The sequence below is a fragment of the Haliotis cracherodii genome, unplaced genomic scaffold, assembly GCF_022045235.1.
Source record: "Haliotis cracherodii isolate W230 unplaced genomic scaffold, xgHalCrac1.p SCAF_8, whole genome shotgun sequence".
Lineage (NCBI taxonomy): Eukaryota > Metazoa > Mollusca > Gastropoda > Lepetellida > Haliotidae > Haliotis > Haliotis cracherodii.
Window position 1 is genome coordinate 11,618,324 of NW_027266341.1, and position 144,179 is coordinate 11,762,502.

Sequence of the window (144,179 nt, forward strand, 5' to 3'; positions counted from 1 at the left end):
CTTACGGCAAGCAAAGTCACCTTTAACGGCAAGCATCGGTTGCTGAAGATCTTTTCTACGCCGGAATCTTCACGGGTTTGTAAGATTATGTAAAGATAATATGTATAGTTATATATTATGCTGTAAATAATATAATAAAACAATTCTGTTTCAGTTTTGGTTTCTTGAATTTATATATCATGTTTCTATTTAGTTTTTAACGTTAGTATACTTTCCTAATGCTCCTTACGTATTACAGATAACCAAAGGTAAAGACTTAACTGGCAATCAATACAGTGAATGTATCATTTATTACATGCTGGAGCTGGGGAAACTGTGTTGTCGCAGGAAGCAATAGAATTGATTCTATGGACATTTTCCTCGCACAAGATACATTGCGGAAATGTTTTGTCGCTATATATTTACATGAACCTTTTCACTGTTGGTAACTTACGGGGATATTGAAGAGAAGCGTCAATAGTTTACAAAGTCCTGTACGTATAGTGACTGCATTAAACGATTTTTGAGCGAACGGAAAACTGACCACTTTGTTTTGTGTTTATTGTATGTTGTGGAATATGGAGAAGAATAACACTTGTAGCAGCAGTTTGCAGTCGAAGATGTGAATATACCAGTACAATGGTAACAGAAATGTGAATGAGTGAGAATGGTTTTACGCCGCGTTACGTATCATGGCGGGGAACCAGACTTGTATCCACGAGGGGAGTCAAGCCCAAGTCTTCGGCGTGACGAGCGAACACTTAAACCACTGGACTACACCACGGCCCCTATAAAAATGTGACGACAGTATCCATAGAAAATCTGCCCGTGACCGTACACAAAGGTTGTGCGTAATAAAGGCAGGGTATTACCGCAACCGTGACGGAAAACGGAAAAAGTTATAATGCAAGATCACGGGCAGTACAGAAAACAAATTATGGTAAATACACTCTTGAAAAAAAGAAACGCAGGGGTTGTATGTAGTTCAATGAACCTGACTACACAAAAATTCCGTGGTAAATAATGAGTTAAGCTTTATTTAGGTTTAACTCGGTAAGCACAACGCAGCCGATCCTCTGCTCAGGTCACGATCCGCACGTGCTTCTGCTACCGCAAGGACACCCATGCCTCACCCATGACACTCAGTCTTCTCCCTGCAGGCGAGAAAGTAAGACGCGAGCAATGGCTTGCAAAGAGAGTGTCGAATTCGAAACCTGGTTGGAAGAGCAAGGTTTCAGCGATAGCTCTATCTCGAAATTGCTGGCGGAAGAGTTCGTCGCGCCAAATCAACTTGCAGACTTAACTAAAGACGGTATTGCCGAGTTAGGTTTCAAGATGGCACAGCGAAAACGTCTTGAGAAAGTGGTTGAAGACATGAAATCCCCTTGTCATGGCCAGCAACAACAGCAGCAAGATAACCATGCTACCACTAAAGACCTAGCGGCAAATTCCGAACTAAACCAACTACTAGAATCTATCGGGTCGACGTCATTGAATGACATTTTACATACAGACGATAAAGCGAGCAATGGTGTTACCACCACAACTACGGTTAAATCAGATGAGAAACCATACTTTATACATGACTTTATTCCCCGGCCTAAATGTGTAGTCCAAGATAACGAAGAGACTTTTGGTTTATCAGATGGTAGTAGCCAACTTGTCATAAAGAGAGGAAATAGTAAACTAAAGCCAGAAGAAATTTCAGTGTCACAGTGGATCTCTGCGAACGCAAGAATATTATCTCGACTACTTGGAGAAGGGCGTTTAGACTCTCAGGGACTGTGTGAATACCTTGAGTACACAGCCTGTATCGGCGACTATTTACAGTCCCACACCGTATCATCTGTAACATTTGACCATATTCACAGGAAGACACAGGCAGAACAAGGAAAACATTGGTGTGATATAGATTTCCATAGAGTATTCTACTACTTGGAAAAGCGGGACATGGGACGGAAAAATATAAAATCAGGCAAACAGAGCTCACGGGGAAAGGATACAGTTTGTTTAAATTTCCAAAATCCAGGAGGGTGTAAATTTCAGAACTGCAAATATATGCACGTGTGTATTCAGTGCCACGGCTCTCACCCCCAGTTTCAGCATAACGATTCCCATCAGCGATCGGGAAACTATCAGAGCCATCTCCAGAACAGAGTCCCCTAGGTCTACAGCCCAACCCCCTTAGTGGGCGTATTAATGTGTGGGACAGGGAACTTCAGGGAGACTTCGATAGAAAACTCATTTTAGATGGGATTAAACATGGCTTTAGGGTTATAGATAGAAACGTTCAGCTTAAAGACGTGTATTGTAAAAATTCTAAAAAACTCATGAAACTCGCGATAAAGTTGAAAGTCGATTGAAGTGCGAAATCTCACAAGGAAACTATATCATTACTCATAAAAAGCCAACGATCGGTAAATTGTAATGAAACTGCGGTAAATTGTAATAACCACTGCGGTAAATTGTAATAAAAGATTATTGATTTGCAAATATACAAAGAAACTTGCATGAAGTATAAAATGTGCGACCAAACTGTTTGGAAATCACATTCCGGACTTTGAAACGACTGATTGATAAATACTAATGAACATTAAATTCTTGATATTTGTACTTACTCTGAACCAAATTCAAATTCCATTATCAATTCCAACCTCCAGCATGTTTAAGAAGGAAATTAAAAAAGCGATTTTGTTTCAATTTCTCTCATTCCCACTGAGACAGATGCAGCAAATTGTAATAACATCTTTTAAGCATTCCAATTTCAAACTGAATGCGAGTTCCAGTGTTTGTTGGACCTTAACAAGATCAATTCCAACCCCAAGCATGTTTAAGAAAATAAAAAAAAGCGATTTTGTTTCAATTTCTATCATTTCTATTGAAACACAGGTTCGGCAAATTGTAACAAACTGCGGCAAATTGTAATAACATCTCCTGATCCTTCCGAATTCAATCTGAATTCAAGTTCCAGTATTTGTTGGACCTTAACAAGATCAATTCCAACCTCCAGCATGTTTAAGAAAATTAAAAAAAGCGATTTTGTTTCAATTTCTATCATTTCTATTGAAACACAGGTGCGGCAAATTGTAACAAACTGCGGCAAAATTGTAATACCAAATGCGGTAAATTGTAATAACATCTCCTAATCCTTCCGATTTCAAACTGAATTCAAGTTCCAGTGTTTGTTGGACCTTAACATGATCAATTCCAACCTCCAGCATGTTTAAGAAAATTTAAAAAAGCGATTTTGTTTCAATTTCTATCATTTCTATTGAAACACAGGTGCGGCAAATTGCAACAAACTGCGGCAAATTGTAATACCAAGTGCGGTAAATTGTAATAACATCTCCTAATCCTTCCGATTTTCCATATTTTTAAAGCGTAGTCTGAAATGAAAGTCACCAGTTTGAACAAAACTCGAGTGAGAAATGGCGATTTCTTGTTAGTCGTTTCATTGGTCGGTCAAAGTTGGTGAAAGGTCCTTCTGACAACAACCGTAATGTGATGTCCTTAGATCTTTGATGAGCGTTACCGATAAATAAGATCTGATTTTAATGCGGTTAATAATAAACTGTTTTTAAAATGTTCGTTGCAATTGTCAAAGTAAAAAACCCTAATGAGATCCTAGTGATGTGATGTGTGACGGTGAGGGTTCGAGCGAGGGTTCGGATGTGATTGAAGTGATGTCAATGAGGGTTTGGGTGTGTCTGAATGTGCTGGTGTGTTTGCGTGGTTTGCGTAAGCTACTGTGAGTGAAGACCTGGATGTGGGAATGGATGTGGTTGTGTGTATATAGGATGTTTGTATGGGGGATAATATTATGAATGTTATTTTCATAACTGCTATTAAATGTGGTGTGTACATATATAAAATAGTGTTTTTATGAGTCTTTTAGTGTCTCGTAGGCCATTTTGGCCGGCCGCTGAATTTTTACATTCTTGCCTTGTCATTTTATATGTACAGCGGGTGACACTATAATAAAATATTCTTCTTCTTCTTCTTCTTCTTCCTATCTACATGGTCACACCCGGTCCGGTGATTGTTAAGAACACAAATCCTATTTACATTCAGACAACATGGCAGTCTACATTCATTTACAATACATTCTTATTATTAGCGGTAACATCCTCTCAATAATTCTTCCAAAACAGATTAAAGTCAGAGAAATGACACCTGGAATGAAATCAAACTTGGTTGTTTGCAACGTAATATTTGCGGGATCATTACGGTCGTTGTCATGTGATCGACGAAATAAGCCAAAGTGCCAAAAAAAAAAAAAACAGATCATGAAACACATATCGTCTGACGGTTGTCGTGTCGGATAATTATTTATCCTTTGATCGTAATTACAATCAAAGAATCCGTCGGGGTGCGATCGTGCGCTTGGGGTAAATTTGCGTCTCATTCCTTTACCTTTGCCCAGTCCACCTGCATAATTACATCACTAAATACACTTGGAAGGACAACCCTTAATAAACAATGATCAGTGACACTGATTAGTGACAATATCCCATAAATCTGTTGCTGATTGGATAGAGCAACACGTAAAACTCTTTGGGGCACCTTTCGCTACACCATTATTGTGTCAGCCGAAGATTTTCCCATAGCATACAACACAGCAACCAGTCAGCCGAAAATTTCATCTCCAGTGATATCATTCTTCATCGGATGTGAGAAATTTCAGTTAGAGATTACCCGTATGCAGAACAGTTCCTCATAAGGTGTGAACAACTTTCAGTAAATGATTACCAATTAGCAGAACAGTTCTTCATCGCACAACACCACGCAGTAAGTCGACCATCTTTCTGTATACGTAATGGAGTTTAAATATGAATTATATTGCTATGTAACGAACTTTGCTTTTCAGTGTACTTTAAAACAAATAATGCGGTATCTTGAGAAATATAGCTTTTTTAATGTTAATAGTATTAGAATGCTTTTCTAATATTAATGTGACTGCTAGTTTCTAATCTTTATAATATCTATTTGTGAGCCACATAAAAATCTGTTTCGGAAAATGGATGGAGATTGATCATGATCTGGCGTTTTGAATGTTGATGATACTGTTTCAAACCTTTAATAACAAAGTGGCCGATCTCCGCTCTTAATATAGTGCTTTTCTAATATCCGTGTTTAAGGATATTGATAGTTTCTAACCTTAAGCAAAGCGGCAGCCTTCCGTTATAGTGCTTTTCTTATTGATAGTTTCTAACCTTTAGCCAAGCGACAGCCTTTCGCTATAGAAATAGTGCTTTTTCTAATATCCGTGTTTAATGATATTGATAGTTTCTAACCCTTAGATCAGCGGCAGCCTTCCGCTATAGAAATAGTACTTTTCTAATATATATGTGTAATGATATTGATAGGTTCTTACCTTCAGCAAAGCTGCAGCCTTTCTCTATAGAAATAGTGCTTTTTCTATTATCTATGTTTAATTATATTTATAGTTTCTTACCTTTAGCAAAGCTGCAGCCTTTCGCCATAGAAATAGTGCTTTTCTCATATCAGTGATTAATGATATTGCTAATTTCTAATCTTTAGCAAAGCGGCAGCCTTCCGCTATAGATATAGTGCTTTTCTAATATCTATGTTTAATGTATTGCTAGTTTCCCACCTTTAGCAAAGCTGCAGCCTTTCGCTATAGAAATAGTGCTTTTCTAATATCAGTGATTAATGATATTGCTAGTTTCTAACCTTTATCAAAGCGGCAGTCTTTTGCTATATGAATGATGTGACGGTTTTTTTTCATATTGATGTTTTAATGAAACCGAACGTTGCAATCATTTCACATAACCATACATCATAACAATTGGTCTTCTGATATTATCTGAGGGAATAATATGTCACTGAAAACTAAAGTAGCTAGTACAACACATCCGCTAGTTTAGTATAGTTCAAAGCTCATTTTGCTTGAAACACAGGTTTGATTTATTTTATATCTTATTCTAATTACAATTAGCTTGATGTATTTGGTCAAGACATTAAATATTGATTTCTTATATTATTTGTTATTAATTAATATCGTGCAATTTTCGCGGATTGTATTTTCATGTCAACGTTCAATAACAAGGTTATAAAAACAATGAGATTATTTACTTAATTTGTGTCAATATTGCCACTTTTTAGAATCATCAAATCTTGTTCTGGATGTATGTTGATGTATGAGGTGATGTTGAAAGAGAACCTGTGCCTTCGTTCTCTGTGATAGAACAAAGTCAACTTTCCGCAAACATGCTGTGATTGAAAATGTTTAGTTATTAGAAAAAAATATACCAGAATATAACGTTATTGTGTCGGAGTAGAGAAGTTATTTTCATCAAAGGAACGTCTTTATTTGATATTAATTATACAGTCAGTCTATACAGACCCAACACCACTTTTAACAATATTTCAGTTATATCACGGCGTCAAAGTCTATTAAGTCTCCTAGAACTTGTCCATTACCGCAGCAAGTAAAAGTTTTGAAAGCAATTTCTACTCCACTGTTAATAACAACTGGGGTATCTGACGACAAATGGGGTTTGACCAATTGGAATATGCCAATGAACCGATGTATAACGAAGTATATACAGTACTCTGCATAGACGCCCGTCTGTATTTTGGAAAGTATATGCTTTTGTCTGACACTGAAAACACTCAGTAAATATTTAGAATAGAATCACATCAATGCTGACTGTCTTCGTGTTTGTAACTTACTGAACTGTACTCAATTGATAAATGTAAATTTCATTTATATCAATTTCTTTCCCATCCACTTTACTGATCGGAAAATATCTAGAATTGTCCTATCGCAATATTTCCACGCTTGTCAGGCTGACACTTTCTTGAAATACAATCAAAAGTATTCTGTGTATTATTTTCTATTGATCCCCTGTTTTATTAACTTATTCTTTAGTTTAGTTCTTCAGTCATTATATATTCACTATGATTAATTGCAATTTTCATTGTGTGAATATGTATACACTTGTTTTTCTTTCAACCTATCTACAGAAGGAAATCAATGTAATTATTAGATGAATGAAGTTGGTAGTATATTAATCCAGTAATTCAGTTGAAATATATCTGACCAGATTTTAGCCGTTAGGCTCCCAGCAGAGGGCAAGCCGTGAGGCACAAGTTGTTTATAGATATCCGATGGAGCAAATGTGTTAGCAAATAGATTGGTCACCAAACCTGCCTTACCAACCAATATAGAAAACAAGCATTTACTGCATTGTATTACAGAAGGTAAAGTTATTAACTTAGAAGTAGAAAAGGACAGCAAATATTGAATACAGGATGCAATGGTAGGCATTGACTGGATTGTCTGGGGTGAGCGAGTGTAGGCGAGACATCACAGCAGGCAGAGAACACATGATGGAATCTGTAAACGTCATTACGACAATATTGCCTACATCTCTTCTATCATAAGTATAGTAACTTCTTGTACATAGTTTCCATCTTTTTTTTATATAATTTTACAAAGTTCTGATCCGAATTACAGCGTCTTGTTTTACTCAATTTCTTATGTACTTAAACTTATATATCCGATTTTCTATCGAAATGCTTTTCAATAATTTAGAATCTGCAAACATCCCCCCCATCCATAAAACCTTAATATACTTAAAGTTGCTGAGGTTACACATGGATTTAAAGCAACGCATCTTACAATATAGAGATAGGTTCTGTCATTTCAGAGGCTACACATGCAGTTTCTTTTGCATTAATGTATCCACAAACACAGACCACGCCTTCTAGCGGGGAGCTTTAGACGCATGTGTTTTGTTTTAAACATATTTTATTGACATATATGGTCAACGGTATTGGGCAAAAGTTATCCAACTTAGATGGCCCTTTCCCTACTCTATATGTACAGACATTGATTATACATATATTTACACATATACGTACACACATACATATACATACGTATACAGAAATACATATATATACACATAGTCATATATACACACAATCATACATTCTCCTACACACACATGCTAGTACTCAAATACATATGCACATATTACATTTATGGTATCAAAGAGAAATATATTTACACAAGAACATAAACATAATGTTTGCAAGAATAACATAGACATGGATAAGAATTGCCTATAGACACAATTTACTTGTATATACACATCAATCCGAAATACATGCAAGACTACATATATAATTACACAATCATACATACACTTATGTACATGTACATATGTGCATACATACACACACTACATGTATATACATACACATATACCCCTGTATACGCATGCATACATATATATACATACACGTACACATATTTGCACACATACACCAGGATATATATACCCGTAAACATTATGTTTTCAGAAGGAGGTAGAGATACCCTTGTATTCATATACATGCATGCAGTTTATTCACTGTTGGCGTAATTAATAATAAATGGTCGCAGAGCGATATTCTGTATTAATGATAAAAGGTTACTCGAATCTATTAGTCGACAGTATATATTTTTGAACGCTATTGAAGATGAGGCTATTGTGACTTTCAGCTAGGGTGTCACATTGCCCTGAAACATTGATTTCGTATCTTTGTCTAAAGTGTTTTTGTGTTTACGATTAAATAAGCAGATTGTGAAGTTATTTTTGTTACTTTTTAAATCTGAATCGACGATGATTTTTACACCCTGTTTTTTCATGTTAATGCCCCCATAAATTAAATTGCCTACATAATATCTAAATGGCGCGCAGTCTTCTCCGTTGCAATAAATTGTTAAGTTGGTGTTTTTTTATGTAAAATTTAGACATTAAATTAAATATTCAACGTTTATTTCTAATTTAACATGACTTTACTTTTACATACATTTGCGTCCATTTGAATTCACAAGTAAGTTGCTACTTTCTTCCAGTGTTGCTAAAGTTGCTCATTGGTGCGCGAAGGATGTCCAACTGACCCCGGCTTTGTTCAAAGGACGTCCACGTACATTTTCATCCATGCATGCACTCGTTGTAGCAGTTCTGTGCTGTTTGACTTTGATTAACTGTAACGCGGCAGAAACGAAACGCAAATATACGCATAGCTTTGATGAAGAAACATATGATACTATTGTGTTACTTGTGCAAAGTAATTTTGAAACACCGGTCGCCGAAAGGACACGACTGCAGCGAAATGCCATTGTTAGATACTGGAGAAGAAAACACGACTTCTCTATAGGGCCCGAGCCAAGCAACATATTGTACTTTAGAGGAAAACCAGTCTTAAAACGAAAGGAAGTTGCAAAGCTTGTCGAAAATTGATTTCACAACCAGAATTCAACAGGCTACAGTAAGTTATGGCATTTGGCAGCTGATTCTTTGTCAGGGCTTACAGAAACCGCAGTACCAAACGAACTACGCACGAAAGAGAAATATTCCATTCACTCTGCCAAGTTTACAAATAAAGCTATCATCAGACCAGTGAGAGCAAAGTGTGTCCAATCACACCACCAAGTTGACCTCGTAGATTTTAGCAAAAGTACTGTTCGGTGGAAAGGGAAAACATAAATTCATCCTGTCTCTTGTAGATGTGTTCAGTAGATATATATGGCTTGTGGCATTGCAAACACAGAAAAGCAAAGGTGTAGCCAGTGCTCTGCGGGTGATCTACGAAGAACATGGACCACCTAACAAGTTACAAATGGACCAGGGTGTCGAAGTTAAAGGACATGTAAATGAACTTTGTAAAACCCATACGCAGTAGACCTTACCACCCTCAATCTTAAGGAAAGGTGGAGAGATCCCATAGACAATTGAAAAAGAAAATAATGTATGATTTTGTCACTATGGGCGCCAAGGGCGTCAACTGGGCATCACATTTGCGAAGATATGCCTCAATACTGAATAACGAAAAGAAAGAATGTTTAGGATGGCGGAGTTCCTTTGAAGTGTATTTCGGAAGAAAATCTAACACGGTTTTAGACGTTGATTCAGATGATTTCAATCCTGATATGTTGATTGAAAATATTCATGAGCCTAACGCAAAGGCCAGGCTGAAGCAGAGTAAGTACGTTACTCGGACTAGGCATCGGGCTGAAGTTGCTACAAAGAAAACCGACAGACTCAGTATACAAAGACAACTAAGACTGCATCCGCCCTTGGTGTACAATGTAGGCGATGATGTTTTATGCAAATATGGTTCCAAGAAGGGAAAACTCGCCCCTAAAAACAGTACGTTGTAAAAGGAAGGATTCTTGCACGCAGGTTGAAATCATCTATGTATAAGATTTCATTCACAAATCCTATTACAGGAAAAGAGGACACGCCTGAATGAATGTCAGTTGATAAGTTGTCAAATACCACAATTGATGAAGAGGTAAAACGAAAACAGAGGGCTTCCTCGAGATTACAGCGCAGACATCATCGAGCAAAGTATCAAATACCATTATTGGACACAGACAGGCCATTTGCATTACAAGGTGACATCGTGTATGACCCTCCGGGAAACGGTAACTGTCAGTTTGCAGCCTTGTGCCATCTTTTATCTAAAATTGGTATATTCAGATCGTCCAGGACACTTCGAGAACGGGTTGTCAGTTACCTCCTTGAACATCCCTACACTTCAGATGGATCCCCCTTGGAACTTTTCGCGGGCGAAGACTGGGATACATACATATCCGATAGGTTAGATGAAGGTACCTACGGAGATCACATAATATTGCAAGCAGTCTCAGATATGTTGATATTATCGTGCACTCATCGCTTGGCGGTGATGCAACTGTAAACATCGTTCCTGCATACAGTGTAGCAACCCAAACAATCAGCCTTGGCCATTTTGCTGAAGAAGAAGGGGACCACTTTGTTGCTCTACAACTACATGAAACCCAAAGTGAAGATCAGCCACGAGACGGGGAAGGAAACAGAAACTTGCCAAGACAGGTCTTTGACAGCGCAAATAGCGTCGACGAAGAACACAACTTATCTCGACAGCATCATTCGCAATGTGATGATGATGAGTTTTTAGACATGCAAGGGAACAGAAAGGAAGGCTTCAACAGAACCAACAGCATCGATGAAGAACAACGTCATTCTCCGACATGCATTTTTCATGCAAGGGAAGGCTTTTACAGTGCCAATAGCAGCGATGAAGAAGTATTCCTCTCATGTCGAAAAGACAACATGCCACAATATGATACACAGGTTGCATTCACTGATCTGCCAGACGAGGTGGTGCTTCTAATCATTAAGTATCTTTACAGCTAGCCCAGCAGTCGTCTGACAGATTATTGTGCATCTGTTACATCTTTCCTGCAAATGTCCCATCAGTTCCATCAACACACAAGATCATTTCTCCATCTGCGACCACGCATTTATTGACAACACATTACTAATTCGAGAACCGTTAGTGTGCGTAGAATCATAATGCACTATGGAAAAAGTAGCGGTGTTGCAATAGAACTCAAAAGAATAATTAGCCATAGAAAGTGGATCAACGCATGGCTACTTCTAGAAGAGAAGGCGTTCGAATGGTATGCAATAATAATAATATTTTGGAAAAAGTAGTTTTAAAAAGACATATTGCCATCATATATTGAGCGAGACTGACGATTTTGAAACATCAGGGTTCGTCGAATTGAAATCTCTGGCATCGTTGTTACATGGTTGGTTCATTTTCATTTTGTCCATCATTCCGTATCTCTCTCTTTTCTGTTATCGAATATTTGGATATCAACAATTTCATTGCCTCTTCTTCAACAGTTTATATGTGAGTTTAATGTCTGGACATTGGTCATTTTAGTTTTCAGGGAGGGCTGTTGGAAATTAAATTAAATGTGGACATTATAAATGTATTGGATATTTGAAGGATCGTGTTTCATGTCAAAACATGTAATCTTATATATTTTCGATGGTGGTACCAGTGTGAGGTATAGGAATGTCAGGGTTCGACTTCCATGTAGAATACTTGTACATATTCAACGCACATATATTCCTTCCGTTCAATTCGCTGCAGTTTATTGCAGTTTGTAAACTTTTGCCGCATCTGATTAGAATAATAGAAATTGAAGCAAAATCGCTTTGTTTTGTTTTCAAGTTAAGGTCCAACAAACACTGGAACTTGAATTCAGTTTGAAATCGGAAGGATTAGGAGATGTTATTACAATTTACCGCACTTGGTATTTCAATTTGCCGCAGTTTTGGTACAATTTGCCGCACCTGTGTTTCAATAGAAATGATAGAAATTGAAACAAAATAGCTTTCTTTATTTTCTTAAACATGCTTGGGGTTGGAATTGATCTTGTTAAGGTTCAACAAACACTGGAACTCGCATTCAGTTTGAAATTGTAATGCTTAAAAGATGTTATTACAATTTGCCGTATCTGTTTCAGTGGGAATGAGAGAAATTGAAACAAAATCGCTTTTTTTATATAAATTTCCTTCTTAAACATGCTGGAGGTTGGAATTGATAATGGAATTTGAATTTGGTTCAGAGTAAATACAAATATCAAGAATTTAATGTTCATTAGTATTTATCAATCAGTCGTTTCAAAGTCCGGAATGTGATTTCCAAACAGCTTGGTCGCACATTTTATACTTCATGCAAGTTTCTTTGTATATTTGCAAATCAATAATCTTTTATTACAATTTACCGCAGTGGTTATTACAATTTGCCACAGTTTTTATTACAATTTACCGCAGTTTAAGTTATTACAATTTGCCGCAGTTTGTTACAATTTGCCGCACCTGTGTTTCAATAGAAATGATAGAAGTTGAAACAAAATCGTTTTTTTAAAACATTTCTTAAACATGCTGGAGGTTGGAATTGATCTTGTGAAGGTCCAACAAACACTGGAACTTGAATTCAGTTTGAAATCGGAAGGATTAGGAGATGTTATTACAATTTACCGCACTTGGTATTACAATTTGCCGCAGTTTGTTACAATTTGCCGCACCTGTGTTTCAATAGAAATGATAGAAATTGAAAAAAGAGAGCTTTTTTTTATTTTCTTAAACATGCTGGAGGTTGGAATTGATCAAGTTAAGGTCCAACAAACACTGGAACTTGAATTCAGTTTGAAATCGGAAGGATTAGGAGATATTATTACAATTTACCGCACTTGGTATTACAATTTGCCGCAGTTTGTTACAATTTGCCACACCTGTGTTTCAATAGAAATGATAGAAATTGAAACAAAATCGCTTTTTTAAATTTTCTTAAACATGCTGGAGGTTGGAATTGATCTTGTTAAGGTCCAACAAATACTGGAACTTGAATTCAGTTTGAAATCGGAAGGATTAGGAGATATTATTACAATTTACCGCACTTGGTATTACAATTTGCCGCAGTTTGTTACAATTTGCCGCACCTGTGTTTCAATAGAAATGATAGAAATTGAAACAAAATCGCTTTTTTAAATTTTTTTAAACATGCTTGGGGTTGGAATTGATCTTTTTAAGGTCCAACAAACACTGGAACTCGCATTCAGTTTGAAATTGTAATGCTTAAAAGATGTTATTACAATTTGCCGTATCTGTTTCAGTGGGAATGAGAGAAATTGAAACAAAATCGCTTTTTTTTTATAAATTTCCTTCTTAAACATGCTGGAGGTTGGAATTGATAATGGAATTTGAATTTGGTTCAGAGTAAATACAAATATCAAGAATTTAATGTTCATTAATATTTATCATATCAGTTGTTTCAAAGTCCGGAATGTGATTTCCAAACAGACTGACTGACTGAGATTGGAGATTTAACGTGCGCTTTCCGACTTACAGCGTATTTCGCACACGGGCCTGGCCGGGCCATTTAGTGGAGTGAAAGGAGGAAAAAGGGGTGCAAACCAGGAGGGGGCTTTATTGGTTGCTTAAATAGTTTTTGGAAATTAGGAAATTTGGAATAAGATGCCTGGGGTTGTGGTGTAGAACTAAGGGAGTTTGTAGTTGTTATGGTGGGGTTGCTGTTAAGTGGTTTGTTGGATGTTTATTTTATGGTTAGATCCGATTTATTAGGTCTGTTTTAATTAGATAGACTCCTAGAGCTTTGAATTTTTCTGCGTTATTTTTTGGGTTAAGGATTGATTCTAGGGTGAGAGCTTGGTTTAGTTTTAGGTTTGCAAGTAGTGTTTCTCGGTGGGTTTGGTAGTGGGTGCAGTGTATGAGTGCGTGTTCTGGGGTTTCTAGGAGTTTGCAATGTGGGCACTTGCCATTAGCGTGTTTTTTAATTTTTAGGAGGTGGCTATTTAGTTTGGTGTGGCCTGTTTGGAGTTTGGTGATTATCCTATCAATTTGTTTGGACGGATGGAGGATTTTTGGTTTGGTTAGGGTTTTTTTGAGGATTTTAAGGATTTGGCTATTTGATTGTAGGTAGAGGTTGTGCCATTTTTTGGTAACTTTTCGTTTATTGATACTTTTGATCTCTGATTTTGACATGGGTAGTTTTAGGCTTATTTTGGGAAATTTGAGAGATTGTTTTGCGGCCTTGTCTGCGTTTTCATTGCCATGAATTCCTACGTGGGCCGGGATCCAGATAAAGACTATTTGTTTGCCTGACTCTGTTAGGTTGTTGGCGCTTTTTAGTATTTGATTTATGAGTTTAGGGCGGTTGTGGGTGTTTTTATTTTGGAGGGCTTGCAGGCCACTTAGTGAGTCCGTGAGTATTAGGATTTGGTTGTGTTTTTTAGCTTGCTGATTGTGGAGGGCTGTGGCCATGCACATTAATTCTGCTGTAAAGATTGATTGGATTTCCAAACAGCTTGGTCGCACATTTTATACTTCATGCAAGTTTCTTTGTATATTTGCAAATCGATAATCTTTTATTACAATTTACCGCAGTGGTTATTACAATTTGCCGCAGTTTTTATCACAATTTACCGCAGTGAAGTTATTACAATTTGCCGCAGTATTACATTTTACCGCAGTGTTATTACATTTTACCGCAGTTTATTACAATTTACCGCGTTATTACAATTTACGTCGTAACAACGTGTCAGAACACGCCGCAGACAATCCCACAACTGTTACAAGCAGAATAGAGCAGAATTCCGCAGGACAGAATTCGTACGCTTATCCAGTCAGTGCCGAGGAGAACCAGGGCCGTGACTCCTGCCCGGGTTTCAGCGCAACCTTGTGTCCTTATGTGACTCAGTTCAGCGCAACCTTGTGTCCTTATGTGACTCAGTTCAGCGCAACCTTGTGGCCTTATGTGACATGACAATGAACAGTTTCCAATGCTTTTGCTCAGCGACAACATGTGACTATGGAGCTCCAAAATTTAAAATCTGTATCAATGATATTAAATTAAATACATCGACTTTATTAGGTGCAATACATTTACTAAAAATCTGCCTGTGCGTTTCGTTTTTGAAGAGTGTACATAATAATTTATTCTTTGATTCCAACACTCCAGGCAGCGGAAATGTAAATGTTAGCGAGTCAGGGATTTTGATCATGTATCATATCCTAAATGAATTTTCTTCAACAACGGTGGCATCAAGATAAAATAATCTGTGCCGTGGAGAAAATTTTTGAATTTCCCTTTCAATTTGCCAAAACATATTTAATCTGACTGAAAAGGCAGTGACTAAACATTGCTTTAAGCTACATGAGCAGTATTGCAAGAGTCGTCATTTACGGCAAGCTGGGGTTGCTGAGTATTCTATCCCGGATCTTCACTGGTCGAAAGGATCGTGTTCAGTTTTGATGTCATTAAATTAATACATGTACTTCCCATTAAACTTCTTGTGCGGAAATAAGGGCCTGGAAATGATACTTGTTCTTAGCACATATTTCATCATTCAACAGATATAAAACACGTCAACGCAAGAGAATAACCAGTCTTGAGTGTTCGCCGAAACGAATTCCATTTGGCATATAGGGCTAAATAGCTGTGAAAACTATATGGATAGACCACTGAAAATCAGTCATGACACCAGCTGTTCGTTAAAAAGGTAAGCATCTCCTGCCCAACCGGTAGCAACCGCCATTCACACAATTTGCAGAAAAAGTATTTATTGCCTGACTCCGCACAGCAGTGCCTTGCGACGGTGGCCTGTAAACAAATCAGACAATAACGTGATCGATGGACCAGAATATTCAGTGACACGACAGTGTATTTCCTGATTTTCTTGAAGCCAATAAAAACGATATTTTGAGTTTACGTCTGATGTGTGCAGACATGTGTGCAGAGATTCTGCTGAAAAGAAAAACGTTCAGCAAATACCAATACAGCCTGGTCCATTTTCCATGTTTCGGCCAAAACATGTCCATTGTAGTTGACTAAGCACAGATAATGCTACTAATCTTATGATAAAAAGTCGGGGACTTGAGTCCACTAGCAGAAACAAATACCCAATAATTAAATAACATACGTTAACCGAACCCTCAAGACAAAATGAAGTAGCCGTTGCATCAGTTCAGCATCGTAGCATCCTACCATCAAGAACTGTGTATAATGAAACTCCCAACAATTTGAGCTTCGTCGAACGTACTGAAATTTCTTGTTGTCCTTGATTGTTTGGTTTGTTGGTGTAAAATGTCAAGACCCACTTTCCTTAAATAAACGATTAGCCACAAAGCAGCTTTGGCAAACATTCACTCTCCTCCAGGTTTGAAAATTGATTTCTTGTTTGTTATGATTCGATCATCTACTAACACCTTGTTAAGTGTCAACACTGCTGATAAACGTTATTAAAGACAACATGTTAAACTGACATGGCCGAGCTGCCTGTACATAAATTTCAAAGAGCCGATGAAACATTTTGCAAAGACTGGCTCAGTCTCTCAGGAATCATTGACATGAATGAGGTTTAATTCAGTGTACACGCCAGCCATTCAGTACATCGCTTGGCTAGTATTGATTGGTGTAGCAATGTTCTACAATTTTTAATTCAAAATAGTGGATTGAAATTTAGGTACTTGTATATTATGTTACTACGGAAACATTGACACCTCTATACATGTATGTATATTGCAAACTCGAATCAAAAATCGGATTTTATTAAAAAAATATTTCGAAGAATTACGTCATGTTAACAAGAACAGTAGCTGAATTATATACACGTGTGGTAGAGTCAGAATCAATAGTGTATACTGATGCGAAATATACTGCTTATAATCATCTCCTTGTCGATCAATAATCTGAAGCACCTTGCTGAGGGTCCCCTCCGCGAAAGTGTATGAAGTGTTGCAATATTTTTAGTATGTGACATGAAATCGCTTGAAGTATGATACTGTTCTGCTTTCTAGTTGTTTTGTTTCACTTAAGGAAAATAACAGCTGCAGTTGATGAAAATGACTTTTCTTAAATGGAATCCCAGAGGAACAAAGGTTATTTTTTAGTAGCTTCTGTTTATTGATGCAAGAGTATTTGTGAAGATTCTTCACTATTGTCTCATAAAAAGTTGTAGTTTCGCTTGTTGTGACAATTGCAGATAAAATTTTCAACACAGAGGTCACCCGCTGGTTTTATGGATAAGATCAATGCAGATGTTGATGTTGGAAATAGCGCACGTTTTAACTTTTATAGTACATGACGCACATTTTAACTCATATAGTACATGACGCACGTTTTATATCTGTTGAATGATGAAAAATGTGCAAAGAACAAGTATCAATTCCAGGCCCTTATTCCCACACAAGAAGTTTAATGGGAAGTACATGTATTTATTTAATGACATCAAAACTGACCACGATCATTTCGACCAGTGAAGATCCGGGACAGAATAGGTTTTCAGCAACCCCTGCTTGCCGTAAATGGCGACTACGCTTGTCGTAAGAGTCGACTAACGGGATCTGGTGGTCAGGCTTGCTGACTTGGTTGATGCATGTCATCGTATCCCAATTGTGTGCATCGATGCGCATGACATCAATCATTTGATTGACTGGTCCAGATTCGATTATTTACAGACCGCCGTCATTTAGCTGGAGTACGGCTTTAAGCAAAAAAAGCCAAAAAACCCAAAAACCCATTCAGTACATGAACTTTCTGATATGAAACCTAAATGGATCTCTGCATATTATTACGGACTTACATGGTCAAGCTAATTCATATGTTCACATGTTAACGTTGATTACAATAGTGAGTTGGAATTGCGTATATGTATTAGACGATCGAAATGATTTCGTTGATGGAACAGATCGGATCCTGAAAATTACAGAGGTACCACCCTGACGTCCGTGGTGGGAAAACTGTTTTAGAGAATTGAGAAGTGTTTCAAATACATGAAGGCCTGTTTCACTCATGGGTTACAATGTTGCTTTAGGCGGGACAATAGTGCAAACATAGCGATATATATATATATGAAGTCATATAGTTCTCAACGGAAATAAGTATAATGTATACACTGTGTATCTTGATAATGAGAAAGCGTTTGATCACATCTGGCACCACTCCTGAAACTATTCATCCTCGGTGTGCAAGGAAAAGCATGGCATGGCTTACATCAGTCACCCCCAAGAAACTGTTGCAAGTGTCAGATATGCTGGCGATACAAGTCGAACGTTCCCAATGAGACTAGGTGTAGGACAAGGACGCGTCATATCCCTGTGGTTGTTCCTTGTATAAGCCGCCTTAAAACCGGAAATTATGCTTGGACGTGATCATTTTCCAGTACTTACTTGCGGAAACGGAATCAGGTCTGTAAGTAATCGAGTCTGGACCAGACCATCCAGTGATTAATATCATGAGCATCGATCCACGCAATTGGGAACGATGACATGCATCAACCAAGTCATCGAGCCTGACGTGTTCAATGGGTGACATGTTTCGAGATCTGGAACTGAGTCTGCCAGGACGTGCATTGACATCCCGGAAATCAATGTTCTGACGTACGCACTGGGCAAATGGGATGACCAATGAACGTGCACGACCATCACATCCAACCTGTTGTATGACATAGTGATGCCAGCCCAGACCATGATGCTGCCACCAACGCACCTATCGTGCTCATGGGCTGCTGTCGGATAGTACGTCTCACCACGCAGCATCGAAACACGCTGTCTACTACCTGTGAAGCGTAAACAGAACACATAATGTATCCCCCATGCCACTGACTCGTAAAGAGGGCATCAGAGGCATTTTCCTATGTTATACCCGATCATTGAACCATGTGGTTGTGACGTTTATTGTCACATTCATACAACCAGGATATGTCTAAATAGACGGTGTCATCGTAATACAAATTGTGTGGTTCAATGCTCATGATGTCAATCACTGGATTTTCTTGTCCAGACTCGATTATTTACAGACCGCCGTCATATAGCTGAAATATTGCTGATAGCGGCGTTAAACAACAAACAAACAAACAAACTAAACAGACGGCATATGATTCACGCGTGCAATATGCAAAGTGTGAGCGAGTTTGTGTCTCGTGCAACCAAGCTGGTCATTTCATTATTATAGCTGAAATGACAGTGGCTCCCTCACATATTGTTCCTCTTATACGTGCTCGACAAAATATGTATAACTTGGGACGATTTCGAGGTTCGAGTATCTTTTCCAAACTTTTTACTTTGCTACCAATTCGGAAAATTCTTTCTTTACTTTTTCAATATTAATTGTTAATTTATTACAAACACACCAAGGCAATGTTGTAACGCAACAATACTTACAATGAAAATAAAATGAAGATTTCGCCAAATCCTAGAGACATTATTTACAAAAATGTAAAAGAAAAGAAGATGATAACTGGCAATCCCTGATCGACATTAAAGAAATTAAGAATATGCATCTGGTTCGGTGGTACAAGATAGACCACATTCGTAACAATTTCTGATCACTAAATGTTCTGCCTACGCCTGTTAACACCCCCTATCCAAATTTTGAAATTACCCATTTGAATAAACTGAATTGAATGAAGCTTTCAAATAAATGCAACAAACATACTCTTCTGGGACAATAGAATTCATAAATTCAATTGCTAAATCGATTTCATGTAAAGAAATGTCTATATGTTAATATTGTTCTTGTTTTCCAAATCACTTTAAATATTAATAACACGTCCCATTTTAATTCTGGAAACCCAAAAGTCCAGAAACTCTACGCTCTTTGCCCAGTCTCGGTTAAAGGTATTTACAAAATTAAACGTGCCGTTTTCATGGGAACATACCAAGGAAGAAAAAATGAAAAAAAAATTGTTTAAAAACTCAATATTTAGAAGTCTGGCCCATGGGCGAGAATATGTTCCTTTACTTAAAACTCATGATTTTGTTTCGCAAATACATTAAATGTATTTATTGAAGTATCATGACACAAAATTTAACTCATTTTAACTTAATTCAACGATTTTATAGCGATATTGAAATATTTCGCCCATGGGCGAGAAAAAGGTTTGGCCCATGGGCGAGTATATGTTCCTTTACTTAAAACTCATGATTTTGTTTCGCAAATACATTAAATGTATTCATTCAAGTATCATGACACAAAATTTAACTCATTTTAACTTAATTCAACGATTTTATAGCGATATTGAAATATTTCGCCCATGGGCGAGAAAAAGGTTTGGCCCATGGGCGAGAATATGTTCCTGTACTTAAAACTCATGATTTTGTTTCGCAAATACATCAAATGTATTTATTGAAGTATCATGACACAAAATTTTAACTCATTTTAACTTAATTCAACTATTTTATAGCGATATTGAAATATTTTGCCCATGGGCGAGAAAAAGGTTTGGCCCATGGGCGAGAATATGTTCCTTTACTTAAAACTCATGATTTTGTTTCGCAAATACATTAAATGTATTCATTCAAGTATCATGACACAAAATTTAACTCATTTTAACTTAATTCAACGATTTTATAGCGATATTGAAATATTTCGCCCATGTTTTCGTCAGTCCCTTTCAAGCATCAACTAACTGTTTGCAAAGTATATTGTATCATGTGAAATATACTTTATATTATATCATTACATTACTATTTAAAAAGGGCATTTGGTTGGATGTTTCCTTTAGTTCTACAAATTTCACTTGTTTTACATATTGTAGCGATCTTTAATGAACCCGGCCTTACCTCTCAAAACGTTTTGACAGTTTATCATACGAATTCATGTGCGTGTACTCCAATTCATTGGAGTTATTTTCCACAACATTAAATTTTAGTTAGTTTCTATTTCATTTCCCATTTTATGTCCTGTTGATACAACACACTGGGCAATTACGTGACACTAGGTATGCAATATACAGGTACGCGTGCGCGTATTTTAATGAAAAAAACTATTCGTCTTTTATTGCATAACGTTTGGCTGAATATCTTACATTCTAACGAAATCTCGAAATAATTATTTAATTACATGCGGTTTCGAACTGACCAGTGGGAATTATGTTTCAATGCGATTGAGGAAACCGTGAGTGAATATTGTGACACTAAAGCAACTTTTAACTGCATTGTCACTTTTGGTATGAAAATGGTAACAGTTCAGAAAAAACAACAGCCTTCTTATGATAATTCCCATTAGTACGTTGTATCTAATTACAGTGTCGGCCTTATTTACAGGTGATTCTACAATACCTGCTCTCGGTCAATTACGATCTACCACACCACGCGTGAATAAACAGTTATGCAGGTGTTGCTGTGGGCAAATACCTAGCCTGAAAATGTTTATTTTTTTTAGGATACATGTTTTACAAATGTTCGTTGATATGTGGATATATTAAGCACAAAGACAAAAAAAATGTTTATGAAAGATGAATTAGTGCCTTGATATATTCACCGAGATGTGTATCATCGTTTAATGGGGTCATTCAATAAACGTATGTTTGGAGGAGATATCAAAGGAGCCGCTCAATATACACAGTGTCGTCCGGTGAACTACCACCCCACCCTCTCCATTAGAGTTATGTAATCGGTACACAAATATATTTGATGCGGTGTCAGTGCGGAAGGAGTTTGAATTACGTCCGCCACTTGCCACAGAAATCCTCAAAGTATAGAAACAATAAACAAGGTCAATCCGTACTAATTACCTAGTGACGCACGTAACAACGACTGTCAATAGGGAAAATGGTGAAAACAAATTGAAATAGATTTTAATAAAAACATTATTGTACTAAATAACTCGCAAAAGCGGTGCCTAAAATTGTTTGACCGTGTTATGTGTGTTGTAAACTGACGAATAGCAAGTAATTGTCATGCTGTACGCATGGTTCCATATACAAATTCAGTTATACAACCGGTATGAAACTGAGAACTGAGATACCAAGTACAACCTGCATTCACACACGGAAGCAATATACTTGTGTGTATGCCCTCTCCTCTAAAAAATGTATCACTAAAGTATTTGCATTGTAATAAATATAGTAATGATTTTCAGTTTTTTACACCTTTGATTGATACGGATTACGTACCTGTAGTCTAGTCACTGTCTCTAATGTATCTGCTTGTTAGAAATTTCAAATGTCTTGTTATAGCACTGTTCCTAAAATACGGCAGTTTCTTTTATCGGGTATAAATAGTTGATTCGTCTTGTCACGCAGTCATTTTTACTTGATCGAATGATTTCCACAAAAAATCACGGCAGAGAGTTTTGTATTTTATCATATTTTTAGAAGATTTTAGAAGATGCTTACAAGAAGAAATGTTTATTTAAGTGTCACATATTGTACATAAAACACATTTTAAACAAAAGCAAGTTGCCATTAAAAGTACAATATCCAGCCTCTAGGGCTTATGAGACACTCTAAAAGCATTTAAAACATATAACATTATTAAATATAAAACACAAAATAAAAATATTATATACAATGTTAAGACTAGAAGAGATGCACTCTCCTTCTATACATGCTGTATAATGTGATTGCTAAAAGCGGCTGTAAAATCACTTCTTGCATCAAATAAGATAATTGCTGAATGCTATTAAAATAATAAAAGTCCTGGTTTAATTCAGCTGCCTTGTGTAGTAGTTGATATCTCAGGTCACTGTATACAAAACAATCTATTAAAAAGTGTGATTCATCCTCAATAACATAATTATTTTTTTCTGCACAAAATTTACATATTCTATCATTTAAAGGAATAGGTGGCTTGGAATAGCGGCCTGTTTCGACTAATAGAGGGAGGTTACCACACATAAACTTAGATAAAAAACACTGCGATAATCCCTTCGCTTCACACATTTCACATAGTGGCTCACATTCACATCAAATTTGAAAAGTCTGAAAGTCCTTAGCTTGTTACCATTTGGTTTGTTCTCATCATCCCACACTTGTTTACACCATGTTTCACTATCTTTCTCTTTCAAGATATCCTTCAGTAAGTTCACTTTTTTCTTGTTATTGTCACTGTCACTGATAATCCCATCCACATTTAAGTCTCGTATCAGCATTTCAGTTCTTTTATCAAGAGATTTACTTTGATACATTGCCCACTTATGAATAATATTTGGAATTCTGCTATCTGGCATTGATTCACATCTGAAGAATTGTCTAAATAATTCTATCTTTTGATCCACATCACTTGATGACCATCCCATATCGCTGCGAATCGCCAAGTTAGAAGCATTTTGACCGGTTCCTAGAAAAAATCTACAAGCTTTGTTTTGGATGACTTGCACCTCCCTGTATTTGTTAATCCCCCATATACCAGCTCCATAGAACAAAACAGGCTTGATAAGGGTATTGTACAACTTGGAATACACTTCATAGGACATCCCACCACAACTTCTAAATTTAGTGTACAATGCAGATAGTGCTCTACTGGCAGATTTACAAAGTTCTTTTACAGTCTTATGCATGTCCATATGTTGATTCAACCAGATGCCCAGGTATCTATAGCTCTCTGTATATGGTACAACATTTAAGCCACATTTAAACTGGTAATCTGAAATGATTGTAGACTTGGGTCTGAAATGCACAACTTGTGTTTTCTCACAGTTTATTTCTAACCTCCACTTTCTGCACCATTCACTGAGTATACATAGCATTTTCTGTAGAGATTCTTCATCCGGGGCGATTAATGCTAGGTCATCCGCATATAGGAGAACAGATAACATATAGTTCTCTATTTCAATTCCACATTGTAAACCTTTCAATTCCTCAGCTAGATCATTGATGTAAATAGAAAATAAAGTTGGGGATAATTTACAGCCTTGTTTAACACCATAATTTACATCAAATGGATCTGTATACAAGTCATTTAATTTAACTGTGCATTGCACATTGTTGTAGAGTGACTGTATGCATTGAAGAATTTTTCCTTTTATACCACATTTCATAAGCTTGAACCATAAGCATTGCCTGTCAACAGAGTCAAATGCCTTCTTTATGTCAACAAAACACACAAATGTTGACTTTTTAGTGGACTTTCTCACATTGATGATGTTGTAAAGTGCATAAACATGATCTATGCAACTGCGATTCTGTCTGAATCCATTCTGCTCTTCTACTAATGTATTATTATCTTCTAACCAGGATTGAATCCTCCTATTTAAGATGTCTGTGTATACCTTACATGGAATAGATAACAGAGTTATTCCTCTATAGCTAAGTGGGTCAAGTGGATCACTATTTGACTTTGGAATAGGATTTATGATTCCTTTATTCCATTCATGAGGTGCAACTGAATTCTCAAAACAAAAGTGTATTAATTTGTGGAGTAGCTTAATACAGTGATTATTTTGTAGGACTTCAGCAGGAATATTATCCAAACCAACAGCTTTACCTTTCTTGAGATGATTAACAGCTATTTCAACCTCACTGAATGAAATAGGTTTATTTAAACTTGAGATATCTCTGTCTTCTTCTATTCTTTTCAATTTAGCTAATTCTTCTATTATATTTTGATAAAATTCACCATCAAACAGTTTACTGCTCTTTTCTTCATTAGCAGAAAACAATGAATGATATGAGTCTCTCCAGTGTTGTGATACAGTGTCTGCATCAGATGTGATTTCTTCATTGTCTAACTTCATCTTCATGGGAATTTGTTTCTTCCTATCATTTGATAACCCCAGTTTACCAATTTCTCTCCAGAACTCATTACTTTTGTTTTCTTCACACATAGATAACAGTTCATCTCTTTGTTGATTTTGATACAGTCTCTTTGTTTTCCTTAGAAACTTGTCAAATAGTTTTCTTTTATCAACATAATCTCTTCTTAAAGCTCTTTTATTGTGTTGTGAACCTGAACAAGATAACCACAGTCTTTCTTTTTCACACATACAGTCCCATTTTCCCTGAAGATCTTCATTCCAATATGGTTTGAACCTTGATTTAAATCTTCTTTTGATATTATTTCTTCTACTACCCATTTTCTTTAATTTTTCATCCATTTCCTCATATATTAGGTCTGTAAAAGATTGGTAGGCTTCAGATACACTTCTTTCTTCACTTAGTTGCTTCTCAATTTTAGAAATTGTTTCATTCACTTTCTTGGTAATGTTTTCATCATTAAAAAAGTTACTTGGGAGATTGTTTGTATTAAACTTGTCACATTTACTAGTCTTTGTCTCTTCTGTTCTATGGATGATATCATTATCACTTGCAGCAAACAGATCCAATGATATTTCTATGTAAGAATGATCCGGTGTTTTGTTGTTATCCTGTTGATCAATTGTCGATGCGATGTCAGTCATAAGATGCACTTTGAAGTCCTTCACAATATTTAACTGTTCATGTGGCAGCACAATGTAATCAACTACAGCTTTTCCTTTTGTTGACACTGATGTGAAGTTATTTTCTCCTATCCTTCCATTTACCATACACAGGTTGCAATCAACTAAGAAATCTATAAACAATTGCCCTGCAGAATTTATACAATGATCAATTGCTTCACGTTGAACAACATCATCTACACCTTCAATGAAATCAGAATAGTCACCACATCTTGCATTGATGTCCCCTGTTAATACACAAGTTCCTATATTTTGATATGTATAAAACTGTTCTAAAAGTTTTGTGAAAAACACTTCTATATCATGAGACCTTGTTGATCCAGATGGAGGAAGGTATGCAACGCACAGGCACATTACATCCTCGGTATGTTTACTTGAAATTTTGACCCACAATATATCTTCAATTTCCTTGTCAAGAATTTCAACATGGTTATTCACTAGAAAACTATTTTTCACCAGCACTCCTACGCCTCCTGAGCCTCGTTTAGCTCTTGCGTGTAAACTTGACCTGTTATGACCAATCCATGAAAAACCGTCTACGGTTATGGCACCACTTTTCTTAAGAAATGTTTCACACACACATATGATATCATCATTAAAATAATCAACAACATTATATCTAAAAGTGTTGTTATCTCCATTTACTGTGGACCACCCTCCTACATTCCATAAACCAAGCCTTAAGCCCTAATACCTTACATTAGCCCTAACTTTTCTTTTGGAGATAAAACCAGACTTAGAGACAGAATATTTATCATCAACACCCATCTCTTTTAGTATTGTTCTCATGTTTGTGTTCTGTTTCCTTGTCTCTAAAGGAATGTGATGTTCAATGTACACATGTTCATATTGTTTCACACTTTTTAACAGTTTCTTTGTTTTCATCACTTTTTCTTGCTCTTCAACTGTTCCCACACTTGCCACGACCACACCCGGAGCTTTACCCCGAGCAGTTTTTCTCTCTGCTGTACACAGTTCAACATCGGTTAGTTTTAACCCATCCCGCAACAACTTCAAAACTTGATTTTTCGTCACTGTAGGATTTTCCTTCTCTCCTGCCTGCTCTGCTAGATTCTTAATGATAATAGTTCTAGCATGTTCTTCATCCATTTTCCCATCTGAACCCTTTTTCACTGCTTCTGAGTAGAGCTTATGTGTACTGTTTATCTTTTCTTCAAAAGCCTCAAGTCTTTGGTTAATGTCTGCTTTTACACTGACAAGTTCTGATTTAACTTTTTCTTCTATTATTGAGGCTAGTCGCTCAGCTAGATTTTGTTCAAATTTAGATTCTAATTTGTCTATTCTTTCAGAGAGATTTTCCTTCACACCCTTGAATTCAGTCAATGGATGAGCAAACATTTCCTGAACGCCTGGTAAATCAGATTGATTATGGCCCGTACAGTTCACCTTACCACTGTTTGACCCGCTGCGAACCATCTCCTTTACACAAGTCTGATTAGTGTCATTTTTCACTTTCTTGCTGAAATTACTTTCAATGTCACTTGCATCGTCACTTATGGAACGCTTCCTATTAGTGTTACCATGTATTTCAGCCCAAACTGTCACAGGGGTGACGGGCGTACCCGTTGCCATGACACTATCAACAAATTCACGATCGGGTGAGCTTGAATCGGCATTTGTTGCCATAATGCGATATGATCGATCGTGATTGCTCAAGTTTATGATTGTTTGTGTCACATAAATGGTATTGTATGTCTATTTACCAGCGATCGTCACTTTGCACTTCAAGGATGGCGAAAAAAAAATTCAAATTTTTCACGGACACTTTGTCAAGCATGTCTACTGCCAAGGGCGGGTAACTCTCATATTTTCATCACTCTATCTCAGAACGTAAAACTGATAACATTCAAACATGTAATTAGTACACAGTTAATTGTTACATATAATTTCCTGCATATTCCTTTTTGAACAAAAAGCCTACATGTATACTGATATCGGTGTCCACTGTTAAAAGGGTATTTGTGCAGTCAGCCATGGTAAATGGAGAGACAATAATAAGGTGATTAATTATAGTCTGTTGCAGAATATGCGGTATAAGTGTAGTCATTGATACATATACACATTACACATATACAGATGAAATACACGATATGATGCAGTGCAAGAACAAATTAAGATACGGTTTCTATTAAAAAATAATTATACGATTTTGGATTTAATTAGCATGTTTAAATTTTCAGGCCAACACGGCTGAGATACAGCATCGGCATATTCAACTGGAGTTGTTTTCTGCCGGTCGTAAGTTCATTGTTTGACTGAGCACACTCGTGTCGGGGTTGCGATATTTTCTTCTCTTTGTTGGCAGCCTGCCACCGGTCTGAATTTTGAGAAAGGTCTCAGCATGGGACTGTTAATTACTTCTTAATGATGTCTACAAGCTTACAAACTTGTAGATGTTGGGTGCGGTTAGGATCAAACTTTTTCAGCTCAGAGTGTTAGTGGTCCTGGAACCCATAGCGTCAAACAGGTTCTGCACAAAACGTCCATCAGATTCTACTGTTCAGCAACATTGTCACTGAATTTCAGAACTCTGGCATGATATAATAATCAAGGATTTCGAAGGTGAACGAGGGGAAAGGCAGACGCACGTGGATTTACCCTCAGGTTATTATTGTCTGGAGTTCACATTTTGGGGCATTTCATATACTAATTGAACAGAGTTCACCTGCACATGTCCACTTTAGTGATACAGACTGTAACCAAAAATGCAATGAGCCGGAGCTCTTAATCCCTTATAACAACGGTAACAACAACCAGGGTGAGGACACAGTAAGGTTAAACCGTGTCCAACAGACAATCTGAGGTGGCTATCTCCCATCAAGTCAGCTCTGTTTTTAAGCGCATAGTTATGTTTTTACATATTGAAATAAAAGGAATTTAAAAAAATTATATTTAACAAACCTACACATTACCAAATACACAACTTTATAACCCTTTCTAGACTTCGTTCCAATTAACCTGGATCATTCAACTCGCTCGCGAAGGTCGTATGCGACTTTAAAGTGAATACGTCTACAGTGTACAAGTAACTTTTAACTGTATCATATATACTCATGATAAGCAATTATTTTCGTTCCTAATTCGAATGAGCACATTCTGAGGCTAAATCTGCAAAAGGACAGATAAAATATTTCTTTGTACAATGCAAACGATACAAACGTAGCGGCTGATAATAGAGACAATGATTTAATAATCTGCAATATATCAAGTGTTCTCGTTCAATCTATTGTACATATTGAAGTGATTGTAAAGTTTCAAGGAGTACTAAAATGTTGTGGTATTATGAATGTATTTAGAATATGAATAGCGAAAAACAGTCACCATATCGGATGTACATGTATAACTTGTCTTCCAACACCACGCTTGTGCCGAGGCCCATGGTCATAAAACTAATCGGTCCCATAAAAGGAGCAAATACTGTGGGCAGAGTAAGCAGCCTCGTTGAGTGATACAGACTAACCAGATTATGATTGTGTTTGTAAGTTGCGTTTAATCTGTGTCGGGTTGCAGTTGTTTTATTAGTCAAGACTAGGGGTAGTTTTTTCAATGAAACCTTTTAGCCGTTGAGTTTGTTTTGCATTCATTTCATTAAAGGGGCACTGATCTAACGCCATTCCCCGGACTGGTTGTTGCCTTTGTTATTGTTTTTTCCCCCGTGAGTACCCGGATGATACGCAACGCAACTGAGCGTGACCAGAGACTGGGCTACCGTCTGCAAGGACAGCTAAATAAACTTGGAGGCTGGAGGTAATATTTGTTTTACGCATTTTTGAATAAACACTGATTGGTTAAATGTGATCTATAAAGATTCGACAAAGGGCGCATGTTAATTAATTTCTTCAGCCTAAACAAACAGACAAAAAGAACGGCGGAGCTCATCGGAAGTCGTCATTTGGAAATACCCCAGATGGTTATAGTTTAATACTAAAAAAAAGTATCCATGCAGTGAAAGCATTTTCGGATTTCGGATTGCGTCGATAATACGATTACTACTCCCTTGTTGTCATCCACGTTTTCTCGTATAACCCTACACTTGTGTATTTGTCGTCATTCACTTGATGCTCAGTTAATGAATTTATTACAGGTACAATTAGTGGTAGCACCACTTAGATTACCTGACAAAGGTTCTCATTTGGCATTTATTGTGTCTGGGGTAATTATTCAATCTAAATCCAGGTTTGAAGTGAGGTGAAATGTGCGTTATGTAATATGCACGTGGCAGCCCAGCAAGAGATGAATGATCAGTTGATTTACTTTTTTTAGGTAAATCAACGGATCGTTCCTAGTCATCAAAGGATTAACAGAAAATACGTTGATTGATTAATCACTGTTATCTTGCACAGTGGATATGTCAAAAGTGAGTGTTTACATGTCTAGGTTTACTAAAACAAAGGGAATACACTCATATCATGGCGTGAAGTGCCGATGTAAAAACAACATACTTTGTTCAAAGGGTTAACTGATAATACGTTGATTGGTTGCTCATTGTTATCAAACTCAGTGGATTTTTTAGGAACCGTGGACGTTATGAAAATAGTTGTCACGTGGCCTTTCTCAGCCAACCCTTGAGACTTGACACCTATGTGAAACACCTGAAACAATCCAAGTGATCAGTTGAGAAACGAACACAGGTTATAATATCCCGAAACGATATATATCTTTTAGAATATTTGATAGTTACAGAGACACGTGACATCGAATAAGTTATTTTGTATAGCTGCAGATGAGTGGGACATTATTCCTTTGTGTGGATATTCACGGATACATTCCTCGAACAAGGAAGCTGCCTATTTATACACATAAATTTGGTAAGTTGTAATTATGGTATTTGCATTTTGTTTTCCTTCATTTGAACCGATTCGTTCTTGTTTCTCTACGTCTTGGTTGGGAAATTCTTCAATGCGCGATAGACGTTGTTTTCACAGGTCATTTCCTTTGTAAGCGTGTATAGATTACCGTCAATTTGTAAAATGTGATTCTCTCAGGCAATTTATAAAATGTGTAAATATTTCAGTAATTTTGACTAAAAAATCTGTCCAGATTGATTAAGACGATCAAAAGGGCCTACAAACATCACAACAGATTATTATGTAGGATTAGAAGCCAAACAACATAGAAATGTACTTTTCAACGTAACATTTTCAGTCTCTTGGTGATGACATTAAACATCAAAATGTTTGGAATTCGTTATCATAATAATACAGATGGAAATGTTTTTCAGTCACTTTGTAAAATAACTGAATATTTATACGTTTAATAAATATGTTACACATTTTGACAGTAAAAAAATATACACACTATAAAAAAAAGCAATGCTGAGATGAAATATTTACTTTGTGTTGCAAGTCAAAATAGTGTAAACGAAAATCGCAAAATTACCAAGCAAGTGACTTATCAAAACTTCGTCACCATTACCGATGCTACCCACAAAAATACCTACATTTCCTTATTATCTCGAAAACTGTATTTCATTTTGTTGATCAATGTGACCATACGCTCTTATTACTACCGGTATCCATAAAAGTGACTAATGCGCTTACGAATGGCGCAACAGAGGTCGCGAGCTAGTCTAGATTTCTGCTCTACATCCGGGTACTCACTGGGAAAAAACAATAACAAAGGCAACAACCAGTCCCGGGGAATTGCGTTAGATCAGTGCCCCTTTAAATACATTGTTAGGTAGAATGATAACACGTTATATGGATTAAACATCTCCCTAATCTGAGTATAAACTCACATGTACTCTAAGTACCGTACTATATTACTTTGCGGAGACACTGAGTATAATTTTTTAGTTGGCATTGTATGCTGTCTGATGACTTTACACAAATCCCTGCATTCAATAGACCCGTGAAGATCTTCAACAAACCATTCTTGGCGTAAAAGGGCGACAGCGCTTGTCGTAAGAAGCGACTACCGGGATCGGGTGGTCAGGCTCGCTGACTTGGTTGATGCATGTCATCGTATCCCAATTGCGTGGATCGATGCACATGATGTCAATCACTGGATTGTCTGGTCCAGACTCGATTATTTACAGACCGCCGTCATACAGCTGAAATATTGCTAAGTGTGGCGTTATACAACTAACAAACAAACAAAACACAAAAAGAGAAAGTGTATGAGTACTAAAACTTGCAATAGATATGCGTACCCTACGTACACACATGAGTCCGATTCGACAGTCTACAACACACGAATAACTGTCAAACAAGTTTGGGTACCCCTTCTGTTCAGGCAAGTTATTTAGTTCGATAATTTTGTATTAAAATCCCTTCAATTTGTTTTCATCCTTTTTCCCTATTCCATGCATGTTTATGTTGCTACATCTTATTGCTCATGTTTCAAAGTATTGTAAAACACTTTAATGTTTCTCCTTCTTAATCTAACGTTATAACATTTCCGGTCATTGCCATCATCTAAAGGACAAGAGATGATACCAAGACATATTTTATTCGGTTTTATGGTCTATGCGGTCTTACAATTGATTTTATTAGTCTTTAAATCTTATGTCTTATACATATTTTCACAAACAGGGCTGTTAACTGATATAAGGAATGTGACATCCAGTTGAGGACTGAATACGACGTACGTTAGTCTGGTAACGACATTTCTACAATAATTTTTTGAATAAACCGTTAATACGCCATTTGTGACAGGGATGATGGTATGGTAGATGTAGCAGACATATTGACAGCCGTTGTTACGCGAGTCACTAGGTTATTAGTACGGCATTGGCCTTGTTGATTGGTACTATACTTTCTGTGGCCACTGGCGGACGTAATTCAAACTCCTTCCACACTGACATCGCACCAAATATATTTGTGTACCGATTACATAACTCTTACTGACAGGGTAGGGTGGTAGTTCACGCGAAACGGACGACACTGTGTATATTGAGCGGCTCCTTTGATATCGCCTCACAACATACTTTTAATAAATGACCAATTAAACGATGATACACATCAGGATCGCGGAGAAAATACAAGCTTCGTTCGCGTTGAATATATATATCAAGGCACAAATTCATTTTTCATAAACTTTTTGTGTCTTGGTGCTTAATATATCCACATATCAACGAAAATATGTAATACATGTATCCACAGAAATATACATGTACAGGCTAGGTATTTGCCCACAGCAACACCTGCATAACTGTTTATTCACGCGTGGTGTGGCAGATTGTAATTGACCGACAACAAGTATTGTAGAATCACCTGTAAATAAGGCCGACACTGTAATTAGACACAACGTACTAATGGGAATATGAGAATTATCGTAAGAAGGCTGTTACGTTTTTCTTAACTATTACCCTTTTCATACCAAAAGTGACAATGCAGTTAAAAGTTGCTTTAGTGTCACAATATTCACTCACGGTTTCCTCAATCGCATTGAAACATAATACCTACTGGTCAGTTCGACACTGCTTGTAATTAAATAATTATTTCGAGATTTCGTTAGAATGTAAGATATTCAGCCGAAAGTTATGCAATAAAAGACGAATAGTTTCTTTCCATTAAAATACGCGCACGCGTACCTGTCACGTAATTGCACAGTGGGATGTATCAACGGGTCATAAAATGGGAAATGAAATAGAAACTAACTAAAATTTAATGTTGTACACGGACATGAATTCGTATGATAAACTGCCAAAACGTTTTGAGAGATAAGGCCGGGTTCATTAAAGATGTTGGGTGCGGTTAGGATCAAACTTTTTCAGCTCAGAGTGTTAGTGGTCCTGGAACCCATAGTGTCAAACAGGTTCTGCACAAAACGTCCATCAGATTCTACTGTTCAGCAACATTGTCACTGAATTTCAGAACTCTGGCATGATATAATAATCAAGGATTTCGAAGGCAAAACCTTTTCTCGCCCATGGGCGAAATATTTCAATAAATCTGTAAAATAGCTGAATTGAGTAAAATTGAGTTACATCATGTGCCATGAAAATAGTAAGAACACCTGCATGTATTTGCGAAACAAAAACATAAGTTTTAAGTCAAGGAAAATATTCTCGCCCATGGGCCAAACCTTTTTCTCGCCAAAGGGCGAAATATTTCAATATCGCTATAAAATCGTTGAATTAAGTTAAAATGAGTTAAATTTTGTGTCATGATACTTAAATAAATACATTTAATGTATTTGCGAAACAAAAACATGAGTTTGGAGTAAAGGAACATATTCTCGCCCATGGGCCTACCCATGGGCCTACCCATGGGCCAGACTTCGCCCATGGGCCACATTTCGCCATAGGGCGACATAGTCTAAATATTGAGTTTTTGAACATTTTTTTTTCATTTTTTCATTAAATTTTGTGTCATGATACTTCAGTGAATACATTTAATGTATTTGCGAAACAAAATCATGAGTTTTAAGTAAAGGAACATATTCTCGCCCATGGGCCTGCCCATGGACCAAACCTTTTTCTCGCCCATGGGCGAAATATTTCAATATCGCTATAAAATCGTTGAATTAAGTTAAAATGAGTTAAATTTTGTGTCATGATACTTCTTTCAATACATTTAATGCATTTGCGAAACAAAATCATGAGTTTTAGGTACAGGAACATATTCTCGCCCATGGGCCAAACCTTTTTCTCGCCCATGGGCGAAATATTTCAATATCGCTATAAAATCGTTGAATTAAGTTAAAATGAGTTAAATTTTGTGTCATGATACTTCTTTCAATACATTTAATGCATTTGCGAAACAAAATCATGAGTTTTAAGTAAAGGAACATATTCTCGCCCATGGGCCAAACCTTTTTCTCGCCCATGGGCGAAATATTTCAATATCGCTATAAAATCGTTGAATTAAGTTAAAATGAGTTAAATTTTGTGTCATGATACTTGAATGAATACATTAAATGTATTTGCGAAACAAAAACATGAGTTTTAAGTAAAGGAACATATTCTCGCCCATGGGCCTGCCCATGGGCCTACCCATGGGCCAGACTTCACCCATGGGCAGGCCCATAGTCTAAATATTGAGTTTTTAAACAATTTTTTTTTCATTTTTTCTTCCTTGGTATGTTCCCATGAAAACGGCATGTTTAATTTTGTAAATACCTTTAACCGAGACTGGGCAAAGAGCTTAGAGTTTCTGGACTTTTGGGTTTCCAGAATTAAAATGGGACGTGTTTAATATTATTTGTTACTAACCGTTCAATGAGAGAGTCAACAAAATCTTCAACGCATTCGGCAAATGCAATACATTCCCCACTTCCTGAAATAGGTTTCTGAAATGATCTTCCAATCTTGAAGCTTTATATTTTGTGATAGTTTGAATGCGGGACCGTTTTCTTGTCACAATGAGCCCAAATGTTTTCCCCTAACATTCCACCTTAGGGTCGTTGTTAGTTTCGTTGTAAATAAACTAGTGTAATGGACGCATGTGTATATATTTTTCTAATGCAGTTGTAAATAGCAGTCAGTCATCTTTACCGTTAGAGTTGTGAAACAATTGCAGCCGGCGGCGTGCATTTATTCATGGCTTTTCCTTGGTGCATTCAGTATCAAAACAGTGACGGACGTGTTGATGCTTCGTTGTGACAGCCAATGGCACAGGTCTTCATAATGGTTTAAATTTGTTTGTTCGTTGTTTACTATTCAGCATTATTCCAGCTATATGATGGCGGTCTGTAAATAATCGAGTCTGAACCAGATAATCAAGGGATTGACATCCTGACATCGATCTACGGAATTGGAATACGATGATATGCACTAACCAAATCAGCGACCCTGATCACTCGATCCCCGTTAGTCGCCTCTTACGACAAGCACAGTCGCCTCTTATGACAATGATGGGTAGCTGAAAAACAATCCTAATCCTGTTCTTCAAACAGAGATACACGAGATACAGCTATCGTAAAGACTATTCACAAAGACTGAACTCCCACGGTCTCATGATAGAGACGGGTAGATGAGCACGACCTAAATTAGATCCCGTAGATAGGCTTTGTCCTTCAAGTGCCACAGATATTCAGGATGAATGTGGGGGGTGGGAGATCATGTAATGTTTTGCTCATCAATGTTACATCATTATTTATGTACTAGTATTAATTTGGTCGTTGACCCAACAAAGGCTCATGACTGTCTGTCTGAAAAGCCTGGCGTAAAATCTGTTCAAGCATTTAGGTCTCCAATAAGGGAGTGAGGAGAGTCAGTATTCTGATTTCATGCTCAAACCTTCATTCTCTGGTATGTTAATAATTGGTTCTTCTGAGTGCACGCCTGAATGTGGTGAAGTTTAGTACCCACTTTCCAGAATGAAAACTACACCTTTAGTGTCGAAACAACACTTCCACTTTGCACTAAATTATATCTTCCAACTCCGACTCGAGTAAAAACAAATTTATCTTTTTCGAATTTCCGATTGCGTTGTCTGGATGACGTCTGACCGTATGGAAGGAAAACACAGATCATCCTTGTCACTTATTGTCATATATCATGTTGTGCAATAAAAGAGTTGAAAGCAGGTATTTTGAATTTTATTTTATGTCCTTCAATATTCCAGCATGAATAATTTAGATGAATATGACGACATGTTGGGCCTTGGAGACATGTTGACGGGAATCTGCCCAAACCATGCATCAGTACAATTATCTTGTTATCTGACTCTCAAACATCCATTCATCCTTTGCATTAAATTCCAAAGTTCTATAAAACCCCGTACGATTTAGATAAACACAAGCAATCCTTAAAATTAATCATGATCAAAGAATGATATCCTTTATGTCAATAGAAAGTAATTGAGACAAGTGTAAATACAATTTTGTGGATTCTTAGAAGCTCAAATGATTAATTTATTTTTTTCAATCTCACAAACGAGCGAGATTAATTTCTGTAAAAAGATTTGATATTTTCGACTTTGTACATCGCTATCCTACAAGACACCTATGGGCATGTGTCTACCAATTATAAATGACGTTAACCTGAACATTTCCTGAACCTGTCGCTTGTTGTATAATATATTTCAATCAATAACCTCTGGATTAGAATCGGTCCCAAGCAACCTACACTGGTCGTAAGAGGTGGCCATATGCTTGGTAAACTTGCGTTGATTATGTTTCATCGTAGCTTGACGGCATGGATCCTTGCTCACAATATCAATCACTAGCGTGTCTGGTCCAGAATCCATTATTTACATGTAGCTGGAATATTGCTGAATGTGGCGTAAAACAACAAACACACTTGAAGACTATCGCACATTTATATTGTAATAAATAAATAAATGAATAATGATATAGGGGCTCAGTTTTATCTCATCGATCATATCTTAATACATATTGCTACAATTAAGACAGAAGAGAGTAGTGTCGCAAACTTCAGGACATTGTCATAAGTATCTTCCCGAGGGCAAAGAGGTTGGTTAACTGACCATAAAAGTCCAGTTTCCACCCTTGCCGAACTAGGCTGGAATTATGGGGTTATATTTTGGCTTGAATAACGAGTCTGTGCATAGTCAAGCTCGCGTAACGAAATCAACATGCGGTTCGTAAACTGCCGTGCAGATTGCAGGATTTGCAAAGCATGAGTATCGTCAACAGATATTTTACAAAATATTTCATGTATTTAATCAAAAGTGATTTGCTTCACTTCGCGAAGTAACTTCGATCATGATTTGAGGCCCGAAACTCTTTTTTAGAAATGCACTCTTCGTCGGTCCAAATACATGTAGCTATGTAAATTTATCATTGTTTCTGTACAAAAGATGTCTGCTGGTGTAATCACATGTCTAAATGTTCTGTATGTCAGTCGCTAAGTCTCCGGTGTGATTATCACAGATTGCACAAATATTCATCCAATCGTCAAACATGCGATGTTACATATCAGTTACAGTCGTAAAGAGTTCCCCATAACGTTCTGGATCTTACTTCACTGAACCTCATTACGTGACACCATGGCAATTTGAAACGCCAATCGTTGAATCCTGTTATTATATGTAAACTAGTGTCCAAAAGAAACGATACCACCTGTTTGCAACGACATAAAAGAAAAACTAAACAATGCAGAAATTTAGGATTGGTGTTATGCTTTTGAGAAATCCTTTCACAACATCTGTACAAAAATTTCATTTCAATAAAATCTGTACAACCAATATGACAAGCCTTTAAAGATGGGTGGGGTCGAAAAATGAACATTTCGTTAGAGCACTGATCACAGAAACAACGGGAAATGTCACACCACACGTCTCAAAGTCAAGTCAGTAGCGGGTATGTCCACCGTGAGCATCAATACATGCCAGAACACGCCTACGGACTGATGACGTCAAACGTCTGATGACGTTGGGAGTGATGCGTTGCCATTCCTCGAGGAGACATCGTTCCAAGTCCTGGACGTTGACTGGAGGCACACGGCGACGTCGGATTTGCCGATCGAGGTGGTCCCATAAGTGCTCGATGGGATTCATGTCCGGTGAACATGCGGGCCATGACAAAACCTGTACGTTGGCGTTGGCAAGGAAGTTCTGTGTCAATCTTGCTGTGTGTGGCCTTGCATTGTCATGTTGGAAAAGGAGTCCACGAGACTGTTGCTGAATAAAGGGCACCACAACAGGCCGTAGGATGTCATCAAGATAACGTTGTGCATTCAGGTTTCCACGTATTACGACAAGCATCGTTTTGACGTCACCACATATGCCACCCCAAACCATTAACCCTCCACCTCCAAACGCCCGGACCTGTTGGATACAGTTAGGCGCCAAATGTTCACCAAATCGTCGGTATACAAGCTGCCGTCCATCGTTTCTGAAGATGAGGAATCTGCTCTCATCAGAGAACATCGAACGTCGAACTCGCCTGGCCCAGATCAGTCTGTTGTTCCGGTGTCGAGGCGTCAGGAGCGGTCCGCGGTAGGGATGACGTGGCCGGATACCATACTGCCGTAGTCTCCTGTAGACGGTCTGTCGACTGATCCTGTGTCCCAGTGCTGTAGCCGCCGTGGACGTCGCTGTTACGGTGCGGTTCCTCAGGTGTAATACCCGGATGTAACGATCTTCACGGGGCGTGGTTACTCGTGGTCTTCCACTCCTGGGCCTGTCTGACGTCTGGCCTGTCTGACGTAACCGCTGCATCAACCTGGTGATAGTGATGCGTGCGCAGCCCAACCTTCTGGCGACGTCGACGTGTGACGCTCCTTGTTGGACCTCTCTCTCGATGGCTGTCAAACGTGGCATATCTTGTTTTCTTTTTGTTGCTGTGATATCAACGTGTCTGATCAGCCGTTTTATACAGTTTTTATGCACGTGCAGAACATGCTAGAGAGGGAAATGTCACTTGATCACGTGTTCCCGGTATTTTTTATCGACTATGCTGTGTTTGGGATGTGCAATACGAATTGGCATGTTTTCATATTAGACAATTCACTTAGTAAAAAACAATTTTGAAAATAATTTGGTATCGTTTCTTTTGGACACTAGTTTAGTATCTTAATACACAAAACCGTTAAGTTTTTTCAGGTGACGTCAAGGTGGAATAGTGCAGAACCTCTGGCCTTGACCTGAAACATCTTCCCGAGGCGAGAGAGAGTTAAATGACTTTTAAAGTCCAGTTTCCACTTTTACAGTCAGTTAACTCACTTGCCTCGGGTAGATGGACCTGAAGTTACATGTTGTAAGATTGTAATGTAAATGAAGCGCCATGAAAATATACATTTATCATTAATTCCATGATCATTTGCAATCTTCCGTTTCCACCCCTGGGAATGTTTCTGTGTAGAAATGCACGTTTTCGCTGAGGTTCGTATTAAAGCAGACTAACTACGGTTTCACTGTTATGTGTGTAGAAATGAAGTATGAACAATGCATGTACTGATATTTTCTTGTTAGATATAAATTGTCACTGCAAGAGAATGACAAGTCTAGATTACTCTGTAAAACAGATTCCACCTGGCGTAAAGGCCACAATAGCTGTGGAAATTGATTGAATGGACAACTGCAAATCAGTGATGACACCTGGTTTTCGTGGGAAGGGTTAGAACTCAACAGTAGATCTATGCAGCTGCAGGATGGCCTCTAGCTGAAGAATGGCATACATTCATTAACGTCCAAATGACAAAGCTGCGAACAATTCTTTATTGTGTTAATGAAAGTATATCTTTGCTCGAAACATAGTCATAGACATGAGAACAAAGGCAAGAAAGATGCAGACGGACAAATTGTGGTGTACATTTTATGATACATGCAACTGGTATGATATTCTCAAATTACAGATATTTCAATGGCGGACATGTATATCATATAATCCACTGATCTTGTTCAGAATCCATTTTCTGAACTTATTGTGACAGTAGCCAACAACAGAACGATGTTCAGAACACATCTGTGTGTACTGGTAATATGTGGTGAGGTTAAATGGGTTTTAACGTCGCGTCCAAGATTATATAAGACTCATATAACGACTTGCATGCGCGTGCGTGTGTGCGTAAGTGTTTGTCTGCTTGTACTAGTCCGGACTATTGCCGAATTTATAGTGCTAGCCCCCACTAAGATACCATGCCGCAGTTTAACGTGAATACCCCACACGGACACAGTATAACGACTCCGAGCCGACCAGTCCTTGTTTCAGGACTTAATACCGAGCGCCAGACGGGGTACCAGCAAGTACCTTTTAACGTCTTTTGGTATGACGCGGCCGGGGATCGAACCCACGATGTTCCGCTCTCCGGGCGGACGCTCTACCTCTAGACCATGGAGATGGTCACAGGGGTAATAAAGTTTAACATTCTTGTGTGCATATTGCGGAAATAACGTTGGACACGAAATGCAATCTGCAAACATTACAACAGCATAATGCAATATACGTACAGGTGCGAGTGATTGGTATGGTACAGGAGGAGCTGTATATAAGAGGTAATGGGTCACAATCTAATTTGCGCAAAACAGGTTGTGAGTAGTATGAGTGACCTGTATGCATTTTGTTGTTTGACGTGAATGGATATCCATGAGGACCATCCATAGCAATCACACACACACGCACGCACGCACGCACGCACGCGCGCACGCGCGCTCCTTTCCTTTCGGCCCTCCATTCCGCTTGTCACAAACCCTCGATGTGTTAATGATGTATGCATTGTTGTTTATTGTAACGTCAACGCCGGAGAAAAAAACAGTCTCGATTATCCGATGAAACAGAGGCCTTAAAGGCAATCTAGCGGTAACAATGAATGGATTCCTGAAAATCATTGATGACACCAGGTGCATGTCCTGTCCTACCGGACCCGTGACGTTCCGGGGTAGAATAGGTCTTCAGCAACCCATACTTGCCGTAAAAGGCGACTATGCTTGTCGTAAGATCGGGTGGTCAGGCTCGCTGACTTTGTTGATGCATGTCATCGATCCCAATTGCGTGGATCGATGCTTATGATATTAATCACTGGATTGTCTGGTCCAGACTCGATTATTTACAGACCGCCGTCATATAGCTGGAATATTGCTGAGTGCGGCGTTAAACAACGAAACAACCAACCAACCAACCTGTCCTACCGGTAGCACTCGACACCCTAGATCGGAGAAATTAATTGGCCTCCGTCACTGTGACCGCCTCCGTGGTATAGTTGGCACAGTGTCTACTCGGAGAGCGGGAGGTCGGTGGTTCGATCCCCGGCCGCGTCATACCAAAAGACGTTTAAAGACGGTGTTTCCCTGCCTGGCGCATTAAAGTATGAAACAAGGACTGGTCGGTGTGTTGGGCATCCAGATTACATTGCTATATGAGTGCAATAGCCTTGAATGCGACGTTAATGCCTGTTTCACAAAAGGCGCCGCAATTCGCTGTGCAGAGTTGCGTCCCGTGGGCACGTCAGGAACCTATGATTGATGGTTCGAATCCCGGTTCTAGGTTTGCCAGCACCATACCCATGCTCTTGGGTTTCAAAAAAGTGGAAAACGTCCTGCATCGGTTCGGGCTTTCCTCCCACAGTAAGCAGACACACCGTGATATAACTGTTAAAACCGGCGTTAAATCCATCTCACTCACTCAGCACTCACCTGTCACTGAGAATTCAAAACCAGAATGAACACTGAGCATTTCGTGACCTGATAGAAAAATACACATGCCGTTAGAAACTTCCAAGACAGAAATGAAAAACTTCGTTTTTGCATGTTAAATAAGTTAAGTTACTGTAAACGTTTTCATTGGAAACAAATTATAAACAAGATACCATCAAAACACCTGTCTTAGTACAAGTGTGTATAAGTCTAAAAACCTGGGCATAGTTCTAACATGACTCCAGACATTACATTGAAACGTCATGAATCGCCCCCTGCTGAATATTTAAATATGATACGTCAACGCAAGAAAGTGCTTATTCACTGAAACAGATTCCATTGGACGAAAAAAGCAAAATCAGTGATGTCACCGGGTGTTCGCGAAAGGTGTCCTGCCCATGGCGAGACTGATGAAAATGCCAAATATATATGGTGGCCGAGAGGGGACATCGCTTTCTCGCTCTCTCGCTCTATCGCTTTATCGCTTTATCGCTTTATCGCTCTATTGCTTTCTCGCGGTATAGCAATATTTCCTCTTGTGGGTTTTAATCATAAAAGAGAGCTGAGATTTTTCCAGTCGCATTTCAAATTATACATATGGACGGAATGCTGAAATTTTCTCACTATCTACTGAAATATAAGTTAACAGTAAAGACATATGTGCTTTTATAACAATCCACGTATTTCTGCGTAAAAAAGAATTTGATTGATTTATGGCCCTATTTAGCTATTTGATCCCCCGCCCCCAGGCCAAGTTATCAAAACAAATAGCAAATAACACCGCTCAATAGCGCTGAGTAGTACGTACTTCCTAAAAAGCAATAGTGTTTTCCTAAAAAACACGCTTATATCAACGTTTATTCTGTTTGCGGAGTAGATGTCATCAAAGTGGAAGTCCTCACCCAAGCAATGGTAATACTACCGGATGTCCTTTATGTAATTTCTAGTTTTTGGATGACATATTGTTCTCAGTAACCGTAATGTGGAAATAGATAGTTGATTGGTTTTATATTCAAGTTGGTATTTCCGCTATTCAAAGTGTTCAGTGAGGTCGTCTTATCAACAGTCATTTCTGTGACATAAATGCAAAGTATAATTACCTTATTCGACGTAATAAGCGCCCCGCTCTAATCAACGTCCACGGCGATATTTGCTAAAATATTGGCTAGTGAACAATCCCAATTAGCACCCCTTGCGATTGATTAATGTACACAAGACTTATTCATTCGCGTATAATACGTATTCGTGCGTTATATGCACACTTAATTATGGGCAATTAAATTCGGGAAAAATATATCTGTCGTACATAAACATTTCAGGCTGTCAGCATAAACCACGAAATTTATCTTTCAACTCAACTCTTTTTTTCCGCCAAAATAATATTCTAATTTTTGAGAGCGTCCTGGGCGCTTATTACGTCGAATACGGTAATTATTTCTACGCTAATCTTTTTGCATTTATAATTAACTCTAACGTTAAAATTAAGATTTACAGCACATACTATTCAAAAGAAGTTAAAGAACACCTGATTCCTTCATATGACTATGGTTAGTCATTAGAAGAAGCGATAGGGCGAGAAAGCGATAGAGCGAGAAAGCGATAAAGCGAGAAAGCGAGAAAGCGATAGAGCAAGAAAGCGAGAAAGCGAGAAAGCGAGAAAGCGAGAAAGCGATACAGCGAGAAAGCGATAAAGCGAGAAAGCGATAGCGCGAGAAAGCGATAGAGCGATATTTCCCATAATGCCGTACATTAATACGGTTTTTGCTGATATCTAGTGATCCATTCCTGTAATTCTCACCGCTATTTTGCCTCTTATGATTAGATTTTTTAAACATCTTGTAGTAGATAAATATGTTACAAAATACACACGTAATTTTTTCCCGTTTAGCTTGTATATTTTCTTGTAGTGTAATAAATAAGCAAGATTCACAGAATACAGACGGTCACTGTTCATATTTTCAATTTGGTTTATAGTACACACCCACCCCACCCCATCCCATCCATCAATCGTAAAACTGATAAAAAGGAGATAATATATTGACAAATAATTGTCAGTTTTATTTGCCAGTTTGTATTGTTTGCAACGTCCAAAGAATTATTTTTCTCGGTCATTAGATTTGGAATTTGAGCCGAATGTGTGCTCGTCCGATTTCGGGATCACAATTATGTTAATTAAGTTGCATGTACATTATGCAATTAAAAGTTGTACATGTACACAGTTACGTTACCCTTACAAAACACAGATGAATTAGATATATGTCTCTGCCTTAAGTCACATATACGACTTTCGAGAGCGTCATCAACCCGTAACCCCATTCCTTGGACAATAGAAATGAAATGCGTTGTAAATAAACAACTCGATTCTTATAATGACTTTCGATCAAACTGTCTTCGGGAATTAAATTTAATGCTAAAGTGCTTGTAAAATAAAGTTTAACTTTCTCGCCAGGAGAGACTAGATATCCAATTATAGTATAGGCTCAGGCAGGAATCTACATATTTATGTAGCAATTCTCTATCCATTTAAACTGTATGGTTAACAATTGTGCGTTCTGATGATGTGAGTTATGTAGTTATCTACTACCTTTTTACACAGACAATAAGTCGGACACACACACACACACACACACACACACACACACACACACACACACACACACACACACACACACACACACACACACACACACACACACACACACACACACAAACACACACAATTCTGACAAAACTATACTTAAGATATACATAACATATAACAATGATAGCTGATTTAATATATGTTATAGATAATCATAGTAATGCATTTTATATTGTTATCAACCTTAACTATGTGGCCACACTAATTATTATGTCTCTCCATATGTATAGTTTACACAAGTAAACATATCAACTGTGGTAACGTCACATTATTATTGTTAAAAGCGACGTGAAACCATTCTCACTCACTCACTCACAGCGGTGTTTATCAAATTACTATATGCAAGTACAAATATTTGTAGATTTGCACAAGACAAGAAACACAATTCAAGATAAACATACATCAAATGTCAAAAAGAACATTTACGGAAAACCTTATGACACACTGTAACATCATATACTACCGAAAACAAGTAAAAGAACACCAACAATTACAAGATTGTATTTTTGCAAAACAATCAGCCATGACTAATTAACCATAGTCTTCTTAACTTCTTTTGAAAAGTATATATTTAGATTTTAACCTGATTTATTTAGAGCGTATTGCCATGATCTGTCACGCGCTTTCGGCGTGATGGTCATATACAACTGAATAGGGCCATGAATAAATCAATTACATTTTACGCAAAAATCTGTGGATTGTTTTAAAATCACCTCATCTCTACAGTTAAATTATGTTTTAAGTAAATAGTGAGAAAAGTTCAACATTACCCCCCAAATGCAGCAGATATCACATGCGGCCCCTATAGTGGTCAAGAGGGGATACTGCTTAACCGCGAGAAAGCGAGAAAGCGATAAAGCGATAAAGCGATAGAGCGAGAAGCGATAGAGCGATAAAGCGAGAAAGCAGATATAGCGAGAAAGCGATAGAGCGAGAAAGCGATGTCCCTTCTCGGCCACCATAAATATATTATGAGGTGCATATGCACAAAAGTTTCAATATTATGATGTATTTCTGCTAAACTATTTCTGCATCGATAATGAAATAAGCCAAGAAATATAACTGCAGATTATTTAATATGCCTGGTCGGAAGGCGGGGAGATAATGTGATCAGTTTAATTTTGAAGAACCGGTAGTCTTATTTTGGATGCTTATAAACCAAAACTAAAAACGAAACAAGCGATTTAGTCACGTCGCTTTCTCCAAATGTCAATCCTGAAATGTTAATCTTGCTTCAGAAATATAGTCAATATGGTAAACATTGACGCTAGGTTATTACATTGGGTGGATCCTTGCTAACACAGACAGGACGCAACATCACTTGCTTCACTTACTTGTTACCAGGACAGGGAACCAATCTACCCCTATGCCACTGTTATATGTCTTTTGTAAATATTTTACGTGTTTTTTAAGAACCCTTTCACATGACAGTATAAACAACACTGGAACAGAAATCAGAATAAAACGAGAAGATAAAGTTAAATATGTAGTTGTTGAATACTATGAAGTCCTACAACAGTATGTCTCATCATCGCTTAAATTCATTGTGCAGGACAAAGAACGCACTATAAGATATTGAACGGGGAGAAAACGTGAACATTATTCAAGGGTATGTATTGATTACATTGTGTTGTGCCGATACACGAAGTGCAAACGGGCCTGGTTTATTGCAATAATAGACACATTTTACATTAAAAACATTGACGACGGCACCTTGGTGATGCCTGAATTTATATATACAAACATTTGTTGAGTCATGCAACGAACAAACACAATTCTGTGAGGGGCGGGCGCAACCGGTACCGAGGGACTTGCTTACCCTTAAGAACACCTGGTCCCATCACTTATTTTCAGTGATCCATCCACACCATTTGTACCGCTATTGGGCCTTTTATCTGGCGCTGACGTTACATTTTGCCTAGCTGAGGTGCATACAGTGCCATTGATTCAAATGTATGTGCGCCATGAAATAAGTATGCTAGAGCAGGAGCGTCAGCTGTACGATGAAATCCTAAATCGAAATGGTAATTTGAAATACGATCAGGTGAGCGTATACCTATTGGAAAATCAAACTTAATCAATATTTGCGATTATCCTGAAATTTATCGGGCGTAACAACGTCTAAGTTAAATTATCGACTTGCACCTGTTAATTCGATTGCTACCCGACCATTATATTGACGTGCATGCAATCTATATGTAATCGTTTTCCACTCAGTTTTAGTGGTATTTCCCACGAGAAGTCCTGAACCTTTGCAAGTGAGGCGAGGTGTTGCGTTTCAATTTATTGCACTTGCCACTTTCATGCATGTTTGTATTACCGGTTTTATTATCAGCCATTGGTTTATCCCCTTGATGCCGGCCTTGAGGCACACAGTAACCCATATTTTAACTTCTTTGGGTTGAACGCGGCCTGAGTGAGTGAGTGAGCAGAATTCCAGCACTATAACGGCAGGGGAACCAGAAATGGGCTTCAACATTGTACCCATGAGAGGAGTCGAACCCGGGTCTTCGGCGTGACGAGCGAACGCTTTCACCACCAGGCTACCCCACCGCCCGGTGCTGACAGAAGACAACCATCGACTTTTGTCTGCTCTAACAGGAGACGCTCTATCCACTGTACAACGATGGTGCTCTTATTGCACCATTCATATCAAACAAATAGCTTTCTATAATCTACCACTGACTAAGTGATAAATCCTAGAATTGATTTAAAATGTTACTTATATCAACAGTTCCTTTTGCAATTAATCTGATTTGTATAATTTTGCTAACAAAACCAGATTGTCAATATGGATAACAGTCAATAAAGTTTGAAACAAAAGCTCCGTCCATATTTTACTCCATATAAATGCCTTTGCATCTGTTTGCCTCAGGCGGGATACGCTCACCTTCTCTGGTATTTGATATTGATTCATACACACCTGCTGGTCAAAAGAAACTTTACCACTTTAAAATTGAATTTGGATAAAAAATTAAAAAAACACAAGTTTAAGCTAAAACAATGCGAAACACATCGTCCACACATAAGAATGCTCTATGCAGATTGTAATTGTGGTTCCTTTTTTGGTAAGGAATGCGAAAAAGTGAAAAAGATGTGCCACTCGGGTAGCCGAAACTACATGTGCAATACGGACGTCATGTCAGACACCCACACTGGTGAAAAAACCATCACAGAAATACCACAGGCCTTACAGAGGACAGTTATTGAAAGCCCAGAGAGAAAGAAATGGGCCCGGTCCGGACGTCGTTGGACGTGACTGGAACAGGGTCTTCTTCACTAATGAAAGCCGGTTCTTTCTGTGAGATGATGGAAGACAGCGTGTTTACCACCGAATTCGAAGGTGAAAACGAACAGCGTCATGTTGCGTTCAGGAGTAGGTGTCGTATGGTGGAAGGGATGTTATGGTGTGGGGAGGAATTTGTGAGCAGGATAGAACACCACTGGTCATCGTTAACGGAAATAAACCATTGTTCTACCTTTTCTACAACTTACACCTGTCTCGCGGTGTCATTAATCATCAGGACGACGCCAGACCCCATACAGCCTGAATCGTACACAACGTCAACGTGATGCCGTGATTTCCCAGACATGCCATTAAATTACATCAATCATCATATCCTAAATCATCAGACATGATTTTTGTATTTGTTGTAAAGTTTTACTAAGGACTTGAATATTCTAACCCTGATAATTAACTTTTCAGCAAGATTACTTTCGCGCTCGATGAAATCTGCACAGACAGAACATGCACGAGTGTACCTCAAAAGTTGTGAAATACCAATGGATAACAAAGGAACGAGCTGCTGAAACATATTAGTCAACATGAAGGGAAAGGTGGCTACTCGAAACTTGAAGTCATCGCGACCTAGATATGAAACAGATGAGGCGGTTAAACTGGTCTTCTTTATTTCTAGCTCAGACAGGTAAATCAGTGGAGTGAGTGAGTGAGGTTTCACGCCGCTTTTAGCAATATTCCAGCAATATTACGGCGGTAAATCAGTGGAAGGGAATTAGCTATTTGACCATCATTGAACGATATCGGATCAACCCTATACCCAAAGCTTAAGTTAAAAACCTGTCCCAATCCCCTTTTTTCGATTTTGCCAATAAGAGCAGATATTATGAGTCGTATGCATAAGAATCAGATAAGCAGGCAGTGTTTGTTATCAAATATATTTGTATCATAACATGAACCCCCAAAGAGTGTCGATGTCGATGTCTGAAAGCCAAAATTATATACATCATGCATCGGATCTCGGTGCCTGATTGGCCAAATGCCGCTTTGTAAAAATCAATACAGGTCAGCTGCTTGTCACGACAGAAAAGGCCTGCACGGCACTGCACTGTGTAACCTCATTGTGTGGTGCGTAGCACTTTATAAAGTCAATTATGGTACGCCGTTGCAGGTACGAAATCACAGGAGATTTCTAAAGCAGTTATCCATTTGCACTTACAACCATCAAAACCGAGCGTTTTGTAAGCGGACGCAACTTGGAAAAGTGCCAATCCTGGCCTGAAGGTAACTTGAGGTGTTGTCACGTGCAATCGATTTATAATGTGAATGAAGCGTCCGGCAAATCCAATAAAATGTATCTGCGGGTGATGTCAGCATATCATTATGACCTTTTTTATGAATCTCTTCCTCTCTTGGGAGTACATATCACAAAACCAATGAGTTCACAGTTCGTGTTTCTGTGCAGATGCAGGTGGACGCTTAGAGTCTTATTTAGAAAGTCTAAATACCGTTTCACAGTTGTGTGTATAGGAATGAAGCAATAACAACACGTGTAATAGTATTTTCTGTAACGATCTCATGTCCAAAGAGCAGACATTCCCATTTTGTTTGCTTCCACAGAATGGCATGCAGCTGGAGAATGTCGTTCATACCTTATCCAGTGGAAAAAATACCATCGTAGAATGTAGCTGCCAAATATATATATTGCTTTAATGAAAATATAATTGTGTTCTACTTTCGAACGGAAAATAGAAAATGTACATGAAGATAGAGGCAAAAAGGATACCGATAATAATAAATAACAACCATATAATTATCAACTCCCTGGGGAGTATACCACCCAAATTGCCTGAGAGGCGCTGAGGGTTAACAGTCACATTATTATCTCATCATACTGGTTGCCCATTTACTTCTGAGTGAACAGGGGCACATTTCGAACAAAGTCACCTGCAACATGTGCTACATGTGCTTCAGGGTTGGGCAGGACCGAAGCCCTAGAACTCCCAGGTGAGGTACACAGGACCACGTGCCACCACAGATATGCATATGGTAATTTTAAATGAAAAGATACATGTAACTGATATGGTACTCTCAAATTACATTCATGTCATGTCGTGCACAGATCTTATTCAGAATCGATTTCTCCAAATTTCTAAACATGCTTTCCATCAGGATTTGCCAACTATGGCTACTACTTCGGATGTGATCGGCATATTTATTATCAGCAAGAAATATTTTTATGAATCACTGATTTTTTTTTTAACAATTGAGGAGGAAATGGATAATGAAGGGTTCTATTCATTAGTGCTTTTGTAGAAGCGTATTCTCAAAAAGAATAACCTCTGTGGCAACATATAGCAATGCAGAGTATATAAACATATAACAGTGAGGTAATGAGTGATAGCCTCTTTTAGGCAAGGCCTCTTCAATTAAGTGATACAAGGTACTGTCATGGCATTATTAAAACAAAGCTCTCTGCTATGGGGTAAATGTGTATCTAACTACACAACAAAACACATCGACAGGTAACATACTGGCAGATGAAAAAAAAAATTCTGAAAACTTGTTCTGTGTACAATTCCCCTGAGACAATGAGGATCTATTGAAAAGGAGTTGTTGATGACAATGTTGATAGTAAATGCCTGCAAAACATATACGTCTTGTTTCGAAAGATAATTAAAGTACATCAGTACAATAATAATATAATAGCAGTACAATAACTTAGAATCAGCGCACACTTACAAGTGGTGTTTTGGTTTATAAAGTTTATTACTGGTTGATTCAGTGTGACAAGTATTGCTGAAAGATAGCGTGCAATTATTGCTTCTGACAAGATTCTGATATTCAAGCAAATGCTCAATGAATTGTGTATGTATATATAATTGCATATAATACTTACAATATTTGATATGGCAAGTTTCAGTCACTTTTGTCTTTAGTGAAGTCTATATACAAACAAGTACGGCAAAAAAATAACAAATATGCATGATCACCTTTTACAAAATATGAAGAATCTTTTGAGTAGAATGCATTGTATGTATTTCTTTCATCAGATACTATAAGAACGTACGGATTTGGTATTTTGCAATTAAAATTGACGCTGGTTGCCCCCATTGGTACACATATTTCGGGAAATCATAGCATATAAAATTAGTATATAAAGTGTAGTACTAGATTAAACTACCATTGTTAATTGTGGGGATACATGTATATGTAAATTACTATTTACAAAAGTTGGTGATGTACAGTGCGTGAGCATAGTTTTACGCCGCTTTCAGCAAAATTCCAGCAATATCGCGGCGGGGGACACCAGAAGTGGGCTTCACACATTGTACCCATGTCGGGAATCAAACCCGGGTCTTCGACGTGACGAGCGAACGCTTTAACCACTAGGCTACCCGACCGCCCCTGGTGATGTACAGAAATTAGTACAAGACAAATGCCGTGGCAACATAATCTATGGAGGAAAAGAAAGCATACACTTGAAATTTGGATTCGACCAAAAACGTCCTCGCGTATCAAAACGTTACAAGGATGAAAACAGTCACCGAAACACTGCACTCCAAAACAGAACTATGATTCCCCCACCAAATACATTATCATTGAATAACCATCTCTTGTTTGTTTCATTGTAGTCAAACATGGGTGTATACTTTCTTTTGCCCGGCAGTGTATCAATGCCCCATCATCAGAAGTCTTTTCACAGATATGTGTATGTCTGAACAACTAAAACAAACGTAAACAAGGTCGACAAAGAGTCACATATGCATAGGTTGCCAAAACAATTAATGTTTGAATTTTATCGGCTTTGCTTCACAGTTTACAACCAATCTAACGAGAGCGACTAGTCTTGTGATATGTAACTTGAGGAGCAGGTGGAAAAAATTCACTGGACGGGAATTGTCTATTTGATGGTTATTGAACCATATGATTTTGTTTGTTTGTTTTTTTAACGCCGCACTCAGCAATATTCCAGCTCTGTGACGGCGGTCTGTAAATAATCGAGTCTGATTGATCATGAGCATCGACCCACGCAATGTGGATACGATGACATGCCTCAAACAAGTCAGCGAGCCTGACCAATTATTGAAGAGTGGATATAAATCAGAGGCAAATAGGACATAACAACAATATAATCATTAACTCGTTGGGGAGTATACAACGCAAATTGCCCGTGAGGCGCTAAGGGTTGACAGTCATATTGTCATCTTATCCTATAGAGTACCCATTAACTTCTAGGTGAACAGAGGCATATTTCGAACAAAGTCACAGGACCGAAGCCCTGGAACTCCCAGGAGTTAACTTCACCTGATTTGTGACCTGAGAGGTACACGGGACCACGTGCCACCACAGATATGCATATTGTAATTTTAAATGAAAAGACACATGTCATTGATATGGTACTCTCAAATTACATTCGTGGCATGTCAATGATTGAAGAATGGATACAACAAAAATCAAATGTAACCGTTTTTTCTTCGTAATCCATATCAACAAAGCCCAATGGAATTGATTCCTTCAAAGTAAGGCATATTACTTGATATATGTCGGTTTATCTGTCAACCTACGGCATAATAACATATCATTTTATCTTTTATCCTTGTTCCAGGGTCCACTGGTGGCTTTGTCGTCTGAGGCTCCGCAATTCTCTTTGCAGGGTTGCGTTCTTTGGATACGCCAGTAACCTATGATCGTGGATCCAAATCCCGATTTTCCCGATAATGTTTCTAGGTCATCACACATACCCGTGCTCGTGTGTTCCACCAAAGTGGTAATGATAAAGGTCTGGGACCTGCGTCACTTCTGGATTTCCTCTCACATTTTGCAGACACGTCGTGATATAACTGTAATACTGTTCAAAACGGCGTCACTCACTATTTGTTCCTTTCTTATTCTGATTTTGTATTTTTCTTGCTTTCAAGATCTTTTGCCGCAACCTTTTTCGCAGTAAGAAATTGAACGATTCTGAGACCATCCATAAAAAGGAAAAATCCAAACGCTGCAATGAGACACGTTATTCCACTGAAGCCGATCCCAGTTGAAGAGGGCCTTTCATCCGGTACGCTTATCTTTTTCCGTATTGTGCTGGACAGTTTGGACTTGTCCAGGAGTAGCCATGACTTTAGCCATGCAATTTTCACGGCTAAATCCTGGTCTGTCAAGTTACTATTGAGATAGCAAGGACATCCGCATTCAAGTATCAACTCGCAGAGCAAGCCTCCGAAGTTGGAAGGACAGAGGCATTCAAATGCGTTGATCTGATCACTGCACGTGCCGTCATTTGTGCATGGACTTGAGGCACATTCATCGATGTCTAAAATGAAGCAGAGGACATATTGTAGTTATGTTGAACTGATTTGTTTGTTTGTTTGTTGTTTAACGCCGCACTCACCAATATTCTAGCTATATGACGGCGGTCTGTAAATAATCGAGTCTGTGCCAGACAATCCAGTAATTATTATCATGAGTATCGATCCACGCAATTGGGATCGATGACATGCATCAACCAAGTCAGCGAGCGTGACCACCCGATCCCGTTAGTCGCCTCTTACGACAAGCATAGTCGCCTTTTACGGCAAGCATAGGTTGCTGATCTTGTTGAACTGAATACAAACACGGTACGTTAATGCAATATACCGAGCCGTAAATGACACGATGTTGGTGAAAACATTATTCAATAAAGTGATAATCAAATATAATTTAAAAAATACATTATGTTTCCCAAACCCTTTTTCTCCTTAAGTTGCATGACCTGAAAAACATATATATCAGCGCTTTCTTTTAAATATGGTCAGCCTTTAAATTGTCATTTTTTGAACTTTCTAGATGGATATTACTATTGTTTAGACAATGAATCAATGAAATGAATGATAGTACCTGTCTCACAGTTGACCCCCGTAATACCAGCCTGGCAGGAGCAGTTGTAACCAGCAGCTGTCTGAGTGCAGGTCCCGTTGTACTGACAGGGATTCGATGCACAGGGGTCCCCTCCTAGGAAGCAAACGGAGGTACATGTGAGAATATGTCAATTACAAATGTAATATCCAGCTCTGAAAACACACACACACACACACACACACACACACACACACACACGAACACACACGCGCACACCAATGATATTACCAATATGTATGTGTTTGCACGTCGCTATGTAAGTGCAATAATCTTGAACGCGACGTTAAACCCCATTTACCCCACCTCCTCATAATATGTTCACATACAAGTACACATACAATCAACGCATGTCTTAACTTACATTGTAGATACTGAGAGAAGATACGAATAAAAATCTAGTTGCAGTGTACGTAAACTGAACATAGAAGGACTTATACCTATTTCACAGTTCGTTCCGTTGATGCCATCAGGACAAGTACATGTGTACCCATTTACTGCGTCTGTGCAATTCCCGTCGTTGAGGCATGGGCTGGTTGCACAGTCATCAATGTCTGGAATGTATACAATGCAGTGTTGAAAACGCTTGAAAATTGGAGTTGACCAAACAAATACAAACGTTATCAAAAGTTTGAAAACGAAAATTTAAGTTCCAAAACACAGCAATGATAGCCACACCAAACACATCACCATCGAATAGCCATTTCTTGTTTGTTTAATTTTTATCTAACATTTAACATGCTTACTTTCTTTTACCCGTCAGTTTATGTGTATTTACAGTGACGATATGCCCTACTATATAAGATAATGGTAAGTGCTCTAAAGCGATTAACTATTTAAGGTGCAATGATCCATTGCTCGAAACCCAATTATAACCTTTGATCTCTATTACCTTTTCTGAGTGCGAAGTGTTTAAACCACAGTGTTAAACGTATAAGATGTGCGTCATTTTGAACTTTCTTCCCACAACTGAAATTCTGTCCACAGAGTGGTGTTAACCCTCGTTTATTTCTTGAAACTATCCTCGCTACAAAATGATTTAACGTTGGTCTATATTTGTGTATGTACATCATGATTAACTCTCACCTGTACTGCAGTTGCTTCCCTCATATCCAGCATTACACTGGCATGTGAACATGTTTATACCATCAACACACACGCCATGGTTACACGATGTGCCAGCACATTCATCTATATCTGCAATTAAACAAATGCGTCGTCATTCATGATTGTCATACTGACCCATCAATCATTAAAGAAGATTTATTGGACATTGCGTTACTTGAATCAATACACTTAAGAGTTGGTAGAATTAGTTCTTTTTTATTGTTTGTTGTATAACGCTGCATTCAGCAATATTCCAACTATATGACGGCGACCTGTAAATAATAGAGTCAGGAACAGACAATCCAGTGACTGACGTCATGAGCATTGATCAATGCAACTGGGATACGATGACATGCAGCATCAACCAAGTCAGCGAAGCCCCCCGATCCCATTATTTGTCTCCTACGACAAGCACAGGAAAAATTCTAACCGGGATCTTAACGTAGGGAGACTTGCATGGGTTGCTGAAGACCAGTTATAACTCGGAACTTCAAGGGGGAGACAAGCATGGTTGCTGAAGACTTATTCTAACCCGGATCTTCACGTGGGGAGACTTGCATGGGTTGCTGAAGACCAATTCTAACCCGGATCTTCGCGTGGGGAGACAAGCATGAGTTGCTGAAGACAAGTTATAACTCGGATCTTCACGTGGGGAGACTAGCTTGGGTTGCTAAAGACCAATTCTAACCCAGATCTTGAAAGGTAGGTAGAATTGCACAACTACAAGGCTGTCATATACAGTTCAGAGAGGCCAAGGTACTATCTAACATATTGTGTTAACTAAACGTGTAACAGTTAAAACCTACCGGTGAGGCAATCAGTCCCAGCGTATCCATCTATACACGTGCAGGTGTAGGAGTTAACAGCGTCAAAACACGTGCCATTATTCTGACATGGGCTCCCACTGCAGTCGTCGATGTCTATAATATGCAATGATATATACAGTGTAGCTTCACAATCATTTCCTTTCGCAGGTTACAAAATGAGGAATGCCATTCACATGGACATGTGCCAGATCGCGTAAATTCAAACTTTCAACAATGTATTCAACAGACAACATCAGAGTAGATAAATTTTGTGTGTCTTTTACAAAAGAAAAGAATAATTAAAATGTTGTTTCAAACTATATCATTTGTATAGGTCTGTTGCGTGTGACAAGAACTGACTTTTCATTACGTTTCTTGTCAACACAGGATGCACACGCCAGTGTTCTTTCAGTAACCTTTGGAGACTGACATACTTCTGAACCGGAGAACCTACTATCCTTAACTACGATTAATGCCAGATTATAGAGGTTCTATTAAGTATATAACCAACTGTACGACAGTTAATAAATGAGCATCCATGTTCTATTAATTGGAAAACTAATTTTTCGAGAAAGGTTATTTGCAGAGATCCCGATTTTCAAACGTCAAAGATAGCCTCGACGTTTTTATCAAGAGTTTTTGCATTATATCATTTTTAGATGACTTTACTTTTAATATTGTTCTATGTGGAAATATTTGGGCATTTTGGTTTCTCACCCACGGCACAAAAGGATCCAGTGAAGCCAGCATCACAGTTACAGCTGAAGGCGTTGTATTGGTTCACACAAATGCCGTTCATACAGGGGTTACTGCTGCATTCGTCGATATCTGGGGATAAATAATAAACATTTCCTCAAAACTGGTTATGGAAATAGAATGTATATTATTTGTTACTAAATGTAACCTTCTCAAACCATTGTATAACCCTTAGACGCAGGCGTCTTGTGTATGTTGAGGGTTCCGGAAAAGAAGTCTCAAGATGAAACAAATCAAATTAGACCAAATTAAAATCTTCCCTTCAACGCAACGCTGAATACTTGATTTGATTGGTCAATCACAATTAAAACGCTCTGATTGAAACAGCCGATTTGACGGACGCAACACCGCGGAAGCTAATATTTCTAAAATAGTACTTCTTTCACAATCATTGTCGGTAGGCATTTGTATTTTAATTATATGTACAAATATAGCCTACAACCTGCCAGTGTGCGGTAACTACAAAATTCAAAGGATGTGTGCAATACATTTCGTACAGAAAACACGATAGAAATCTACAAAGAGAATGCATTTCAAGTTTTGAGGACAACAACGAGTTTGCTATTTGGCGACTGTGTACGACTGTGACGTCATATCTTTTGCCTCACAATGAGCGTTATAACGTCATAATAGTGACGTGCCGTGTAGAACGTGTTTTCTTTAGGGGTGTCCCAAACTCACCAATGTCACAATTCTGCCCCTCATAGCCCGGTATACAGGTACAGTTGTAGGCGTTGAAGAAGTCGTTGCAGCTGCCGTTCACACATGGATTGCTCAAACATTCGTCAATTTCTGTAAATAGTTGTACAAAATATTTATATGTTATAATTCATCAACCCGTGCAATATAAAGCACATATACTTACTTTTAAAGTGTCCAGAAACAGCTTAGAAAACACTTGGACACGAATACTACCTTTCATCTTCAAAAGTAAAATATTGGATTATCAGGTACAGAGTGGGGGATTTGTGGAAGGGTGGGGGGAGATGTGAGGGACTTTATGCGTGTCAGTTCAATTTGGAATGGTGCTATATGTGACACTGTTCATGGTAGTTTACCATTTTGGCAGTACCTATCGGCACCACTGTCCATACATCAGGGTGAATCTACGAGAAAACTACGACAAGGCGACCCATGAAGTACGCAAGAATACCGTCAAACAATATGCCATCCACTTTTTTTTAGATGTTTTAGATCGAAATTTCTCGGTATTTAAATTACAAAGTTTATCAAAAAATCGAAATAATCGAAATTACAAAAATATAATCGAAATAACAAGAAGAAAATCGAAATTTCGATGTTTGGAAATTAACTTAATTAACCTAAAATAACGAAAAAATAATCGAAATTACAAAAATATAATCCAAGTAACGAGAAAAAACTCGAAATTTCGATTAAAATATATTCAATGATGCTACCAAAGTACCATGGTTAGGCTTTCTAGCATCCGTATCCAGGAACATATAGAAATTGTTACCACGAGCTGTGACAGAAGAAAACACCTGTTTCTGACATGTATACCGTTTGTAGGGTTAGTGAGGTTATTACATTTCTTATCTCAGGATAATAACAGTGGAATCCCACCTGTTTCACAATGAGAACCACCATACCCAGGTGTACATGAACAGTTGTAGGAGTTTATTGAATCGTTGCATGTGCCGCCATTGACACAGGGGTTTGACAGACATTCGTCTATATCTGAAATATAAACATAGTTGAATGACAAAAAGGATGAATATGTTCCATATATATTTGTGAATAGAGAAGACAGTGCAATGTATTATTTGGTCACTTGTATAACTAGATTACTTACTACAAAGCTATACTAACCGTGTTCACACAGTGTCCCATTGAATCCATTACTGCATGTACATTCAAAGGCATCCAGTAAGTCAACACACCCAGCTCCGTTCTGGCAAGGCATACTATTACATTCGTTGATTTCTGTAACATATGAAGCAAGATGTAATAAAGCGAAAGTGCATAAATTGACTTTCGTTTTTGTTTGTTTTTACGTTGTATGTACTGAAACATTGCATTTGTCAATGCATAATACTTAACTCACATACATGCCAGACTTGTATGTATTCAGTTTGGTAGGTTGTTTTTTAACGCCGTACTTAGAAATTATGCCATCTATATGACGGCGGTCTCTGACTTTGGTATACGAAGAACGCACATGAAAAAAACATGACGAATTAATTGTTAATTTAAAAATAAATTGGATTATTTGTGCATTTAGTCGGGACAAGACAATCCAGTGATTGACATCATGAGCATCAGTCTACACAACTGGAATACGATGACATGCATCAACCGAGTCAGCCAGCCTGACCACCCGATCCCGTTTGTCGCCTCCTACGCCAAGCATGGGTTGATGAAGCCCATTTCTAAACAGGATCTTCCGGGTGTTTAAAGAAAATGAAACATCCCTCGTACATTAAATTCTAAACAGAGGGGCAGTCGGGTAGCCTAGTGGTTAAAGCGTTCGCTCGTCAGGCCGAAGACCCAGGTTCGATTCCCGACATGGGTACAACGTGTGAAGCCCATTTCTGGTGTCCCCCGCCGCGATATTGCTGGAACATTGCTAAAGCGGCGTAAAACCATACTCACTCACTCACTCTAAACAGAACATCACTATGTGAAGATAGAATGATGTTTGCTGACAAGAACTTTGAAAGTTTTGTTTAGTAGCTCAGATTTCTTACAATAATAAGGAAAATTCAAAGTCGAATATTACAGGTATATATTTCGTTACACGATCAAAGCAATACGTCCCTTTGCGTACCGTAAGTGTAGATTGTGACGCGCTGTATGTGTCGTTGAATGATTTAAACGACTGGAATCTTACCAATACTGCAGTTCTGCCCTTCGTAGCCGGGATCACAGGTGCAGTTGTAGGCATTCAGTAAGTCTGCACAGCTGCCGTTCACACATGGATTGCTCAAGCATTCATTAATATCTGAAACAGTGACAGCAAAGGTTCGTAATTTAAAACCGTAAACGTTTGAAACAATTAATAGACATACCTCTTTATGTAATCACAAGACATTGTGTTTTTACGTCAGTTTATAAGTGTGAAACAGTTGGAATGGAAATGAGTACAGATAACATGAAGTTTATCATCTCAATACATCGATGAGTATATTTTTCCAAAAGAAATGTTTTGAAATGTTGGCCTAATAACAATACCCGCTTGTCCCAAATGACTAAAATACAACTAAGATTATCGTTCTTGCATATCGACGCGATGAACAAATTTAACGAATCGTTCTGTCGTTTAGTTAAGTGTATCGAACAATAACTAAACATTAGAAAAATCATCATCAATAAAAAAGCCCTTTTGAAATAAGGTAAGCATCCTACCTGATTCACAGTGAGTACCTTCGTACCCAGGGACACAGGAACAGTTGTAGGAGTTGGCTAAGTCATTGCATGTACCGCCACTGCTACATGGATTTGACACACACTCGTCGATGTCTGCAACAGTCATTATTAAACGGAAACTTCGAGACCAATAAATCATTCCGTATCTGCCTCCCTCGAAGCTATCCACAGTGCTTTACAATGTGTCCATGCAAGTGCATTAATTTCATATCACTTGAATAAAAAACCTATAACTACACCAAGTGCGTTAAATCTGTCTTCCGCTCTATCTCCGGAAACAAAACAAAATCCCTTATTGTATATATTTCTGGTAATAAAATCGTTCCTGTGCATGTTTTACCTGAGCATATTCACTTCAAATCCCAACATTCATAACATCACTGTTCTACTACTTTTGGAAACTGATTGGGATTGTTGCAGTTGGTAAGTAAATAAGAAAACATGCAACTTTATTGATAACAACTTCTGGTTTATTGCATATAGCTACGTTTTGAGTTTTGATGTAGATTCTTACAACGTTATCAAGCTGGTACGTAAGTAACTCAATAAGTATATAAGTAATGAGAGGTGTATATACATTATAAGTTGTAGCAGAATCACTCAGGGTACATGGGGTTTTTATGCGTTCCGCGTTAGGTTTTAAACCACTTAATGGATTGTTGGCTCATTTAAGTGACAAGGTTTCTCTTACGTCCGTTTCTTAGAAAGTTGATTTTGTCTCCCAAAATGTGACAGTAGCTGCAAAGTAAAATACCTACCAATTTCACACATTGTTCCATTGAATCCACCCGCACATGTACATTCAAAGGCATTGAGAAGATCAGCGCATGTGCCTCCGTTCATACAAGGTGTACTGTCACATTCGTTGATTTCTGAATGCACACAAATGAATGACGTCAGCTTATCAAGTCCACATTATTATTTTTCTGATTCTCCTTATTATTTAATAATAACAGTTCGATTGAGTGCATTAATGTTTATTCTGGTAATAATTTACATTAATAATATCTATAAGCAAAACATGAGAACGTGTTCTTTAATAAGGAGGGGAGTAATGTAGTAGGGAGGTAACTTGTGTTACCATACGTGTACGGTCAGTGTAAAGGGGAATAACGCTGAAAAGATGTTGAACGTGAGTGACCGAGTTAAAATCTAACATCGCATGGGCATTATTTCAGCCATATAGCGACGAGACCAAGTTTAATGTGTTCACAATTGATTCATTTAAGCAAAGTAATATTTAAAATCAATTCATGTATACCATATCTAAAACAATTTATGAAACATATTTGAGCATAACAATATAATACAGTTTTAAAACACGGGCTATAGGCCACCAGTAACCAAAGCTAGGCCACCTCGCTGGGGATCATGGGGACTTACAGTACCTCTGCTTCCTGTATGATACCCCAGCAGGATTTACGTCATCTCTTTAGCCACTGGTGGTTGTGAAAAATACTAGCCAATATTAAAAATTGTCAGCAATGAGTTGGCTTAAAAACACTGGTTGATGATAGTAACATCGATTATGATAGGATTACGTGTCACACAGGGGTACAATATTTTTACGCTACGTTAACCTCCTGGACAGAGCCTCCAATAATGTCAGTTGATAATAGCATCACACCTAATTTAAGAACAAGCTTTTACTTATTCACATACATTTTGAAAACTTATTATACTGACCGATTTCTTTCAAATAGCTAATAATGAGATGCCCGCTGACACGGGAAAAGAGATCTTTCAGATGAACGAATATGGAGGACGAAGAGGATGCGTTGCAAGGTAAGCGTGTGCATTGTGAGAATAGATTAAAAGGGAGGCCGTTATTTTCCCTCTTGTCATATACAGATAAATGTTGTCTTAATGTGAGAGTAATCTCCATTTCTTTTAATATTTCCATGTATTACAAATCAGTCGAAATATTGTTAAATGCTAAGCTTTGATAATCTATGATCATTCGACAAATTTATATAGACTCTCAAATTGAGTCATTCTCTGTTGTTTTTTCCAAAAGAGAACACACGAAACAAAATGATATGACAAAAATATTCCATAATTGTCTCTACAGACTGGCCTTGAATTTAAAAGTTAAACCATACAGAACTTTACATTACATCATGCATGTTCTCTTCATAAAGCATCATTTGATGCATGAATAACGCAAAATAAAATAATCAAAATGATGTTTTGACACAATGCCAGATAACTAACATCAGTCTCAGCAGTACACAATCAGGAATACAACTTGAACGTGCCTCGTGCATGCGTACACACAGAACAATCGTTCGTATGGGCATACACACTGAATCACACATTAAGTATTAGTAGGTGTAGTACTGTTTTAATTACAACGATTTATTCCTATTACAGTGTGAGTGTCAATTTACAACCCATTTATTCAAGCATGTCGATATTATGATGGAAATGATACATGTTTGATTTCTGTATGCAAAATCCTGAAACAAAACATCAAATGCGTTAGCCTTACCAACGAGATATTTATTATTTATGTTTCATCACAGGGATTTCAATAACAGTTCGTGCTCATGGCAACGCAATTTGAGAAAAGAGCCCCATATTTTTTTCCAACACTAGGTTTAAAGTTAGGTTCTATATTTCATATGTACACTCGTGGGACAAAAGAAACTATACCAAACTTAAATATTAATGTGTCGTATATAAAGTCAAAATATGGATTTATTGTTACAGATTCTGAAAGCCACAATTTTGGTAACGTGATCTCGTGCAAAATGACATTAACCGTGACATAACACCTCCTACTCCCTCCCTAATTTATAATATTTTTATATGGTAGGTTCAACATTTCACATTGATTCTATTTGATCTCAATGCGAGTTTCAACTTATATGACTTAATAAAAATTTATAAGACGTTATCTGATAATCGTTGTACTCTTGAAACATGAAACTGTCGTTCCCGCCTAAAACGGAAATACCTACTATCTACGATAGATTTCAAACAGTGTGTACTTAAGGGAGATACTCTCAGTCTGCGAGGACAACCTTCTCACCTGTGCTGCAGTTCTTGTCTGTATACCCAGGTTCACAGTTACAGGTGTAGTTGTTGACGTGGTCGACACATGTACCGTTCACACATGGGTTTGTGGCACACTCGTTGATCTCTACAATGAGACACTTTGTGTATTGATCATCAGAACTTATTGGTGTATTATGTATCTTTAACATAAGTCCGTCAGTGTATACAATAGGACGTGTAAGATGTATTCCAACATTGCTCTTGAAGGTCTCTGAAGTGAGTGAGTGAGTTAATATCTAACGTCACATCGACACTATTTCAGCCATATCGTGACGTTGGTTGGTTGGTTTGTTGTTTAACGCCGCACTCAGCAATATTCTAGCTAAATGACGGCGGTCTGTAAAAAATCGAGTCTGTGCCAGACAATCCAGTGATTAATATCATGAGTATCGATCCACGCAATTGGGATCGATGACATGCATCAACCAAGTCAGCGAGCCTGACCACCCGATCCCGTTAGTCGCCTTTACGACAAGCATAGCCACCTTTTACGGCAAAATGGGTTGCTGAAGACCTATTCTACCCCGGATTCTATATCGGGACGAGAAGTTATAAATTAATAATACATATATTTATATTAAATAAAAACTTGTCAACGATGGACAGTACAATAACAGGAATATCACAGATTCGATTTAAAACTTGTTGAGAATACTAAAGAGCAGTAAGTATCAGTGAAAGTCTCTGAAGACTTGAGCAGTGCATGTATGAATGTATAGAACATGTATGAAGCGGCCGGTGCATTGCTTAACACATGTTCAGTTTGTATTTTACTATGGGCATGCTGACAAAATTAATCTTGGTCACTTGGTCCATTGCTGTCAGCAGCTTGTGAAGTTATGTCGTTCAATAGTTGAACTACTGAACCTTTGTATTGTGAATTATGATAGGCAACAGTCGTGTTTGTAAGGGGATAACTGAAACTTAATACCATGAGAATGACAAAGTGTTATGCTTTGGCCAATATTAATATGTTGACAGTCCTATCTTTCTCGAATTATTGAAATACTTCCAATATATTCCTCAATGATTTACAACAAATTACCGGCTCGAATCCAGGTTCACCCCGATTATGTTTCTAGGTTTGCCAGCACCATACCCGTGCTTGTGGGTTTACGAAGTGGTAAAAGTCTGAGACGTACATCACTTGGGCCACAAGGAGCTGCCACGCCGTGATATAAGTGGAATACTGTTAAGAGCGGCGTTAAAAGCAACTCACTACTACACATTACCATACACTTTGAGCATTGATCGAAACGCATGAATTTATTTCCTTTAACAAACCATTTATTATTTTATTAGTACTATATCATTATGACATGGCATTGAACAATGCTAGCTCTTTTTCTGGTATCAAACTTTCACAACTGACCTGGATGGGTTAACGTTATCCTCAAAAACGCCATTATATATTGTCATCATAAATGGCAACTTTCATCCCGCATACTACTGTCACTACTGTTTAAGCAGGTCAGTTCAATGTGACTAGGGACACAGGTGGCCAATTCATCAAGGTGCCACTAATCACTATTCATTGTTGCGACTCTTCGGGTGCCGGACACCTATGATCGTAGGTTTGAATCCAGGTGTGATGTACACTAATTGGGCAAAATGTATCATATAGGAAATATATACATACTTTTTTTTATCGCTGTGGTCAAATTAATCATTTACCATGATGCAATGTTTCTCAACACTGAGAACAACACTAGCTCATTTCTAGCTACAAGCGGCGTAAAATAAAATGCTTTCGAATTATATGACGCTGAACTAAGTAACCGAAAGACTCACTTAACATTTGCATTTTTGTGACAGTCTTTTCTAATTGCCAGATTAATTTTCCCTTGACTGATCAAATGCTCGCTATGGTACCCAACCTCATTTATACGTACAAATTGGCCCAGATGGCAGAAGCACTTACCTGTCTCACATAGTGTTCCGGAGTATCCAGTATCAGTACAGTTACATGTATGCGAGTCCAGCTCATCGGTACAGATGCCATTCACACAGGTGTTGTTGACACAATTATCAACGATATCTGTAAATACACATAGCAAATGGACCCGATGAAAAAATTAATGATAGATTCCTGATATATGAGTATCTATATCGCGTTTTTGAAGAAGCTTTACACCAGCAAGAGGTCATATTGACATTAGAATGTTTGAAAATTAGCTTTAGATTACAGTTCAGATCGAATATATCACAGCGGACTCACATGACCTAATGGTTGATATGACATTCACTCAGCGTACACAGTGTGACCTTCCGATTCTCCTTTAAATTCGTTAATACGGCAAACATGGCATACATTTGACCTTTTCTATCCCGTAATGTTCATTGAGAACTTGAAACAAAAAACAGAAATGAACTCATTTACAGCAAAGACAAAATATATCGTAAACTTTTTTCTAGCAGCTTTCTCTTTCTCAAGCAGTCCAGCAGTCGTGGTTGTTGGTTGACAGAATCGATGGTCCGATGCATGTCTATGGTGTGGTTAAAGTTATTTGGTGATGTGTTTGACATTGCTGCCTTCATGTCTGCTTTGGTAATCGAAGTTGTGTGTCCTTTTAGGTTTGGCAGTCCGGGAATATTAGTGTTGGTAGATGTCCCCGAAATTTAAAGTTAGTTGGTAAACATACACAGTTGAACATAAAGTCATTTGTATGTTGTACCATGTACCATGCAATGCTAACGCGGGGAAACGCGGGGAAACGTTAATACTGGAAGCGTTACTTGTATGTAACACACTCAACAAGAACAACCTCAATTTATTACCCTGTTAGGGTCTTAACACCACAATATATAATTAAAGCGACCAAAACATTCCCATTATGTTAAGAAATATATGCTGAAAGCAGAGTTTATTGTACGATTTCGACTACACTGTAAGTATGTGTTTAAGAATCACTAAATAGTGATGATACCAGGTAAGTCTATCCTGCCCCACCGTTTGCGAAAACATGAAACCTGCACAGTTAAGTCACGGAAACATGATAATCAATCAATTTAATTCATTCCACTTGTCTAAAATACTTTGTGTGCTCCTTCCGTGATTAGCAAATTGGAACCATCAGTTGCACGTTTAATCATATTGTGTTACGTTAAACGCTTTTGTTGTGTGATGCTTATCTCTGTGATTAAAGCCACCTTCGCTTCTGATACATTACATACACGTCAATGTAAACATTTTGACATACGCTATAGACATAATATTATGATATTAGCCATTGATTCCAGTTACCGAGCATAAAAAATACACGTTTAAATATGGGTCACATTTGAAAAAACCCAATTCATTGCCTGAAACATGCAGGAATGAAACAGACGACACGATGATATTCGTTTTGTCATGCTATTCAATCTGAACGCGGTACCCAAGACGTTACGTTTACGGCAAGGAATCAGTTCCAGAGATCAAAGGATCAAACAGCGCAGCCACGAGGCAGACAAATAAAAAACATCACCTTCTTAAGTTAATAAAACGTCTTATAACAGTTGATCCGGGGTATAATAGGTCTTCAGCAACCCATGCTTGCCATTAAAGGCGACTATGCTTGTCGTAAGAGGCGACTAACGGGATCGGGTGGTCAGACTCGCTGACTTGGTTGTTGCATGTCATCGTATGGCAATTACGTGGATCGATGTACATTATATCACTGGCTCGTCTGGTCCAGACTAGATAATTTACAGACCGCCGTCTTATCGCTGGAATATTGCTGAGTGCGGCGTTAAACAACAAACAAACAAACATGGAATGAATGCTTCTCTTGTTATACCCACAATTGAGCACAATTCCAACTTTACCACTGCTATCCAGTGTGGGCTCGGCAAACTAGTGGATCAATGACTTAAGGACACAAGTAAGGATTATGCATGTGATGCAGTTATAATATAGTCAAAGCATCTTAAAGAGGGAGATGAGGTATCAAGCCCTGCAATGTCTTTGTCTTTACAGTTGACGCGTTTATTCGCTTTACGTAGGGGTGTTTTTCAATATATTCAGAAACTGTGTCTTTAAATGATGTATTTTTTTCAAAACTAAATTTGCTAACAATGTGAAAACCTCGATGTTAAAGGAATGAATTTTACTACTACTCCCACTACTACTTCTACTACTACTTCTACTACAACTACTATAGGTTTTGCTGATGTTAACGAAATGATGGACAACATCGACCATTGAACTTTTTTGGAAACGATTTCATGTTGTAATTTCTTTCCTTTTTTACGAAAAATAAAAGTGTCCATTGAATCATTTCAGTTTAGTTCTCCTGACTAAATAAGCGGAGATCGGTTTGAATATTTTCTTTTTTCTATCCATAACGAAGAATAGTTCATGTGCTTATCAAACCAAGTATATATTATCATTGTTTGCAGAAAAGAGCCGATTGTGATCCTTTGTGGATCCATTCCTAAGCTCTAGGTTCATAAAGTTTTGATCTGTGTATGTTTCGTTTCCTCCAAACGACAGGCTGTACAACTTTCTTTTTGACAGTCGTATCTAGCTCTGGACAGTCCCACGTGGTATTTCAATTCACATTGAACTAATGTGCGTCATAACATTAATGGAAGTTTCCATGCTCCAAAGCGTAGTGAAGATGTGACACATCACAACAATGCCGTATAATGTTTTTTAACAGTCCGGTTGAAATTGATATTTCAAATGCAACTCTGCCACCATACCCAGGTTGCGCTCCACCGGTACCATGTACTCTTAATTCAAGTAATGTATTTTGCTGAGTAACACACACACGCGCGCTCGCGCACGCACGCACGCACGCACGCACGCACGCATGCACGCACGCACGCACGCATGCACGCACACAATACTTTTTTTGTTAGGTTGTGCTTACCATACTCGCAATGCGCTCCTCCCGATCCAGTGACGCAGTCACATTGGTAGAGGTTTGTCAGGTTAGTACAGGCACTGGAGTACTGGCACGGGTCCACGGCGCAGCCGCCTGAAGCTTGAAACAAAAACAGCAACCATCCCATACAATAGATCAACAGCGATTTTTACCAATACAAATCCCACTCATCTATGGAATGCTTCTATATTGTCAATGCATACTGCAGCTGTACCGTTTTGGGCATATATGAGAATGAGGTAGTTAAGAAAAAAATATACTTAATTTCACAAATTTGTATTTCAAGAAACAAAAATAGTTACAAAGCAAAGCTTTACAAACATGTTACCAAGAATGTGCTGTATATAGATGTACAGTGAATTTGGTAACATAACGCTGTTTTACGCTGCAGTCAGCAATATTCCAGCATAATGTAGCCTGTATTTAAACAATCGAGGTTCACGGCAGGAGATCTACTACATCAAACCCAATATGCATAAAATGAATTTACTTTTCAATAATTCACGATTAGGAACATTGAGAAAAATTCTGTAAAATCATCATGTCATTGTTTAAACCAATCAAGTAATTATAACTCTCCCTCTTTTTGGATTGCACATACATTGCTACCCTAGCGAATCTGTACACATTGCATGCATGCACGGCAGAGAAGTTTAAAAAAAATAAATTCTATATTTATATGCATATGTATTATGTTGTTGAAATACTTTTGTACATCTGATGCTGCTGATAGCGGCCTGGGTGTAAAAAAAGTTCAGTTCAGTTCAGTTCAGTTCAGTTCAGTTCAGTTCATTTCAGTACCCATACGCTCTTAATGCAAGTACAGAGATTATGAACGTATTCTCCCTCGGATTCCGCACAAAGAATACTTAAGGACATGACGCGAAGGACTTACTGTCATTACACTGGTATTCAAAGTATCCTGATGAACACGAACATGGATACGGAGTCCCGTCTGAACACACTGTTGATGCAGGACATGCTGTTTTATCTGAAAAACAACGAAACCATGGAATGCAACATTATTTCTCCCAATACTTGTATGTATTGTCCTCATGATTCAATGTATCCGGTTAGAATAGGTCTTCAGCAACGCATGCTTGCCGTAAACGGCGACTGTCCTTGTAAGATGCGACTAACGGTATCGGGTGGTCATGTTCGCTGACTTGGTTGATGCGCGTCATCGTATGTCAATTGCAAGTGTGTGGATCGATGGATGCTTAAGATGTCAATTACTGGATTGTTTGTTCCAGACTCGATTTTTTACAGACCGCCGTCATATAGCTGGAATATTGCTGAGTGCGGCGTTAAACAACAAACAAACAATGTAATACATGTAAACGATTTCACGTGATTAAACAGCATCAAAAACACTTTCCATAATCATAGGGAATAGTTGCTAAAAGTCCATTGAACGATTCTGATTATATCATCAACATTTGCATCAAATAGCGGTGGTACTTGGTGAACGACAAAAGGTGAGGTTATCCTGTCCCATCGGTGGCACCAGTCACAGGTATAAAGGCATGTCAAGTGCTCACCTGGAAAAATACCGGGAACATATGGAACAAGTCATAGTTGGGAATTTCTTCCATAAATCTTCTTGAAAGCTTTACGAAGCCAGTGAATGCTGTGTTACAAACCTTAATGTAAAAATTACTCTTAAAGTAAATACATTTACATAAAGATTAACAACCCGCAGCCCTTAATTTAAAATTTATTATTTTTACATTAAGGGTTAACATCCTACATATCGCCCCTGAATGTAAAATATTCTTATAAACAAAGTTTGATTGGAAATATAGGACACTTTTTCCTATTTTCAAGTTTTTTTTATTGTTTTTGCTCGGTTTCTTGCAATTATTCGTAATAAGCGACAGCGTGAGAAACTGACTTTGCTCAGATCTGAGAACAAGAGGGGCTATTATAAGAATGACAGGCTCCAGTCGCAGATCGCGACGCAAGTGGAACATCGTCAACTGTGGATCAGGAGCGGATGCTGCCGTCAAGGTCGAAGGTTATGCAAAAACATATCTTACATTGCAAAGAATATAGAAGATTTAACGAACAAACTGTCCGACATTGGCTTTGTTTCTTTTGTATCTGAACATGACATTGTTGCTTTATATGAAACATAGTCAATAGAACATTATTTTAGTGACATTTATATAGAATATAAACTTTTTTGTTTACCAGTCACAAAAAGGTCCGAGTTCGGGCGGTATTCGGGAGGAATACTTTTGATACAATATTCACTGGTAAGATATGTTATTGATGTTCGATACAGAGAACATGCTATTACTATTCTGTTGGATTAAAGTATGTTTGGTTTCAGTTGGGCTACATTATGTGTGTTTACATATATCCACCCGGAGAGATCGGCCTGGTATGATAACAAAGATAGACATAGAGATTTTGCTGTATTTTTATTGAGTACACCGGATGCATTTTTTATTGACTACACTGGAAGAGTACCCAGCTGTTTCTATCATTGCACTTGGATTTGTTTGTTTATTTGTTGTTTAACACCACACTCTGCAATAGTCCAGATAAATAACGGCGGTCTGTAAATAATTGAGTCTGGACCAGACAATCCAGTGGTCGGCATCATGAGCATCGATTCACGCATTTGGGATATGATGACATGCATCAACCAAGTCAGCGAGTCTGACCACCCGATCCCGTTAGTTACCTCTTACGACAAGCATAGTCGCCTTTTACGGCAAGAATGGGTTGCTGAAGACCTATTCTATCCCGGATCTTCACGGGTCCATTGTACATGAACAGTAGAACCAGTGTGACGCGAGACTATGTGGAGAATGATGTTATTCACCACGTTGAACGTAATAATTACTTTAAAGATTGTTTTACACAATTTGAGATGGAAAGATATTCATGTTTTAAATTAAAGTACTTAACTTTGGAAAAACTCTATTCGAAATATGTTCAGAAGAAACTAAATATAACTCATACCTTATTAAGTATAACAAAGTTTGCAATTAATACAGATAACTGTGTTTAATCAAGAAGGACCAATTTGAACAATGTACAAGGAGTGACCTAGAAAATGCAGCAGCGGTAGACACTAAACTTTTCTGGGACATTATAAAGCGTGTGTCTGGACGACCGCAACGACCCATCTCATTGATATACAAGACTGGGGGGACTATTTCTCGTCGCTGAATTCTGAACCAATAGGTACTCAGGATAATCTTGGTGAGGTGGAGGACATAGTGACATGTGAAGGTTATGTGCAAGAAATGACAATTGACATATTAGAATCCCCAATCACCAGATCTGAACTTTTTGAAAGCATCAGTGCCTAAAACCATAGCTGACCTTGTCGACATCTATGGAAGCCATTGTACACACATGGTTTGAGTGCTAAAATGGGTAACATATTACAATCCATGTACAGTTATGTAAAGGCCTTGTGTTCGTTCAAACAACAGAGTATCTGGTATATTTGTTGCTTCATGGGTGTGAGGCAAGGGTGTATGCTTTGTCCCTTTTTGTTTAAGTTTGTTTTTATAAACGAATTGGTTAGTGTAATGGAACAAAAATGTCTGGAATCCGGAATTTATTTATATTGTTCTACTTCTATTTGCGGACGACCTTATTGTTTTTGGCAATACTGTCAACAATGAAGTTGAATATCTTGCCTGATGACAGTTGTAGATTGGAAATGCCAGTCAATCTATCAAAAATAAAAATAGTTCTTTCCAAAAATAGGGGAGGTTTATCACGTTATGAAAAAAATGGTATTATGATGGAAATGCGTATGAAGTAGTTACTGTATACAGTTATCTTGGCTTATAATTTAGCAATATGTTTCTGAGGTCGAATGCTGAAATAATATTCCAATTCAGACAAGAAGGGTGTTCATGGTCCTGTTAATTAGTATGCATTCCTTGAAACCATACTCGCCTCACTTTTACTTCAAATGTTTTGATACAAAGATATCACCAATATTTGTATACGGGGCTGCAATTTGGGGGTTCAGTGACAAAGAACCGAGTCTGGCAGATGTTCTATTCAGTCGCTCGCTGTTCTGAAATGTGTCGAATATTGGCTGTCTCTATATAATATGCAGGAATCTCGTTTAACCCCAAAATTGTTACATTATGTTGCGGTTGTACGATGAACAAGACCACGTAAATTGGGTAACGAAACTTAAATATGTTACTTTCAGATTAGTATTTGGTGATGTCTGGTACTTTCAAACATGTGGTAATAAAACCGCATGTTTGATGTTACGTCAGCGGTTAAAACTTTTTTTCAGGTTTTCAATGAGAAAGCCCCAAAATGGCTTATATTTCATGTGAGAACTATTTGAGTCGTATAACTGTAAATAACTTCAGGACTCATTTTCGGCTCACAATTTAGAAATTGAACGTGAAGGACATTTCAATATTTCTCGTGAATTTAGAAAATGTAAAGTTTGTAACCTAAACCATATCGAAAATGAACATCACTTTTTTGTTAATTCTTCTGTGTTATAGCCATCTAAGGCAAAGTTTTTACATCTTTCCAAATATTCTGAAGTTTAATACACTACTGTCATCGCATGACACTATTATCAATATGAATATAGAAAAGTACTTGTTTTACGCCAGTGCTGTAAGAACACAAATACTCCAACATAATATGCAATTATGTTAAAACTGTTTTTTTTAAAAATGCAAAGGGATGTGTTGTATTTTATACTGTTTGCACCTACATCGTTTGTACAAAAAGGCCCGTGGCCTACAAGTACTGAATAAAGTGAAGACTAATTATTCGTAATAGAATATATTCTTCCTTCCTTCAACTTTGCGCGTTATCTCGTTCAAATTTGGTATTTAGGTACAATGTATTTCAGGACTCAACCGAAAAGGTTGTCTTTCCATCATTGCAATATAACCGAGGCATCTGATTGATCGAAATGTAGTGGTTCGATTTCGGGAACCATTTAGATATACTTTTGCACACAAAGCAGATTTTATCATAATACCAACAGAATGGAGTCCTCTGATTGGTCGAAATTTAGATAGTTAACCATATTTAAGACTATTTTACCATACTAATAAGTGCTCTTTATGAAACTAGGTGTGGATGATCAGCACAACAAACAATACAGTAATATAACCTCCTTCAGAAATCACACACGCCATTTTGTAATTTTACAGGTCTAAATGAGTAAATATCTATTCATGAATTCCTTTTGAAAACCCTCGTGAATATCATTTCATTAGATTATTAGTTCATTGTACCCCCGCAACAAAGTTAGGGGGTATCATGGCACCAGCGCGTTTTTTTCATTTGGGAGGAGTTATTGCCTTTTATTACTTCGTCATTTCAATTTGTCTGGACAACTTCAACACTACAACATCGATTCTTTCAGATATGTACGTAGGTGTAACTACGGACACTGTACAACATGCCTTCATTCATTCCCCATGGGACAGTTATAGTTAGCTTAATTTTTATCCATACATGCAAGATGTCCGAAAGGCTTAAGAGTAATAAGAGTAATCTTTACATTAAGGATTGTAACAAGAGTTAACCCGCAACCCTTTAAGTAATAAGTTTTACATAAAGAGGAATTGTTACATTAAGGGTTGTAACAATACTGTCACCATAATCAAACAATGCAAAACCAGTGTTGGTGCAATGCCACATGTTGAAGATCCGGGGTAAAATAGGTCTTTAGACACCCATGCTTGCCGTAAATGGCGACTATACTTGTCGTAAGAGGCGACTAACGGGATCGGGTGGTCAGGCTCGCTGACTTGGTTTATGCATGTCATCGTATCCCAACTGCCATATGTATGTCAAATTTCAAATAGTTAAAACAGATATTTGTTTTCTATACAATAATCCTAGGGGCCTATTTCCTTTGGGAAGATTTATCGGGGGAGTTGGTGATCTAGACTTGTTTATTTGGTATGTGAGTTACAAGATGCAAATCAATATTAACCTTCCTGACACATGTATTGTATGTCAACAAGTTGTCCTCTTCTAGAAATTAAATACATTTCACATTATTGGTACAGCATAATTAATTATTGCTAATGTATTATGTTATTTGATATTGGTTTAAGTGATAGCAAATTCTTTTAGTTCTGTTGGTTTATTTGTTATGTAATCATCTGTATCAATGTCACAATGGTTCGATAAGTTTTATGACTGAGACTTACCGACATCATTTGTCAGATTCAGTCCGGCCGGATGCGTAAACACACACTGATTGTCTACAAACGGAAAGACGTACATCATAGCGCCAAATGGAACATCATCTTCGTGGGTCAGGCGGTAAAATCCAGGTGATATCAACTCCACTGATGCCTCTGAGAAACAGCTGCCTTTAATTACTTTGAATTGGGGAAATATTTGTGGTCGTATTCCGAGAACCTTGTCAGTGGGAACAATGACTGTTATATACACCTTCTTCAGGTCAACTGTCGCATGAAGAACAGGCTTTCCAATGTCATAAGAGCTGGAGTATAAACTAGTCGGTGGAACGATTGCCAGTGAAGGTGTGCCTAAAGTCATCTGCACAACGAGGACAGGTTTATCGGCCTCAAGGTACACTGGGCCTGTGGTAGAGTCAACAGTTATGTCATGAGACTCCCGCGCACCAAGGGAGAAAGATATACCACTGACGTACGGGGAGCGTACCGAGGTCGACGCTGTTGATCCAACAACTCTGTATATTGCCCCACCAGTAATAGATGGCGGTTCTGGCAAGTAAAAACTTCTTCCAAATGATTTCACGGGCAGTAACATTTCTTGCATGCCATCTTTAACGACAGAAGTATACTTCATGTTATGCCCACTAATCACAGCCACGGGTTTGTCACTGGTAATCAGTGTTCCAGTAATATCTTCGGCACAGTAGGCGCCAACTGTCTGATACTTGTTGATTGTAAATGTTCTGCTCTCCCCATTGAAGAATGTCCCATTGCCACATCCCCCTGCCATGAGGGTTCCTTGTATCTTAAGACTGATGACCACCTGGGTATTGTCCTCCGTAGCGATGATGACGAAAGCAGTCTGTGTGTCCTTTGTGTAGGGAAGCGAAGTCTCAGGAGTTGTAACTGAGTGATTATCAATGTGTGTCACTACAATGTATTCCGTGGATAAAGTCTCAATCGGCAAGGCAAGGTATCCTTCTCCTTTATTAGCAAGTACATGGTAACAGAACAAGGTTATTTCCTCAGTGGATGTAAAGTAGAATGACATGTCAGTCACATGTAGGTTGGCTTGGTAATAAAAACTTTCATCAACTTTGTACTTGTAGTCCACCATGCCTTGGATGTGTAAATCTTCCGAAATACCGAATCCACTCTCAACGTGAACAGTGGTATTCACCTCAGATAGAATCACAAAGAACATGTTTGGATGGCTTCCAGAATTGTATGGTTGTTCAAAGTACGCTGCAACGAATCGTCGTCCCTTAGGCATGGCTGAAGCATCTGAAGACAAAAGAGTAAAACGGGTTTAAAATCTCTACAGAAGTGAGTCATCGATTGGTGTGATTGTTCAAAAAACGCGACAACGAATCGGCGTCCTTTAGGTATTGTCGAGTTTCCTGTCAAAATACATTATTTAAAACTGAAAAATAATTACCCCACGGTGTTGAACTATGAACATACGTTTTTACTCATAACTCAAATGAGTGAGTGAGTGTGAATGATTTTACACCACTTTTAGCAGTATTCCTGCAATATCACGGGGCTGGGTAGGGGAGACTCCAGCTTCACACAAAAGATGGTACTTTTTGTCACCCTGGCATTTGGCATTACATGAACAAAACAAGCACTGAGTAAGTATACTGTGTTTTAGTTGGATATCCTTGGTATCTCAGTGGGCTAGCAAATACTGGCAAACTCCCACAGAATGAAAAGTCAAGTTTACGTTTTCCGGAACCCTTTTCTCAAACATTGTCAAATATTTGGTAGTGCCTCTCCTTCATTTAAGTGTGAAACAAACACATCTTTTTAAAATTCCTTATTATCCTCAGAAATGTCAGTGATTGAAACAGTTTAATCTAATATCGCTCACATTGTATCTATTTGGCGTCTTCTGGTATATGAGAAAACTATTCTGGAGGACTTGATTCACTGTACGTGGAGAGTTATAAGATAAAACACGAACAGAAATTATCATTGATTATTTTGGATTGGTACCAGTATTTGTGTGTGTGTGTGTGTGTGTGTGTGTGTGTGTGTGTGTGTGTGTGTGTGTGTGTGTGTGTGTGTGTTGGAACGACGTTTGGTATGACGCGGCAGGGAATCAAACTCCCGACCTTCCGCTTTCTGGGCAAACGCTCTTTCAACAAGGCCACGGAGGCGGTCGACATATATGATACATGTTCAGCACCGATATTATGGCTGCTGAGGAATCAAAATCACAACATTGTCAGAAAAAGATCGACAAGAAATAGATATAACATTTTATTTGTATATAACACAGATAATTTGTGTATGTCATATATATCAGAAGTGGCACCAACACAGAGTAATTAACCCGTGAAGATCTTCAGCAACCCATGCTTGCCGTAAACGTCGACTATGCTTGTCGTAAGAGGCGACTAATGGGATCGGATGGTCAGACTCGCTGACTTGGTTGATGCATGTCATCGTATCCCAATTGCGTTGATCGATGCTCATGATGTCAACCACTGGATTGTCTGTTCAAGACGCATTCACGTCGCTAAATAGGTGGAACGATCTCAGACATACCTTGTTAATGCAGGGCTTTCAATAAATTTTGACTTAAACCGAAAGTACTGTCCCATGGCTGTGACACTTCTGACAGATTAGTTAATTCAATAAGAGGAAAATAATTTGTTGTGGACATTAAATGATGTCAGAGAGGTATACTAAAATCCCGAAAAGCTTGAGTCGCTTGCGCAAATAGTTTTGTTGCTACAAGTCAGTAAGAGAAGCAGGGGCCTATGACCTTTGGAAAGAGGGCAAACCTGAGGAGTGTGCAGTATTTAAGTACTAGCAGATTGTTGTGGTTATAATTCGTTGCAAGAACCTTCCTGGTTTAACTTCAAACAGAGCTAGATTGTCACGAGACAAGATAATCAATGGTTTTGATAATATGTCAGAATCCCTAGAATCCTGATAGTTTCTTTATCGCCAAAGTTACTGCTGAAACTGAAACCTAGGAATACGATCCTCAATCATTTGCCGGTCGGTCATCACCATATCGTGGATTCTCTGGATCGTTCCTAGATCTGGTGTTGCTGACGTGACAGGCCTTCCAGAAAGGGAGTCGTCTTCATGTCTCTCTAAGTAATGCTAAGCTCTTGTGTCCACCTCTTTATCGTGGCATATGAAGGGGCCACCTTCCCTGGTGTTGTACCCATGTGTTCATGGATGCCTTTGGTGTAAAGCCCTTGTTCTGCAACTACTTGATCACAACTTGTTCACAACAAAAGACACAATTCCGCCTATGTCAGGATCAGAACTTATCATTCAACCGTTGTATATGTCAACCTTTTTGTGCGTCAAACATTTTTTCAATGTCGTATTCTTATCAGAAAGCATACATTTAACAAACTTGTTTCAATATACTTACCTTTCACAAACCCCAACACTAACAGACAACAGAGTATTGTCTGAAAGTAGAAATAAAGACATGTAGGTCACTCGTCATATACAGCAGTTGTACAATATATATGTCAGTGATTAGAACTTATCACATACAGATGCTCTGTAAGATTCCAACCTATAGCGAAATTCGCCCGTACTCATGTATGTGTGTGTGTGTGTGTGTGTGTGTGTGTGTGTGTGTGTGTGTGTGTGTGTGTGTGTGTGTAAGAGTTCTTTTGAAGAAATCTTTAATAATATTGCAGTTTACTTCATCCCCTTCTCAAAAGAAAATATTTCATTATAATAGAAAAAAAATCTAAAGGTAGGTTCACGATTTAATTTTGTGTTTTCATTGAAACAGCGATGGGTAAAATGAATCCGAAGTTTGCTACCAACCCTTCACGTTAAAAAAAGCGTATCATTGTAGATCCGTGTTCTTTTATTGATAACAGATTTGACTAGACCGCAACACTTACTATCATTTTCACTTTGATGGACAAACTTTTCAGAGCCTTGTTACAAATATACATCTACACACCGGCAGCATCTGTCTGGCATCTGGGATAGAATGAAGTGTGCATCTCCTGTGATGAAAAAATTGTATAAATAAAAACCTGCGAAACTCTTTCCATTTTCGTAAGAAATCTCTGAAATAAACAGAGTCGATTTATGAAAATATGTGCTTCTGTGTACAGATCAATGCAACATTATGTCTCATAATACATCACCACGGGGAATCAGCGATTGCATTCTATCAATTCATAGCTGAAATATACTGAACAACAAACTTTCCTGTGACATTGAATAAGATTTAATGTAAAGTTATGTTTTTTACTAAATCTAAAACAATTTCGGTTTGCAACAGACAAAAGATTCCTGTAAGTGTTCAAATGGTTTAATTTGCCATACTGACTTCAGAAAATGCATGATTTCATAAAAAAAACATGAACATGCCAACATGTCAATTTACAAATCAATAGCGTGTGTGTCCACCTCTAGTTGCGATGCAAGCAACACATCTTCGTCTCATGGAATGGACCAGGTGTCGCACAAAGTCCTGAGGGATATCTGTCCATATCTGCTGGAACATGTTCGAAGTTCCTGGGGTGTCTGTGGAACACGTGGTTGACGTAGAAGGCGCCGATCCATCTCATCCCACATGTGCTCGATTGGTGAGAGATCATGGGAGCGAGCCGGTCAGGGGATGACATTCCCGTTGTTTTGTTGAAGGGTCTCCTGAACAAGTCGAGCAATATGAGGACGGGCGTTGTCATGTTGAAAGGTAATGCCTGGGCCATGACGACGCAAAAACGGTGGAACAACAGGGCCGGTGATCTCGTCGCCTCAGCGCTGTCCATTGAGATTTCAATCTACCACTATCAAACGGGTCCTCTGTCTTGCTGTAGTCCCACCCCATACCAGAACGCTGCCGCCCCAGAACCGATCTTCTTCCATGACACAATGATTGACGTAACGTTCACCTCGACGTCGGTCCACTGGAATCCGTCCATCGCTGTGGCTGAGGTGAAAACGAGACTCGTCAGTGCATAGAACCTGTCCCCACTGCATGGCCGTCCAGCGTAGACGCTGTCTGCACCACTGTAGACGTGCTTGACGGTGGTTTCCTGTCAAAATGGGACGTCTGGCGGGTCTTCTGGCGACAATCCCTGCACATCTGAGGCGACGACGTTCGGTTTGTGAAGATATTCGTCGAAGGCCAGGGATGCTTCTTGCAGTTACTGTTGCTGGCTGGAATCGATTTCGTAGGTGTTGTTCGAATCCAGTTGTCTTGTCGATTATTGGTTACGCGTGGCCTGTCACTCCGAGGATGGTCTTTGACTGTATTCGTCTGTTGCCAACGTTGCCATTAACACCAAAAGTATTTTTCTATGGACGTTAAATTGTCTTGCAACAACACGTTGACTCGATCCTGCTTCAAGCATAACAATGGCTCGCAGACGCTCATTTCGTAATGTTGAATAATTGCGTAATTTGGTTGTTTTTATGAGTGTTTTTTGTCAGCACGATGCTAAACAATGCATATGGAATCCCGTAAAAGAACATATTTTTATACCCATTTTTGGGTAGTGAAATGCATGGGGCTTGCATAAAAGTCAACTTTTGTATAGAATGCATGCTTTTCTGCAGCAGTTGCGTTTTTTGTGACTTGATTCCATACATGTACTACAATATTTAAATCCAAACTTTACTTTTTTGAAAAATGCTGGTGTCACAGGAACTTTTGTTGTTGAGTATACATTGGTGATTTTGTCGTTTGCGTAATCCGGTTCTTAAGACATTCTACGTATGTTTTTTTATGTTAAGATACCTTTTGCAAATATACCTTAATCATGATGATCTATTTGCCATGTGTACATTTAGGGATAGTTTGCCTACAACTACTTGCATTAACACAATATAGTAAAACCCATCCCACCAACATATTTAGGAACACCTGTGAGGAAAGGCCCGTGGACTACATGTAGCCCCACCCGTATCGGGTAAAAGTAGAAGTCGGGTCAGACCTATTTCTGCTGAGATGTCCGAGCACAGGAAACGACCAGGCCACCGGGGCTACCGTGTTTCCTCTAAAACACGGACATGTACCTCACTACTATCTTTCAATTAAAATCAAATAATTTCTAATTCCCATCAGCACACTTCCGTTCTTAGTGATTTGTCCTACAGTAAATTAAGGTCATATCTGAATTTATATTGTTACTTGTCCTTCGTCCCAATCCCTGTACACCCTACACTGATCGTAAAAGAATCTCTTTTGAGAAACAAGCAAACAAATAAAGGTAGATGAAATGTTGCATTGATCATGATGATCCAGCGAATGTCCCCCCTCAAACATGTCCTTTTTTTAAAATGCGTTTAATATATCGTTTCACAAACGTATAAAAAAAAATCAAAACGTCAACGCCAGAGAATAATCAGTCTCGATTATCTGCCGAAACAGACTGCATTGGGCCTAAAAGGCAAATAGGGCGAATTCTTAGGACAATTATATGAATTGATCAATGAAAATGGGTGATGACACCATTTGTCCGCGAAAAGGGTAAGCATGCCCTGCTCTATCGGCAGTATGCTACGGAAAGCTATGGTATGGTAGATAGGCTACTAGCAAGGAATGGTAGATAGGCTACGGCACCATGGTATGGTAGATAGGATATGTTAGCATTGTATGGTAAATATGAAATGGAAATTTGATGAATATCTATTTCCAAAGGTGGGCATGGGCTCCACCTTTCGAGGCGCGAGTCCTGGCCATGGTCTCGTTATCATTCAGCCTTACAAAAGAGGGTGCAGTTGTTGTAAGCGCCAAATAATCCCGTGAAACTTGTAGTAATTAGTATTCTACATCTCTGGGATAATCAAAACCAAAGCGTTCAAATCTTACGACAACGTGTATTTGTGACTTTTAAAGCTTGGAAATTACAAGTTTGAATCATGTTTTGAGAGCAAGATCAATATGCCTGTTGTTAGTGCACACGTGTATTCGTCATAATCGTTTCAAGGTGATGAGCTAAATGTCGGTTGGTGCACACTACTCCACTTGTTCTGATTGCTCGTCAAGTGTTTTTTCTTAAAACATGGGTGTCCTTAAAAGCATGTATGTATGTCTCTCTCAGCAAAACACATTCTGTTTATGTATCAGTGGATAATGTGTTGTGCCATACATGTATTTCTGAGTGGCATTACTTATATATAACCTAATGTGGATGGTCTATCTATATCCTCTACTTTGGGTGACCGTATTCGACGTAATAAGCGCCAAGCTCTAATAAGCGCCCACGGCGATAGTTGTTAAGATATTGGCAATCCCAATTAGCACCCCTTCCAATTGAACAATGTACACAAGACTTATTTATTCGTGTATAATACGCACTCGTGTGTAATATGCACCCTTAATCATGTGCAATTAAATTCTGGGAAAATATATCTGTCGTGTATAATACGCACAGACTTTTCTTTTGTATCATTTCATAATAAGAGGCCCCTTTTTCTAATTTTGAGAGTGCCCTCTGCGCTTATTACGTCGAATACGGTATTTATAGATTAACGGTAGAAGGTCCATGAGTATGTAATGAAAAGGATATAACTTCAATATTCTGCTCCTGGATAATGTGGTCCGGAGGCTGTTGTAAGGAACGTATGGGGTGTTGATGGTATTAGACACAGTGAACTCTCTTTGAACTTTTCAAAATATTTTCACTATCGATGTGTTGGAATGAATCTATGATTTATTCCCTGTCATTGTGTGGTCTATGTTTTCTAGACCCCAGATGATGCTTGCATGTTGCCAATGTGTAATAGTTCTAACATCTATATTTAACTATTATTGTCATCTCGGTTGATAAAGCCTAGTGTATAAGTCTATGCCATAGGCAGCAAAAGACAATCAATATAATTGGACCTTTGTGAGTCGTCGTGCAGAACCAAGTCGCCCCATGTTACACGTCCTGTTATGAGTGTGTATGCGATGGTTAACGCCGTTCAACAGTTGCGTCACGGCGTGTCAGTTGAGTACGGTATGAAAGCCCGGAACAGATGCAGGTCTAATATAAGACGTTTGCCACTTTGGCACAGATATGGTGCTGGCAAGCCTAGAAACAAAATCAATGAAGAAAGCAAGGATTATTGGTTTTTGGCACACCGACGCGACTCAACTCTGATGTTATGCGGAGCAAATTGCGTTCTTTAGACGACTGGACCAGCGTGCCCCCGTACCGGTTTAACTAACTAGGACTGCAACATTTATTAATATTCTAAACTTTATAAAAGGATGTTCTCCGACCAGCATTGTCTTTCCATAATTATTCATATGGGATCAAGTCAAAGGGTTTTACACGACGCAGGTATGTGCTCCCAATACACACAATTGCGCAGAAAGGACACCTACAGAGGAACGCACATAATATAGTCACTGACCCAAATTTTGAAAAAGGTTCTGTAATAAAAGTAATTATCAAATCTTACACTACATTATTTCATTACTTTACGAGACCCTCCTATTTCCTGAATGTGAAATGGGGTTTAACGTCGCGTCCAAGATTATTGCACTTACACAGCGAAGTGCGTGCGTGCGTGCGTGCGTGCGTGCGTGCGTGCGTGCGTGCGTCCATTTGTCCGGCCTTATGCCAATGTTTTAGCGCTAGCCCACTGAGATACCATGCCGCAGTTAAACATGAATACCCCACTTATCAGACCAGTCCTTGTTTTGTTTTAAGCCCCCTTAATGCCCAGCGTCAGGCAGGATAACAACAAGTTCCATCTTTACGACTTTTGGTATGAAGCGGCAGGGGATATTTCCTGTAAGGATCCTTGAACTTAAATATTGGGCGTCCTCTGTACCCCTAGATTTGTAGGTTAAGGTAAAACACTGCAAACTACCGAAAAAGGGAGTGGTGTGACTTAAATGGGGGAAAACATATTTCGATATATTCAGACAGACTTTAAATGAAAAAGTCACTGGGTCAGTGTGATATTTTAGGAAAATGAGTAAGAGACTTACTACAGATTTAGTGGAGGTTTTATCTTGGATCAGCGCTCTATAGCGCATGTTATCAGTGTTACAGTGAGTGAGTGAGTGAGTGAGTTGGGTTTAACGCCGCTTTTAACAATATTCCAGTTATATGACGGCGTGTCAGCCTAATATGGAAGGAAAGCCCGAAGTGATGCAGGTCTAAGACGTTAACCACTTCTGTGAAACCCACGAGCACGGGTAGGTGCTGACAAACCTAGAAACATAATTTGGGCGAACCGGGATTCGAACCCACAATCATAGGTTTCTGGCGTGCCCAAGGGACGCAACTCTGCACAGCAAATCGCGGCGCCTTGGACGACTGGGCCACCCGTGCCCCCTATCAGTGTTACACGAGTGTAACTCTGAACTCCAATGTGCTGTCATTCAAAATGCACAAGATGAAAAAACCCAATGAGTCCAAAGTTTGGTTATTAGCGTCGTTGTAAATATTATATTATCAACATCATTTCAGCTGTATGTTACAAAGTTCTGTTTGATGTCTACTCATATGGGATAACACATGCGATTCAAAACATCGGATATCAAGGGATGTACTCAAATAATAAAAAAAATATGACCGTAACTTCTATGTTTCATCACATAGATGATTAACATGTTCCTTAACAACCCTGAAACTGCCCGTTCAAGAAATTCGTCGTATTTCAAACGCATTCCGAACAGTGTAATATAGATCCTCACAACTAACTACTGAAACACCTCGGGGCATACACCTTTCTCGTCCGTTTGGAACCTCCCCGAACTCCAATGGAACAGGAGTGTATTGTAAACTAACAGCGTTTTTTTGCCGGCACCAGTTACTGGGGGCCCTATTGAAGAGTCGATGTCTGCCCACGCCCAACTTCGATCCTTGAATAATTGCGCTGTGACATTTATGTGTGTACATACTATGTATAACTGGACCAAAATAGTGCTCCTGTCAGCTGTTTTGTAAAGGTTAGCCATGGATTGTGCCTCGTGATACAAATGCATACGAATATAGTAACGCAGTGATACTCATACCAAACAACTAATATAGATGTAAAGGCTAACTGGCTGAAATTGTAAACATGAGGAAAAGGGGAAGCCCTCAGGGCATCTTCATCAATCCCTCGTTAATTCAATACTGAACCACCGTCTCTGAATAATGTAGTGGTGATCAAGATCTACAACGTATTGTCCCTGGATATGAAAGGATGAGCTTGCACCTGCAGGGTTGTCAGCACCATACACGCGATGGTGAGTTTCGCCAAAGTGGTAGACGTCTGATACATTGTACCTGCACCGCCGTGCACTCAATCAAAATCAAAATTAGTGAAGACCATCGGATAAAAAGTCAATTGAGTCACTGTTGTTCGCCTCAGGCAGCAACATTAATTTACAGCTATATTCGGATAGGATGGGGTAGTTGGGTTTCATGCGAAATAAGTTTTTTTCGGACAAGAATTGTGCATTATCTCATCAACTGGGATACGATCATATGCATCAACCAAGTCAGCAAGCCTGACCACCCGATCCCGTTAGTCGCCTCTCATGACAAGTATAGACGCCTTTTACGGCAAATATTGGTTGCTGAAGATCTATTCTAACCCGAATCACGGTAAAGTTGACAAGTAACGATATATGATCGTAATGCTCTTTGCTTTAGGTTGTACTGGTCGTTTTGAAAATGATACCTTTCTCGTATACAGACAACTGGAAAGCTTCATTAATATCGCATAGATTTGACAAGGTGATTGGAACTGGTCATTTTGTTAATTCGTAATCGTGATCCTTAATTTTGCAATAAGTCAATGAAATTTTAAATAAGAAAACGTGACGAATAATTAACATTGATATTTTACCAAACAAGGTTGAATTTCTCAAGATACATCAGTTTGGAAAATCAGCACTTCAATACATTTCAAAACCCAACATTAACGGTAAACAGTAGTCCCGTTAAAGTGTACACTGTCTCTATGTGGTACTGGTATCAAAGGAATGTGGATACATTGTAGGTGTCGTCGTCACTGGCATTGAAAATGGACAATGACGCTATTGCTATTGTGTCACTGGATTGTTTGGTTCGTCACTTCATTGTCTGGTTTCTTTACAGGCCGCGGTCGCTTGACGTTGTATATTTACTTGAACTGCGTGGACGTTTCGGCTGTTGAAACTGAATTCCCGGGGTTCATAACCTCAGAAGCATTTATGTAAATGTGGTGGCACGTGATCCTGTTCAAGGCGCACCTGTCACAAATCAGAGGTTCAAGGGCCAAGGTCCTACCCCTTGTGAAGCACATGCAGCACATGTGGTGCCTCATCAGGCAAGTGACTTTGTTCGAAATGTGCCTCTGTTCACCCTGCAGTGAATGGGTACCCGGTGGGATTAGATGGTAATGTGATTGTTAACCTTCTTGCGCCTCACAAGCAGCGTGGGTTGAATAAATTCCCAGGAGCTGAGAATGATAATGGAGTGCACACTGATCCATTGATCGGGGTAATACTGTAGAGCTTTAAGCACGCCTGAGAGCATCGATTTGGCGCATTATAAATATGCAATTATAAAATTATTAGCGCTGTGTGCAACTACCTAGTGGATGGATTAGAGCATGACAAGTGGATTGTTATTATTATGTACAGATTAAAATTTAAAATGCAGCAAAGAGGGTTTGGGTAATCCTGGAACAGTAATTATCACCCGACGGCTCTTTTATATAATTACTGTTATTTAACATTATACTTAACTGTACGTCGATGGTATATGTTACTCTAGACAGGCAATAACATCATATATACCTTTGCCTTTTTCCAAATTATAGACTTAAAAAATGTCATCGATAATCATTTTCATTACCAGTACTGTTTATATTCTATCAAAAGAATGTCCGTCCTATTCTTCTTTGCTTTGTTTGTTGTTTAACGCCACACTCAGCAATATTTCAGCTATATGACGGCGGTCTGTAAATGATCGAGTCAGACCAGACAATCCATTGATTGACATCATGCGCACCGATCTACGCCATTAGGATACGATGACATACATCAGCCAAGCCAGCGAGCCTGACAAGCCGATCCCTTTAGTCGCTTTTTACAGCAAGCATGGGTTGCCTATTCTAACCCGGATCTTCACGGGTTCTTAGCAATAAAGCGGAAAATAAATGTAGTACTTAGGACTGCGCCATTGGCGTATTGTGTCACATAAGCCTTCCCGTTGCCGTCGCCATCGCTTGCTATGCGGCAACTGTTTTCTTGTTTACAGTAACAACACGGAGAGAGCGCACCCACAGGGTGATAATCATTTATGTAAAGCTACATGTACGCCCAACGACTTTTAATGGCTTGAATGCAATCATATCTGTCGTATTTCCTATTCAAATAAAATGGAAAGTTCATATTTCCATGTTTTAAATAATCAAACGAGCCACCTTATCTATGTGATTTGTAAAAATATTCCAGCAATATCACGACGGAGTCACTTCACTCATTGTTTCCATGTGGGGAATCAAAATCGGGCCTTCAAGCGTGACGAGAGAACGCTTGTCACTGGGATAACAATTTAGACACAGCTCCAAGCCCCGCTGTTTCATATACGATGTTGTATATTTATGTTGCATTTTACTGATGTTTGTATTGACTTTTCTTCACGTGAAGTTGTTTCAGACCATGAGTCCATTGCCCAGTTATGGTTTATTCCTCTTATTCAGATAGACAGACACTTGGTTATTTTTACCACCTCCACCTCCCCCTCCCCCTCCCCCCCTCCCCCAAGTACATACGAAGATGTACAGAGCAGCTCACGTACACGTAGAGTTAGGAGGGACAACACCCCCAACCTCACCACCAACCTCCTCATAGGAAATATGTTTCCTACTAGTATTAACAAGCAGGTTTTGGTTGTGAAACATACATTTCCTTGTATTAAAAGACACTGTTTATCACCCGTCTTTCACATTATTTGGTTTATTTGTTGTAACAAACAAACAAACAAACCTAATACCGTAACGACGTAAAGGAGGACTCAGCCCAAGCAGATCAGACCAAGTTGTAGAATGATGGTGGGTTGTTAGAATGGTCCATTAACAGAGTTTTAGGCATAAAATAATTGACATTTTGTTGCAGTATTACGGATATGACATTTAAGCATACACCAGGATCATATGCTATTACAAACGACAGGAATTCCAAAGCAATAATGTTTGGTTAAAAACCCCCGTAGATTTCCTAAGTACCGTGCGGAGTCAAATATAGCCACTCAAAGTTGATATATTTCGGATATGAAATCTATACCTTTTCTGTAGCAGTTTAGCATGTCCCGAAGTAAGACCATTGTTGATTGAAAATAGCGAAAAAGAACATTAGGCATACGGCCTGTAGAGTACTAGTATTTCATGTCAGTTAGGAACCGACCATTCGGTCTTCTGGGGAGCTGACAGGTGAGCTGTAAATGCTATCTTTCCACATATTTAATGAATAAATCGTATTGGATTGTCATTGAGGAATTGTTCGGAAAGTTATTTTATGCTGACAGACCGACAGACGGGCTGACACGCTGATTCCATTATACCCCCATTACTTCGTTGCGGGGCTACAATGAACTAATAATCTAATGAAATAATATTCACGAGGGTTTTCAAAAGGAATTCATGAATAGATATTTACTCAGACCTGTAAATTACAAAATGGCGACTGTGAGATCTTGGATTTCTGAATGAGGTTATATCACTGTATGTTGTGCTAATCATCCACACCTAGTTTCATGAAGAGTACTTATTAGTATGGTAAAATAGTCTTAAATAGGGCTACCTATCCAAATACGACCAATCAGAGGACTCCATTCCGTTGGTATTGTAATAAAATGTGCTTTGTGTGTCAAAGTATATCTAGATATCCCTTTTAACAAAATCGAACAACTAAATTTCGACCAATCAGATGCCTCGGTTATATTGCCATGATGGTAAAAAACCTATTCGGTTGAGTCCTAAAATACGTTCCATCTAAATACTAAATTTGAACGAAATCTCTGAACATCGATTAACAAGCTCTGCAGATGCCCTTTCCGTTTCCACGGAAGCAAGATAGTAACGTAAATACAGTCATATTGTATAGTGTCCCTAGATACACCTTTGTACCAAGATTTAACAAAATCGTCAGTTATGACCCATAAAGAACACCTGTAAATAACGACCAGGTTGTCGTTGTTGAGCGGTTGTTGGAATATGTAAGATGTAGTGCACTTACACAAGTTCAATTGAACACAGTGCATAATAAGCCATTTTGTTTTTTTCGCATAGATTACTCTGCCAAACCTGAAAAATGATTTTTGACGTAACATATTTAAAAACGCGGTTTTATTACCACATGTTTACAAGTACCAGACATCACCACATCCTAATCTGAAAGTAACAGATTTAAGTTTCGCTACCCAATTTACCTTGCCTTGTTCACCGTACAACCGCAACATATTGTAACATTTTTTGGGGTAAACGAGATGCCTGCATATTATAAAGAGACAGCCAATATTTGAAACATTTCACAACAGAGAGCGACTGAATAAAACATCTGCAAGACTCGGTTCTATGTCACTGAATCACCAAATTTCAGCCCCGTATAATAGTATTGGTGTTATCTTTGTCTCAAAACCTTTGAAGAAAAAGTGAGGCGTGTATGGTTTCAAGGAACGTATTTAAATAACAGGACCATGAACACCTTTCTTGCCTCAATTGGAATATTATTTATACATCAAGCTTGTTAGACTCATCATCAGCTCAGGGCCCTTGCCCCTTCTACACGCAGCCCAGAGAGCGAATGTGACTTCTCCCAGGAAGCGCTGCCTAGTCCATCTCACCTAGAACGTTTCGGAGAATGTGAAGGCTCCCCAACACTGCAGCCTTCTCCATTACCCAGATTGTCAGAAGGGCTGTATTCCTGGTAGCAAACCCGAGCAGTCTCCCAATGTCAGTCAACAGATTGGGAGGTACCAAACCTAAGGCACCGAGAACAACTTGGTACTCTCGAAGGCGAGGTCTGCATTTTTGCCATGTTTTTCCTGACTCTTGTCAATCACATTAGTGTCAAAAGGGACAGAAAATTCAATAATAAAAATGATTTCATTTGATTTATCAAAAAGGTCAAGATCAGGTTTGTTGGTCCGGATACGTCTGAGGCTCTCAATGGGCCTATTCCAAAGAATTTTGCATTTATCAGTTTCCATGACGCCCCCTGTGTCAAAACTGCAAGCATGGCGATGAGGGTAATAAAATGATTGAGCTACACCATCATGTCGCTTAAGACACTATGTTTGTGCCAAAGCTTGGCATCAACTGACAATGTGTTGGACAGTCTCATTAAATTCATTGCATAATCTACATTTCATATTTACATTTTTGATGCAAAATCACACATTGACGGTTTCGAGTGGGAAGTGACTGGTCCTGAGCAGTTTCAGGCCAGGCGACTTCATCCAAGCGAAGGACTCTGCAGGGTTGCTGATCTTCTCAACACACTGCACATAAATTCGATGCACTGGTCGTTCAGGTGGCCTCTCCTTGAAAGGCTGAGTCTGGGCCGCCTTGCTTTTGCACTTCGCTTGGTTGACACTCACTTCTGTACCGTTCAGCACTACAGAACCATCAACGTAATCAACACTGACAATGAGATTATGTCCCACATTCCTGGCTCGTTACAGAAAACTGTGGAATGCCTTGTTGTCATCATGATGTCTTGACATGCTTCACAAAAGGATCATCAGACAAATAAATGTGTGCAAAAGTGCTCAAAACAATTCTATCATGGAGCGCCCCAACGTTAATCAATCCACGCCCTCCCGTCATGATTGGTAAATATAAGAGATCGAGGGAAGAGCGAGGGTGCTAGCATCTATTGTCTGACATGATTCTTCGTGTGAGGGTGTTAATACCCTGAATTTCTTGTTTCGTCCAATCAACAACACGAAAAGAATATGAAAGGACGGGTACAGCATAAGTATTTGTGGCTTTGACTTTGTTGCGAGCGTTTAGGTCTGAACACCAGATTTTCATATGACTACACTTGTACTATGCCAGAAGTTTGTCCTTGATATGGGCATTCTGGAGTTTGTCCCTAATCTGCATCCCTAAGTACGTATAGTAGTTGATCCTTACAACCCCAACATCCCTTTCTGGCTCATGTCTGCTCCATGTGAATAATGTCATTTGATGCGCAATATGATGACACAATATATGTAAGACACCCTGTAAATATTTTGTATTGTGTATTCAGACAAGTAATAGGGCGGAAGTGTTTTGAGATCAGTCAAATCACATTTACTGAATCAAATAAGATAGTTTCATTGAGATTTATTTTGGTTTTGAAGATGTTTCAGGAACTTTATTAAGATATACTGACGCTGTCCATTCTATCATTCTATCATTTGGAGGGACTAGGCGCATTTTTACTGTTGTTTTCCCGATGTTGAGGTAGGTATATAGTGATTTATTGTGAATGTGGCCATTTCCACATCCATTGGCCTAGCAGACTCACAAGCCTGTAATCGTTTTGTTTACGCGTTAATACTACAGATACGAAAGAAAAGAATCAATACGTATCTCACAAGATGCAAAGTAATGGCAAGTTCTTTATTATGTATTGTTTCATTTTCTATACCACAAAAACTGTGATGAGAGGAACTTTACTTTAACGCAAGAGGGAAGACATTGTTATTCCCACAGGTGTCAAACAATGCGCAATTTCAAAGTAAGTTCTCCCCAGTACTCTTCTGGGACTTCTGGTTAAATCATTCAGTGTGTGTTTGCAATCAATACTGGTGTTACACACACATGCAACTGTTCTACTGACAGCACAACGTTTAAAACGCACCATTGCAACATCTACCTTCAAGCACAGACTCGATCCCCTGAATGTAGGATCCTGTGCTGCACGTTTTTTACAGGCGGTTGCGTTTGGATGAAGCTGTAAAATTGATCCCCCAACGCTACGTTTATGTGTTTTGCATGTGTTTTCTCGAATTATAGACACGCCATCTTTCTGTTATTTGGTTCTCATTTAATGTAATTATTTTAGATATTTGGCAAAAAGTGGTTTTACATCTATGTCAAGTTTCTTGTTTTGAAGAGTATATAATCAAGTCATCTGAATGAGTGAGTGAGTACTAGTATGGTTTTACTCCGCTTTTAGCAATATCCAAGCAATATCACGGCGGAGGACACCGGAAATGGGATTCACACATTGTACCCCTGCATGCATCGCCCGAATGCATAGCCCACGTGTAAATATACAGAAATTTACCACACGTGAACCACGAGATCGATGCATGTGCACGTGAAACGCCAGGAATAGCAGGGCCTGAAAACGTAGGGGATTGGGGGATGGGTCGGTCTCGGTGCTGTCAAGAACTGTTCAACTGAAAATTCATGCTGTAGCTGACTGAAGCACAGCGGAACAACGTCATCGGATGATTGGAAGGATACACAGTAATGGCAAGGTCTCAGAATACAGACTTTGGTATCGATACCAACAGCATGGTACTTCACTTGACCTACTCAAGTCTTTTCTTACAGATATCTCATTTGCGGGATAATGTGTACAACAGCATCCTCTACAGCAGCAGCAGTTCCAGGATTGCGTTTTCACGCAACAACATGTCAATTGCGATGTCAGTTGTGTCAAGCACGCAAAGTATGGCAATGAGTGAGTGGGTATGGTTTTACGCCGCATTTAGCAATATTCCAGCAATATCACGGCGGGGGACACCAGAAATGGGCTTCACACATTGTACCCATGTCGGGAATCGAACCCGGGTCTTCAGCGTGACAAGCGAACGCTTTAAACACCAGGCTACCCGACCGCCCCTAACCAGCAATGGAGAACTGTTTATGATCATGTAGGTTTCCTTGAGTACTGGCAAATTAATACTACTTCATCCAGTTTACGTCAGAGTTTGTACAATTTACCGCAGTATGAGTTGTTACAATGTGCACAGGTTTTAAAACACTTCACCGGATTTCAGTTATGATACTATTAACCGCAGTGTTAGTATACAATTCACCGCAGCTTGTTACATTTTATCGCGTAATTACAGTTAACATCGTAAGAACAGGTCCTCCTATTGTCCTCACAATCTTTGAAACCAATATAACACTGATGGGACTATTTGGATCTCCGAGTGCGACAGCGTCGTTCTGAACCACATACACTGCAACAGTTTGAACATGCACTACAGAACGATTGGGAAAATATTACATTCCCCAAAGTGTAACCCGTACTCTCATTTTGTCAATGGACAATAGGTGCAAGGCACAGTACTTCGTGAATGGAGGACATACAGGATATTGAAATCTGCCTGTGCATGTACTTGTCCGGACTGATACCGATTTATGGTGCTAGCCCACTGAGATACCATGCCACAGTTTAACATGAATACCCCACTTAGACACAGTACACTGCCTCCGAGCCGACCAGTCCTTGTTTTAGCCCCTTAATATCACGTGCCAGTCAGGGTAACAACAACTTTTAACTTCGTTTGGTATCAAGTGGCCGGGCGGACGCTCTACCACTAGACCACGGACCACCATTTCTTAGGAGTTAAATTACCTTGGTTATAATTTGTATCTGAACCAGAATAAAGTAACGGTATTAAGTAAGTAAATACCTCTGCTTCAAGTAGAGTAATTATTGCTGTGGTTAGTGCGAATAAACAGTGTGATTAACAGTGGAATATTTATGTATGAAAGCGGGATGGCAAAGGCTACTCACGTGTTTCTTCTTTCCCTACACGACTACAAGGACAATGGTATATTTTGCACTAATTGTAAGTACTTGTCTGAATAATTTTCCTTATATACAAATACAGTCCACAAGATAATGGTACCGTCATTCCTGATGAGAGTGACCAAGGCAAAACCATAGAAAGCCTAACAGCTTAACGCGTTTGTGTGATTGTCATGTTGAGGCTTATTGAAAACTACACAAAGTCCCATTAGGTTGAAAGTTAAAGGTATTTCTACCTCATGTACAGTTGGGCTTGGGTCATGCTTAGGTGCAAAACATCGACTGAATAGATTTCATGAGCCTTTATTTCCGCTGGCATGTCACATTGTTAGTTTTAAAAATCCTTATTCATAACGTGTGGTGGTGGTTCAGGTAAAATATGCAGTATTGATGGGGTTTGGCGGCTGCCTTTCAACTACACTGTATATCATGTTTTCTTGCATTTAATGATTGGTCATGTTCTGGCATAATACCATTAATCAATAGTCGGCTTCGGAAAATGTATAATTGATGAGTATAATACTGAGCAGGTGTGCGAACTTGACACAAAAATACACGAAGTCTGTTTGAGGTGAAATCATCCAGGACTTATTTTGAAAGCCGAAATATGACGGAACTGCATATCGATATGGTTATCGCTCCCATTCTAGTGGTACCAGAGTGAGTGAGTGAGTTGGGTTTAACGCCGCTTTTAACAGTATTCCAGTCATATCACGGCGTGTCAGCTTAATGTGGGAGAAATGCAGACTGATGCAGATGCAGACGTTTACCACTTCGGTGAAACCCATGAGCACGGGTATGGTGCTGACAAAGCTAGAAACGTAATCGGGGCGAACCGGGATTCGAACCCATAATCATAGGTTCCTGGCGTGTCCAAGGGACGCAACTCTGCACAGCGAATAGCGGCGCCTTTGACTTTTTCCCCCTATTAGTACCAGACAGTAAGCCTTAGTCGGGGGACGATGTAGTGTGTTATTACATAACCATAATGACCAACTGAGATAAATGTGCAACTAAACTCCTCATTAACATATTGTAGAGTTATGCTTCTGGCATGTGAGACTTGTGGATAACGCGTTTCCCCGAAGAGGTGAAGACCAGTTTTCTTAGTTCTATGTTAAACTGCGGCATGGTATCTCAGTGGAATTAGCACTACAAAATAAAAATAAAAACAAACAAAACAAGCAGACACACGCACGTACACGTTCAATAATCTTGAACGCGACATTTAACACATTTCACTACAGCTATAGAATATAACACATGTATTATCTGGTCTTGCATCTGACAAGAACATGTCATTGTGAAATGACTGAGTGACAGAAACTGGATTATCAAAGAAACATTGTTTAATTTTAGTCGGAAACTCAGCAAGGAAGACCATTGACGTAATGGGTACGCATTGTGCACAGAAAGAACGCAGTGTCCACGTGCGTCATATATTATTGTCTGTGTTCGCGATATTTACATATCTTTGAAATTGCGAACGGAAGCACTCACTGTTCGATTATATAAAGAATACCACCGGCCTGATTGTTTATTTGAAAGGTGGCACTGGTAAGAAAAATTAATACAGTACTATGAATATACTAAACCTTTAGAAGAAATCATCTAATTGGAGCACTACATTTAATCAATTTAAATCTTTCATCTCAGAACGCCAACCACGAAATTGAAGACATTGCTTGGAAGAAATCACTAAATTGTTATGCATGTTGCTCGTACACTGCGTTATTTATTCATAATGTTTTAATTATACGGATTTGTATGATATTTTATTTCATGGCCTACAACGGACATTAATAACACAATGTTCATTATTTGGATATAAATAGTAATCAGAGATATCAATACACGCACATTACATTTTATGGTGGCAATATAAATCACAATTATGGGGAATTAGTATGAGCGAAACTGCACAGATAAAGCATCTTGTCAAATAATTTAGTGATCAGAAACATAAATACACCGACGAAAATGATTATGTTTTGAGGATGAGGAGGCAAAGAAGGATTATGGAGAAATAGTATCCGTGATTTAAGCACAGATGAAGGATTGTGTCATAACATCGTAATTTGATCGCTTTTGTGTACACACTACACCGTACAAAGCTGTGTAATGCAAGCACATGTTCTGCAGAAAATGACATATCACAATAGTAACTTAACGGGAGATTTTGCGTTTAAGTTTAACCTGCAGACTCATTGAAAATGGACCCGCGTTGAAAAGTGACCCGGGAGTCAGTATTCAACGTTGAAAACATATCCTGTCTCAATTTTCAACAGACCCGGGTCACTTTTCAACTGTTGAAAAGTGACCCTGTCAGCTTACCAAGTCGTTAAATAGTGACCCGGGCCTCGCGTTGAAAAGTGACTCCGTTGAATTATGACTTCTAGTGTAAATAGAAAGATTGAATGAAATAATCGATTAAATCTTTTTAGTATCTTTATCCGGGTGTTTCTGACTGCGTATCTGTCAGCTTGCATCAGCTGTTTTACGTACATGTATGTCTTTTTGAGTGCGGTAGGGAGAAGGGTGGGGGCGTTTCATGATTTATTAAAACGGGAAAAATCCAGATTCAAGATTTACTGGCCAAACCTATAGATCTATACAACCAAAAATCCAGCTACCTTTCAATCTTTATTTTTGTTAAGATTTAATTAATAAACAAAGTACTTTTACGAGCGGGTATCAAAACGCTTTGAGCCTCACAAACTTAAAGTTGAAATTCTGGTTAAAGTTACAATTATTTTTCAACATAGTCCCATTCCAGTTTCACACACTTGTTTCATCTGGTTTTCCAATCATTAATGCCCGATTTAAAGTCCAGCCGTCAATTGTTGTCGTCCTCAAATCTTCAGCCCCGCTGGTGCTTTTTTAATTTAGGGGACAAGTGGAAATCACCGGGGGCTAGTTCTGTAGGTCACAGGTCGAACCCACATTCTCGAACAGTATCCATCTCAACCTAGCTGGCGCGTACTGGTGCGTGGTCTTGTTAGATAATCTAGAACAGGTACAAGTATATGGGTATTCTCCATCGTATTGTATAGAATAGCTTAATGTGGTAGAGAATGCTCGTCGTTATCTACTTACAACAAGTGTTTTAGGCTCAAGGCTTTTGATAACGTCCACATTTCCAAAATTCGCTGTGAATTTTTGAAATTCGGCAAATTTCACAGATTTTACTACAGTTTACTGAAGTTTTTGAAATAGTGCTGGTTTGGTTTCTTTTCATTTAATCGTGCATAGCACTTTTCACAATTAAAACAGGCTTCTATAGGAATTGTGTAAAGTGCAACATCAATGTCAATTTTTTAAACGAGTTCATTCTCTTTGATTTTGTGTTTTTTTGAAGAGTTGCCTACATTGCCACACCGTTACGGAAGCAGTTCACTGACGTAATAGAGCATTGCCCCTTTGGATAGGTTTTCAACTTTCTTATCTTGAAATACCCATAGTATGCAGATATGTCTTTGAGCCTTGCATTTGTGTGATCTATAGCGTGTTTGACATTTTTAAAACTATACTCAACAACAAAAGTTCCTGTGACACCAATATTTTGGTGTATTTTGGTGTATTTTTCAAACAAGTAAAGTTTGGTTTTCATTATTGTAGTACATGTATGGAATCAAGTCACAAAAACGCAACTGCTACAGAAAAGCATGCATTCCATGACAAAGTTGACTTTTATGCAAGCCCCATGCATTTCACTACCCAAGAATGGGTATAAAAACGTGTGCGTTAACGGGATTCCATATGCATTGTTTAGCATTGTGCTGACAACAACCACTCAGAAAAACAACAAAATTACGCAATTATTCAACATTACGAAATGCCACGCCTGTCCGAAAATGAGCGTCTGCGAGCCATTGGTATGCTTGAAGCAGGATCGACTCAACGTGATGTTGCAAGACAATTTAACGTCCACAGAAACACCAGCGTTATGGTATGGGGTTGGATTACAGCAAGACAGAGGACCCGTTTGTTAGTGGTAGACGGTAATCTCAATGGACAGCGCTACCGCGACGAGATCATCGGCCCTGTTATTCTACCGTTTTTGCGTCGTCATGGCCCAGGCATTACCTTTCAACATGACAACGCCCGGCCTCATATGGCTCGACTTGTTCAGGTCTCTCTTCAACAAACAACGTGAATGTCATCCCCTGGCCGGCTGGCTCCCCTGATCTCTCACTAGTCGAGCACATGTGGGATGAAATGGATCTGCGCATTCGACGTCAACCACGTGTTCCATAGACACTCCAGGAACTTCGAAACCTGCTCCAGCAGATATGGACAGATATCCCACAGAACGCCTGGTCCATTTCATGAGACGAAGATGTGTTGCTTGCATCGCAACCAGAGGTGGACACACACGCTATTGATTTGTAAATTGACATTTTGGCATGTTCATTTTCTGAAGTCAGTATGGCAAATTAAACCATTTGAACACTTACAGGAGTCTTTTATGTGCTGCGAACCGAGATTGTTTCAGATTTGGTAAAAAACATAACTTTGCATTAAGTCTTATTCAATGTCACAGGAACTTTTGTTGTTCAGTATAGTAAAAAAGTTTAATCTTTTGAAAACAAACTTGGTATGTTGCTGTTGGTATTCCTAATTCGATGATGATGATGTGATCCACCCTTCCAACAGAGATGCTAATAACCCAGTTAACACAGGGGGTCCAGGCAACGTTGCATTCGCTGGTTACTATTTGGTTACTATGTAGGCTCCCAGTAATGTTACGAGAACGTTCCTGTGGAACCATGCAACGTCTGTGCAACGTTCGACTTATTGGCTGCTTTAATACGTTGTAGCAATATTACGACAACGTCACGTTGCTTAAACAAAGTAACGTTCTTACAACGTTGTGGGCACGTCCTTTTGTTAGCTGCTAACACTTGAAGTCTTCCCTTTCAGACCTATGTCATGCATTAGATTAATGGTTTCGAATGCGAATGGTGCTTTTAATGTCATAGTCAGAATGACCTCAGATCACAACATTTATATATGCTTGTACCGAAATATACTTGACATCATGTTAACACTTCGAAAAAATAATCATTTAACGCTATTCCTAACACCACCATGAACATTTTATGCGTGGGAACGTCTTTAGTTGGGGACGTTTTCGGTGTACTTCTTTCTATCTAGCTAAAACCCAATCAAACAAACATAACACACGTGCAAGCGTTCGCACAAGAAGTCACTGGACAGCTGTACATGCACACACATTTTTGGACATTTCTAAAGTGGGTGAATGAGTTAATGCTTCACGTCACATCGGCAATATGTCAGCCACATCGTGACAACCATTTCTAAAGCCAGGAACCATGGCAATTTGTATATATATACGTCAACACATACCTATAAATGCGTGTCACCTCCAACCCTCATCAATTTATACATGTTGCCAAAGTCTTCTGGAAAGCAGAATAAACCACAAGTCATAATTCAACGGAGTCACTTTTCAACGCGAGGCCCGGGTCACTATTTAACGACTTGGTAAGCTGACAGGGTCACTTTTCAACGGTTGAAAAGTGACCCGGGTCTGTTGAAAACTGAGACCGGGTATGTTTTCAACGTTGAATACTGACTCCCGCGTCACTTTTCAACGCAGGTCCATTTTCAATGTCACACCGGCATACCTAAGTAGTCATACATGTAAGATACATGTTTAACTCAGATCAGTGACAAAAAATTATGTCCGAGGCAATTCCTTATTTTGACTTTCCCTTGCATGTGTTTGAAATGGGATACACTCAGTTTTTAACGAACACCTACTATCATAACTATTTGATAGTGATTCATAAACAGGCGATCATAATAAAGTCGGTATCGGACAACGGACTCTTCTATTTCGAAAAAGTCAGTCTTTCAAACATATTGTGTATTGTAAACATTTACTATTGAATGTAGCCAGGTGTTAATTCCCATGAATAAAAAAGAGTTGGATTTTACGCAGTTTTGAACAGCATTTCAGATGAATTATATCGTGTTTGCTTGATGCTGAAGAAGAGACAGAGGTGATGCGTGTCTAAGGGGCATTCACACGGTACAGCTAGTTGCATGCAATTCTGTAGGTTAAACCTTTCAAGGTGTTGTTTGAAACGACAGGCAAAGTGACTGTGCACTGTTGGGCTAGATGCAATCACGTACACAAAAACGTACACGTACACAAAAAAACACGTCACAGTTTTCGATTCTGCGGGAAAGTATCTGCTATGTGATGCCATTAACAACTATTTTAGGCAAAGATTACGCACATGTACGTACGACATCTGAACATAATGTATAAAGAAAATATCCCCTCTTTCGCATTTTACCAATTCTCAATGTGATTATTTATTCGAATAACGGATAGTTCAATAACGGGAGGTTCAATAACAAAACTATCGGGTGTCTGCTCTTTGTCAAAACACCATTAATCGTATGCAGGAATTGATGAATAATCATCAGATACTTTGACAATGATTTGGAAAAGTCAACAGAAATTGTTCCACTTGACGCCATGACTGACGTAAAATCACGCACACTGACGACGGCATTGCCCTGCCTTCCCACATAGTCTTAAGGGTAGAATTGAATCATAAAAAACAAAAAGAATATGCTGATTTCAGATTGAGTCTGATTATTTAACTTACATGACTCATTTATGTATGTAAGCGATCCCTGCATCAAGGAAAATCTAACCCTGAATATGCCGCGTACCGATATCAGTGAACACGCTGTTGTGAATGGGGTTACCGGCAGTGTCATATTATTAGTGAGTGAGTGAGTGACTTTGGTTTTACGCCGCTTTTAGCAATATTCCTGCAATATCACGGCGGGGGACACCAGAAATGGGCTTCACACATTGTACCCATGTCGGGATTCGAACCCGGATCTTCTGCGTGACGAGCGAACGCTTTAACCACTAGGCTAGTCATATTATTATACGTCAACATCGTTGAGTACACACAATTCATTTCCTGAAGTAGTATACTGTTTCAATCTTAATTAATTATCTTAATCTTAATAATTTTTGAATACATCTTGAAAATATTTTCGCCCAGTAATAACATTTCACTGCTGCAAAATAGGTACCTGTCTCTTTTACTATTTAATATTTTCTAAAATGCAATACGATTTACGACACATTTGATAATCTGCTGTTTGTTTGGACATAGAAATTGACATTGATCGTGTCGTGAAACGCATATTCTTCCAATAAAATGCTTTGTGAATATAATACACTGCAGCATAATTAAAATTATGTCGTTCGGATATAAGGCAGAATCTTGTTCGCTTACAGTTTATATACAGCTGTGAAATAAAACCCTATCGTCGCACTGTACTCTATCGATGTACGATAAACTGTGGCGACATATATATTACATGTTTTTTCGTCAGCAAAACCAGAACGTGGACAACATCTATCACTTACAGCTTTTCATCTTGTATTTAGTCTTACACATGGGGTATAAAATTTAATGCTATACAACTCCAAAAGATTGCAAACTCAGAGGTTAGCTCAGAGTCGCGCGATCTCAATTTTCACACAGCGTTAATTTTTCAAAACTGTACGTCTGAACATTAACTCGGCAACCAGCGGTGACATTGCATAAGGATTTGGTCAGAGATCCGCGAGATCCGTGTTGTTTGAAACTCGCCGCCGTGTAAATGCCGAGTTGTATACAACTTCAGTTCGTACAACTGATTGCATACAACAAGTCGTACCAACTAGTTGTACCGGGGTGAATGCCTCTAGACGTTTTTACCATGTGAGCGGGCACGGGTATGGTGCTGACAAACCTAAATATATTATCGGTGCGAATCGGAATTAGAACCATGTATCGTCGTTTTCTGGCATGCCAAAGGGACTCTGCCAAGATCATTACTGCCATCATTACTGCCAAGATCATTACAATAATAATGACAAAATGGTCATACAAGTAGTTCTTGGATATAAAGTATTGTATTTACACAAACGGCCTCCTGCTTGCTTGATAAGATAGTAAAAAAGGTTAGTTTTAATAAAGATTCAAATAAATGACATGTTTTGAGATATGTTGCTCTTCGTCACAAAGTTAAATGAATTCAGGATATGACATCACACAGTTTGGGATGATTATGAAATTAATCTATAAAGGCTTATTTTAAATATAACTACATTCTTCCCTTCAAATGTCTTGAAGGATTGTGTTACAGGCTGGAGGTTTTCTGGGTGCGGAGTTTGACAACAATCAGGCACTTACGTTTGTATGTACATTGTTTGAGTGGCGGGTGCTACCACTAGGGCAGGATACGCCTACCCTTTCCGCGAACACCTGGTGTCATCACTGATTTTCAAAAATCCATTCATAAAATTTGTATCAATAATTTGACTTTTACGCCCAGTAGAATCTGTGTCGGCAGATAACCGAGATTACTTATTCTTGAACACATTTTTTACACCTAATGGAAAATAAATTGGCACAAGTTTTGTCGAGAGTGCCCTCTCCAAGAGATATTTACAATAATTCCATTGCAGTAGAATATATTTACAAGAAAGGATGGCGCTAATTTCATTTAAACAAACCTTTGACCGTTACCAACGAAATCTTGGACAGAGCAATTTGCGTTGATTATTTATTAGCATCAGAAAGATGTGAAATGCCGTATTAAATGTAGTCGTACATTCATGTTTTATATAAACTACTATAACAGACTGGCACATTGTTCATGAAATATAACTCATACAATAAATTAATGTTCTCCCAGGACGAACTACAGTGTCAGGACGGTGTTTCCTTCATTTCAACCCATGATTAATCCTGATTTGGTTGAACAAGATTATGTTTTAGTTCATGAGGGTAAGACCTTTATTACATCCTCACCACTCGCCTGATTAGAACTATATTATGCGATGCCTCAAATATGATTAGTTCCCGCGAAATAGATTATATGTGTTAATTAAATACCCCAGATGACGCCAAGCACGCACATACACATGGGTCAAGGAGCCTATCGAATGACAATTTAAGTAAATGCCAGCATGTATTCATCGAACGAAGCACATAATCTGACACTACATAATAGTAATCATGTTTACATTCTAAAGAATAATAAAATAAAACAGCCATAATGTTTAAAAAAATCATCTTTCAAAGTTCTTATTATAGCATTTATATCGATCATTATGCTCAACTTACACTTACTTTTAATGAGCTGACTTGCCGTTTGTTGAAAGTGGATCGATTTTCAAAATTCTTTTTGATAATATTAACAACTGCTCTGATATGTATGTTCAGCAAGTAATGCAGTGCTTTAAAGCAAAACTCAGTCATAATGAGCAAGTGACTGAAGTTTTAACACACCCACCTCCAGCATGAAACATTTTCGAAGATTGATTCACATAGACGAGTCAATTGAGAAGAGTCAGTTGAGAATATCGTTTTGTTGTGACAAGTCAGGGAAATAAATAGAGGTCTGGAACCTTTGGAAAATGGACAAACTTGAGGAAAATGCAGCGACTCAACTGACTCATAGTATTGTGGATATACCGCTCTGACATCATGTAAAGTCCACAACAACAAATTTCCCTTTTTCAAAAGATAACGCAATTTCTTCCATAACTTGTCAATCAACCGTCTTGAATAAATCAGGGATATATTTCGTTACGGAAGCCAGGCGCGAAACATTTTCATGTCAATACATGTATAGAATAGACACACAACTAAAATATCTATTTAGTTTCTTGTTAGAGGAAATGAAATTGCAATGAAATAACACTATTCCTGCCTTCTTACTACAGTATATGGCAGCGACCGTAGAAGTGGTGGCGTCATGAATTCATATTCGGTATAATTCCATGAATTCTTTAATCGGCATTACTTAGAAGTTGGCGGATGATAAAATAGAAAAAGCTATCGTTGTCCCTGTGTGACAACGGTGAAAGGATCTAAACCGAAACGTCGCCTTTACAGTAAATAGAGAAGTTGTCCATAAAGTGTCTCTATTTTTACAATTCTATGTATACAAAGACATTTGCAATGAGGAACAAACGTGTTTAAATACGGACCATGTTGATTCACCAACAGGCCTACATGCTGATATAGGATAGTTGGAGTGTTCCTGCTACGTTATACCCATGAAACATCCACCACCCCCGTGGGAATTCCGTGGTCCCCGTCGTGGATAGTTGCTCATGATCTCTCTCACTGGATTCAGACTCTGCAGACCATAAAGCTGGTATTTTGCTGATTACGACGTTGAACAACATACACACCAGCTCTAATAAAAACCTCATCCTCATGACTACCCTGTGGAACCGACCGCTTTCGCTGTGTATAATAAATGGCTGTAGTCCCCATATATATTGTTAAGCACTTACCTTCATATTGAAACATCGTACCCATGTCCAGATTGCAGACGTCCTTGCATGTGTACATGTATGCACAGATAATGAACCACTACGCACCCGGCGCTGTCATTTGTTGTAAACGAAATACGAGCCCACCGAGGATTTAATATTCTGGAGAGATCTTAAGGAGATCGATGGTGTCTCCCCAGGCCTTCCTTTCTAACAGTCAGTGGTAGATTTTAACAATAGAACAATGTATTGATAATCATTGTTCCACTTTAATCATGACCATGAGTTATTTTCCGTTTTCTTATTACATCGTCTTCGGAGCGGGCGGCATTTGTTTATCATCTTGGGTCGAGATAAACACTTAATAGAAATCTAACACGCAGGTTCCTCTGAGCAAACATTTACTTATCGAACATGTACATGTAGTTTTGGGTGGAACACGACGTTAACCGGACGCCTGGAGCACTGCTTCTGGTGTTTCTGCTGGTGACATTCATTACCTTCAAAGAAATACGGTGGACAACAATACTCTTTCTACGGAGATTCAAAGAGCGTCACACGACACTAATCAGGTTTAGAACATTCAATGCCTTAGTAAAGCTTTCAAACGGTTTTATGGTTGACATGTTGAGGACATTTCCCAAATTGACGAATCGTTGAAAAATAGGATGTCTGATGCAATTCCATGTTTTGAAGCGTGCCCGTGTTTTCTCAGGTGCACAATTGACTTGCCTGTGCAAGTGTTTGAGGCGGGTGCCACAGATGGGGCAGGATATGCTCACCTATTTGCGAACAACTTGTATCATCACTATTTGATAGTGATTCATACACATACGTCAAAACCGTGCAATGGACGCCGCATTTGGCAGATATTTCTAATGATCATGGAGAGGATTGTGTCGCTTTTATTTGATCAGATCTATCTATCCAAAGGAGGGACATATGTACGTTTTGATATCAAGACTTTTTTCGGCAAGGAGGGAATCTGGGTTACAAAACGGCGTGGAGCTATAAAACTGTTTGTCCTGAATTAGAACTAACAAGTCAATAAGAACATACATTAGACATAGCTATTTCAAAGTGACTCAGAGACACATGCTCAATATACACTCTTCAAAAATAGAAACGCACAGGTAGATTTTAAGCAAACGTATTGTACCTAATAACGTCGATGTATCAAATTTATTATCAGAGAAAAAATATATGACATTTTGGAGCTCGATAGTCACATGTTGTCGTTGTACAAAGGCATTGAAAACTGTTCATTGTCATATCACATAAAGCCACAAGGTTGCGCTGAACTCAGTATATCGTATGATCGCCCCAGGCAGCAATCACGGCTCTGCATCTCCACTGACTGGATAAGTGTACGAATTCTGTCCTGCGGAATTCTGCGCCATTCAGCTTGGAACGCGTTGGTCAGTTGTGGGAGTGTCTGCGGCGTGTTCTGGCGTTGACGCACAGGTCGAGTTCATCCCAGAGGTGTTCGATTGGGTTGAGATCTGGAGATCGCGACGGCTAGGGCAAGTCGTTGATGTTGGCATTATGAAGGTAGTCTACCGCGAGAAATGAGCTGTGTGCGGTGGAGCGTTGTCCTGTTGAAACATGTACAGGTCCCTCTGGCAGTCAATGATTGGAAAAAGGTGAGGTTGAAGAATCTGATTCATGTTGCGATTTGCTGTCAAATTTCCCTGAACCACAACCAAGTCAGATCTCGTGGTGTAGAAGATGGTCCCCCACACTATGACACTACCGCCGAATTCACGTACACAATGTGGGGCAAAGCGCGATGTGGGACGATAAACAAGTTGTCGTCCATCTCGCCGGTGAAGAAGAAATTGTGAGTCACCGCTAAACCACACTCGTCTCCAGTTTCTCACATCCAAGTCTGTAAGGTGTGGCACGAACGCAAGCGTCGCTGTCGATGCATCTTTTGCAATTATGGGGACGATAACTGATCTTCTGGGTCGGATTCCAGCATCGCGAAGATGGTTCCTGACAGTCTGGTCCGATATCCTCCTCAAACCAGGGATGCCTCCTGCGTCTCCGTAGCTGTGGCTTTGCGATGACGTAGGTGGAACAGTTGAATGTAGCGATCCTGCGGGGGTGGTAACTCTTTGTCGGCCGTTCTCGGACGGTCTGCAGTAAAATTGAACTGTGTGTATCGGTCACAAAGGCGGCAAATGGTGCTATGGTGGACGTTGAAGTGGCGTGCAACTGAAGACTGCGATTCCCCATTTTGGATACGTCCTATGGCGGTGTTCCGATTGACAGTGCCGAGTCTCGGCATTTTCGAACTTGAAAAATGTTGACAATTGAATGACAAATTATTGGCTTATGCTGCGCTACCTCGAGTTACGTATACCATTACTCGCACGTGCATTTTGCTTCACTGTTTTGACGCACCGTTTGTCGAATATCAGGCCACCAATATCTTCCAATAACATATATCCAATTTATATACCGGATTTTGTGTGTAGTCAGGTTCAATGTGCGTTTCTTTTTTTGAAGAGTGTATGGTCTGAATCCCATTGTGATTATGGTAAGGGTTTGTCGCGAACGGGAATGCGATAATTATCCAAGTCACTGACCGTACAATCAATTTAAGTAGACTTTTACGACAAGATATGGCATAGGTTGGCTTTCACGATGATTAAATTTTAATAATTAAAAAACACCAAGTATTCTGTCAAGTGGAAGAATGAGTGTTACATTTGTTGCGACAAGTTTATACTTTGGATTTTTATATAGATAACAGTCCCAGTCGTACATATGCAGACTTGTATTGGTTTTGCTCACACCACTAAATATAAAACACCAACGATCAGTCTCGATTATATGACGAAACATACTCCATTGGGAGATAAAGGCAAAATATTACAGTGAAAGCCATATGATCATGAATGGCTCACTGACAACACCAGTGTGCCATCCCTTCCCCTCCTCCTCCCACTCCCCCTCCCTTCACTTCTCCCTATTTGTGTGCCTTCGGCATACCTCTTGCCATCCAATATAACAGCTCTTTATTCATATCGGTGTACACATTTTTTTGGACATAGAATGCATAACTGTGCGTACTCCTAAGCTTAGGGCTAGATATTTTATTGATTGGCATGAAAATATCACGCTTTTTTGGAACACTGAAATATTGACATCCACGTTCCAGTGTAACCGTGCCTCGGTTGTACGATCCGATTGAGATGACATGGTTGTATGCCTTGTTGCGGGGTTTTCATTATTGCGTGAAGAGCAGCGTCTTCGCAGCAGACACAGGGGGGTTAGCGCTACTCCCTTCCAACGCTAACGTATGTTTGACAACAAACACAGTAAAGATTTTGTGACATGATGGTTTCCATGTAAAAACAACTAAAGATCTATTATCTATAACTTAAAACGCACGTTTCCTTTAATCAGCTAGTTTGTGCATGAAAACTCTCACCTGGATAAGTGTTTTCTAAATATTTACCATATGTTCTAAAGCGGGAGCAATCATTACAATTTGACACGAAGAAACACTTGAGTGCATATTGTTCAAATAGTTAACGACAAAGTCAAAGAACATCTACATGAGTGCGGTCTGTAAAATATTCCAAGCTTACCAGGCAAACCATTGAATAAATGGCAACAATCCCCACCTGTGGAGTACCATATAACGCACGTCAGTAACCATTTCGTGACCACACGACCCAGTTTAGTCCGAATCGGCAGATGCAACACGCATGATTATGAGGAACTCCGGTCCTATTTTAATCAGACTCCGTGGTCTAGTGGATAGAGAGCATCTGCCCACAGAGGTGAAGGTCGGTGGGTCGTTCTAATGGCCGTCTCATACACACAAAAAACGCAAAATACTTGTTGTTCCATGTAAATATGTTTTAGCCCTAAGCACATGAATTCAGCTATCGTCTCACAGCCTAAACACCACCTAAACACAACAGCCCCATAATCTAAACATGTTTAGATTTTAAACAGGTTTACAACAAAATGCATATCATTCTAATGATCAAAACACGTTTCAAATTTATACCTGTTTAAATAAAGTGCATAGGATATATAACATATATTGAAACTGTGCAAATCACTTGTGCAAATCGGATTCACGGGCACTTACATACATATATAGCACCAGGACTTACAACATATTTGGTACAATATTTACATAATAGTATCCAAATAAACCAAGCTAAGATTATTGTGACTAGAAACATTGACATTCATCAAGTCAACAATCTCCGGAGCACAAGCGGTAGAGTGAAGGACTAATCCTTCCCACATGCAGCTCTTAAACACAATCCGAAACATGGCTCATGATCTAAAAAAGTTTAGACCCGAAACACGTCAATATTATGGCACGCACACGCACGCACGCACGCACACACACACGCACTCACACACGCACGCACACACACACACACGCTCGAACGCACATTTCTCTATACATATAAGAGCCCTAATCATGAAGGATGGTACTATTATCGTATTCAATGACACAAACACATCGCGACACGTGTAAATGAGAGATACTATCACTGGTAAAGTAACGTTCGACTGTTTCTGCACCGTGAATAATTGTTACGTCCTGTAGAAACATTACCTACACAAAACATGTTTTCTGAGTTCAGCTGCTTAAAAACATTCAAAGGTACAAATGATATTGAACTTACCCCCAAGGTTCATTGAGTGCGCAAGCCCTTCTGACAATGTCATTACACTTGTGTCGCCTCCAAGTGTGAGTGAGCAAGTGTTTCTCGTTTGAAGTAGCCAGAACAGGCCTGCATTCAGAGTGGCTGCGGAAGTGACTTTATTCAGATATACACCGATGTAGCTATTTACATATAGCCACTGTACATGAACGTTGCATGTTTGAGTTGAGGTTCGGTGAAATAAGGTTTAACGTCTCGTTCAAGTTGATTACACTAACTTAGCCAAGTGCAAGCGGGTGTCTGCTAGTGTGTTTGTGAGAGTGTGTGAGTGGGTTTGTGTGTGTCCGGCTTCTTGTACTAATCCGGACTACTGGTATAGTGCCAGCCAACTCAGATACCATGCCGCATTTTATCATAAATACCCCACTCATACACCGCAAACTGACTATGGTATGACCAGCTCTTGTTTTATGCACTTAATGCCGATCACCAGGCAGGTAAGAACAAGTACCAGCTTTTAGCGTCTTTTGGTATGGCGCGGCCGGGTACCGAACCGCCGATCTTCAGTATTACAGGCAGACGCTCTACCACTAGACTATAGAGGCGGTCGTCCTTTTTCATGCCATAATGTATAAAATAAAACATGATAACATATCCCGCCCATACTCAAACTGACCAGTTTGTGCTCTACTCTGTAATATCGTTTGCTGTCAGGTTAGGTTGATTAAAATGCAATAAACCTCTCTTTGGAAATTAGTTTATGGTTTATTTTGCTGCTTTATAAATTTTAGTTAATCCCCTTTGTGTATGTAATGGGTGTCTTTCCGACCTTTGTGATTACAGTATAAATTGCTTTGATGTTCCCTGCAGGCATTAGTAAGGCGTCCTATCAAAACGCCTACATGCCAAAACACCTACAGCTTATAACAACAAAGTTCACAGTTGAATGCACACCTAATCTCCTGCCTGTTACCTTTGTCATTTTAATGGAATAACCCCAAGAATATTTATATACATTATATTTTATTTTCAATCTTTCCAAATGTCAATCCAGCTCATCTTTACTTGGTTCATCCTTTACTCTCATGGATTAATTAGTCTTTGGGGCTGTTCCATTATAAGTAGGTGAAATCCCTTTTCTGTTATAACCAAGTGTAGGGGTACTGGGCTGTAGGTGTTAAGGCTTGTACGCCTTTTGGAAGATAACCAGTAGACAACGTATGTGTAAGCGAAAAAGGATTCAGAAGTAGGCTTAAGGCGGTAACTTATCATCTCATCTCGAAAAATACAGGAGATACAGGAATCTAGCCATAACTGAAATACGAAAGTATAAATTGTTAATTCTTAACACAGAACATCTGGATATTACTATTAGTACACCATGTGGTAGAAGACCATCGTGGCGCTGTGTAAACTTTAAGGCGTATATGAAACAAAGTAATGAGAGAGAATCATGCTTCCCACTTAAAGCGTAGAATGATGCATTTGCATGAAGATGATATTGATTAAGCTAACATATACTGAACCGCAAAAGAAACGTCACAATGGAAAGATATATGAGAAACCTTATTTGTCCAAACACTGTAAACATACTTTGAAGAATTAAAAAGATGAAACTGATCATCAAGGTTAAACTTAGGGTGCCAAATGTTCTTAAAGTGAAACACAACACTAGTCTCTGAGAAAATGTCATCACAAGTCAGTATCTCGTGTGTCCGCCATTTGCATTGATGACTTCCGTGCAACGTCGATACATGGAATGAATTAGGCGGTTGATGAAGGCTATAGGCACTTGAGCCCACACTCTGAGGAACGTCTGATGCAGTTAAGCTGTAGTTGTCGGCCTTGGTCGGACGTCATTCACCCGTCTTTGAATCTCCTCCCACAAGTGCTAATGTGATTTAAATCAGGACAGAGGTCGGGCCACAGCATGGTTCTGATGCCATTCTGCTGGAGGAAGTCTCTTGTTGCTCTCACAGCGTGGGCACGGGCGTTATCATGCTGAAACTCGTGGTTGCGGCGAAGTGCCAAATGAGGTATGGTGTGTGATCTCAAGACTTGATCAATGTACCGAGCTGCTGTAACACCATTGCCTCTCCCTGGACCGATATTCTGGAAGACCACAGGGCCGACCCTCTGTGCAAGACCAATTCCACCCCACACCATGATCCTCGGACCACTCCACGAGTCTCCCTCAACAACACAAGCATTCGAATAACGTTCAACACGGCGTCGCCAGACTCCCTCTGCCATCTGCTGTTGAGATACAGTAACGGCTCTCGTCTGAGAAGAGGACTCTCCTGCATTGTGGTGGCGCCGATGCTGGTGCTGTGGTGTGGTGTCAGAATGGGTCCTCGGTGTGGCCTGTGACAGTGGAGGTGTCTGCTCGTCAAACGTCGACGCACGGTGTCCGCACTAATTAATGTGTCGCTGGTGTGTCCCCGAGCAGTTTCCGCGGCAGTAACAAAGCGATCTTGAAGATCATGACGTCGGGTGGTGACCCTTGGTGTTCCACTACGTGGTCGGTCATCTGTAGTGTTGGTGGTCTGGTACCGTTGCTGGAGCCTGTATATTGTCCTTACGTGGACTTGAAATGCATTGGTTCATTGCCGGGCGGTGTGTCCAGTTTGCAATCGTCCAATGGCTTGGCGTCGCTGATTTCTTGTCAATCTTGGCATGTAGTAGCAATTCAATAACGAATGAATGTTATCCGATCTGGGTGGATTTTTATAGGGCAAGAAATGGGGGAACGCATGTGCATTTTAATTTGCACGGAACTCACGTGCATCGGATTACCATGACCGTTGCCGTGATGCGTTTGGGCGATCGGTTTTATTGTCATCTGCTTTGTTTTTCGTATCATCAAATTTCTTTCTTCCGGACAAGGAAATGTTAAATTTTAGAAACTTTGACAAAAGTTACCTAAATATTTAAATGGCAACTTTTCATGCAGTGTTACTTGGGGTGACGTTTCGGTTCAGTATATCATATAATTATTTGTAGGCATGGCAACTGTTGATAAATCCTGATGATGAAAATAGTGGTCAACAATGATTTGATTAAGGTTGACCATTGTCTACAATAAATACACCAAGAAGAATCCAAAGTAAGAATTATATTATTCTCCCTGGACTTTTGCAAAGCAACCAGACCGGACATTATTAATAACCGTATTTTAGAGTACATGCACTTAGCTACGCAATTATCCAAACCATTATGTAAACTATTTAGCCTTTCACGTTTGCGATATCAGCAATGCCGTTGCGGGGGTATGGTATGAAGGATTCTTATATGAGTTTTATATAAAATGGGGGCGGTCGGGTAGCCTAGTGGTTAAAGCGTTCGCTCGTCACGCCGAAGACCCGGGTTCGATTCCCGACATGGGTACAATGTGTGAAGCCTATTTCTGGTGTCCCCCGCCGTGATATTGCTGGAATATTGCTAAAAGCGGCGTTAAACCATACTCACTCACTCACTTTATATAAAATGGAATACGAGGTATACTGTTAAATTGATTTGAAAGTTATCTAGCCTATAGAAAAACAGTTTTTCGTAGTTAATGGATAGAAATCCAATACGAAATCATGCTTGCAGGCGATCGCAAAGGGGTCATTTGTATTATAAATGTTTATTAATCATATAGTTTGAAGAAAAACAATGTAATATTAAGGTTTTTTTCTGCTAATACTTCTTCATACGTTGTTAATGTTGACCTTTGAGATCAATTGTATGCTTAGATAGGGATATAAACAGAGGACAGGAGCAAAAGAAACTATACCTTTCATTGGATTTGTCATATGCTCCTTTTTCACTTGAAAATGTCTTAAGTTTGATATATAATATGAAAAAAAACCCAGTGAACTGTATTGGTGCTTAGTCAACACTCAAAACATAGTTGTACGTTGTTGTATTTTTCAATATTATTTCATTCAAAAAACAGTCACAAAAAACATCGTTTAATACACAACTGCTGATGCGTATCTTAGACATCTTATGTTACCCTTTGAAAAATCAATAGGCACAACATTACATTTCAATCATTGTGTGGGTCATGTAGTTGCAAATTCATTGAACCAATTTAATTTTACACAAAATTACCCAGCCAGATTACTTTTCACAAACTGTTGCAAGAATGTCCTTTATCAAAAGAAAGCTGCTCCAGCCCTAGTCTATAAGACGTCAAGGCCACAGTCAGACGTTGTTGGCAGTCAGCCTGTCCTGTTATAACGCTACGACGTGCAATCAGATGTACACACTGCGACAAAACGAAACAAGGTGACAATTCGGACATGTTTCGGCCAAATCCGACTATTTCAATTTGCGGAAAAGGCGCCGAGGTCTACAAGCACAGATATGGAAACCGATCCTGCTTGGCTGGTGTTCTCGCAAAATTGTTTCGTAATTCATATCTCCAAAGTTGCCAGAAATTGTAACATGCCTTAGCTACGTCACAGTTAGACACTGATTTTCAGTATATTAGACTATTCTTATGATAATGATAACAATTATCCCACAAGTTTCTCCAGATTCCCGATGGTTAATTCTGACTCGATCGCCGAACAAGGGCGACGCCATGTTGGTTTTTAAAACACGGAAAGTAGTCGAAATTTGACCTTTGATATTTGCATATGTATATCCGTTGGCTTTAACCTGCCGAGGAACCAACGGATTACATGATTAATATGTACACTGGTAATAAACAATATTCTAAATTGTCGCCAATAACCCCTATGCATCTACCTTTTGTTAAAAGCTGCTTGTGCTGTGAAGCAAGGTGATGGGTAGAACAAGTGACTTCAGGGGGATATTTAAAATACAGAAGCTGACACTGATATACATAAACACACAGAGATACATCTTTCATATGTAAAACTTATACATAATTATATTAATATTTTAGCACGTGATACAATAAGAAATATATTCACAGTCCAAATCTTAACTCCAATTTCGCAGCTTTAGTCAGCACGGTTATGACCGCCTTGTGCATTTGGAACAAACTCAATATTCGCTTCAGAATATTAGTCATGCTGAATGACAATGCAGTAGTGAGATTCTCAGATCGGTTCCTATCCACATCACTTAGTTACGGATCACCAATTATCCAGATCAACAATTACCGCTTGAGTGAATCAATGCCCGCGTCACCTAAAAACTGGCATTGACTTACGTTGGTAGTGTCCATTATTGAGCACTTAGGGATGCCGGAACTGCGACTGCGCTATGCATAGTTGGTGTATGTTTTCCTGTACATAATGGTATAATCCTCCCTATATAACTTGACTTTGTCTATTGGAATTGTATGGTGCTCTGAGTGTTAACATATGTTACTGGTCTCCAAGTAATATGAACCTAATCTATAATAATAACAACATCGTACATTCACTGGAAATAGGACTCCACATGATAGACACTACCCTCTAAAACAAAAACGTCGTCCAATTTACGACATCATCAAGTAACGAGTGCATGTTCGAATCTCCACAAATGACGTCATGATAGAACAATGTTCTATCGTGAAATAATCCACTTCGTTCTACATTGTTCTTTGCGTAGCTATCTCACATATATATTCTGACTATAAGTTTGCTGGGGATCAAGTCTTGGTGATATAAAACTTCATCCAACCAATAAAGATTAACAAATCCTGGTACACACAATGATTGGGTAACCAATATAGGACCCCAATTTTAATGATGAACGGACATAGGCATGCAGTCATGAGCACGTTGTGTTTGGCTGTATCGTGACAGAATCGTTGCACATCATTCTCAGAGAGAACAACAACATTTGCTATTGTAGTCTGCAACAACTGAATGCACATATGACCCTCAGCGCCAAAGACGGCGTTTGACGACCGAAGAATTGGTGTCAGACAAAATGTGATCAGTAGGGTATGGAATCGACACCAGACGTTTGGATCAGCTACGCGGCAACATGCAGCTGAACGACAGCGTTCCACCGCACAGCGGAAAAAAAGGTTTCTCCTGACTGCAACAACACGCAATCACTTCGTGACTGCTACCAAAGTCAGAAATGACATGTGTCCATACTCAGACAAGGCGTTATCGTCTCCGTGAGGCTGGTCTCCAGTCACGTCGCTTCCCACCGACTCGACATCACAGGCAGACACGTTTGGATTGGGCTGGCGATCACGCCAGTTGCACAAACCAGGACTGGGGTCCAGTGCTTTTCGCTGATGAATCGAGATAATGTCTAAACATCACAGATCGTCGTGCCCTAGTGTGGCGTAGACAAGAGAAAGATTTCAGGATTCCGCCGTAGCCGAATACGACCGCTCTGGAAGGTGCTCAAACATGATTGGGGTGGGATTAGTAGACCTGAAAGAACTGACCTTCATGTCTAACAGCAGTGAGCACAATGACAGGTGTGCTCTACGATGATGCAATATTATTCTAGAAGTGTACGTGTAGCGGCCATAGCATTTCCGAGTCCCATGATTGGATTCGAACCACGGACCTTCTGATCCGAGGTCGGACGCCTTTGTACACATGACCAAAGAGGTTAACCCTGTCAGCAAGTTGACAAGGTGAGACAGTATATATATATGCTGTTGTAATCGAACTGGACGTCGTCCTCATGGACAATAACGCACGACCTCTTCGTGCCAGGGTCTTTGATGCCTACTTAGAGCAGGGGACACACATTGACCGCATGTTGTTTGTTGATATTGTGTGACACATGACAATGGAATGTCATTGAACTTGTCTCCATGCACTATTGTCTTTGGCTATTTCAACAGATGTATTACCTTCTAAAGTGGTAATCATTAGCAACGTTGAGTTGTAAATTTGATGCCACGGTATTCGAATCTTATTGTGTTTTGATTAGACAGATGACAGATTGTACCACGCAAGTATGATATTCGAATTACTACCAAAACAAGAAATGCCATCAAAGTGAGGGTTGCATTATTTTCCTGAAACAGATTTTGTAACATATAAAATCTGGAGGTTTTTACACTCATTGCAACCCCGGTGCTACTTCATACGTAAATGCCGCCGTGATATTGCTAGGATATTGCTAAAAGCGGTGTAAAACCATACTTACTCATACCTAAAACTTAGAAAACTTTCTGAAAAAAAACCCCGAATATTTCTTTTACGTTTGTATTGTGGTTCGTTTGCTTTGACAACGCACTTAAGCAACGTGTCTGTACACTTTTTCAAAAAGAAAGCCCTCCAGCGTCAACGAAGCACAAACAATTATCACAACTTATATTAATTTCCTTTATTGGGGGAGAAACAATGTACGTCGATTGTTATGTCCAATCTCCTAGGGCCTTCTTTATCGATTGAATGGTTATAGACCGTCTTAGGTCTGTCTCCCCAGAACACTTTCATACCAACCCTCTTAGCGCCTGTATCTGTTCTTTTCTTGAAGGAACCCGGGAGCATTTTCCGCATTGTTCATGGAACAATGGGGGTGGACTTGATTATAAGTTTATAGTATAATGATTGTGAAACTATTTGTCTCTGTTTTGTTTGCGCCGTTCCTTTTTGCCGTCGTGAAAGGAAGCACCTGCGGATTATAGTTACAGATCAATGGCTATCTGTCGCATATTTTTTCAAGAGGAACTCTTTGAGCTTATGGAGCTTTGTGTATTTTGTTTGATTCAGTATTGAGTATCTATACTGAATTGTATTTTAAGACATGATTATGTGTACTATGCATATATATTATGAAAATGTACTTGCAACATTGTCGCGCCCAAGAGAATTCCGATACGTCCGTTCATATTTGAAAACCCGATTGATCACATGAATAATTAAGTATGTCAAGCCTATCCCGGGGATGGTATGTGGAGAGAGTAAGTTGAAAGCCCGAAACACATCACACCCACGAGTATAACATATGTTATCATGAATAATGTGTGTACTGAAGCAGATCAATATTCTCTTCTAAGTTAATAAAAAAACACGCCAACGCCAGAGTATAAACAGTCTTGATATCCGCCGAAACATATTGCATTGGGCGTAAAAGGCAAATTAGCGTTACTTTATAATTATATGAAAATCAGTGATGACACCAGGTGTTCGCTGAAAAAGTAAGAAGTTTTTTTGCCTGACGCCTCCGACTGCGGCCTGTAGACAAACCAGACAATCAAGATGAACCAGAAAACCTAACGACACGACTGCGCACTTATATAAATCAACCCTTCTACAATAACGCCCCATCAAATACAAAGTTTAACATACATCTGCCCTGTGACACATCGTTGCCATCGAACTCTTTGCTATATATCAAATAGGGATAATACCAGGTGTTCGCGAAAAGGTGAGCATATCCTGCCCCACCGGTGTCACAAACACGTTTTTATTCACTTGTATAAACACGTGAACATATGGTCTAAATAGGGAATTGCATCGGACATCATCTTGGTCACTGGTGCATCCGCATGTCTTTCATGAAACGTTTTGAAAGCACAGCTGATACCTTGAATGTTGTAACCTTGATCAAACATTTTTTGAGCAAGAGTCGTATGACGCTTTTTGAAATCTTCGTGGAAAGAGCAAGCTCAAGTTTACCTCAAAAGTTGTGAAATGTAGACACTCACATCCTGGAACCGTTGGAGTATTACTCGACGTGAAGGGAAAGTTGACTATTGGAAAGTTGGAAGATATATATGTATATGTAAAAGGCTCTGACGCTTTTATTTGTAGTGTAATCACATAGATATAGCTGTTCTAGATATATAATGTGTGTTTGTGTGTGTGTGCTATTCTCTGTGTGTTTATTGTATTACAGCGTTGGTTTGGTTTGGGTTTGTTTGTTTGTTGTTTATCGCCACACTCAGCTATATTCCAGGTATATGACGGCGGTCTGTAAATACTCGAGTCTGGACCACGCAATTAGGATACGATGACATGCATTAACCAAGTCAGCGAGCCTGACCACCCGCACCCGTTAGTCGCCTCTTACGACAAGCAAAGTCGCCTTTTACAGCAAGCATGGGTTGCCGATCATGAAGACCTATTCTAACCCGGATCGTCACGGGTCGTATTCCAGCGTTGATGGTATGTGCATTAGTGCGAAGGGGTTATAGCTACATTTATAGCAATTATAGATACTAGTAGTCGATTGCCTTCTGCCTTGTCTTGGAATTGGAAATATGTTAGTTCTACTTGGAAAAATGACATTCAAATACGAATAAAACCTACGTGACAAAGTGTATTGTAACCACCCTGCAATGGATAAATTCACACCTCATTCTACGGCTTTGTTATTTTCGTAATACGATGGGAAAATACAATAGAAACACAATGACATTCATCGATGTTCACGTTTTCCTGGCGTTAGGAGAGGTAACAATGAACATCTTGCATAAATGAAGACTTTAGTGCGTATAATGGGACACGGTTCAGAGTTATTTCAGACAAACAGTTATAAGCCTGTCGTGTTTAAGAGGGTGATGATGATTTCCCACAAGCCATTAAGAACTTATGAAAAAGGTTTATAGCAGCATCACGACACAACAAAGACATAAAATCTATAAATTGTTTCAATTATTACAAATTTATAGAATACCAGAATAAGGGCACGCCTCTTACATTAAGGGCGCAAATTATATAGCTGACATCATCAATATAAAACTAATGTTCCAAAGAATTATGCTTCTGACAAAAATAGAGTTAAGGTCGATGGGGAACAAATGTACAATTAAGGATTCGATGCAGACAGACACACATTTTAATTAAAATACATAGGCACTTTCTTTTAGGACTATGAGTAGTAAAAGGAATTATACAATCTATAGACAACTTATAACATCATTAATAAAACATGTTTTCTCCGTCGTTGTAGAACAAAGAAGCAGTTTTTAACAAGATGTATTTTGAAGCTTTTCTTTGGACACTAAAACACATAGCTGCTCTAATTTAGTACAATGTGTTATTGAACTATTAGAATAACAGGTCTTTTGCAGTCGTCATAAAGAGTACAATTCAATAAAACATGAACAAATGACTCTATGCCAATGCTTGTGTTGTGACGTGACCCGTGACAGTTAGTGGAATAGACAAAGACAAGGTGTGTAATGGAGATTATAATCCACCATTAGACAATGTAGGATACCAATTCATCATTAATGGTGTTGTATTCCGCGTACAGGCTGAATAAGCAAAACAATTTATCGGTATTTCTGAATAGTCTATGTGAATAAGTGTAATAGAAAGGATTCATTCGCACGAAGGTGACTTTGTTTATCGGGTGTAACAGCATAGTACCTGGTAGCTAGTCGCCTTCCTGGTAATTTGACCGTGTATTTTTGGAAGTTAAGTCTGGTTTGGGTCGCAGAAAATATATTTTCTATGTTATATTTCATTCCCGTTCATTGTTTTATTCAATCCATACGTGATATTTTACAAAGAAGATATACAACACTAAATGCAAATAATACTTTCTTCATATAATACTTTAAAAATGATAATCATTAAATATTCAGAAATACCATATATTTTCCGAAATTGTAAGAGATGTGTGTTTTAGTACAAGTTGTTCGATATAATTAACAAATTTAAACACATTACATTTAGTAGTGAAGTATGACAGTAGATGACCGCAAGCGTTCGTGGAGGACGATAGATGTGAGGTGATGTGAGGTGGGAAATTTCAGAGTTGACGTTTTTGGATCTGTAGTGCTTAAATAACGCCCTAATTTGTCAAACGTGACGGGGCATGCTACGTATGAATTTCTTATTGTCGATTTGAGGGAGTCTGTCCCACTCCTCTTGCAGCTCCTGCCCAAGCTCAGCCGACGTGGTCAGCGCCCTGTGACGTTGACGCACCAGTCTCCCTATCATGTGTTCTGTTGGGAATTTAAGGTCAGGGCTCATTGTTTGATTTTACATTCTATGGATGTTGTGCTCCTGGAGGTGAGGATTGACAACACGGGCGTCGTCTTCCTGAAAGATTTCGACCAACAAGCCTTGCAAGCGGGACAACAAACTTAAGGGTGTCAGTATGTTGTCAATAGCAACCCTTTCTTGCACAATATGGACTAGGGTTCGGTCAGTCATATGGATTGCATCCCACACCATAACTGATCCATCGCCAAATCTGTTATGATGTTACCGGTTGACATTGTCTTGGCGTTCACTTCGATGTTGCAAGACATTACTAAGCCGTTCAAGGAAGAGCAAAGTGAATCGAGACTCCTCTGAAAACTTGACACGTGGTCAACCAATATTACCCCCATTTCGACGTTGTGTTTGTTTGTTTGTTTGTTTGGTTGTTGTTTAACGCCGCGCTCGACGTTGTGTACACCATTGACGTCTTTTGGCAAATTGACAATTTATAAGAGGCACAACACATGGCCATCAAACATGGAGATGAGCTGCATGTGGACGATTTCTACTCGTCCGACCCGTAACTCGAACTCAAGTAGACTGATGAACTTTTGCAGCAATTTGATTCGCCGTTTGAGCACGATTTCGTAGAGGTTGGTTTCCGATCAATCCATACCGTACTCTTGCGGCGACCTCAAGTGCTCTGAATTTGATCGATCCGATCGCCAACATTTTGGGTTTGTTGGAACCCAGTCTAGCTTGACAACCGTATAAGGATATATAGCGAAACGTCGCCTTTACAGTAATTAAAGAAGCTGTTGTCCATAAATTGTGTCTACTTTGTCATCCATCAACTTCTAAGTAGTGCCTATCAAACAATTAATTGTTGGTACCTGTTGTATTGACTTCTAGTCACAGGCTGTGAAACATTGGACATATTGGCCACTGCGCGCTGACCCTTGCCAGTTTCCAGCATGTCAAGGCCCGTGGCGCGGCGCTAGTTTACAGACGCAATGGTCCACAGAGATAAATAGAGCTTCCTTGAGAGAGCCAAAATCAGGAATGACACCGTGCGCACGTGTGTGGCGCTACTGCGTAAGGCACATGCGAACTATAGTGTGTTTTGATGTTACTAGGATGTTTGTCAACACTTATCTTTGTTCTAATACTTAGTATTGGCATGTATATTTAATTATCCCCTACTTGTTTGAAAAGTACATAAAACGTCCACGCCAGACAAAAATCAATCTTGATTATCCGAAAATAGTGGATCACTGAAAATCAGTGATGACGCCAGGTCTTCGCGAAGAGAGAAAGCATGGGCATTGCCTAAAAGTCGGGCCGGACCGGGCGTTATTATTGGCTAATGATTCCATTTTCGACGACCATACCTACATGTTATTGATGCAATATGCACAGATGATATTAATGAACTATCACAAACCCAAAACGTGCAGCATAATTAAGAAACCAACTCATCAATGAAAATGCATAGAATCAAGACACTGGCTCTAGATCTTCTGCCAGGACTCTTGGCATGTAGCTATAGTTCGCACTTTATTACATTTTTGTATGTACACTTTGATTCAAACGCAATTACAAAGTAGACACAATTTATGGATAACAACTTCTTTGATGCTGTAATTACTGTAAAGGCGACGTATAGATCCTTATACAGTTGTCAAGCAAGACAGTCTTGCTTGACAACGGTATAAGGATCTATACGTCGCCTTTACCGTCATTAAAGAAGTTGTTATCCATAATTTGGGCCTACTTTGTCATCCGTCGACTTCTAAGGAATGGCTATCAAACAATTACTTGAGCAAAAATATACATTTGTGGATACTTGGGATATATTTGCCCAGATACGCACGTTTCGCTATATTATTATGCAATGCATTTTTAGTATTACCCGCTAGGCTTACCTGGTCCGGCCCGACATTTCCTTGGCCAACAGAATATGCTGATAATGTGGCAAGGTTTATTGGTTTGTGAGTTAAAATGTATGTGAAGTGTAAATAATTAATTTAATTTCTGACTTTAAGTTTATATATTTTGTATGTATGAACACATGTATGATTTATAATGTATGCTGTGTGTACATGAGAGATGAAATATGAGATGTTGCCCTCTTTTAAATCCCTTTTCAATCCCCATAATCCCTCTATTGTACACTTGTCAGTAATGGTTGGGTAATTTTTAACCCAGACGGATAGGTGCCGGCAAACCGAGGTGTCCCCGAATGAATATGCAAGATGTTCAAATATGCATCCGTAAACCAGCTATTACATAAGATCGTTAATCCAACGCTCTGACATGACACATCGATAGCTTATTAAACTGATTGTGACCAATATACATCTTGGAGTAAATTAACTCTGCACTCTCTGTCTTGCGGAGTATACAGGTGCCTATCCTACAGAAGTAATGACTGAGAGAAAAATGTTATTCGCTGATACAAAGAGGAGTGGGGGTACTATTTAAATGTAATACCCTAGACAATACTTTGACCGCAGTTACACCAGACGAAACTGCATCACGTTTATCTACTTGCGAAACTAAATTCGATCAAACACGAGGTAGCAGAACGACCCGTCAGTGTCTAACGATTCTTGGTGATAACTACCCTCCGTAGCGCGGAACTATTACAGTGTGAAGCGCAGACTTCGAAGGAGACAATCACCGCTAGCTTGCCGTGAACACTGTCTGACCGAAGTAAGGAAAACGAATAACAAACTACTGACTGAACCAACATTGGAGATGGCTGAACTTAAGCTTCATGAAAATACTGTTAAACATTTACAGCCTGACATGTTCATCTAGTAAGGTGGCAAAAATGACAACAAATACCTATTGAGAAATATATATTATGTATAGTAGTAGTAGTGGCAGTTCAAAAGCACAAAAGGTGTATGGAGTGCGTCCAGCCAGACATTGGCTTATGAGACACTATATACAATATAAACAAAATATATATAATGTGAGAGGTGGGAAATTTAGCTACAAAATCAGAAGACCACAGGAAACAATAACAAACTAATCGATTCAACAACGAAACAAAATGAAAGGATAGATAGAAAGAGTGGTAATTTAATAATCATGGCGACGACTGTCGTCTGTTAAACATACTACAAAGCGTTGCGGCAAGCAATGTTTGTGAAACCTTTGAATTCATTAAATAAGTAAATTTCTCTTCTTCGCATATCACATTATCCTTTCGGTTCTTTTTTTTCAGCTTCACAATATAAATCATGCCGTAAATCTTCATACAAACTACATTGTAGTAATAAATGACATTCATCTTCCACCAAATCACAATTGCAATATTTACATAAATTCTCCGATAGTGGTATAAAAGGCTTGGAATATCTGCTACTGCGGGAAAATCCTAATAACAATATCGTTTTCATCATGGTTGTGAATGTGCTTGTACACACATGGGAGATATACATCAAATCAACACATGATAAGAGCATAATATTAAACTGCAAGAGAGTGAAATTTACAGACAACAAATTCTCTTGCAATTTCACAAATTCAAAGACCAGAAGCCGAGCAGCCGACCGCTGCACAGTGATGAGTAGGAAGGCACCAGGATCAATGGACCGTGCACCTTTTGTGTTCTACACAATGCTTTATCTGTTGTCTGTCTTTTCAAAGAATCATATTTTTTCTTGTAAATCGATTTTACAGACGGCGCTCTATTGTTTGTTGCACATTTACCCGTTCAAGCTGAACAAGGTCACACTTGACATGCGTTCGTTGTTGTTGACTGTGTGAGTTGGGTTTAACGCCACTTTGAACAGTATTCCAGGTATATAACGGCGTGTCAGCTTAAAGCGTGAGGAAAGCCTCACCACTTTGGTGAATCCACGGACATGGACATGGGTATGGGGCTTAGAAACCGAGGAACATGATCGGGCGAACAGGGATTCGAACCTCTGACATGGAGGTATGATAAGATATGCTGTGATCAACAGCAGATTAACATTAACAACAACAATTGGATGAATCTATTTGTGTTTATCACATTAATCATGAATCTATATCCCTCATTAGTTGGCTAAAGTCACCCTGGCTTGATATCGGTGTAAGAGTGAGTGAGTAAGGGTTTACGCCGCTTTTAGCAATATTCTAGCAATATCACGGCGGGGGACACCAGAAATGGGCTTCACACATTGTACCCATGTCGGGAATCGAACCCGGGTCTTCGGCGTGACGAGCTAACGCTTTAACCACTAGACTACCCGACCGCCCGATAACGGTGTAAGAATCTACATCGGAACGTCGCAATATGCAATAAACAAGAAGTTGTTATCCATAGATTTGTACGTTTTTCTTACATGTACATAGAGGTTATCACGCGAGTGTGTTTGGGGATGGTAAATATCCTGCATTAGGAATAAACATTGTATTTAGCGAGCCTTGGCGAGCTAAATACATAGTATTTATTCTTAATACAGGATATTTACCATCCCCAAACACACAAGCGTGATAACCTCTTTATCATATAATGTCATGCTTTAATTCTGTGCTTTAAAATCGCTATCCCTCTCTCACAAACATTACCGAAACATTGCAAGTTTTCCTGGAATGCGCGTGTAGCAGGGCGTGGAGTCTTCCCACAGATGGCATCCTTACCTTGTCAGCTTGCTGACGGGGTTAACCTCTTTGGTCATGTGGACAAGGCGTCCGACCTCGGATCAGAAGGTCCGTAGTTCGAATCCCATCACGGGACTCGGACATTTTATGGCCGCTACATTGCAGTTCATATCAAATTTGAGCAAAATAAGCCTCAGTACCCTACTATGCGGCCCGGGACGTGCCTTCTGTTGACGGGGAGTATGTAGCAGGGCGTGGAGTCTTCCCACAGATGGCATCCTTACCTTGTCAGCTTTCTGACGGGGTTAACCTCTTTCGTCATGTGGACAAGGCGTCCGACCTCTGATCAGAAGGTCCGTGGTTCGAATCCCATCACGGGACTCGGAAATGGCCGCTACACGCGCATTAATATTTATTACGTCACAGGGTAAGTGATGTGTCAGTCCCACAGTGACAGTAGCCAATATAGTTCAAACTGAAATCTGTTTCTTATACAGTGGCGAAGCAACATATACGCAAAACAACAGTTGTTTTAAATTGCCTTTCGCGGCAATCCATCGGTCTGTCCGCTAGAGTAACTGCCCTTTGTCAAAGGGAAGCTACTCTAACCCTAGTCAATGAGACGTCACGGACACGGTCAGACGTTGTTGACAGTCGGTTTGTCCTGTCATAACGTTAAGAAGTGTAGTCAGATGTACACACAGCGACAAAACGAAACAAGGTAACAATTCAAACATATTTCGGCCAAATCCAACTATTTTAATTTGTGGAGAAGGTTTCAAGTCGCAGAGGTCTACAAGCACAGATATATGGCTACAGATCCCGCTTGGCTAGGCCTCGTGCCCTCGCAAAATTTTTTCGAAATTTATATCTCTTAAGTTGCCAAAACTTATAAAATGCCTTAGCTACGTCACAGTTAGACACTAATTTTCAGTATATTAGAGTGTTCTTTTGATAATGATAGCAATTATCCCTGTTGTTTATCCAGATTCTCGATGGTTAATTTTGACTCGATCGCCGAATGACGAGGACGACGCCATGTTTGTTTATAATCACTGAAAGTAGTCCTACTTGACCTTTGATATTTGCATCTCTATCCGCATATGACCCCAACAGATATCGTTTTTATCCGTTGGCTTTATCCTGCCGAGAAACCTACCCATTATATGATAAATACAGTTATGAAGGTTGTAGGAAATATTGGTGATACACAGGGTGATCTCATTCTGCTATATGTTAATACAAAACATACAAACACCATGAATCAAGCTAACTAATATTTTTCATGTTTAAATGTACATAGTGATATGCATCTCCTTTTGATAGTGACTCATAAAAACATGTTCATGGTAGTCGGAATCGACAATCGACTCTGTATATGGCAGACATTTCTTATGAATATGGAAAGGGTTTCCACGCTTTTATTTATGCACATTCAGAAATGTTCCTAGCTCATGACACAACATGTAATATGTTGAGAAAAATCGTTAGATTGTATGATCAAACAGCAAATGTTATGAATAGAAACATCCTCACATTTCAGGTATCGCATTTCATATTAGAATGACATATTTTTATTTCGCACATCTCACTTCGTCTACAATTGCTTTAAAGGGTAACTTGAATTTGTTTTTATACTGGCCCTCAATTGTAAATGGGAAGGTACAAAGTAAGAAAAAACAAGTAATAGTTTAAAATTTTGCTTAACTAGTTACCAGTTATACAAAACAAAAAGATGAATAAAATAAATTCTGTAAACATAAAACATAACAAACATAAGAACACAAAACAGAGAACACGGGGATGTAAGAAGCTAATAAGAAGCTTAAGAAAAATTCTACCATGAATTTGGAAATTACTCGATTCTGATTGGTCAATCAGAGATGGTTAAATCACATGAAACCCCCTCCGATTTGACGGCCGCATCACCGCGTAAGCTAATATTAATAGAATAGTACTTGTTTTGGTCATACAATTACAGGTTACACAATGCAAAGTTGCGGTTTCTACAACATCCAAAGGATGTGTGGCAATACATTTCGTGCCGAAAACATGATAGAAATCTACAAAGAGAATGTGTTTTAAGTTGGGGACAGCAGAGAGCTTGGAATTTGGCGCTTTTTATATACGACTGTGAGGTCATATATCTTTTGCGTCACAATGAGCGATATGACATGGTGTTGACGTGCGGTGTAGAACGCAAGCTTTGCGCAGGTTGTTTAGTTTACCTTAGGGGTGCCCACATCATGTTAGCTTACCAAGTTGCCGTGATTATATGCTTTTATTGCCTGTCATATGTTCGAGTAAAGTATCACGGTGTAAACAAACTGCATGAGCATATACTACGCCATATTTCGTCCATAAACACTGTTGTCGGCGATTCGGTAATTCAGATCGACAACAACTCAAAACACTAGACTTCACGTCACTCTATTTGCTGACACCAAAGCGTTCGCGTTTTATTTAGTCACGGTAAAATGGAGATAAACATGCATTGTTTTCAATGTAGATCTATGTTACCTGTAGATTTAACTGCGCTAAATATAGCATTTAACATAACATATTAAGCGATAACTTAAAAATACAACATACAATACTAGTAATTTTACTTATTTATTTTTTCAACTACAGCTACAAAACCAGATATTATTTTTTTAATTATTTAAAACTACGAGCCTGCTTCTTTTGTAAATACATTGCAAAAATATCATATATGACCGTCAATTATTTTCAACAGTGATATTTTTCAATTATTGTCGTGGACAATTTATATTTTCGATAAAAAACGAGGTCCCACAGAATATCCAATGGTCGTCCCTTCATTAAGATCAGAGAAGTATTTAAAAGACTAGGTGATCTCTGCATAAAGCAGTGTCGATTGTACGATTCCGAGTATATCATGAGCATGAGTATGCGTCACTATCAAATAGTAATGATACCAGGTGATCGCGAAAAGATGAGCGTATCCTGCCCCCCCGGTGGCGCCCGTCACAAACACATGCAAAGGCAAGTCAATTGTTTACCTGAAAAAAACACTTGAACATATGGCATAAGTCAAAATAGGGAATTCCACCAAACATCATTTTTGTCACCGATGCGTCAATTTGTTTACCATAAAATATTAAAGCTTTACAGAAGCCTTGAATGTTGAAGCCAAAAGTTGTGAAACACCAAAGGCTGGAGCTGATGGAATATTGATCGACATGAAGGGAAAGTTGACTATTGGAAAGTTGAAGTCACTCCTCTTGTCATACAGTCTTGTGAAGAGTGTCACTCTAAACCTGTATGCATAGATCTAAAAATGAAACAGATGAGGTGGTCGCACTGGTCTCCTTTATTTCTAGTCCAGGTGGGTAAATTATTGGAAGGGAATTGGCTCTTTGATTGTTTTTTAACGATATCAGATCATCGATATACCTGAAGGTTAAGTTAAACTTCTTGGCCAAATTACCCTGCTTTGACTTCGCCAATCCGGAGAGAAATTCCGATTCATATGCATACAGAAACAGATCCACAGGAAGGGGAGCAGATTTGGTGCCCATGGGGATGCCTACTTCTTGCCTAAATGTCTCACCAAAGCAACTCCAGTGATTTAACTCGCAGTTTGATGATTATGTTAACTAAAGTATATTTTCATTTGAACAAATAACATGTTGAATAATATAAAAAAGTTGTATAAAATATGACAAGTGTATAGGCACTGACGTGCGAATGATCTTAATTTCCTTATGGAATATTGCTGGAAGTAGAAAGGGGTTGAACCATGTATTCATGACAAAGGACCATTAATTAATTTATCTGTTGTTTCTTGTTTTGATTGTTGCTAATAAATATTTTGCAATTTGAATCTCACACTTATTAATGTGTAATGATGGAAACGCCCCGATGCGCCTTTTGTCTTTAACATGAGTACGTGGAACATGGACTAGTCCACAACGACTACATACAACCCAATAGTCATTGGTACATAAATAAACAACCACTATACCTTTACCTTGTATGGGATATAGGCCAGTTGGAACAAAACCAACTAGATTCAGCAGAGTTAGGAAGGCAATGTTGTGTTTGAGGTTGACATCAGTCAGGGGAAGATGTGATTAATTGTCACCATTCATACATGTCCTAGCACAGCGGATCACTAATGTGCATGACAATACAAAAACCTTTAGCGGTTCTCCAAAACAATGATATAGATTTAAGGATAATTTCCATCGGTGGCTGATGCGGACATGTATTATCTGTTCTAGCGACAATGGGACAGTATGTATCTGTTGAAAATCGTTCACAACAAAGAGAAACGCACAGCACTTTCCGTAAATGATAACCTATATAAAGACACGCATATGTTCTATTATTCTTTCTGTGTGTTATTGAGCCTTTCTCCAAACGTACTTTCTATTTGCACAATATATATGTATTCTGTATCTTCTCGTATCATAATCTGGTAATCAGTAAAGATAAAAAGGCAATGAATCACGATGAATGGACGCTTGAACATACATTAACTATAAACCTGTGCTGTATCATTAGTTTTCCAATAATATATATATTATGGGAATTCTTGAACTATAAAGACAGGTTCAAGCGTATGTTTACGTCACATAAACTGATTAACGCGTGTTTTGCTGTTTCCATGAACACGACATATAAAACAACAACAAAATCAATCGGTTTTCAATGATGAACTGATCAATCAAACACTGACTAACAAACACTGGGAAGCTGATGGAGTCATTGATAATCATTGGCATCTGACGAATTTAACAATCCATTACTTAAGAACTTGTATTGGCACACGACATTTGAAACAGTCTATGCAGTCGATGAATAAATGCACATATGTGGACGTCGCTTTATGGATTATGTATATTTAGTAACCCTAACGTCTCACACAATAGTGGATAAACATGAAACGTGAACGCCAGAGAATGATCAGCCTTGATGGGTGTTAAATCAGTGATGAGACCAGGTGTTCGCGAAAAGGGTCAGCATGTCCTGCCCTACCGGTAGCACCCGCAAGTCACACACTTTGCATTATTTAAGAAGAATTTCTTCATTGCCTCACGCCGAACGACAACACTCCCGTGGCCTGTAAACAATTAAGTCCAGACAAGACACTCCAGCGCGTTTACTGATTTTGTTGAAGCTATGGTTGATGCTGGGTTGCTGCTAAGCTTAATTATGATGAAACTCGCGGACTTCAGTCAAACAGCAGGGCCATCGACTGTTTTAGCTTCATCATAATTACTGTATCATTTCCTGTAAAAGTATCGCACATGTCAACAACTTTAAACAAATGCCAAAGAACCTGACTGATGAAAAGGTTGTAAATGAACACACTCTGTTCTTCTTGCTATAGATAGACACAAGTACTGGTTCACGTCATATGATTCAAGTAATTAGATAAATCAATTGAAATGGTACTCAAATAACTAATGTCATCCAACAGTTATGCAAAGTTTTATTGGATTCTTGATGTATATATGTTATAGTAAATGCGTGATCAGTCAATGTGTAAAATGACATTTGGGAAATTTACAAAACGCCAAAATATAAAAGTTATTTTTCAATTATTTTCGTATTTATTTCTGAATTCGAAACACTTCAATGCTCTTTTTCTTCACGCGATAACTGAAAATGACATGTTTAAAAGAAAACGAAAGTCTAAAAGAAAACGAAAGTCAATGTATATTTTAAAATTGTCATGGCTTCTAATCCTAGCAACATCAGTCTTTGGGGATGCTTTTAAGACCTTTTGAACTTATCAATACCTTTCAGTCAATCTGGCGGAAAATTTCAGTCATTTTACACATTGACTGTACTTAACATATAAGTGTATGCTTGTGTGTGTGTGTGCGTTTGCTTGTCTTAGGGTGGACCTTTATTAGTTTTATAGGTCTAGCTTACTGAGATAGCATGCTAGTTTAACATAGATACCAGATATATGACGCACATACTCGAATCTTGACAGACAATCCATGATTATTGGCAACGATTCAAGCCGTTGTGGTACGATGACACACAATCAACCAAATCACCGAAACTGATGACCCGATCAATTAATCGCCTCCTAGGATATACATGTGTGACTGAGGACAACACTCAATGGAAACTCCAAAGTGGTAAACATCTAAGACCTGCGTCACTTCGTGAATTCCTCCCACATCAAATGAAACCCACAATACGACTAAACTGCTATTGAAAGAGGTGTTACACCCACCTCACGTACTCTGTTTGGCATGTACATTACAGTCTTTATCATATAATGGGTAGGTTTCTCGACAGGATAAAGTCAACGGATAAAAACGATATCCGTTGGGGTCATATGCGGATAGAGATGCAAATATCAAAGGTCAAGTAGGACTACTTTCAGTGTTTATAAACAAACATGGCGCCGCCCTCGTCATTCGGCGATCGAGTCAGAATTAACCATCGGGAATCTGGATAAACTACAGGGATAATTGCTATCATTATCAAAAAAACAGTCTAACATACTGAAAATCAGTGTCTTACTGTGACGTAGCTAAGGCATTTTATAAGTTTGGGCAACTTTGGAGATATAAATTTCGAAACAATTTTGCGAGGGCACGAGGCCGAGCCAAGCGGGATCAGTAGCCATATCTGTGCTTGTAGACCCCTGCGACTTGAAACCTTCTCTCCAAATTAAAATAGTTTGAATTGTTTGAATTGTTACCTTGTTTCGTTTTGTCACCGTGTGTACATCTGACTACACTTCTTAACGTTATGACAGAACAGACCGACTGTCAACAACATCTGACTGTGGCCGTGACGTCTCATAGACTAGGTTTAGAGTAGTTTCCCTTTGACAAAGGGCAGTTACTCTAGCGAATAGACCGATGGATTGCCGCGAAAGGCAATTTAAAACAACTGTTGTTTTGTGTATATGTTGCTTCGCCACTGTATAAGAAACAGATTTTAGTTGGAACTATACTGGCTACTGTCACTGTCCGACTGACACATCACTTACCCTGTGACGTAATAAATATTAATGCGCGCATTCCAGGAAAACTCGCAATGTTTCGGTAATGTTTGTGAGAGAGGGAAAGCGATTTTGAAACACAGAATTAAAGAATGACATTATATGATAAAGAGGTTATCACGCTTGTGTGTTTGGGGATGGTAAATATCCTGCATTAGGAATAAACACTATGTATTTAGCTCGCCAAGGCTCGCTAAATACAATGTTTATTCCTAATGCAGGATATTTACCATCTCCAAACACACTCGCGTGGTAACCTCTATGTACATGCAGGGGCTCCAGTCGCCTTATTTACTATATACATGTGGGAGAGCTCTTCAATTTCAGGCCATGTAATATTTTTTTGCAATGTGATGACAAGCCACACCTTACCTTATAACCATGTGGTGAGACGTCTTCTATATCAGGCCATGTAACATTACAATGTGATGACAAAGCACATCTTACATTATTACAATGTGGTGAGAGGTATTCAATATATGATGACAAAGCACATTTTCCCTTATAACCATGTGGTGAGAGGTCTTCAATATATGATGACAAAGCACATTTTACCTTATAACCATGTGGTGAGAGGTCTTCTATATATGATGACAAAGCACATTTTACCTTATAACCATGTGGTGAGAGGCCTTCAATATATGATGACAAAGCACATTTTACCTTATAACCATGTGGTGAGAGGTCTTCAATATATGATGACAAAGCACATTTTACTTTATAACCATGTGGTGAGATGTCTTTTTAATATGTGATGACACATCTCGCCTTATAAACATGTGATGAGAGGTCTTCAATGTCAGGTCATGTAACATTACAATGGCATGACAAGGCACATCATGCCCTATACACATGTCGTGAGAGGTCTTCAATATGAGGACATGTTTCATTACACTGTGTCATAGGGAAGCTGCATATAGTGAGCATATCAATTCAAATTAGCCTTACCTCCAAGTAGAAGATGTAAATGTAATGTACCTCCAAGTAGAAGATGTAAAATGTAAAAAAACACACAAAAAACATGCGGTTTCTTCGGTTGTGATGTCTGTGTATCCAGTGTCAGAGCAAGCACTTGCGACCTCTACATACATCGAGGGGACAAAAAAAATGAATCAAGCGTTACGTTATTCTTTCATAACAATCGCCATTCTCTCAATACGCCGCACCATCTTCCTTGGACACTATTATCATGTTTCCTGGCAATTACTCCAAATCTGTTTGCAGTACTCAGCTTGCCACTGAAGTGTGAAGAGGTCCGATGTTGAGTGAGATTACATTGTCACAGGTGACAGCAACCAAACAATCCATTGATTGCAACGTGATTGTGTACTTAGTCTGGGAATCTGTTTGGAGCTACGTGAGCACAGGAACATATGCAATATATGAACCACACAGTACGAGTTCCCACCAGCTAACTGTGTACACATGTTTTTTTTCTTAAAATAAAAATGCATATGTAAATACTAGTATATAAATTGAATTCTTCCTTTCAGGAACGTAAGCTGTAATCGCTGTCAGCTTTTTTTTAAATTGGTGTTTTAAAGAAACATTTTGCGGAGTCGTCAACTCACGGAATTAGGACGTCAATGTTGGCTCAACACTGAAGAAGCACGGGGTAGGAATATATTGATTTATCAGTCAGATCCATGGCTTTAGTTCATGTTACCAACACATTCAGGCTGTCTCGTTTGCGCATGAGTGTACACGTATACCTTAGTGATGTGAGTTCGGAGATATAACGTGCTGAATGAGCGAAACTACAACGATCTGGGTAATGAAAGTATCAACAATGCCAACGGTAATTAGCAAGCAATCATGGCAGAAATGTGCTTTCAACTATACAGTGCAGCACAAAACCATTTCTTTGTAAGCGTGAAAAAACAGGATATTGATTAAACTCGGGAAGCTTAGAACCCATAGCTGTCATCAGCTCACAATACAGGCACGGGATCAAACCGACGATTAAATACTGCTCGTCAAACCACACCATTGAATAATAGGCATTAAGAACTTAATGCTGCCTCACGCAAATCAATGTGTAAGATACGACCAGCATCTCTGTAGGTCACTTCAATGGAACACGAGTTCTTGTAGCATAAGTCATGGTTTCAAACACATATCAATCAATCGACTTACAAAAAAGGAAGGGTTTGTCATTGTATAACTGTAGGACTGTACACTAGTGCCTGGAAGTTCATTCTTCTTACACGCTTTCTCAACGCGTGTAACACGCATGTGATACGGGTTCAATTGAACGCGGACCATTTCCCGACAGCCCACATTTTGTTTTGTTTTTGTAATTGATAAGAAAGGATAAATGGGAGATTTGTGGGGGATTCAAACATTTACCATTGATTTTAATAGAATATTGGAAATGAATCTAAACTGCAATGTTGCCTGCCTGCAGAATTTGTGATCTTAAACAATCACCGCATGGTACCATGTAGTGAGTGAGTGAGTGAGTGAGTTGGGTTTAACACAGCTTTCAACATTATTCCAGTTATATCACGGCGTGTCAGCTTAATGTGGGAGGAAAGCCCGAAGTGATGTAGGTTAGACGTTTACCACTTCGGTGAAACCCACGAGCACGGGTATGGTGCTGACAAACCTAGAAACATAATAGGGGTCAACTGGGATTCGAATCCTCAATCATAAGTTTCTGGCGTGTCCAGGGGACTCAACTCTGCACAGCGAATCGCGGCGCCTTAGACGACTGGGCCACCCGTGCCCCCTGGGACCTTGTAGACAGAATATCGTTAGGTTTTGTGATTTTTACAATTGCCAAATACATATGCTGAGTATTGGTGCTTGGGGATACTAAAGGTAACAGTTTATCATTTGAGGATATTGGTTGTGAATACTTAATGCTATGTAGAATACGATATCTTCCGTGTTGTTAGTCCTTTCTCTGTGGGTAATTCTTTCATGGTGATGGAATTCTTTCATGCATTCTATGTCAAAGAAGAACAGAATTGGTTAGAAACCATGTTTATCTGTAACTTCCAGCTGGTAAACTTAACAAGTGATATTGAATATAGATATTCAGATTATTATAGTTTGTCAAATTGTAAATAGAACTGTAACAAATTATTTTTATATGCAATTTTGGGAAATGTCAGTGTGTGGTAGTGTACGATTGGGGAATTCTCCATGTGGGGAAATGTCCTACACTCTCGCGAAATATATACACAATGTGTTGTCATTGAGTGCGTGTAAATGTTACCTCAATGTTTCAGCTACAATGACCTCCAAAATCCACGCCATAACAATGTTCAAATTCAATCGTGAATACGCGTTAAGCATAAGCAAGTAGATATATGCACTTGGCAAATACCTAGCGCGCAGATAGTTAAGACGATAGGAAACGTTCTCGTTAACTGTGGACACATGGGCAACAAAAACTAATCTTTTTTATTTCAACACTGTTCCGCACTTGATGTTTGGTTCGATGCAAGATCATAGGCGCCGCCCAGAATTTATAAGACAACAGACAGTGTCGTCCGTTTCGCTTAAACAACTCTCGGTAGGAGTTATCTAATCGGTGCTCAAATAACTGTGTCCGGTCTACCGCTGAGTTTGATACGGTGTCAGTGTCGAATGATTTTTGTGGTAGTTGTGAAAAGATGTATGTCGTATATTTTTTTGCTATTGAGAGTCCTCTTATTTGCGAAAGACTATTAAAATCAATTACAAGACAATAGAGGCAATGGAAATATAACATGATGGTGTTATTGAGATGCCTTGAAATTTTATAACGTCAGATCACGAGGGCGAAACATGAAATCAGTCACTGACATGAGAAATTAGTTTTTAACATGTTGAAGGAACCTGATAATGCATAAATGATTGCATAGAAGAAAATGGTAAAAAAATTGAACTATCTTTTAATCGAGATCGATTGTACACAACAGCTTCTTGTGCACATGCGGTGTCCAAGAAGACGATATTGCACCGAAACTATAACCTTATTTGACATATACTCTTCAAAAAAAGAAACGCACAGGTAGTATGTAGTTCATTGAACCTGACTACACAAAAGGTCCGGCACATAAATTGGATATATGTTATTGGAAAATGTTGGTGGCCAGATATTCGACATACGTTGCGTCAAAACGCAGCCATTGTCGATTTGCAATGTCTTAAACGGCATTGTTTTCACACTTGTTCGAATATGTCATGGAGGAAAACAGTAAAGCAAAATGCACGTGCAAGTTATGGCATTCGTAACTCTGGTAGTGGCTATGAAAAGGCGAGCATGAGCCAATAATTTATCATTTAATTTGCCACATTTTTCAAGTTCGAAAATGCCGAGACTCAGCGCTGCCGATCGGAACATCGCCAAAGGACGTATCTAAAGAGGGGAATCTCACTGTTCTGTTTCCCGCCATTTCAACGTCCACCACAGCACCATTTCCCGATTTTTGGACCGAGACACTCCCACAACTGACCAACGCGTTACATGTAGAATGGCGCAGAATTCCGCAGGACAGGAGTTGTACACTTATCCAGTTAGTGCCGAGGAGATGCAGAGGCATGATTGCTGCCAAGGGCGGTCACACGAGATACACATCCTTGTGGCCTCGTGTGACATGACAATGAACAGTTTTCAATGCCTTTGTTCAACGACAACATGTGACTATCGAGCTTCAAAATGTCATATTTGTATCTATGATATTAGATTAAATTTATCTTTATTAGGTACAATAAATTTACTAAAAATCTACCTGTGCGGTTCTTTTTTTTTAAGTCCGTCAAATGTATCACTGGCATTTTAAAATCAAGGCTTGAAGTCTGTAAATCCCTTATAAACTTAGATATCACTAGGCATTTACCCAGATGACGTATATAGAATTCTCTAAGATTAAATAATTTCGACATTTCATCATTGTATAGTGAAAACGTTCAAGTTCTTCATCGCATCAGCAATCCTTCAGTTTATAGCGATGACATTATATAGTATGTTAAAAATGAATATTATTAATAATGAGGCTTAATATTTCTGTGTATTGTTGTATTTATGTGGTACCAATAGATTATGACCACACCATCGAGCATCTTCTTATGTACCATCGTTGTTTGTTCAGAGATGATTTAATGTTTGGTATAACAGCATTTATTTTAAACTCGATGGTTGGACCAAATAATTTTCGTCGAATAATTTTGGTATTTTAATAGGCAGATTTTGGTAGGGTGTTCGAGGTAACATTTGTCATGCTGAACTGTACGCCATTTTACCACAGATAGTCACATTTAGTCAACATTGATGCAAATACATGTATTGAACCTATCCTTCCTAGTAGATCTATTTTAATAACAGACGATTTATGGCTGACCATCAAGCTAGTGGGAAAGCCCGTAGACTTATCGGCAGGTGAAAATATAGGTGTTTCGATTTGTCATATAGATACATTTTTATTTGCTGCTTAATTAAGTACAAACTGTACAATATATCAACAATAACTGGCAGTAAGTGTCAAACCTGTAGTGTTCACATAATCCACGCATGAGAATGGCCATACGTATATTCTTCAATCAATGTTTACATTCAAAACGGGTCAGTTTGTAACTACAAAAATTACAGACAACCCTTGCACCTTTCTGTGAACCGGTAATTTGCGTGAGCACGTGTTACCTGTCAAAACACGAAAAGGGACTTTGTCACCAGTGGAACCCATTGAAAAGGTTCATCTATTTTATTATCAAAATGGCATCGGGTCTCCGGGCGTCAACCCAAACTTCATAGTATATGGCGAATTGGGCCGTTTCCTTTATCACATAACCGTAGCTAAAAGAGTAATTAATTTTTGCACAAACTTGAAATTCATGATAACCATTTTAAATAATCAGAATATGTTCTCAGCTTTATCCAAATGAATAATTCTGAAAATCAAAGAGATAATAGCTGGATGAACAATTTCCAGAAATTTCTTGATAACTGTGGCATATCACATGTGTTCAATGACCCATATTTGTACAAGTGGCTAGTCTCTTATGTAGACTTAACGTTAAAAGATCAATTTACACAATCGGAGTACTATGTCCAACGGAACTTACTATAAATTACTTAAATCTGTCCCATCCTTTGAACCCCCCCCCCCCTTCTAAAAACAATATCTTTCCCGCTTCTAACTTTTAGAACCTGTGACCATAATTTACCTGTAGAGACTGCCCGCTAGTTTGGTATACACAGAGCAGAAAGATATTGTTGACGATTTGCACTAATTATTTAAATGTCAAGCCTTCGATACCATTCGTAGTAGATATACACCAGAAAAATGTTATGTGTGGCCTAATCGTTATCAGCTCAAACAATTACTATGTACAACAAAAATAGCAGAAATGATGAAATTGTCAAAGTTTATTCCCAATGGCTACAAATACCTAATACGTGAATATACTCTTCCCGACTGAGACCGCATCCGTGGTCTAGTGGTGGAGCGTCCGCCCAGAGAGCGGAAGGTCCGGGGTTCGATTCCCGGCCGCGTCATACCAAGAGACGTTAAAAGATGGTACTTGTTGCGACCCTGTCTGGCGCTCGTCATTAAGGGGCTAAAACAAGGACTGGTCGGAGTCAGTATACTGTATCTAAGTGGGGTATTCATGTTAAACTGCGGCATGGTACATGTATGTCAGTGAGCTGGCACTATAAGTCGACATCAGTCTGGACTAGTACAATCAGCCACACTCAGTTACATAATTGCAATAATCTTGGACGCGAATTTAAACCCAATTTCACCTCACCTCACCTCACCTCACCTTCCCGACTGAATGGTCACTCTTCTACCACAATGGGTGGTTCCGTGAGAATAAAGAATTGAACCACGGGCGGTGATCTCTGTGGCAGAGGGTCCAATCAAATGTGATGCCAACTCGAGTATCTACTAAACCGACACACACCAACCATTTCTTGTTTTTCTACCACATTTCAATAACTTTAGATGTATATGTTATCGCAATATTTTAAATCGATTTGAATGTTATTTATTTGCTATCTTACTTACTACTTGCTTTTACATGAGACGTTTTATATTTACCAGTCCCCATAAATTACAGTTATTGCTTGTGAGCTCAACACATTTGACAAATCCTCAAAAACACATGATGATAAACTAAAGTGCGTTGAAAATATAAAAAAAGCAAAGCAAGCACACGAAGCGCAGATGCAGCAAGCTGAACGGATGGTAAAGCGTAGTAAACGTGTTCTGTCATCAGTGCAGATTGGCGACAATGTTACCTGAAAATTTCAGGGATTATACATATTCCCTTCAACACACACACATATATATATATATATATATAATGCCAAAAAATGTTGCGTTTTTTAAATGATGTACTAGTATATTAAGGATCGAGTAGTATATCTTTTGACAGTGGCGCTGGTTATTATGCAACGGTCAACTTATTGACTATCGGTTCAAGTCATCAGATTAATTGACACCAGGATATCATAAGGTAATACACATCATGAACCCAGACGATGCTCTGGTTTCGGGGTATTGCATACAGTAACAATAAGGAGCAGTGATTTAACAGAATGGATAAAGCGCTGACTCGCCAGGTCGAAGACCCGGTTCGAATCTAGCATGGGTCTATGTATGAAGTCCATTTCTTGTGCCCCCGCCGTGATATTGCTGGATATTCCTGCCCGAAACCACATGCATTCCCACATATAAATTAGTCCTGCATAGAGTGCAGCTGTAAGGTTACAATTGCATGAGGTATTGTCATAGTTTCTCGCACAAGAGCCCTCATCTGTGGTTTTCAAGGGTCTCATACATGATGTAAGCATATAGTGATTATCAGTCTAATGGGATCGAAGAATCAATAGATCAGACGTTGATATCCTATTTGCTCAATGTATTTATACACCTGCTGGTATGTGGCATTTAGTTCCCTGAGGAATCGCCTTTTTATTGCAATCCATTTTGAAAGGGGATGCCGTTAGCGCTGCGCAACTGTGCATAACATGTACTCTGTTTCCAGACTGATAATCTATACTCCCGACAGACGCTTTTAAGTTCCATAAGACACCTGAGACGCCTAGACACAACATTTATTGTATTTGAGTTTTTGTAGTTGTCTTGAGCTATTGCAATACTCGTCAATGAATACACTTGAAATATACAGTATGATGCTGGTGATGATGATGATGGTGATGCTGCTGCTGCTAATGATGATGATGATGATGATGATGTTTGGGATTTAACAAGCGCTTTCGGAGGATCCGATTTCGCAATGAGCCCTTGAATTTGAGAGAATCACGCGGGCACTCTATTCTGTTTTGAAGTAATGAAAGCCTCGTGGCATTATGAAGAATTCCTCGCCGCAGTCTGCTTTCGACCTCGAACTTCATGTTGCAAAAAAGGGTAGCCCCAACCCCACCTTAGAATTGTCTTGCACATATTATGTCAGCCGACGCAATCCTGTTTCATGGATCCTTGGTGCTTACAACTCATTCCATAACATAGCATTTCGTAAACCGCTATTTCCCCATGAAATGATACAGTCAACATGACCTGACTCGAAGGGTCGATCAGCTCCCAGACTCCTATCCCAATACTGAACCGAGTTTGACATTACGAAGCTATACTTTTCGCTTGAATACAGACGTTGGTGGTGTTTGCGTTGAGGCTATAATGAACATGATTTTAGAATCTGCATCTTGTCTCACTTACAATCGATTTCAGAGTACAGTCTGTTCGCACCTTGAAAGGACAATCTATATGGTCGAATCGGCAGCTACGAATGTTGTATTTACATGCTACCCTTATATCGTCGACGTCTATTTTTCAACTTTAAATTCAGATCAGTGTGTAATAAAGAAATTGCATTCGTCCCCGTTTTTGAACACAGTCCTTGTAATAAACATGACATCTTCGTTTCTTCTTCATCGTCATCATTTTCCTTTTTCATCACCATCGTCTTCATAGTTTTCTTCTTCATATTCATATTCTTCAACTTCCCCATCATCTTCATATTCATATTCGACCCATGAAGATTGGAAGATTTGAATTTGGATATGAATTCAGCTATAGGTAATGAGACACAATTTAATAAAAATGGTGTAGTTCCTTAACAAAGTTGTATGCCACTTGTAGCAGTCTTTCAGTGATAATAGCAATATTTTTATATATCGATTAATTAATAGAGGTTATGACGAGAGTGTGTTTTGGGATGGTAAATATCCTGCATTAGGAATAAACATTGTATTTAGCGAGCCTTGGCAACGTTGTTGACAGTCGGCCTGTCCGGTCATAATGTTAAGAAGTGCAGTCAGATGTACACACAGCGCCAAACGAAACAAGGTAACAATTCAAACATATTTCGCCTAAATCCAACTATTTTTATTTGTGGAAAAGGTTTCAAGCCTCAGGGGTCTACAGGCACAGATATGACTACTGATCCCTCTTGGCTAGGCCTAGTGACCTCGCAAAATTGTTTCGAAATTTATATCTCCAAATTTGCCAAAACTTATAAAATGCCTTAGCTACGTCGCAGTTAGACATTGATTTTCAGTACATTAGACTGTTCTTTTGATAATTGTAGCAATTATCCCTGTAATTTATCCAGATTCCCGATGGTTAATTCTGACCCGATCTCCGAATGAAAAGTGCGACGCCTTGTTTGGTTATAAACACTGAAAGTAGTCCCTACTTGACCTTTGATATTTGCATCTCTATCCGAATATGACCTCAACGGATATCGTTTTTATCCGCTGGCTTTATCCTGCCGAGAGACCTACCCATTATATGATAAAAGCATTTATCCATGAACTAAACTGATAAAGAAGCATGTCCGTCCCATCCCACCTACATAAACACGCCTTCGTGTACCAAGGCCTTTTTGAAGTTAATGAAAGCGCAGTTGTGATTTTTCTTTTGGGCAAGGAAGGGCATGCTCGATTGAACCTCAAAAGGTTGTGAAATGTAGACACCAAAGGCTGGAGCTGCAGGAATATAACTCGACAGGGAAAGTTTACTAGAATGACCTCCCTGAACTCAACCAAACGTACAGGGCAAGAAGTGTGACGTGCATATCTTACTGGCATGCTTCCAATTTGACCTGTGGGTCGGTTGACATATAGAAATAAAAGTGCTTTCAATATGGCCTGCCCAAAATGAATCCCAATAATCTACATCCATACGCAATGATCTTGTTATGTTATATTAGTGCATGCATGAAACATTCGTGATATGCTCGTTCATCAATTTCTTCAGAAAATGGATACATTGCTTTCACTAATTTAATCAATGTGACGTTATGTAGTTTTCATTACCTTTTAATTGCCGTGTCATTGATTCATCGTTTGCTATGTTTACCGAGGGGAATTAAGCATCACTGGTTTCCTAGGCTGTGATTGATTTTGTATTATGTATACATTTAAATTTAAATATCACTGGCCGAATCTCATTGATTAAACACAAGAAAGTAATTAAAGCAGTCAATATAATTACCAATCAATGTTTATGTTGTGTCTGTTTATGGTATTGGTTTAAGAGTTAGTGGAAAATACGAGTACATGATGTTTCCGAGTTGAGCATGTTCAGTCACGATGAGGTGGTCGTCACGTTCTGCTTGATGGGTGCAGACATAAAACAGTAACCTTGAAATCAGCACCAGCGAGGGGAAAAATATTTCTTTGTTTATGCAGATGCAATAGGGTCATTGTTAACTCGATTAAAATCTGTCTGGTACGACTCTTGTTACAGAACTGCCTGCCAAAGATATATATTATCATCAATTAACTCGCGTTGGAGTAGTTCATTATTAAACCATATGAGACATGGGTAATTTGCGGGTGCTTAGATATTTGATAAATAACTATAATCACATCCACGATCCTTCCCTAATCATCCAAATAAGGACAGGCTAAATAGGAAGTAGACCAACTGCAACTTCCTTACTCAAGCAGGTAACAGGTATCCCAATGAGGTAGATCGATGCTCATGATGTCAATCGCTGTATTGTCTGGTCCAGACTCAATTATTAACAGACTGCCGTGATATAGCTGGAATATTGTGGCGTTAACACACAAACTTGTAACTGTAAATTTAACTATGACACCATACTAGCAAATAGCACCCCAGCTGGGTTGTAGACTGTATAAATAAGTCATTGGTATACTTATAAATGCTGGCTTACATACAATTAAATTGCAGTAATTATTCAGTAACAGGAGGACGGTAGTTGGTGCAAGTACATGTACAACGACCTTGGTGATGTTACACTTCCTGAGGAAAACAACGTAATATACGCAGGAGTAGCAAATCAAACTCAACACGCGAACACCATAAGGACAAATACAAATATTGATGGGCAAAATGGTATGAAAAATTCTTAATAAGTTCTGGTAATACTATATCGCCTCCGTTAGTGACATATCGGCTTTGGTTTTACCTTCACTCAGGTGTAAGTATGTAAGTATAATGGGTTAATTCTGTCTGGGATCATAAAATGTATATAAACCATTTGCATATTCCACATAAAATCTTTATCAAACTTAGTACACGACACCGTTTACATACATTTTACAAACAATATTAATTACAAACTAAACAGTTTTATAGCTTCACGCCGTTTTGTAACAACCTTAAAGCTTTTCTTCTGGGCAGAAAAAGATGAATTCTTGACATCAAAACGTACGTGTTTATTTAATTTGAGTTTATATCTGATCAAATAAAAGCGACAAACTCCTTTCCATAATCCTAAGACATATGTGTCAAACGTGGCGTCCATTGTTCGATTCTGACTACATGAGTAAATCTGCCCTGGTCGAGTAAATATAATAACTGTTTAATTAATTAGTATCATAAGTGGTACCAGGTGTTCGCAAAAACTTGAGCGCTTCTTACCCAACCGGTAGCATCTATCACAAACACATGCTAGCGTAAGTTAAATCACCATTATGAAACTGGCTGAATGTGTTCATTATGTCATAATGACCATGAGGATGCAATTAATAATTTTGTTTTAATTTTCAAATTTGGAAATAAGAAATTTGGAAACGAGAGCGAAGTTGAATTTTCAAGCTCTCCATCGTTTAGTCATACATACGCAAAGCTGAATTGTCAATAGATATCCTGACCCAATAGACCTCAAAATTGAAAATCTGCCCTGGTCGAATAAATATAATAACTGTTTAATTATTTTTTTTTATACTTTCCAAGTAAACTAATGTCCAAAAGACACACATTTTTCTAAATATTTTATTATGAAGAGTTAATTTTCGTCTGAAAAGGTACTTTTGCGTATCCTACGTTCCAAACCAAACGTATTCGGTCGATAAAACCGGGAACATTTGATCAATTGAGAAAAAAGCGTGCAATTTGCCCAAATAAAGTTCCGTCCCGTAACACGAAATGCACATGCATATCTTCTGTATAAAACTGCTGACCCGACACGTTGGGATCACAGCAACAAAAAGCACACAAAAGAAATGCCACGTTTGACAGCGATTGAGAGAGAGAGAGCCGTAGAAATGCTCCAACAGGGAGCTACGCAACCAGAAGGTTAGGATGCGCGTGCATAACCGTCACCAAGTTAATTCAGCAGTTGCGTCAAACAGGTCGGACTGCTGAGCAGACAGGCCGAGAACCGGGAGACCACGGGTGACCACGCCTATTGAAGACCGCCACATCCGGGTACTTCACCTGCGGAACCGCTTCGTAACGGCGACGTTAACGGCACGGACGGTACTGGGACACGTGATAAGTCGACAAACCGTGTACAGGAGACTGCGGGCACATGGTATTCGAGCACGTCGCCCCTACCGTGGAGCGTTCCTGACACCTCAACATCGACTCAACAGACGGATATGGGCCAAGCGACTTCGACGGTGGCAACGGTGGAACTGGGCACGTGTCATGTTTTCTGACGAAAGCAGATTTTGCATCTTCAGGAACGACGGCCGGCAGCGCGTGTACCGAAGAGTAGATGAACGTTTGGCACCGAACTGCATCCATCAAGTCAGGCCATATGGAGGCGGAGGTTTAATGTTTAGGGGTGGAATCTGAGGTGACGTCAAAACGAGACTCTGAATGCGCAGCGTTATCGCGATGACATCTTACAACCAGTTGTAGTGTCATTCATCCAACAACAGCCTAATGGTATCATTTTCCAGCACGATAATGCGAGGCCTCACACGGCAAGGCTGACCCAGAACTTCCTAGCAAACGCCAACATCACGTTTTACTATGGCCGGTGTCAGAGAGTGGGATTCCCCCCCCCCCCCCCCCCCCCCCCCCCCCCCCCCCCCCCCCCCCCCCCTAGCCTAAATTCCCACCGGAAAAAGGGCTATATAGCCTAATTTTCCCCCGGTAAAAGGGCTATATAGCTAAATTTCCCCAGGGGAAAAATGACTACATAGACATATTTCCGCTTTAGAGTCAGATTTCCCCCTTAATACAAGGGGGAAGTATGGCTATATAGAAGAATTTCCCCTATATCCCTCAGATTTTTCAATGCAGTATTAAAAAACATAACCTACAGCACCATTTAACAAACAATATTTTTTTAATTTGAAGTTTACACGATATACGGCTTTTCCATTGGACGAGAGGTCGGCCACATGACCGCGAAATTGACGTTCATAAGTGTATGAACGACACAATTTGACGTTCATACCTTTTTCACGAGACCGGGTTCTTGAAATGACGTAACCACTGACGGAATACTTCCACATTCCTGGGGAACCCCGTGGAATTCCCTAGCACGAAAACATGCATAAGCGTTCTTTTTGATCATTTAGAACCTTTGTTCTTTCAGTATACATTGAGAAATGTCAGAGAGCTTGACTGCATGATTGTTCACGAATGTCCACGCTACGGCCCATCCCAATGAACAAACGAAGAAATGCACATCTAAACTATCGTAGTATCCTAGTGGCCTACATCCTTTGAGGTAAGAAATTGTCATAAAAAAATAATAAGAATTGACTTTCACTTTGTGTGAGTTCATTGGAGTATGAACCTTCATAGAGTGAGGGCCAAACATTGTATGAACGTCGTCGCAAGCTCCGACGTTCATACAGTTTGGCCCTCACTCAATGAAGGTTCATACTCCAATGAACTCACACAAAGTGAAGGTCAATTCTTAATTGATCAAACAGCAATGGCAAAAGCGAACTTCTTGCATGCCATATTTGACAGAGAAATTGGACTTAAACGTGTCTCAATTGAAAACAAGCTTTTAGGAATCCTGTATAACAAGTTAAGTGTTGAAAACATTGACGATTCCGACTTGCCACTTGTTATTCATGCCAGAGAACTTATTTATGAACTGTTGCTGGATACTAGTAAATACTTCACGTCAGTGATTTTCTACAATGCAGCGATTAAGGGTGTGTTGGAATCAACAAACAGTAAAACAGTGGAAGACTGTTATATTTTAGAATTTCTGGACAAAGTTTTGTCCTGTGTTTCTGGCGCAATAGACCAGCTTGAACTCCAAACCTCATCCGAATTGTATGTTCCCAGGAAATACCTTCAACTGGAACAAATGAAGATTTGGCTCTATTTGATTTAAAACAAGGTACACAATATCTTCTTCCAGATGGTAAAATGTCATAACAAGGGTATAAAAAGTGATTTGGTTGGTCTAAAAAAAATTTGCAAGTTGTAAAACACACAGAGAGAGTAAAGAGAG

The 144,179-nt window shown here is 39.0% G+C and overlaps 1 protein-coding gene across 1 annotated transcript; it reads right to left on the minus strand.

Moving 5' to 3' along the window:
* Positions 1-50,618: 50,618 nt before the first annotated feature.
* Positions 50,619-102,581, minus strand: LOC139449763 (fibropellin-1-like). Its single transcript, XM_071231291.1, has 20 exons — positions 102,505-102,581; positions 77,350-77,457; positions 76,860-76,899; positions 73,466-74,743; positions 68,182-68,277; positions 67,272-67,385; positions 64,337-64,453; positions 62,390-62,500; positions 60,114-60,227; positions 59,335-59,448; positions 58,820-58,930; positions 57,799-57,912; positions 57,553-57,666; positions 56,650-56,760; positions 55,930-56,040; positions 55,213-55,326; positions 54,386-54,496; positions 53,740-53,853; positions 53,282-53,395; positions 50,619-52,718 (listed from the first exon to the last, which is right to left on the minus strand). Exons 2-20 carry the CDS (start codon positions 77,401-77,403, stop codon positions 52,294-52,296), a joined length of 3,477 nt encoding a protein of 1,158 aa, XP_071087392.1. The 5' UTR covers positions 77,404-77,457; positions 102,505-102,581; the 3' UTR covers positions 50,619-52,293.
* Positions 102,582-144,179: the final 41,598 nt, after the last annotated feature.

Bases quoted from the DNA above. Each gene is read 5' to 3' on its own strand.
- LOC139449763 (XM_071231291.1), bottom strand. From the start codon at position 77,403: ATGTATATTTGTAACAAGGCTCTGAAAAGTTTGTCCATCAAAGTGAAA. The intron at 56,761-57,552 runs GTGGGATTCCAC...AACTATTTACAG, and splicing joins TGGTTCTCATTGTGAAACAG to AAATTGACGAATGTTTGAGC. The intron at 52,719-53,281 runs GTACTATCATTC...GCTTCATTTTAG, and splicing joins GGGGGTCAACTGTGAGACAG to ACATCGATGAATGTGCCTCA.